The following is a 144,179-nucleotide window of genomic DNA, read 5'->3' as shown; positions in this document are numbered from 1 at the left end:
CTATCCAAAGGCTTCAGTTGAATATTACAAGAAGATTATCACTGCCAATGGGTTTCCCAGTCCTCGAGAGGTAGGAATAATTATCAGTGTTACTCATTCTGGATTTTAGAAGAGCTAGGCAGCTGGGGTGCAGAGTTTGGCAAGTGGGCCCATTGTTTCTTCCCCTTTCACCACCTCTCTGCTGATTTGCTTAGAATGGGGTACACTGTAAAATGCAATCCTAGCACACAGAGCATTAAGGGCAGACTAGGGTTATGCAGGAGTCCTGTTTACTTTAGGTTATGACAGTCAACAGAAACTGTGATTTAAATGTTATCCTAAATGTTGTATCTTAATGCAAACAAATACTACCTATTCTTCAACATACATGAAAAGTTAAGTAAATTGAATATATAATGACCATATAATCTTCACTTCTTTTCCCACCAAATTGTACAGTGATACAAATGCACTGGTTCCAAAATGAGATTAAAAGTAATAATTAAAAAAATCCTTTAAAACCTCCCATTTTCAATAACCTACAAATTTTTCTATCAGCTCTCTATTCTGTATGCTGCTGCACCTAATGGCAGGGAATATAAGTTGTAATTTAGAGTGTCTTAATTAAAAAAAAAAACTCATTTGTTTATCAATATTCTTTAGAGTGAGCCTAGTGGGACTATAAATAGAAGCAGAGACTGATAACCATCAGGTATTCACTAGTTTTGCATTACTAGAAAAGACAGTAATTGCATTATTAGAAAAAGATAGCTAGATTATAAACTCAAGAATAAAAACTCTGTTCTTTGGCTCCCTCACAATGATGCACATAGGCATTCAATAACTATTAAATGATTTAAACTACAAGCAGATTAAAAAAATATATTTCTTACCCCATATTATTCCAAACATGATTTCAAACAGCAAAAAACTCGTTTAAGACAACTTTACTTACCAAGTGGGTTTTTATTAGGTGGAAAGTTGGTACCTCAAAGCCTTGGAAACCTGCTCTATCAACAACCAGATGCTTGCTGCAGGTGAGTTTAATTCTTTGATAATTAAACCATGTAATTACATATGTAATGGTATTACCAAAATCTCAAAATGTGGACCCACCTTAAGTCAATCTTCCAAAACCACATGATTAGAAATGGACTTTCCTTTTCTTTGAAGCAATGTCAAATTTCTATCAGCACTTAAAATTTTTTTAAAATCTACCATGAAAAAGAAATATCTACTCTAGTTTGATTCTGAATCATACTGTAAATTTATAAATCTACTATTGTGTTATAGTGGGCTTTGTTGGAAGGAGGGAGAAATTCAATCATTATACCAAATGGAATGAAGAAAAATCAAACACTCTAGATATTATATTCACTCATTCAGCAAGTAATTATGAAGCAGTCACTATTGACTCAAGGGTGTTTTAAGCCCTGGGGACATAGCAATAAACAACAAGGTCCCTGCTCTCACAGAAGGCATTTCTAATGCAATAGGATCTAAAAGGATCAGAGATGTAGAATAACCAGGATGTAGCCATGCATCAAGAAATGCCAACGCATATCATTTGTTTCTTTGAATTTTGTCTTTCTCTCTATATAAGGGCAACCAGAGAAATACACTTCCTGTTTTAATGAATTCATCTTCCATGTGGTATCAGAGGTGGAAAATGCTAGACCAAATCCTACCAATTCAACTATTTTTACAGGCCAATATACCACTGTCCCCTCCCCCCTCATCTAAATAATCAGGCAAATATTAAAGATGTATATTCCATTAAACTAAAATAAACTTAATGTAGAGACATGATGAAGAATTTACTGTTGAGCCCATGAGCTCCATGAGAATTGGGCCTGTGCCTTATTTATCTCGGTAACCAAGGGCGCCTGGCACAAAACCTAAAAGCAGGTATTTCGTAAATGTCCACTACAATGTTAACGCACATGAAATATGCTTATCATTTAACTCTTAAAGACTGTTTAGCTGTGTTAAGAATGACCATAAAAAAAAAAAAAAAAGGATGACCATAAAAATTTTCAATGCAGAAATTCCTATACCTCTTAAGATATATAATAAACATTTTTGAAAGGATGCAAATGTTTTCCAAGGAATTTTCTTTCCTAAATCCCCCCAAAGAGAATTCTAGAAACTGAGGAATATGGCCGCTAATATTCTGAGTAAGCACTAGCATTGACATACATTTAGACTTTATTACAGTACCTATGGAAGAACCAAATTTAAGCATTCTTAATCCATATTTTCTGAAATATCTTACAAAGCCCTCACATAATTTTTTTTATAACATTTAATTTACCAGGTTCTCTTTTATAGCAAATGAGAATAATTAGCAAGTGTGATGATGCCATTTTCCAAGTTTATCCAGACAGCTGAAGCTTTCAGGATGAAGCTGCATTCGCCAAAATGACCACATTCTCATCTGCCATGTTGCTCTCTCCCCCTCCGCAGAGCCCTTTCTAAGTTACATGCAGATCATGACGGAGATCTTGGTACCTACAGTCTGCACCCTCTGTATACTAATCGCTGCAGTTCTCCTGATGCTTCTGCTGCGGAGCCTGAGCTGAGACGGGCTCATCCATTTTGTAGCTGCATCTTTCGCAGAGAACCTTCGGGATCTTCTTCAGGATCTTCCTCCTTTTTCTCCTTCGAAGGTTTACGTACATCTGTTTTCAGGTTCTTTGATAATTACCTTCCCACCACCTCTCTGTCTCTCTCTCTCTCTTTTTTTGGCTTGAGCTGGGATTGAAGAATTAGAAAATAAAAATAAGCGTAAATGAAATAAAAATCACCTGTAATCTCACCCCTCTCAAAGTCAATGTTAATATTTTGCTGTATATTAATTATGCATTGATTTTCATTTTGCAAAAAGGGACCACAGTGCACAAACTGTTTTGTAACTTATTTTAAAATCTGTCTGGAAATATTATTTTAATGTAGAAATGATTGCCACATTAGCACTGCCCTACACATGACGGACAAAGTCAATCCTTTAGATATAATAGTCCTTTCAGACTGTAAATCCTATCAGGCAACCATGAAAAAGCATCAGGTGGTTACCAAGTAAATGAGCATATACACTTTTCTAAAAGAAATTTTCTCATGCTAAATTAATATCCTTTACTCAATGAAATACATCAAAGAAATATTATATATTGATGATTTAATTTATATATCTTCTCTGTAACTAAATATTCTGTTTTTTTTAAGTCCATTTTATTCTTAACTATGCTGAAATGCTAAAATTAATATCCATCTATTTGGGTACAAAACATGGCTTAAGAGAAAGAATGATGTTAGGCATTTTATTCATTATCTGATTCTACTTAATGTTGTTTGTGAAACACAAAAACAGTAAGATTGTAGAAAAGGCTATTCCATTAATTCTTTTGGTTAATACTACCTCAAGTTAAACATTTTAAAAAGGGTATTTACATCTGGGACTTAGTCCTATAATTGGGCTGGGTTACAACTGTTTTTAACAAAACTTTGTTTTCAATGTCAAATTGGCATGCCTGTTTAGGGTTTTTCTCTTCCATCAATGGTTTTGAGACCAAACTCTCCTTCTACTATATATACAGATTTCAAATGCAAAGACATTACCACTCAAAAAAATTTTTTTCATTTCTCCGGTTTTAGGATTAAACTGTCAGTTGACTACAGAAGGTAGAGAGGAAATTAAAGATTTGCACTGCTCAGTAACACACCAGTAAACACTGGTAAGCCTTTTATGTGATTACTAATAATCCATATTCCAAATGTATTAAATGTATTAAATGTATTAAATCAGCATTTATGTTGTAGAAAGAAAAAAAGAAAAAAGTAAGGTATTTAAGACATTATAAAGTATTTGCAGAGAACAAAAAGTGAACATACTACCTTACAGAGGGTCCCATCTGCACACTTCACTTGAAATGCACCTGGCTGCAGGTAACCATGTTAGTAAAGGATATCCTTTCTTCCAGGCTACCGTTTAATGTTAATTCAGAAAAATCTATAACCAGAGAGAGATCAGAATTGAATTCATCAACAATTCATTGAATTGTTTCTCTGCTAAGTTACTGCTGAATTTTACAACAATCAAGAGGTAGTCTGAATGATGTGTCTTCTACTTTAAAAGAACTTGTTAGACAAAAATCAGCAAAGACAATTCCTTTTAATAGTCAACCCTCTTGATGCATTGAAAACATGACTAAACAAACTAAAGTAGATTTTTAAAAATTATATATTCAGGGGGAATTCCCTGGCAGTCCAGTGGTTAGGACTCCACACTTCCACTGCTGGGGGCCCAGGTTGGATCCCTGGTCCAGGGAACTAAAATCCCACAGGCTGCACAGTGCAGCCTCCCCCCCAAAAAATTATATATTTTTAATTTGGTAAGCTACTGCTTTATTTTTTAATGCCTCCTCCACTACAGTTAAATATAACTGTCTTCTTCCAATCGTAATATATATTTCAGAAAACATTTTCTACTTAGGATTTATAGTCTTAGGGCTAGACACATATCCATTTTTTTTCTCCTGAAGATTGTTGTATTTCAAAATCAAATGATACAATTAACATTTAGATGAGATCATGTCCACTTCCTTGTGGGTCCACATTTTGGTTTCCATATTCCCACCATTACCAGCAATCATTTGCCGAGCACCCACTGGGTGAGCAGCACTCTACTGGACACTTTTTCTCCCCCATTAACTCCAAGTCATTATTCTCTTTTCCCAGGGCAGCTAAAAGTACACTTTTCTCTCTTCAGTCTTCCTGCTTTTGACGTCAACTGTTTTACTCAAGAGCATCATACTGTTAGGTATCTTGAAAAGCTACTATTTGACCTAAGTGCTCAGTCCAATGAAACAGAAAGTCTAATTTTGTAAATGCCTATGATCTTTGGCCAAAAGTAAATGATTATCGGACTTGAATATCTACAACTGAGGCTTTGTTTGAATAATCTATGACTTTTACAAATGAAGTCCTCCTTTAACAGTGGGTCTTGGTTTGGGCCAAAGGTCACTGAATAATTTCTAGACAAACACATCAAGAATACATAATGGGGTAGAAGAGGTTATGAAGTTCAAGTCAAAATGGAGTGTGAGTGTGTTTCCAAGCACGTAAATATATGATTTCATAAAAATTCCTTATTTTCATAAAAGGACTCACTGGACCAATACATTAGCAAATAGTTTTAACTCTAACATTCAAAACAACTTTCATTCTTTTTTGAAGCAACCTGCATTAAAAAGACTCTAGAAGATAGGTTCCGTATACTTCACTTATTCAGCATCATTGGAAAAGGTGTTTAATCTTGTATTAATCTCCTAACAGGTTTAATCTTAATGTAATAAAATTTATTTTAAAATGGTATTTTCGAAAAATGTATCACATTTATTCATGTCTTTTAAACTTTTTAAATCATAACACACATGTCTTTAAGAAAAAAACCCTGAAACAACAAATATAGATAAAATAAAATGTTTAAACTGGTGGTCTTTAACCTTCATTGCACAATGAAATCACCTGGAGAACTTTAAAAATTCTGATGTCCAGGCTCTACCTCCAGCGATTCTGATTCACTTGGTCTGGGTATTAGGACTTTAAAGGCTCCCCAGATGCTTTTAATGATCAAAGCTGAGACCCACCCCTGCCCTCATCATTCCACACCTCAGGGTTGAGCTTTAGTTGTCTCCTTTCAGAGGTTTTTCTATGCCCCAGGCCCATGTTTTTGCTACTGTAAACAATACTGCAATTAGTGATCTGGTCCACAGGCCTTTTTGCACATGTCTGGTTATCTATGTGGAATAGATTCCTATTAATGGAACTGGTGGTCCAAAGAATGTATTCTTTAAAATTTTGGTGAATATCACCCTCCACAAAAGCCATACAACTTTACACTCCAACCAGCAGTACGTGAGGTTCCCCCAAATCCCGGCCAGCACTGTGACACCAAACATGTTGATCTCTGCTAATCTGACAGGTGAAAGATGGTATCTACAGAATATAAATTTGCATTGCTCTTATTATAGGTGGGTTGGTCACCTTTTGCTTTTAAGATGACATTTGAATTTCCTTTTTGGTAAATGGTTCATATTACTTGCCCATTTTTTCTACTGAGTTATTAATACTTTTCTTACAGATCTGGAAGTTCTTTATATACTAGAGAATGTAGCCCCTTTTCTGAACATGAGCTGCAAATTTCTTTTCTTAGTTTATCATTTGTCTGTTGCTTCGCCTCTGGTATTTTTTGCCACGCAGAAATTTTTTTATTTTTATACAGTTCATTTTCAATCTTTTATAGGCTCCAGCTTTTATATCACACTTAGAAAAGATAGCACGATCTTAACTGATGGTTCTCAGGAAAATTTGATTTCTTTAGGACTTTCACAGTTCAGCCATATGAATAGAGAAGTTCCCATTATGCCTGAATCAAAATATACTGGGGGGGGAGAATAAACAATTTCTGGAAATAATTTTGCAAAATATCAATCACTACAATAGGACTATTTGTATTCCCAGCTTTCAAATACCCTTGAATTCTGTCTTAAAACTATCAGATTTTATTTTGGATAATCCTTGCAATATTTGAATCAGCCATTTAAGACTTATACAAATAAGAGATGACAGCCCCACACAATCCATGTGCATAAAGATAACAGTTTTATAGGCACTTACGGAAGGAGGTATAATTAACTGGTGAGTCAGCTAATTATACCAGGGGCAAAAAGACATTCTTTGACACCCATAATCTTTGATACAATACTAGAAATCTCAACCCTTATTCCTGCCACAGAGAAGGTATTAGAGCAGAAATATCATCACTGTTTTAAACGGTGCCCAAAAGTGTGAAGTATGAGCTGGCATTTCCATTTTATAACCTATTTTCACACCTATGTCCCTATTGCTTGGTGTCTTTTAATAAAATTTCCTCTAGCTAGGATAATGTGAAAAAGCACTCTTTCATGTTTTGGTTTTTTTTTCCCCAGAATAAATAGGTTTATACCTAGAGTTCAGGAAAATTATTTAAAACTAGGCGCAAGAGCTCTAATAATAATCTCTACTAGTAAACTTAGTTTATTTTCTATTGGAATAATTTACGTGAATAGACTACAAACCATCTCTACCAGGTTTGTGAAGATTCAGATGATCTACAGGTGGGCTGTCACTCAGTTGCCAAACTGTTTTCACCTTCTTTTGACCACTGTTTATTTCCACTCTCCATTTCTGTGGCTTCTCACTAAGGAAAGAAAAAAAAGCAAAGAAAAAAAACCAATCCAATTCCTTCTTTCTATAGTCACATAGTGAAGTCCTTCTGTGGTAAGCACTGAGGAAGAAGAGGTGGAGAGGTCACAATTCCCACCCTCAAGAAGCACAGTCCAAAGAGGGAGAGAAACAAGAATGTAAATGATAACAAATTGGTGCAGCCACTATGGAAAACAATACGGAGGTTCCTTAAAAAATACTAAAAATAGAACTACCATAGGATCCAGCAATCCCACTCCTGGGCATATATACAGAAAAGATGAAAACTCTAATTCAAAAAGATACATGCACCCCAATGTTCACAGCAGCACTATTTACAATAGCCAAGACATGGAAGCAACCTAAATGTCCATCGACAGATAATGGATAAAGATGTGGTGTGCCTATATATATATATACACACACACACATACACACCCAATGGAATACTACTCAGCCATAACAGTATGGGCACAGTATGTATCACTGATGATAGATGATACTGACATATCTCTCAGATACCCTGGGCCAGGGTTCTGGATTCCTTGATCTAGAGAATAGGATTCAGCGAGGCAGACCTTTGAGCGCATGTGACTACAGAATTTGCTGATGACATAATTTTACACAATAACGGTAGGAAATTTTATCTCTCTTTTCAGTAGTTTAATATTGTTTCATACTGTGTACATAAGTGTTCACTTACCCAGTTAAAAACACTGGGTAAACCAAATTTTTATATAGACTACCCTTGCCATATGTTGCTTTTCTTCCCCTTAAAATATACAGTTTAAATCCTTAAAAATTCATGCATAGTACTTTGACATACCTGGGGTCTGTCTGTCTGTTCTCCTCTCATCCACAAGGGATAAACAAACCTACCAGAGCTTGAATGTGATTTATTTTAGGGATCAACCCAGGGAAGGGAAAGCCCTTGGGATTTTTTTCTTTTTACACTATTCACCAGTTAGGTAAATTAGTTCACTAAGGTAAAAAGCATTCAGAAATACAAAGATAGGAAGCTAAAGGAAATATAACACTGTGCCACTTGGGGCTCTGAAATTGGATTGGGTGAACCGAGTAAAGAAAACAACAGATGACCTAGGCTTGAGCTCCCTCAGTTCTCATGCACAGCTCCTGGTCCCCCTCGTGACTCCTTTCCTAAAATAACCAAGTGCTGATGTCACTGGGCCATTTACTTACAAGTTCACGGCTTTTAGGAAAAAAGAGGGAGTTGGGAAACACCTACTTTTGAATTAGATATAAATCTTGAAAGTGCTGAACTATTGGCAGCTCTTAAATCAGATGGAACCACAAACCATAAGAATTCTCTCTTGCTGAGCAAGACAAGTTAGAATAGAATAATTTAACAATTCCATAGTTTTCTCCCTTTCTTCTCCTCTTCATGAAATCAAGAGTGATGAGAAACGGTTCTTTCAAATACCTCTAAAGGTAGTGTATTGTACCTCTTTCCCCTCCAAGCAGTCCTCTTTATGCATTTTTGCTCAGGCAACCAAGGACATAGAGTATTGGCAGAAACATGGAGTGCTTTTGTACAGGCCATCTGTACATAAATGTGTAATTAATTTATTTAATTTTCCCATTTGTGTCATATTAAAGCTTTGTACAGTGTTTTAAGTTCTGTTTTAAAATTATTTTGTATTTTATTTTTATAATCTAGTAATAAAATATTCACTCCGTGTGCAAAAAAAAAGAATGAAATAATGCCATTTGCAGCAACATGGATGGACCAAGAGATTATCATACTGAGTGAATTAAGTCAGACAGAGAAAGACAAATATTATATGATATCACTTAAATGTGGAATATAAAAAATAATACAAATGAATTTATTCACGAAACAGAGTCACAGACATAGAAAACAAACTTATATGGTTACCAAAGGAGAAAGGGGTGTGGAGGGATAAATTAGGTGTATGGGATTAACAGATACACACCATTATATATAGACGAGATAAACAATAAGGATTTACTATATAGCACAGGGAACTATATTCAATATCTTGTTAATAACCTATAATGAAAAAGAACCTGAAAAAAAAAATAGTATGTATAACTGAATCACTTTGTTGTATACCTGAAACTAATACAATGTGGTAAATCAACTATATTTCAATAAAAATTAAATAAACAATAACAATTCAATTTTGAAAAATGTTGTAATAGAGAAATATCAGACATGGGAGGGGACAATACACGAGGGGTAATTTAACTCAGATTGGGATTGTAGAGTTGGAAAAGAATCCTCAGATATTGTGGCCTTTGAGCTGAGCTTATAATGAAATTAGAAGGAGGAGTTAGTTAAGCGGACAAGATCCAGGATGAAAGAAGGACATGGGCGTAGGCGCTGTCAGGTAAGCATGTGCGGTGTCTGAGGAAATTCAGTAACATAGGGTCTCTGACTCAAAAGGAGAGTGGGAAGGCGTGGCGGCACGTGAACCAGAAAGGCACAGCGGCCGGGCACAGAAGGTCTCACAGACCACACTGAGGTGATGGAACACTGTCCTAAAGGTAAGGGAGCCATTTAAACAGAAGGAAGTCATGATGGGATCTGAATTTTAGGAAGATCACTTTGGCGGTCACAGAGAAGGAAGTTAATGGAGGCAGATAGAGCAGCTAGGAAAAAGGATTTTACTGCACTCAGCCCAGGTATGAGATGAGCAGATATGAAATAGATGCGAAGATGTAGAGAAAGGAACAGATTCAAGAGCTTCCAAGGAGGTCAGGACTTGGAAACCATTTCAAGGAGGAAGGAAGTGACAGCAATAAGTGGAAGATAAGTCCTAGGTTTCTGTTTTGGGCATTAGGTAGAGATTAATGATGGCCGCTTGAGAGGTCATATGGGAGGAGGAGAAGTGTTAGGAAGGGGAGTGAAGAGTTGGGATTTAGAGTCTGAACTACCTACAGGACGCTGAAGTTGAGAATTCATGTCTAACAGACACCTAGAAACATGGGTGTGAAGCTCAGGAGAAGCTGGAGATATGGGTTATGAATTATCATTAGCCCAGAGGAACTGAAGATTGGGGTGTGAACGAAATCACCCAGGGAAGACAGAAAGTATGAAAAGAGGGCAGAGGGTAGAGTTCTGGTGGAAACTCACATATGAATGAGGCAGAGGAAGAAGAATTTGCAAAGAGGACCATTCTCAGTCTTGGAGGTGGGCCAGAGAGGTAGAGTTAAAATTAAGACAGAATGTTATGCCATGAAAACAAAGGAAGGGGATGGGTTCAAGAAAGCAATAGTATTAAATGCCACAGAGCCTTACAAGTGCTTACGGAAGGAGAAAGAATTAGTGGGCTAGCTAATTACACAAGGGGCCAAAAAACGCTTCTCCTGGAAAGTGTCCTCTGGATTTGCCAATTAGAAGGTCACTGGCAACTTCTGCTAAACAATTTCAGGGGAGTGATGAGGTTTGGCTAAGAGGGAACTATATAGAGGGAGGGTATAAGTGGAGTGGCTTCAGTGTGAGAGAAATTTCAAGTCTACTGTATGCTGAGAGAAGAGTCAGTGGAGACCATGATTTGAGGCAACCTCGGTGTCCCGCCTGGATGGCCGATCTATCGTCTTAGCCTCAGCTCCATACCTCCGCAATCCCCAATCCCAGATCCTTCTCTCACTCCCACAGCCATACCTCTGACTTCGCTGTCATTACCCCGATCACGTTCTTCCCAACCTGTCATTTCCCTTCTGGCTAAAGTTTCTGCCCTATTCTGTGAAGAAATTACAAATTGAGAGAAAAATGGAAGTAGAGGACCAACAGTCTAAAGAGAGCAGACCACAGGTCTGGGAGAAGGAAGAGGGAGGACTCTATCAGACTATGCCCAGGGGATGGGAATCAGATGATTATAGTTTCAGAGGTGAAGCAGCTCTGGGTCACGAGGTCCCCATGGAGCAGACACTGAAATTGCCTAGAATCAGGGCTGGACTTGAAGTATAATTTAATTATTAAATTGCTTACTTTTGATATAAGTCTTTTATAGCAGTTGGTCTGACTGGCAGCTGAAAAATGTGTTGCTCATCAAGAGGATTTTGTTCATAAAATTTTATGCAGGATCTGAAAAGAAAAAAAAAAGAAAAAAGAATTGCTTTTGGAAAAAAATGCCATTTGGAGATAAAGGCTTTCTGTTAGTCTAAAGCACATAAAGGAAACATTAAACCCCCATCCCAACAACACTTAGGTTATTATTATTTTTTTTGAAAGAAAATTTCATTCACTTTAAAAAAATTAATAGTGGACATATTTCTCATAAATATAAAATATATTTATGTTGAGCTCAAGCAAAGGTGTAAGTGGGGAGAAAGAGGTATCAGAAAGAGAAAAACAAAAAGGCAAGAGAGACAAAGATATAGTCTCCACTGTTTTCCAACTATGGAGAATTAAACAGTTAGCTCACATATACTACTGATCTTTAATAGAAAAAAAACCAAAAACCAAAAAAACCCAGTAACAATTTCAAACTTTTCCCTTTACAAGTAAGTCAAACTCTAATTTTGGAAAAGGAAATGGTACATTTCTTTCCACAGGGAAAAAGAAACCCAGTTCTTCCACTGGATGGTTCACTTATTTCCAGTTTGAAGCCTCAAAAAATACATGTAAGACACCAGCGATCCATGTGTAAGGACTGTTCCAAACTGTTTTTAGTCAAACTGATTGACAGACTCTAAAATTTCAGCAACACTATTGACAGAGGTCTGATAATAAAATTTGATTCCATTCAGTTACCATATAGATGGTTGGCAATGATTAGCTTGACCCAAATTTATAAGGATATAAAGAAAAGAGAAGGAACTAATATTTATTAAGCACCTCTTAAGTGTCAAGTACTTTATACACATTACACCATTTTTATAGATGAAAAACAAGATGCAGTGAAAGGAAACTTCCTTAGAAAGGAAGTGCTAGATCCAAGTGTCCAACCTGATTCCTCCTGAATCCAAAGCCTTTCCTTCTCATGGCAGTGACTTAGAACCTTTCTGTTACTGTGAAGACAGGGTACACAGATTCTATCCTAACTGACAGTAAAAAAAGGCAGTTATTTTGGCTGCAACTATTTCAGAAGAGAGTACATTTTTAAGTAAGTAAACAAAAGAAACACTTACTGTGTTAAAGAAAAGAGGAGTTCATGTTGAGGTTTAATGAAAAGCATGCAACTGACTACTATTTCGAGAATATGGTGGAGTTTTTGAACACGATGAACCTGTTCTTGTGTATCTACTGATGGAGAAATGAAATATTCCTGGAATGAAAAAAAGGACAAGGAAAATAGGGAGTCAAAGAACAAGAGGAATCTCTGGAAAGAATTAACCGTGCCTACTAAACCTCAGTGTGGATGCCTGATTAATAGGGAGGGAAAAAAGAAGACAGGAGGCAGCTAGATAGCTTTCCTCCTTTCAATACTATTCCTCAAACTAAACTCCAAGTCTTCACTGAGAATGTTCTAAGCAAACCATTATACATATTCTCTGGTAAAGGCAAATCACAGAACTGCTTCACCAAGGAGGTCCAAGTAGGTAACTAGTACCACCCATCAAACGCTCCAGATGGAAAGAATGGCAAATCCACAAGATAATTCTTAACTTCAACAAACTTGTTAGGTTGATGGGAGTACTCATGTCTAAAAATAGATAGTAAACCTGAAGTAGCAAGAAATTAAGCAAGTGTAGTGATAAGCTTCCACTAACATATATTACCGGTAAACTGGTATGAGGTTTTGGAAAAGAAAGTTGGCAATGTTATGTCAAGCCATCGTAATACGCTCAGATCTATTTCTGAGACCCAATCCTAAGGAAATAATCCATGGTAAATACAGTGGGTGGAATTCTACAATGACCCCCAAGATTCTCACCCCCTGGAATACACATCGTGTATAATCCATTCTCCCTGAGCAAGGCCAGAATCTATAAATATGGTGGGTTGTTACTCCCATGATTAGTTTACTGATTGACTTTGAATTAATCAAAAGGGAGAGCATCGCCTGGTCATTACTATGACCTAGTCAGTGAGCTCTTGAAGCATTAGAGATGCTCTCCTGCTGGCTTTGAAGAAACAAACTGCCACGTTGTGGAGAAGTCCACATGGTAAGAACCCACAAGTAACCTCTAGGACCTGAGGCCTGTACTGGGCCAACAGCTAGCAAGAAAATGGGGACCTTCATCAAAGGGCCACAAGTAAATGAATTCTGCCAACAATAAGCGAGGGAACTTGAAAGTGGATCTTTCCCTCATCAAGCCTCCAGATGACACCTTGATTTCAGCCTTGTGAAACCCTGAGCAGAGGACGCAGGTAAAACGTGCCCAACTCCCAACTCCTGGAAACTGTGAGATAATCCATTTGTGTTCATTTAAGCTTCTAAATTTTGTTAGGTGGCGACTGAAAACTAATACAGTAAGGGAAAAGTTATGGTCATCTTTTAATTGAGTGGAGGTAATGGCAAGAGAGTAGGAGAGATCCATGGGTAATCCTAAATTACAGTTTAAAGGAAGCTACGCAAAATGTGATAAACTAATTTAATGCAAAATCATTTATAATTAAATCCAAAATATAGGGACATATTAATTGTCTTACACAGGTTATTCCAAAATGTGAAAATAACACAAGTAGGAAAATAGGCATGCTCCCAGGCAGAGAGTACCCCAAAGCAGCCCCACTCACCACAGGCTACAGATTACAATGTTCCCCACACCTGCCACCCATATTCCCTGTGGTCCCCTGACAGCTCTGGAAGTGGCCCACCCAGGTCTTTTTCACAAAGGAACAGACCCAGATTGCCTTTCCCCTTTCTCTCTGCCCGTGCTACAACCCTGCCTGGTCTACCTCGGTCTGTCCCCAAGACCCTGCACAGAGAAGAGGTGACAGAGCCTGATGTTACTGATCACTTGGAGGCAGTACAGCCTAGTGAGGGCTTCTCAAGGTGTGGCCTGCTGTGACAGGCAGAAAACCACCCTCAAAAGATGTTCATGTCCTAATCCCAGAACCTGTGAATATGTTACATTTATGGCAAAAGGAATTAAGGTTGCAGATGTATAAAGTCATTTGACCTTAAAATTGGGAAAGTATCCTGGATTATGCAGGTGAGCCCAATCTAATCATATGAACCCTTAAAACTGGATGAGGGAGGCAGAGACACAGCATGAGAAGGACTTGACCCACTATAGCTGCCTTTGGAGATGGAAGAAGGGGGCCAGGAGCCAAGGTATGGGTTGGCCCTTGGAAGCTGGGAACAGTCCTCAGTTTATAGCCAGCAAGAAAAAGCTACCTCTGTCCTATAATTATGAGGAATTGAATTCTGCTAATGACTCAAATGAGCAGGAAATGGATCCTCCCCTACAGGCGGGCTCCAGACAGGAACACAGCCTGCCAACACCCTAATTTTAGCCTAGTGAGACCCAGACTAGACTTCCGAACTAGAGAACTACAGAGTAATACATTTGTGTGTGTTGCTTTAAGACACTAAATGTGTGGTAATTTGTTATGGCAGCAATAGAAAACTAATGTATCTGCAAACCACCTGCATCAGAATCATCTGGAGATGGAGATGGTTTGTTTAAAATGACATATTCCAGGGAGTTCCCTGGTGGCCTAGTGGTTAGGATTCTGGGCTTTCACTGCCGCGGCCCGGGTTCAATCCCTGGTCGGGGAACTGAGATCCCACAAGCTGTGCAGTGCGGCCAAAAAAAAGACATATTCCAGAGCCCCTAGACCTACTGAGTCACTGGGGCACAGGAATTAGCATTTTAACAAGCCTTCTAGGAGATTCTCAAAGTTTAAGAACTATTGTGTCAAAAGTCTGGAGTCAAACCATATTTTAAAAAACAGGCATATTAAATGACTTGAGGGGAATTCATAAAAATAAGGGTACTCATATTTGAGTGCTGAGATTAAGGGTGTATTTGCATTATATTCTAATTTTCAAAATGTTATTACTTTTCTAAGTATAAAAAAATGTATTAAAAGTTTCCACTAAAAATATACACCCTTAAAAAATGTTTAAACTCTGAATAGCAAAAATTAACCTCAAAAGAATCCAGCTGAGTCTTACTTTGCATAATAGATAAAGCTAGAGTTTTCCTATCTTGCATTTTTATAAGAGACCAGATGTCATTTGAAGATCCATTTTCTAAAAGAATCTTACAACAAATGTCAAGGGTCCTTATGGATGCTCTTTAATCTCCTTAACTTTCTAAATCAAGACACTAGGAAAGGGGCCTTCCCTGGTGGTGCAGTGGTTGAGAGTCCGCCTGCCAATGCAGGGCGTGCGGGTTCGAGCCCTGGTCTGGGAGGATCCCACGTGCCGCGGAGCGGCTGGGCCCGTGAGCCACAACTACTGGGCCTGCGCGTCTGGAGCCTGTGCTCCGCAACAGGAGGGGCCGCGATAGTGAGAGGCCTGCGCACTGTGATGAGGAGTGGCCCCCACTTGCCGCAACTGGAGGGAGCCCTCGCACAGAAACGAAGACCCAACATAGCCAAAGAAATAAATAAAAATAAATAAAAAAAAAAAAAAAAAAAAAAAGACACTAGGAAAATAAAAAAGTTCATAATCATGACCCTGAAACCCAGAAGCATCTTTTGTTTTAAATTTTAATTTAATTTATTTTTTATACAGCAGGTTCTTATTAGTCATCCATTTTATACACATCACAGTGTATACATGTCAATCCCAATCTCCCAATTCATCACACCACCACCCCCCGCCGCTTTCCCCCCTTGGTGTCCATACGTTTGTTCTCTACATCTGTGTCTCAATTTCTGCCCTGCAAACTGGTTCATCTGTACCATTTTTCTAGGTTCCACATATATCAGAAGCATCTTTTGAATCAATATGTTAAGGAACATAACAAATTCTTTGGAAAGTAATCCTTCACGTGTAAAAGAAATGGGTCAAGAGAATATAAAGCAAATATTCCCTTATAAGGCCTATCAAAGAAAAGCATTCCTTAACCGTTTTAGATAAATGAGAGTTGTGGGAGTACATTGGTTTAATAAGCAGGATACAACTTTATGTCAGTATCATACGTTTATAAAGAATGAGAAGTGACATTGAATGGGCTACCTTTTTGTCTGTCATATTAGACAGTGTAATTGCCCGTCTTAATTTATCTGTTTCCCAGAACAGAGGCTGGCACAGAATAGACACTTAATAACTGTATGCAGAACAACCAAATAAAGAAAAACCAACTTTAGAATAAAAACTCACCAAATGATTCAAAGATGCAAGTTCTTGGCCTATCAAGAAAAAACACATATATGCAAATAAGCCTTAGGTATTATCTATTACAAATTAAGCAACCTAAGAAAAAAATTTCATAGTTCATATATAAAAGAAATGCTCAAGCTAAACAGTTTCTCACAAAAAGCCAAATTTTCTGGTACATTACGCCATAAATATAAATTAATACTTATTCTAAAAATGATCACAGTTTGTCCCTAAAAAAAACAACCAAGTAATGGGTATTAAAATGAAAAGGGTTTTTTATTTACTACATTAACCTCAAAGAATCTCAAAACATTTGAATTAAAGGCAAACAAAAACTATAGTTATCTTTAATATAATATCTTTATTGAGCAGGAAACTAAGGCTCAAAAAATGGGAGTGCTTGTCTCACAGTGAACCAGGGGCAAAGCCAGGACTACAAACAATTAGGAACAAGTACAAAGATAAAATCTGAGAATACCTATGCAGCTTCTAATTTTTTGTGATGCAGCTTTTAATTTTTTGAGCTGGGAAATGGACTTACCTATGAAAAAACAGATATAATCTTTCTTCAGTTTATCCAAACCAATTTCCAAAAGCATCTGAACTGGAACAATCCCACTGAGAGAAACCGTGTCCATGGTTCCATGGTAAGACTGATGAATGAGCTTACTTAGTAAACTGTTACTCCCACTATGAAGCTAGAAATTGGGAAAAGTAGATAAAGCCACAAATAAAAATATAAAAAGTCCAGTAAGCAAAAGAGAAACAAACTGCATTAGCTAAAAGCTAAAACTTATAAGATTACGTTTTTCATCACCTGACACAAATTATTTGAATAAAAGTCCCTAAGTTACAAACCTATCAGTTTCTAAACTGCCATTCCAAGACCTCCTTATTGGCTACACTAGCCAACATACTAACTTGATCATTTGCAAAATAAGAAGAGCTGTGAACTTATAGATCTAACATGTGTTCCAAATATTAAACATCTTAAACATACCTAAAATATTTGACATTTTCTCATTACTGTCCTTCTGTTATCTCTAATTTCCAACACAATCTTCTGCATTTTCTTTTTTTTTTTAATACTATTTTCACTTTGCACTTGTTGTACATGGTAGCGATACACTTGTAAATATCTCACAAACACAGAAACTCTCAAGAGAAAAATTCGATGGGCAAGACTAAAATGCATAGAATGACTAATACCAAATAGGGGTAGGGTTTGCATGATTCTGCTCTGGAGTGTATCTCCGTTCACACCTAGGAAAGTTTCTGTCTTATTGTCATGAATTGGCAGTTGCGTTATTTAAAATAATTCCTATTAGATGAAGAATCTTTTTGTTTCTAGCTTTTACCTTAGATTTTTCTTCATTATAAAACCACAAATTCATTATGGAAAATCCATGAAGTATAGAAATGTATAATGCAGTTGGAGAAACTCATTTGTAACCCTACCACCAGAGGTGACTATCATATTTTAGTGTATTTGTTTCCAGGTTTTTCTCTCCAAAATTTATATTTTTTATACAATAGTGTACAATCCTTTCTTTTTACTGAACATTGTAAGCATTTCTCCACATCATCTGTAGCAACTATTACATGTGCCATTATGTGGCTATATCATTATTTACTTAGGCGTTCCATTAATAGTGAAAATTCAGGTCATTTACAATTTTTGCTACTGTAAATGAGGCTGTAATGACTATCATGATACATAAAATCTTGATACGTATTTCTGTGTATGGCCTTAGGATGGATACATTTCAAGGATCTCAATACATTATCATAATTGCTTTTTAGAGAGTGTTCCAATTTGTACTCTCATAAGTAGTATATGAGAACAATCATTCATAGCAACAGTAACGACAATATTAGTAGCTTACAAATACTGTGCACTTAACTATGAACTAGGTGCTAAGTGCTTCACATGAATTAAGGAACCTGTCCAAGTTTACACAGCTAGAAAGTGGCAGAGCTAGAATTCAAATTCAGGCAGTCTGCTCCAGAGCTTATGTCCTTAACCAGTTTGCTATGCTGCTGAGAAAAGGTTCTCACACACACTACTAAACCTACCCATGGCTGTATATCGCCACGCTGTAGACTCTGGATGATCAACGTGAAACACTTCACCAAGTCTTGATAAGAAATCACACCTTGGAAAAAAAAAAAAAAAGAAATCACACCTTGGAAAGCAAGTCAGTCTAACATTACTTTCATGGTTATTTCTGCAGATCAAATATGTCATTCATTTTAAGGATACACAAATGAAGTGGAAGAGAAGTATCTGAACTTTATGGATGGGGAAGGGGGAAAGAAATTAAAGCCCCCCTCCCCCCAAAAAAAGTATTTTTAAAGAAAGAAATTAAACCCATTGCCATAAAATAACATACTTAGTAAAATATTATGGAATATCTTTTCCTAATAATTATAATTTCACTAAGGTATATGTTTTGGTTCATATAAATACAGCATAAAAACCACCTAGGTCTTACACTTCCAGCAAGAGAAAAGAACAGGTTCTACGAATTGCTTGTCTTAGGAAAATTCTTGAGTAAAATGTGCCAATGCATTATTAGAAATGAGTTTGATAAAACAGGAACCAGATGTCCATACAAGACTAGCAGTACACACTGTATTATTTTCAAAAGACTTAAAAGTAAACTTAAGAAATAAGAGGAAAAATTTTATTTCACAATCCTGATGGACACCTACTACTGCTCATTTTGCACCACAGCTGCTCAGCAAAATCGAGATCACCCCGTACTGTGAGAAGACACTCCATGGACCGATCAACTGCAGCAGAGTCATGTTTCACTGTCTGGAAAAGAAGTGAGTGTCAGAGAATACTCAGTTTATTTTTTAAAAAGTGCAACAGTTTAAGGCCAATAAGCTTTCAAATGCTGCTCTGAGAAAAGGTGGGGTCATGAACATATGCAAAGAGAGACGTGAATGCATCTTCTACAATTTCATCCACTAATGAGGAGACACAAATAAATAGACAGTGAAAAACGGGACCTCTAAAATTGTTTTTAAACTCTGATGCCTAAAAGCAAGCATTCAACTTTCCTCCCGTGGAAAAATATTTAATTAAATTACCTTTGTCTCCATTTTCCTATTTGTCAAATGACAACATATTAAGTGCAATTTAATAGTACCACCTGTGGCATATTAACATGCCATCTCATAACATATTAATATACTATAATAATATCACCCCACAGTATAGTAACATATTCATTTCCATTTCTCTGCAGTTAAGTGATTAATAATAAATATGTACTAGTTCTCTTTAAAAATATTCATCGGTTCTCAAGGAAAATAATCACTAGTGCTGACGTTACAGACCAACAAAAAACTACCCTCAAAATGCTACCTTGGCTGTAGCAGATCCATTTGAGATTGTATGATGTGAAAGACAACAGTACAACCAAATTTTACAAGCTCTTTCAGTGTGCATTTCCGATAATAATCACTTACCTCTGTGGTTTTTTTCGTAGAATCACCAAATTCATCCAGCTTATTTAAGTCTAGAAAGTGGCAAAAGCTTATTAACTCTGGATTTTATTTATTTTCCTTCATTCCAAATTATTTCCATCCTAATCCTATTTTCAAATAGCAAATGAGGATAGTAGAAGTATAACCAGGTATTTTAGCAAATTACTTAACTCTCCAATGGAGGTCAAAATAGATACCCACTAGGTAGGGGTGTAAAGATGAACTAAGAGGGGCTTCCCTGGTGGAGCAGTGGTTGGGAGTCTGCCTGCCAATGCGGGGGACACGGGTTCGAGCCCTGGTCTGGGAGGATCCCACATGCCGCGGAGCAACTGGGCCCGTGAGCCACAATTACTGAGCCTGCGTGTCTGGAGCCTGTGCTCCGCAACAAGAGAGGTCGCGATAGTGAGAGGCCTGCGCACCGCGATGAAGAGTGGCCCCCGCTTGCCGCAACTAGAGAAAGCCCTCGCACAGAAACGAAGACCCAACACAGCCATAAATAAATAAATAAATAAATAAATAAATAAATAAATTTAAAAAAAAAAAAAGAAAAGATGAACTAAGATACAATGAAAGACCCTGACACACAATGTCAAGCACATGGTAGGTGCTCAAAGGTTACAATCTCAAATATGATTGCAGTATATAAAATGTAAATTAAATAAGTATTATTAATTCTTAAAATCACTGAGAACTTTACAGTTAGCAATTCAGAATGGAAGCTGTCCCTCTCACCATGACAGACCTCATAGCTTTAGATATATCCCAACCAAAAAGAATATCAAGCATAAAAAGACAATTTACATTTAAATATAGCAAGCATAAATTCCCAATTAAGAAAAATAAACAAAAAACAAGCATGAGTTAGGAAAACAAACACCATTCAGAAATTCCTGCACAAGTTCAACAGCAGATTTTGCTTCCAGAGACTCAGGCCATTCAGTTACACCAGTCCTCAAACCATCAGCTAAAACCTGTGAGAGATCAAAAAAAAACGAACCCAAAAAACTTGTTAGCAAAAAACATAGTTTAATCAGTAAAATGTATTTAGTAATAATATTAGTACATATATATATATATACTTTTTTTTTTTTCTTTTTTACTTGGCCATACCACGTGGCTTGTGGGATTTTAATTCTCTGACCAGGGATCAAACCCGGGCCCTCGGCAGTGAGAGCGTGGAGTCCTAATCACTGGACTGCCAGGGAATTCCTAGTACCTTGAATTCTTCAATGTTTAATGAGATGCCAGGAACTGTTCTAAATGTTTCATATGCAGTATGTTATTTAATCCTCACAAAAACCCTATGAGGCAGATACTACTAGCACTCCCATTTTACTGAGACTAAGAGGTTAATTAACTTGCTTAAGGTCACACAGTTAGTAACTGACAGTGCCAGGACATGTATCCAGCAGTCTTATGCTAAAGATGGTATTCTGAACTCTCATTATGTGTGCAAAGGTGCTATAAAGGATTCAAGACCTATGAGCCTGCCTTGAAGACACTTCTAATTTTGGTTAAGAAGGACCGATAATACAGATGAAATAACTGGGGAACAACAAATGTGAGACTGAATGGAAGTTTACATAAAAATACCATGGGGCTTCCCTGGTGGCGCAGTGGTTGAGAATCCGCCTGCCAGTGCAGGGGACACGGGTTCGTGCCCTGCTCTGGGAAGATCCCACATGCCGCGGAGCAGCTGGGCCCGTGAGCCACAATTGCTGAGCCTGCGCGTCTGGAGCCTGTGCTCCGCAACGGGAGAGGCCACGACGGTGAGAGGCCCGCGCACCGCGATGAAGAGTGGCCCCCGCTTGCCGCAACTGGAGAAAACCCTCGCACAGTAACGAAGACACAACACAGCCATAAATAAATAAATAAATAAATTAAAAAAAAAAATACCATGAATGTGTATGCCTATACCTACAATATCTAAACTGAACTAAGGAAAGAGGTCGAGGTCAAGATAGGCTGGAATGGCCAGAGGAACGATGTGAAACATTAGCTCAACTCAAATGCAGGAACCATTGGCTACAGAGCAGGGGATAAGATGAAGAAGGTAGGATGATTCCGCCAAGGGTGGCGAAAACACCCAGGAAACAGTGGCAAATAAGAGTACAAGGAATAGGGATTAGACAGGAATAGTGGTCTTAAAACTTAAAAAGATTTTTTATTTCATTTGGAAGACAACAGCCATTGTTGATTTTTTGACAGGAAAATGACATGATCAAGCAGCTAAGAATTCTCCTGTCAGAAACACTCAGGATAGAGTCTAAGGAAAAAAGAAAGTACAGTGTTTCTCAATAGGAGTGAGATCATCCTCCATCCCCAGGGAGCCTTTGGAAAAACGTGAAGATAAATTTTGGCGTCACAGTGACTGTGTGTACAGGAGCGCTTTGAGCATTTAGTCTGGTGGGGGCCAAGAATGCTACATATCTTGCAATGTGTACAATGGTCCCAAACCACAAAGAATGATCCTGCTCAAGATGCCAAGAGTGTGTGTCCCTGTTGAGAACAATGAAGGATCATTAGAGTGGTCCAGAAGGGAGGTAATAGGGCTTTAACTAAGATGGGCACAGTGAGATACCTCAAAGAGAAAAAAACAAAAAACAAACAGTATATTCGAGAGACAGACAGACAGAAATATATAAGGAATAGAAGAAAAGAAAAAAATCCTACCTATTTATAAAAATACAGGGGATTGAACTTGGAGAGACGATGGCCACGTGCACATCTAAGAGTCTGTGAATTTCTAAGGGAGATTATAACAAAGCATGGACTTTCAAGTCAGACAGACAGACATGTATTCGAATGAGTTTTAAACCAGCTCTCCCACTTACCAGTTGCTGACACTTCAGGCAAAATAACCGCACCATCTAGCACCACATGCTGGGCACACAGTAGAGTGGCAGCTTCTAGCTGTGGCAGTAACTAGAGATAGTTCTTACTAAAGTAAAAGACAGGGTTTCTAGCCTGTGAAACTGAAGGAATGATGAAATCACAGAAATAAATGGGGGGCTTATTAACGGGATCTAGTCTGGAGATTTCAAGTTTCATTTTGGACATACTGAATTGGAGGGAAGAGCCCTCTACTCAAGTGGGAACTAATTTGATGGAAGTGGGAAAGATCAGAAGTGGTAGCAGCTTAAAGATGGGAGTCTGGAGTTCCCTCGTAAAGGCATTAGTCAAATCACTAAATGGATAAGCCCTCTGCTGGGGTGGAGAAAGGAGGGCAGAGACAGGAAGGTAGAAGTATGACAGAAGCCCACAGGAAGGGTCCTGAAAGAGGAGCTCTCAAGAAAGAAGAAAGGTGAGAAAGGTAGAAAAAGTACCAAGTTTTTTTTACAAATGGGGAAATAATAAGAGGAGGTAAAAGTATGAAAAACACCTGGTACTGTGCTAGAAGCTGAAGGCACAATGGGGTACTTGGAACTCAAGCCTAGTAGGGGAGACAGAGAAGTAAACAAATTACTGTTTGATAAACCGCCTGACAAGGGGGGTGCGTAAGGTTCTACGGCAGCACGAAGCACAGGCAGCATAAGCTATTCTGGGGGATCAGGGCAATCATCTGAGGTGAAGATGTCACAGACAGTTAACCCAGCAAAGAGGTGGAAGAAGGGCACACTAGGCAGAACAACACACACACACACACACGCCAGAAAGTGACAGTGTGACAGGACTGGAGCTGCTACAAGCAGGGAGCTCAGTATGGCAAAGTAGGGAAGGAGATTAAGCTAAAGAAATAAGTAGGAGCCAGTAAGAACATGGAAAGATGCTCAATGTTATTAGCCATCATGGAAATGCAAATCAAAACCATAACGAGGGACTTCCCTGGCGGTCCAGTGGTTAAGACTCCACGCTTCCACTGCAGGGGGCACCGGTTCAATCCCTAGTCGGGGAACGAAGATACTGCGTGCCTAGCGGCACGGCCCCAAAAAACAAAACAAAAAAACCCCATAAACAAACCATAATGAGATACCACTTCACCCCCACTAGGATGGCTGTAACAAACAATAAAAAAGACAGTATCAAGCATTGGCAAAGATATGGAGAAAATGGAACCCTCATACACTGCTGGTGGGAATGTAAAATGACTCAGCCACTTTGGAAAAGATACAGTTTGGCAGTTCCTCAAAAGGTTAAACATAGAGTTACCATATGACCCAGCAACTCCACCCAAGAGATGTGTAAACATATGTCACATAAAAACTTATACACGACTATTCATGGCAGCATTATTCATAAATAGCCAAAAAGTAGAAACAACCAAAACATGTATCAACTGATGAACGGATAAACAAAAATGTAGTACATATGCACACTGGAATGTTATTCAGTAATAAAAAGGAACAAAATACTACAGAAAGTAGATTAGTGGCTGCCAGGGGCTGGCAGGGGTGGGAGGTTTCTGCTAATGGGTATGGGGTTTCTTTTTGGGGTGATGAAAATACCCTAAAATTAAATATGGTCATGGTTGTACAACTCTGTCAGTATACTAAAAACTATTGAATTGTATACTTAAAATGAGTGAATTTTATGGGATGTAATTTCTATCTCAGTAAAGCTGTTAAAAAAAAGAAAAGAAAAAAGAAGTAAGTAGGGCAGTGACTGGATATAACTGGCTTTGTACGCCAAGCTAAGGCATTTGGAATTTCTACTGCATTAAAATGACTCCCCCCAACGCCCCACCAGGACTTCCCTGGTGGTCCAGTGGTTAAGAATCCGCCTTCCAATGAACTAAGATCCCACATGCCGCAGGGCAACTAAGCCCGCCCACCTCAACTAGAGAGGAGCCATAAGGAAAGATCCCCCATGCCACAACTAAGACCCAATGCAGCCAAAAGTAAATAAATAAACAAATAAATAAACAAAATGAGGGCCCCCCCCCACCCCTGAGATTTAATTTGTAGAGTGGAGCTTAAATTACTGAAACATAAAAACACATGCTCATTAATCTTCAGCATCAATCAAAATCCCAGTTAGTAACAAGCAGATTATACACACATTTGGAATTAACTGGCAACTGACTCACCTGGAAAGAGGGGAATCCATCATATGAATAAAACTCAAATACTTCATAGAAAAGGCAAAAGAACCCATTAACTACTAACTGATGAATGTTCCCTTTAACTGCAAGGACAATTACCACACGGTAACGCTGCTCCAATTGCCAAGCACATAACATTTGGAACAAATTTTGAAGAACACAAAACTAAATAACAATGACACTAGCAAACATTTTAATGAAAACATGAGATTTAATACAAGTTACAAATTCCAGAAGGATACTCACAAGGAGAAATTTCAGTTGTCTGTGAAGATGATTCAGAGGACCTCTGGGCTCTCCCAATTCCACCTTAATATTCTAAAAAGTTCCCAGAGTCAGTTTTCACTGGTAATCCCATCTTCTCTGCATCAGGGTCACAGTTATTTGCATTTCAAACTACCCACACATTTAAAAATATATTTCATAAAGCACTAGTGAACTGAAAAAGTAGGTCAATACTGCATTTAGAACACCTTCCCAGGGATACCAAAGACCCCGCCCATCCCAATACAGTACCCTAAATTCAGGCCACCAGAACCCCTCTCTATACCACAAATGCAGCTACATGGAACACCTGCTCTCCTACTCCGTCCCACTGAATTTCCAAAAGGACAAAGAGTAGAAATATAAATAAATACATCTCAAGACTCAGTGACAAACTTAGCATTACCACACACCAAAAACAACACCCTCCCTCCCCCAGTAAATATGCTCATTAGACTTCTGTTAAATCTACAATGTGCTGTCTTAGCCAGAGGTCAAAGTTTTATAAACCTAAAACCTTAAAAAAAAAAACGGGGGGGGGGGGGTGGTTTGAAAGAGAAGAAAATAGTAAATGCCAGTATGTAAATTCCTATTGCAGGAAAAGAAAAGCGCTAAAAATATAATTATCCATGAGCCACCACCCTGAGGAAACCACTTGTAACACTATCCAGGCCTTCGTGTACACATTTTTAAAAACCACAGTTGAGATCCTACTGTACATATAATTTTGTACTTTTTGGGTCTTTTTTTTTTCCCCTTAATAATAAGCATTTTCTCTCATTATTAAAGATACTTTAAATCATGATTTTAAAAAAATATATACACTATTTCACCATGAAAATCTATTTAAATCATTTTCCTACTGACTATTCAGGTTTTGTTTTTAGTATTTTCTAAACACAGCTATGTGACTGCATTGAATATCTTTGTCCATATATTTTTGTTACCAATTCTGATTAATTTTTTAAGAGCGATTCTAGAAATGTAAATATAGGGTGAAAGGTCTGAACAGAATAATGATTCTTGATGTGTTGACAATATCTGCACTCTTTTAAGAACAGCAGAGACTATAAGTCACTGTGATGATTCCGTTTGAGTCCCCACTCAAGAGACTTTATTAATCATAATTGCAGCACTGTGGATAACTGATAGATCAGATCACCTGGCAAAGCCTCCACTGGCTGCTCTGGTGAGACTTCAGGGGCAAGCTGAGCCTTTCAGAGCTGCCCAGGGAGAGCTGAGCCTGGGGCCGCGCTGGAAGCATGGAGCACTAGCAACAGGCAAGTTCAAAGTAAATCCACACTGAGTAATAAACTCAACAGAAAGAAGGGTTTGCTCCTACCAGAGTTGCAGTTGAAGAGAGTGGAGGGATTTGAAGAATCTCATCCACAGGACTCCAGGAAATATCCAAAGTGATTGTAGTTTGTGAGGCAGCAACTGTATCATCCAAGGCAGTGGACTTAAAGAGCTCATACTGGGCAAAGCCGCTGGCTGTTAACTGAAAGAGTGCATCCAGCAGACCATTAGCTGTGCTTTCACAAGGCCAAAGGCCCATTATCAAAATGACTTTGACTCTTTTTCCAAAATAAAAAGTGTTGAGGACTTCCCTGGTGGTACAGTGGTTAAGAATCCACCTGCCAATGCAGGGGACACGGGATCAAGCCCTGGTCCGGGACGATACCATATGCCGCAGAGCAACTAAGCCCATGCACCACAACTAGAGCCCACATTCCACAACTACTGAAGCCCGCGAGCCCTAGAGCCCGTGCTCCACAACAAGAGAAGCCACCGCAATGAGAAGGCTGCGAACTGCAGCGAAGAGTAACCCCTGCTCGCCACAACTAGAGAAAGCCCGTGTGCAGCAACAAAGACCCAACGCAGCCAAAAATAAATAAATAAATAAATTTATAAAATAAATAAATAAAATTTGTTTAAAAAAAAAAAAAAAAGTGCCGTGCTTTTATCCCAAATGGAAAAATAAGACAATTCTTTTTCATCACAAAGATTAGCTAAAAGGCAAGGCATATATTTTCAGTCATTAGCTGATATGAAAATAAACATTTTGATACTACAGAAAAATATCTAGTCATACTAGGAGTGAAAAAACCTTTACACTAGGAAGGCAGATTGTTAGCAGTTTGAAGAAAATAGTATGAATAGAAGAGAAATACTTACAGTAGACAAGTGATGTCTTTTCTTGTGTGAATTTTTGAGATCTTCAAGATTTACAGAATAATTTTTATCAGCTATAGGACATGAAAGAAAGAAAAATCTTTACAGGTACAATTCAAAATTACATCATTAGAGCTAGAAAATTACAATCCCTCAAATTCTGAGGGTATCACAACTTAACACTAATAATTGTTGAAATTAAATTTTAAATCACAGATGAACTGTTTTTAAAAGAAGGAAAGTAGAACAGAGGTCAATAATACTACCAAAAGTATAATTAAAGGCCCACTATGAAATTGGAATTATATTCAACTTTTTTATCCTCCAATGAAAATTTCCAAAAATACACACATATAAATGAAATGAAACCCAAATAAAACAGCCATAAACTGCTGTTCGGACTTCTGGAAATCTGTTTCTGGACTATCTCCTACATGCTGCAAGTTACACACTACAGTAGATTCATGGTGGCTAACACAAGTTCCACTGGGTGCACTTCCCTCTTAACAATATTAAGTTTCAGTAAAAACCACAAAGCAATAACTATACAAATAAATATATACACACCCCCCCACAAAAGTAAGAGAAGGGGCTTCCCTGGTGGCGCAGTGGTTGAGAGTCTGCCTGCTAATGCAGGGGACACGGGTTCGAGCCCTGGTCTGGGAAGATCCCACATGCCGGGGAGCAACTGGGCCCGTGAGCCACGACTGCTGAGCCTGCGCGTCTGGAGCCTGTGCCCCACAATGGGAGGGGCTGCGATAGTGAGAGGCCCGCGCACCGCGATGAAGAGTGGCCCCCGCACCACGATGAAGAGTGGCCCCCGCTTGCCGCAACTAGAGAAAGCCCTCGCACCAAACGAAGACCCAACACAGCTAAAATAAATAAATAAATAAATAAAGTAGCTATGTTAAAAAAAAAAAAAAAAAAAAGTGTGGTTCTGATTAAATTCCTTCACCTCCCTATGTGTCAATTTAAAAAAAAAAAAAAAAAAAAAAAATAAGAGAAGTGAGCTCTCACCTTTACAGGTGACCATGCACAAGACAATTCCTGTGATGATGTTATTGGTTATGATAAGCTCAGCTCCCAGCCAACAGGTACCTTCAGGATCTGAACCATCACACCTTACCCAAAGGGGAGGAAGGGCAGTAACTGGCCGATTAATCTTCAAATGGGTCATATTAGGATTGTGAGCCATGGTGTAAAGTCCAATTAACTGCCTTGGAAACAACAGTAGGAAGAATAAATTAGACGTAGAGACTGTCAATCAGTCAAAAGTTTTCTTTTCCAAAGATATCATGAACAGTAGCTACGATTCTGACTCTGACCCCACTTCTGATCACCATCTAAGATTTTATACCCAATTCCAATGTGTGGGGTTTTTCCGTACACCAAGCAATTCTCTGACACCAGCTGGGTATCCTACAATTCAACTCAATTCTGACACTATCTACCCAAAGATAGCATCAGCCCCCACAGGTTGAAGCCTCAGTCCTACAAGACTGCCTCCCCCCAACTTCCAACTGCCAAATTCCAAGTCAAGGTTGTCATCTGTGTGTCTATAGATCGCAGGTCCCAACAACCCCCTCCTCGGGTTAAATTAACATGCTAGAGCTGCTCACAGAACTCAGAGAAACATTTTACTTGCTAGATTACCAGTTTATTATAAAAGGGTAGAACTCAGAAACAGCCAGATGGAAGAGGTGTGAAGGGAAAAGTATGAGGAAAAGGGCACAGAGCTTCCACGGCCTCTCCTAGCAAGCCACTCTCCCAGCACCTCCATGTGTTCACCAACCCAGAAGCTCTCCAAACCCTCTCCTTTTGGGTTTTTATGGAGGTTTCATTACATAGTCACAATTGATTAAATAACTGGCCACTGGTGACTGAACTTAACCGCCAGCCCCCCTCCCCACCAGAGGTTGGGTGGGACTCAAAAGTTCCAACCCTCCAGTCACATGCTTGGTTCCCCTGGCAAGCAGCCCCCATTCTTAGGTTACCTGGGGTGGGGTCCAAAAGTCACCTCATTAACATAACAAAAGACACCTTTATAGCTCTCCACACCTAGGAAATGCCAAAGGTTTCAGGAGCTGGGTGCCAGGAACAGCGGACAAAGACCAAATATGTTTCTTATTATACATCACAATATCACAGAATCCCAGAAACAAAAATCTGGAAATTAAGTGGCAAAATACATAAAAGTTTCACCAAGTGAAGAAGTGGGGAGCAGGGCACATGAGGCAGATCGAGAAGTGACAAAAAAAAAAAAAGTGACAAAGTGTAGCTACTACAAGCAGGGAGTTCAATATGGCAGGGATAGAGGGTCAGTGGGAGTGGAAGTAGGCTGTGAGATTAAGCAAAAGAAATAACAGAATATGTCAATTATATCTCAGTAAACCTGGGGGGTGGGAGAAAGTAGAAGCCAATAAATATATGAAAAGATGCTTGAGGTCATTAGTCATGGAACACTTAAGGAAATTTGAATATAGTCTATGGATTAGATGGTAATATTCTAACAATGTTAAATTTCCAGATTTTGATGACTGTTCTGTGGTTATATAAGAGAATGAACTAGATCTTAGGAAATACATAGTGAAGTATTTAGGGGTAAAGGAGCAAGATGTCTCCAACATACTGTTAATATTTCATTTAAAAAAATGTGTGTGTGTGATACGTGTTTGTTATATAGATGTGGGAGTGGGCAGGAGTAGGAGAAGCAGAGGAGGAGGAATAAGCGACAGAATCACCAAGCAGAGACAGCAAAATGTAAATAATTGGTGAATCTGGTTAAGGCTACACAGAAATTCCTGAACTTTTCTTTTAATTTTTCTGTAAATTTGAGTGTATCAGAATTAAAAGTTACTTAAAATATGGCTTAACATTTTTTTTCAAAGAGATGAAAACTAAATTTATTACCAACAGATGTTCAGAAAAGGCATTTCTAAGGGATTGTACTTCAAAAAAGAAATACAATAATCCCAGAAGGAAGGTCTGAAATGCAAGAAGAAATGGAGAGCAAAGAAATGATAAGCCTATGGATAAATCCAAACAAACACTGGCTGGAGAAAACAATGCAAATAAATAATGTTCAAGTTGTGGGACAGAAAAGAAAAAAAGGCCAAACATGACTTAAAATCAAGAAGCCATGAAAGAAAAGACTAATTAATTACAAAAGATTTTAAAAGCGTCTACACAGCAAAACAAAACAAAACCAAAAAACCCCACCATGAAGGAAAGTCACTTTGTGAATATTGTTATTATGGTCCTTATTATCTAATATTGTTATATATATAACCAGATCCTCCAGGACTCCTTGACAGCAAAGACTTCTTGGTTTTGGAGTTGAGGGAGGCCGGGCAGACAGAAAGTCATATGGTGGGGGGGTGGGTAGTGAAACTGGCAAAGCAGACAGAGGCAGTAGGGTTTCTAACAGGGGCACTACTGGCATCTGGGTGGGATCATTCCTCGTTGGACAGGAGAGCCCCATGCATTGCAGGACATTTACCATCCATGGCCCAGGACAAAAGCTCCCCTGAATCACTGTGACAATCAAAAAGTATCCCTGCATATTTCCAATTGCCTGCTGAGTATGGCACCCCTCATGGGGGACCACTGGATTGGATGCTGAAGGCTCCTATGTGTCACTCATAAGGAATCTGTATTTTATCATGAGGCAAAAGAACCACTGAAGGATTTTTAAGCAGGGAAGCAATACAATCAGTCTTTCATTTTATAAAGATCACTCTGGCAGCAGTGAGGAAAAGACTGGCGAGGAACCAGATTAGAAATAAGGAAAACAATTACAAAGCAACAACAGTAAACAGTATAGAGGAATGGAGAAAGGGAAGATCACCACAGTCGTCTGAGTTAGGCTTGGGATACCTATGGGACAGTCAAGAACAGTCAAGTAGAGCTATCCTTAGAGAACGGAGTATACACATCAAGGGGGAGGCGAAAGGAGAGAGGGAGGGATCTAGCTAGATACATATTTTTTTCCCAATGTTTATAAGAACACTTCTATTTAAATCCTACCCTCCACCCCTACACTAAGAAAAAACTTACCTGGCTCTCCCAACTGGTAAAGCAAGTGGTCCAACATTTTCACCAGTAGAGAAATCAGAAATAGCAGTTTCTTCAGATTGTAGTTCTTCAACATGACTTGTTTCTTCCTTTTCTAAAAGCTTTAAAAATGTTTAATTATTTAACCAGGTAAAAGAACACTTAAGGTAACGGTCAACTCTTCACTATGCTAGAACATAACGTACTGATTTCTAAACGCTTAAGCAAAAAATGATTGGGTTATGACAAGAATCATAGGTACAAACCAATTTGGTACCAATAAATCTCACCATCAGAAGCATTTCTACTGTCCTATAAAGATATTGATCTAAGTTGCTACTAATAAAGGAAGTATCTGATACCATCAGAAAAGGAAGTGCTCTACCACGTACAAAATGATGTACAAACACCAAGGGAAACCCATGGAAGACTCCCTGATTTTGTCTCTCCACAAACTTGAAGGTTCACAGCCCTTACTCCTTAAGTCTATTCCTCTTAGGGCTATCAGCTCTCATTTGTGTTTCTGATATCCATGTGTTTAAGTAGCTAAATATCTCAGTTCTGCCAATAATAACAATAATTTTACGAATTAACATTTCCTGAGCATGTACTATGTACCAGTACTGTTCCAAGCTTTCTTTCATTTTTCATAAAAACCCTGAGATAGATACTATTATTAACCCTGTTTTATTGACCAGAAAACTGAGCTAGTGAATGGCTGAATAGCTTGCCTACAATAACACAGCTGCTGAGCTGCAAATCTAACATTTGAATCTAGGTAGTCTGACTTCAAAACTCAAGTTCTTATCCACTAAGCTCTTCTAGCAGTAAATACTTAATAGGTATCTGACCTAGATGTTTCCTCAACTTTGAATTTCTGCTGCCAGATTCCAGATTTTATTCCCTTCCAGGCCTGGGTTTCCAAATAGTTCCTAGAAGTATCCAAGAAATGTCATTTTTCCTTCTGTTCTACTTTTCAATATCCATCTACCTAAAACTCATGCTTTAAGCTCCACTGATCTTTGTAGAAATAAAGCCCATTTTCATTGTTCCCCATCCAAAAGCGCCAGGTGACTCCTCACAGCTCCAAGCTGCATCCTCACTAGTATCCCAACCAATTTCCACACATCCCTCTGCTCATCTTTGCCTTTTCCCAGGTAACTCATCTTCATCCGACCATCTTCATTTTTTCAGCTTTTGCTCAACAAACATTTTCCCTTCTAGGGGAAAAGTCTAAATTCAACCACATAATTCACCTATAATTATTTTCCAAGCATCTGTCCACCACTGATAAGCATCATGAATACAAAAGACAAATAAATAGGTCCCCTCCTCAGAAAGAAGTTTCTGTGTGTATTTAAAATAAAGAGCTCTCTGTTCATTCATCTCAATCTCGGTCCAGACAGCATGTGGGCCCTAAAGCAGACAGAGATATTCCTTCTAAAGGAACATCCACTTTCCCCTATTAGATCCTGTTCCTATCTACTTCGGGAAACAATATACCCAAGAATGGGTCCTGGCCCCAAAGCAACTGTGTAATGTGACAGCATTATCAGCACTCAGTTAACATCACTGTTACTGCTCTGCCAAAACAGTTCCCGAACTTCAAACACAAAGGCGCGGTGTGCAGGGCAGAACTAGAGACGCACATGTAGAGAACACACGTATGGACACCAAGCGGGGAAAGTGGCAGGGCTTGGGGGAGTGGGATGAATTGGGAGATTGGGATTGACATGTATACACTAATATGTATAAAACAGATAATAAGAACAATAAATAAAATAAAATTCAAAAATTCAAAAAATAAAAAAAAGAGGAAAAAAAAAACCCCACAAAGGTGTAAGGCTGTAATTATAAAGTGATGCAAAAAATAAGAAGTCCCCTCTTGTTACATTTAACAAGCAAAAATTAAAGTAGAAATTCACGAGTCATAGCTACTTATGCTGTGCTGTTCAAAACAGTAGCCACCCACCAGCCACATGTGGCTTTTGAGCACCTGAAATGTGGCCAGATTAAACTGAGATTTAAGTGTAAAATACATACCAGATTTTGAAGACGTAGTATGGAAAAAAGAACTTAAAATCTCATTAATGATTTTTATATGAATTAGGTATTGAAATGATAACATTAGATAAATTAGATTAAATAAAAGCATTATTAAACATAATTTCAGACCCAGCAATCCCACTCCTACCCATTTAAAGAAAACTGTGCTCACATAAAATTCTGTATAAAAATGATTATAGTAGCTCTATTAGTGATCGTTGAAGACTGAAAACAACCCAAATGTCCTTCAAAGGATGAATGGGTAAAGAAACTGTGGTACATCCATACCACAGAATACTACTCAGCAGTTAAAAGAAATGAACCATTAATACACACACAACTTGAATGAATCTCAAAGGCATTATTACACTGAGTGAAAGAAGCCAGACTCAAAAGGTTACACACTTTTGGGGGCTTCCCTGGTGGCGCAGTGGTTGAGAATCCGCCTGCTGGTGCAGGGGACACGGGTTCGAGCCCTGGTCTGGGAGGATCCCACATGCCGCGGAGCAGCTGGGCCCGTGAGCCACAATTACTGAGCCTGCGTGTCTGGAGCCTGTGCTCCGCAACAAGAGAGGCCGCGATAGTGAGAGGCCCATGCACTGCGATGAAGAGTGGCCCCCGCTTGCCGCAACTAGAGAAAGCCCTCGCACAGAAACAAAGACCCAACACAGCCAAAAATAAATAAATAAATAAATTTAAAAAAAAGGTTACACACTTTTGTATGATTCCATTCATGACATTCTTAAGAAGATAAAGCTACAGTGAGGGAGAAGAGGGAATGATTTTTTTTTTTTGAATTTCTGAATTTTACTTTATTTTTTTATACAGCAGGTTCTTACTACTTATCCATTTTATAGAGGGAATGATTTTAAAGGGATAGCACGAGGGAGTTTTTTGGGGTGATGGAACTGTTTTGTGTTCTGATTATGATGGTGATTACCAGACTGTAGACATGTGTTAATTCACACAACTGAACAACAAAAGAAAAAGTCAATTTTACAGTATGAAAATTAATTACCTTTTTTTTGCAATGAGGCTACCAGAAAATGTTTAATTACGTATGTGGTTCACATTATCTCTCTATTGGACAGCACTGTACTTACTACTAAAAGATATTAGAATCCACTGTCACTAACATGCTGATAAGAAAATGTGTACATTTGAGAAAATGTGTACATTTGAGATTATCCACAAGAAACCAAATTTGGCTGTTAAGAATTAACCACAAAGCCCAAGCACTACTTACCACTTTTTCCACGATGAATACTGTGTCATTTTCATTTAGAATATTTTTCAAAGGGTTTGGTTGGCCTTTGCTGATCAACTGCACTTGAACATCAGCCTATTAAAAACAGATTAAGGTCCAGCAATGTTATAAATACACACATATATATGTACAAATATTTAAACACATAAAGACCAGCTCTATGCAAGTAACTGGAAAAGAGAATTTGAACAAGACGTAATGTTTTCAAAATATAATTTCATTTATTCTTTGCCCATGTTGTTTTTCATGTTGAGAAAATCTAGCTGGGGAATTCTCTGGAGGTCGAGTGGTTAGGACTCTGCACTTTCACTGCCGAGGGTGCGGGTTCAATCCCTGGTCGGAGAACTAAGATCCCTGCAAGCTGTGGCATGGCCAAAAAAAAAAAAATTCTAGCTCTTATATCTGTTATCTATGTGCTTCAAGGCCCACCTAAAGAGCACCCTGCCTGGTAAGACCTTTTGATTAGGATCACACTGACATCCTCTTCCCCTAATCATATTGGATTTACTGTTATGAACCATAAAATTAGCTCTTTACTAAATATTATCTTTTTTTCTGATTGTACTATGGAATTTAGAACTTTATCAGTTTATAGGAATTGCATATTTCTTCATTCCAATTGCAATAAACATTTATTGTAGAAAAGTTTGAAAACAGGTAGCTAAAAGAGATTTTTTTAAACCCATCTATAATTCTACTAGCCGGAGCAGTCACTACTATTATTAGTCTTTTTGGTGTATATTTTGCCTGATCTTTTTCCAGACATATAAATAAATCTATTTAAAGAGAAACATATCGGGACTTCCCTGGTGGTGCAGTGGTTAAGAATCTGCCTGCCAATGTAGGGGACACAGGTTCCATTCCTGGTCGGGGAAGATCCCACAGGTCGCAGAGCACCTAAGCCTGCGAGCCACAACTACTGAGCCCACATGCCACAACTACTGAAGCCTGCGTGCCTAGAGCCCGTGCTCCGCAACAAGAGAAACCACCACAGTGAGAAGCGCACGCACTGCAACAAAGAGTAGCCCACGCTCGCCACAATTAGAGAAAGCCTGCGCGCAGCAACAAAGACCCAACTCAGCCAAAATAAATAAATAATAAATAAAATAATAGAAATATATCTGTTATTTTGATAACTCAATAGGATTTTGCTTAAAAAATAAACATTCTAATGGTTTCATATCATGAACTTCTTTCCATGCCATTAAATGTTCTTAGGCTGTCTAGTACCATGGATCTACCATCACATAATTCCATATTATTCAACATTTGGGTATTTTCAAGTAATATGCTATAACAAACAATTGATAATGGACATCCTTTAAGTACTTTAAGATGAATATCTAAAATCACATTGATATTGTCAAATTGCCTTTCAAATATGTCATACCCACATATTTGCATTCCCATCACTTAGGTCAACACATTATTTTCATTGTTTATTTTTACCTTTATCTTGTTATTGTTTTAATTTTCATTTATTTGATCACTAATGAGAGTGAACAGCCTCTAATATTCTTATTATTGACAAATATCTCTCACTATTTGAACCTACTTCTTAGTTTGGATATTGAAGCATTTAGATACCAAGTTCAGAGAGCAAAGGATGCTTTGTTATTCTGATCTACTAAGTTCTTGATCAAATACTGTTGTGGGTAGAATTATGTCCCCCCAAAAGATAAGTTGAAGTCCTAACCTCTGGTTCCTCTGAACGTGACCTTATTTGGAAATAGGATCTTTGCAAATGTAATCAAATTAAGATGAAGATTAACTAGGTTGGGGGGGTGACCCTAAACCCAATGACTGGTATATTTACAAGGATAGAGAGATTTAGAGACATAGACACACAGGGAGAATGCCATGTGCTGACAAAGGCAGGTGTTTCAACAAGCCAGGAAACACCAAGGATTGTTGGAAACTACCAGAAGCTAGGAGGAGGCAAGGAAGGATCCTTTCATAGAGCCTTCAGCTGGAACACAGCCCTGCTGACACCTTGATTTCAGACTCCTAGTCCCCAGAACTGTGAGAGAATACATTTCTCATGTTTTAAGAAAACTAATGTGTAGTACATTGTTACAGCAGCCATAGGAAACTAATATAGGTACCAACTGGTAATAATTCAGATAGGGAAGGATTAATAATACATTTACTTGGATATACTTTATTTTTGAGTTTGGTTAGTGAGAATTCAGATTGTAAGAGATAATTATACAGTTGGCCATTGAAGAACACAGGTTTTACCTGTGTGGGTCCACTTACACACAAATTTTTTTCAACAGTAAACACTATAGTACTACATGACCCACTGTCGGTTGAATCCACAGATGTAGAACCTCAGATACGGAGGAACCACATATAGGGAGAGTCCACTATAAAGTTATACTCAGATTTTTGACTATAGCGGGCCAGCACCCTTAACCCCTTTGTTGTTCAAGGGTCAGCAGTATTTGTATTTTTCTTTCTGTGGTTACTTATTTGTATCCTTTGCCTATTCTTCTATTATGATTGTCTTTTTTCCTTATTGATTTTAAGAGCTTTTTATATATTTTACACACATGGATATTAGCCCTTATCATTTATGACTATTTTTCCTTAGCTCGTCTTTTAGAATATAAATTTTAGTTTGCTAATTGTTTTAAGGGATTAAGTTCTATGGGGAGTTTACCTATGGAACACTTGGCATATATTAGATGCTTAAACTTAATAAATTCATGAATGTTTATAGCAGCTTTTTTCATAATTATCAAAAACTGGAAACAATCCAAGTGTCCATCAACTGGCAAAACAGTGGAATACTACTCAACAATAAAAAGGAATGAACTACTGATACACACAACAACACAGTTGAATCTCAATGCATTACATACTCATTGAGAGAAGCCTGACCCAAAAGGCTACAAACTGTATGGTTTTATTTATATGACATTCTGGAAAAGGCAATACAGAAGACAGAAAACAGAGATATAAAACAGATTAGTAGTTGCCAGGGAACAGGGGAAACGGTTGGCTATAAAGGGACATGAGGGGATTTTTTGGAGGTGATAGCAATGTTCTTGATTATGGGGGTTGTTATATGACTAAATGCATTTGTAAAAATTCATAGAACTGTACTCTAAAAGGGTGAAATTTAGTCTATGTAAATTAACTTCAGTAAACTCAACTTTTAAAAACTCAAAATTTTAGGATGATTGAGTTGTTTAAAAACCAAATAAAATGTTCATACCTCATAGATAAATGGATCTTTACAGATTCCTTTCTTTTCTTCATCAAATTCCCTGAAATGCAGAACGACATGTGAAAAATAGAGCTATAGTATTCTGTCATTTAAACTCAGGAGTTAGTCATTACTTTCTCCAAGAGAAAAGCAAAATGCAAAGTATTCATGGCAGTCCTAAGGCATAGTTGAGAAGGGAGAAAAAAGCAGAAAAAGAGTATTAGGTTAACGAGGAAAAAAAAAGAGATGTGATAGAGATTAACAGACAGCTGCCCCGAAGTGGGTACTACTGCTTCTCAGAGGCAGCAGGAAATTAGGTTGCCTACCTCTACTCTTGTAACTTTTAAAACACAGTACCAATTACTATTAAAATGTAAGTTACTACATGACTTTTGGGAAGTAAAAATGACTGGATTCTGACCTGCCACTGAATCAGCGGGTAACCATGGAGAAGTTATTTAAGGGTCCCAGGCCTTGGATTTCTATTGCTAAAATGGAAGCATCCATCCTCCCTGTTTTCATGAGCTGTCACTAAAAAATTAGTAAATTTGATAATGCTAAAGCATTTCCTTTTTAAAATGTAAGCACAAAACTCTAAGATACTTCATAATTATCCTTTTATTCAAGAAAGTTGATCCCAAAGCATGTAAACCATTAACCATTAACATACCAAAATGCACATCAGCCTGATCTACACTCTGAAAGAGAAAAGAATCTTTAGAGTCCTAAAGGAACCCAACAGAATGGTTTCAGGATACCATTTATTGTTTGATCCACTCTATAACTCACTGAAATAAAAACTATGTCTCACATTTTGGACAAGATTGTGACTTATTATTAAAGAAGTTTAACTTCTATGTATGCATAACTCAGGGATGTTATTCAATCAATCATTCAAGAATCATTTCACCAGTATGTGTATTATGGGCAGGCACTCTGTGGACAAAAAAGTTGCCTGCCGTTCTGGTAAACATCGAAGGCTGCCCGCCATAAAACCATCAGCCACTGAAGCCACCCTGGTGCACCCTGAGGGGAATTCAGGATGCAGAAAAACAGGCTACTGGCCCTAGACAGTTAAGATGCATAGCAAAGGAGTAATTTCAATGAGTCCAGACTCTTACATCTTCCCATACATGGAAAAGCACTAAAATCATTAACTTGAGATGTCTGTTCTTGTGATTAGTAGTGAACTTTTGATGTTCAACTACTTTTTTGTTTTGTTTTGCTTTGTTTTTGTTTGTTTATTCCCCCAGCAAAATCTCCTATATATTCTGGCTACTCCCTTACCTCTTTGGAACAGTTCTTTGGAGCTATCTGAGAAGCTGATTCCCAGGCTGTAGTCCTCAGTAAGGTCCCTGAATAACATATCTTTTGGGTTTTGGTTTTTTTAGTCAACAATTCTTTTTTTTTTTTTTTCACACACACACACTGTATTTTATTTTTACAAGAGATAAATAGACTGACACCAAGCATTGTAAATGGATGACCACAACAAAAGCAACAATGATTGCAATTACCAAACACAAAACACACTCATACTATGTCATAATATTTAGTCAACAATTCTTACTAAATGTCCAAGATACAAAACAAATGCATAGTCCCTGGTTCATAGTCTTGACTGCAGTCCAACTAGCAAACCAACAATTGCAATACAGGGTGATGAGTCCCAACAGAGGGGAGTGCGGGGTGCTGTCGAGGCACAAAGGAAGAGGTTTTGCTAGAGCGCTTGAACTGTATGCTGAAAGCCAAGAGGAGCTCACAACAAGATTTTAAATGAGAAAGATCCCCCTGACCTCCTGATGTGGAGGCTATAAACTTGGAGGCCAGGAAAATAGCTGTGAATAACTTGCAGTACTTCAAAAAAGTGATGATGGTGAACAAAAGCAGTAGGGATGCAGGGAGAACAAGGGCACCTGGTGACTGACTAGATGGGACGGGGTGGGTGGCAGTGGAAGAGAACCAAGTGACAGTCTTGGACTTGGAATTCTTAACTCATAGACAGAATTCAGGAGAATGTCAGGTTGTGGGGAATAGATGAATTCAGTTTCACAAATGTTGAGTTTGAGGTCTCATTTGGAAACTTCCAGTAGGCAGGTGGCTACAAAGGCATTGTGAGGGATTCAAGAGAAGTAAGAGAGACTATTGGTGCTTACAAGTGGAGAGAAAGACTAACACCTATGAAATAATTAGAAAATGCAAAAGATCTAAATAAAGTTGTATCAACAAGGGACTGGTTAAATAAACATAAAACAGCCATACAATGAAGTATTATATAGCCGTTAAAAACAATGAGATGTATAGGCTCTCATACTGAAAGCTATCCAAGACATTGTTTAAAAAAAAAAAGATAGAAAAAGCTAGTGATCTTTCTATAATGTTGAAAAAACTGACAAGCATTACCACTTTTGTAAGCAGGAAATAAAAGCAATGAAGACAAATAATGAAAAAGTATGGCATTTAGAAAAGAAGGGGTTAGATTACAACAGTTATCAAAGTGTGGTGTCAGGCCCGCAGCATCTGTTTCACCTGAAATTGGTTAGAAAGGGAAATTCTTTAGCCCCACCCCAGACCTACTAAATGAGAAACCCTGGAAGGGGGCCCAGCAATCTGTTTTGGCAACCTGCCAGGTGATACTGATTCATGCTCAAATTTGAGAACTACTGGATTAGATTTTTATGTTGGATACAGAACTGGATGGAATCCCCTTTAGTACTAGTATTCACTATACGAATAAAACGAACTCTTAGAGCACTGTGAAACAAAGGTGCTTTAAAGAGCCGACACACCATCACGTTATCATTATAACTGTTGCTCATATAACTATTTTGAATAGACTATAACAACACGTTTCACGCCAGCCAGGCTTTAAACAGGTGAAGGATGTCAACATCTAGTTTTCTCTATCCTGGTAGGTGCCCCTAACATATCAGAAGTTGTGTGCATTATCAGAGTGAATAATGCGCCTCTTGGAAAACTTGTCACCTTCCACCTCGGGTGACAATGTACACGTTTTCTCCTAAACGAAACTACAAGCAGCAGGGCCTACAGCGCCAGCCCCACACTGGAGCAGGTAACCGGCGTCTCCCCAGCTTCCAGCTCCCGGGAAAGCGGACTTCGTCTACAACATTCGCGCCGCTGGAAACTGGCAAGGCGCTAATCCCCAAGGCTGTGGAAACAGGCTTGGGGCGGGGATCGAGATACCCCGAGGGAGAAGTGCTGTCCTCACAGCCAAGCCAAAAGCAGGGGCTACTACTCACTGAAGGAGACGAGCGTAAAACTCCTCAGCAGCTCGGTTGGTTCGCGACCACATCCCGCCCCAGTTTGACTGCAGATCCGAAACCGCCAAACTGAAATGCGCGCCAGACGCTGACTTCCGGGGTTATGACCCCCCGCCGGGACTACTTTTACCCACACCCCCCCCCAACAGGTCCCGTTTGTCCACAAAGTTAAACTTTTGTTTTACAGCACACAGCTGTTTTTCCTGTCCCAATAGTTTTCCATTCCCGTAAGAAAAAGTTAAAATAAGTTGTAACGGTTGAGGGGGAAAAGACACTCGTCTCGCGAGAGTTGGCCACGCCCCCTTATGGATTACTCCGCGAAAAGGAGTCCCTTGTTTCTAAGTGCTCTTTTTGGCTTTGGAAGTCAATAGATACCGTAATTTGACATATATGAAGAAATAATATGCTATTTTTATTTTTTTAGAGTGGTAGAGATATATTTTGTGTCCCTGGATTGGTTTTGAGACGGGGCAGGGTGGGGGACGAGTTGAAGATTACATACAGAGTGGGAGTGCCAAGCATTTCCTTTTCCTGTGGGAGCCGCCGGGTTGAGAGGAGCGTGGCGTTCTCCTCTCCCCGCCATGGTGAGTGAAAGTTCTCTGTGTTGGACCGTCCTCTGCTCTTGGGGCCTGGCAGGAATGGGCTTGGGGGTTCAGGGCATAAAATCTTCATGAGGGGAAGCGAGGAGAAGGAGATGGGGACCAAAGGGCGTCTGTTTGTGGCTGGAATCTGGGAAGTGAGGCTCTACGGCAGCCATCTTAGAGGCAACGTGTGCGAGCCGGCGCAGGGCGCGTCTGGAAGCGACACAGGAGGACCCCCAGATCGTTCTCGGGCGCAGAAGGACTTTTGGAATTCTGGCTTCTCTTGGATCTTGAAAGAATGGGTTCCACTGAAGACTTGGAAATTTGCAGGGCCTAAGACTGAGTCTGGGTGAGAGTCAGCTTGGGGTCTTGTATCTCCGTGCCCGGTTTAGTAAGGAATATTTCCGTCTTTTGAGAGATTTCGTTAAAGAAAAAACTTGTATTTCCACTTTTTTCCTGAATTATTGTGTGTTCATCTTAAGAATTGCCTCTGAAAGCATTTTGGTCCTCTTGCTTTAAAATTTAATTGTTGTGTATGTACTGCATAAATAACGTCTGTATATGTGCCTTGGGGAGTTGAGTGAACAAAATAGGGAAAAAGCACTATCCTTATGCAGTTTCGATCGTAATTGAGCTGGTCAAAATGCATTGTAATGTTCAATGGTAGTAAGTGTTGTAGACATAGGAAGTTGGAGAGGAAGCAGTAATTGGGCTTTATAAACAGTGATCAGAGAAACCTGAAGGAGGTGAGGAAGAGTATCTTTAGGTAGGAGACTCGTTACATCTGAGGCAGGACAGGGACGGCCCTGAGTGTAGGCCTGAGCATCTGGAAGAGAGTATGGTAAGCGAGGTTGAGCAGGTTGTGTAGGTCCTGCTTGGGATGTTTTCCTTTCGGGTGGTAAGTCTTTGGAGAAGATTGAGCAAGAAGTAACAGGGCTGTTGTTTTTACTAGGAATTTTTGAAACCTGTGTTTGGAATGGGATGAAGGGGGCAAGGATGGATGTTTGGAGGAGTGGGGCCCTGGTAGATTCGCTGACATTTGGGATGAAAGAGTTTGAATGATGGCATTAAATTGCATTTTCAAACCTTACAGTATGGTTTTGATTATTTTGCTTTCGTTTAATCATAAAGCGTTCTCTTTGAAAATGATGAAAATTCTGTGGCAGAACTTGAGAATCTTAAGTGTCCTTCAAGTATTTACTGATGTTAATAGACCTGATGGTGTGTTGGTAACTTAGCCTTTGTTTTTGCTTTAAGCGTTATCTACCTCATCAAACTCTAGTCTGTTCTGGAACTGAACCGTTAATGCTTTTGTTGGCACGTGAGAAGAGTGCCTGACATTGCTTGTCAATATAAATATTTTTTTCCTTTTTCCCAGGCGTGTGCTCGTCCACTTATATCAGTGTACTCTGAAAAGGGGGAGTCATCTGGCAAAAATGTCACTTTGCCTGCTGTGTTCAAGGCTCCCATTCGACCAGATATTGTGAACTTTGTTCACACCAACTTGCGCAAAAACAACAGACAGCCCTATGCTGTCAGTGAATTAGCAGGTATGGATTTAGATCTTTCCTCGGTTGACTTTTTAAGAGGTACTTAACAGCAGTGATGAAATTTCACTCCATTGGTCCGTGTTTCTGAACCACATGATTTTCCTGGATGTTCTGATGCTGTTTGCTACCGTGCATGGTAGTCATAGAATGGTGTGGTTGGGTAGCCAAAACTTGTGTTTCTTCACAATTTCAGGTCATCAAACCAGTGCTGAGTCTTGGGGTACTGGCAGAGCTGTGGCTCGAATTCCCAGGGTTCGAGGTGGCGGCACTCACCGTTCTGGCCAGGGTGCTTTTGGAAATGTATCCTTTGTTTCACCACCTAGACTAGCCAGCTGTGGCATTTAGCAGGCTGGACCTGGTTTTTTCATGTTAGTAGTTGGAAAATAATTTATGCTGAAGATGCTAGTGTCCAGATTAAACATTTCTCTAGACAGATTTGAAATCCGAAAGATTTTTCCGTCATAATTTTTAAAGCCAACAGGTTTGATAGTAGGAAGTTTTGCTTGCAATGATGTCGTAATTTGCGCCTTACTCTGTTCTCAGTGACAGTTGCCTGCTGTCAGTAAGCTGGTTCAGAAGGGTGACGAAAATTCTTCCTGAGCAAGACATAACCTGTTTTTAATTCCTAAAATTTGAGAAATGCGATTCTTAACTGGGAAAACAGATGTGTCGTGGGGGCCGCATGTTTGCACCAACCAAGACCTGGCGACGTTGGCACCGCAGAGTGAATACAACGCAGAAACGATATGCCATCTGCTCTGCATTGGCTGCCTCGGCTTTACCAGCGCTGGTCATGTCTAAAGGTTTGTGATATTTTATATTCTAGGAGTCGTATAAAATACCCCCTTTTTTTTTTATACCTGACCCTTTTCATGGTGTTAATGGTTAATAGCCTGTGTACATTCACTTCATCCTAGAGTGTCTGGCTGAATTTCCGTTTGCTAAATACTAGTTATAACCACTTCAGTCTATCTAACAACTCAATCATCAGTGAATACTATGTAACTGGGGGAACTAATTCAAATAAAGTGATGTAGTATATTGTTAGAAAGCTTTTCCACTTTGTCATGTTGCTTCCTCTTTTTATTTAACTGTCAAAATGATGAGATTCCACTTCATTGGTCCGTGTTTCTGAAACACATGATATTTGTGGAAATTCTGATTTGGCAAATTGTATACACCATTTTTATTTTGTGGGTTCGATTCAGTTTTTCAAAGGGTGCAGGGTAACCAGGTCACTGTTAATTGGCTTTGTCAGGTCATCGTATAGAGGAAGTTCCTGAACTTCCTTTGGTGGTTGAAGATAAAGTTGAAGGCTACAAGAAGACCAAGGAGGCTGTTTTGCTCCTGAAGAAACTTAAGGCTTGGAATGATATCAAAAAGGTAGGTTTTGTGGTCCTTCACACAAATTTGTTGCCAGATTTTAAATTTCAAAAGATTACTGAAGGGGGACGGTATAACTAAACCGTAGTGGATGTGAGGGAGAGCAAGGACTCTGGAACCACATTACCTGAGTTTGAAACCTGAAATCATTGCTGTGTTAAATTCAGGCAAGTCATTTTTGCCTCTAGTTTGATCATCTGTAAAATGAATTTTTTTAAACTATGAAGATCTATTGCAGGGATCATATCTCAATCAAAATACCAAACCTCACTTTGTTAGGTCTACGCCTCGCAGCGAATGAGAGCTGGCAAAGGCAAAATGAGAAACCGTCGCCGTATCCAGCGCAGGGGACCCTGCATCATTTATAATGAGGACAATGGTATCATCAAGGCCTTCAGAAACATCCCTGGTAATTCCTGTACTGCTTACATGTTTTAATTACTCATGCTATGCAAGCTTACTCAGCTTTTATTATGATGAGATTTCACTTTATGGTCTGTGTTTCTGAAAATTCATGATTTTGTGGAACTTCTGATTCTTGGCTGAATGAGTGAGCCCTTGATGGTTGAAATTCATGATTAAAATACTTCTTGGGTGCTATAAAGATGATTTGTGTTTCTTCTGTTGAAATACAGGCTCTCTAATTCTTGTTTTCCCTTTAAAAGGAATTACTCTGCTTAATGTAAGCAAACTGAACATTTTGAAACTTGCTCCTGGTGGGCATGTGGGACGTTTCTGCATTTGGACTGAAAGTGCTTTCCGCAAGTTAGATGAGCTGTATGGCACCTGGCGTAAAGCTGCCTCCCTCAAGAGTAACTACAAGTGAGTGTAATTCATATATCGAACATGGTGTTTATGCCGTGGATAGTGTTCAAAATTGGTTTGCATATTTTCTAAATAACGGATTGTGTTGCCATTTCCTCCTTGTATACAGATGCAATATGTGGAAATGGTGAGATTCAGAGAAGTGACAGTATAGTGGAAATTCTGATTGTATTCTGTAGAGCTTAAATGATTAAAAATAATCTTTTGTTGAGGTTCATGTTCTTTAGTCAGTTACATGAGAACTAGGAGTTTAGCCTCTATAGTCAATGTTTTCTTTTTTCATTCAGCCTCCCCATGCACAAGATGCTCAATACAGACCTTAGCAGAATCTTGAAAAGCCCAGAGATCCAAAGAGCCCTCCGAGCACCACGGTAAAGTTGTGATATTCACTGTAATTCTTGCCCGCCTCGCACTATTGGGTATTTCAGAAATATGGGTAATGTAAATAAACTATAAATATAGTCTCTACCTTTTTATAGCAAGAAGATTCATCGCAGAGTCCTGAAGAAGAATCCACTGAAAAACCTGAGAATCATGTTGAAGCTAAACCCATATGCAAAGACCATGCGCCGGAACACCATTCTTCGCCAGGCCAAGAACGTAAGCAATAATTTGGGTTTTGCTGATACATGTTGAGTTTTTAGAAAGATTTGATTCTTAGATTTTCTTCCTAATTTGTTGCAGCACAAAATCCGGATGGATAGGGCAGCAGCAGCACTAGAAGCCAAATCAGATGAGAAGGGGATTCCAGGCAAGAAGCCTGTGGTGGGAAAGAAGGGAAAAGAGGCTGTTCGCGTTAAGAAGCTGAAGAAGCCAAAGAAGCCAAAGAAGGCTTTGGTGGGAAAAAAGGCTGCAGTGACCAAGAAACCAGCAGCCGAAAAGAAGCCTGCTAAAAAGAAGCCCACAGAAAAGAAACCCACCGAAAAGAAACCCACCACAGAGGAAAAGAAGGCTGCTTCATAAACTTAAATTTGTTTATTTGGTAAAGGTCAAATCATTTTGGACAGCTAATTTTGAATAAAGACCTGATCAAAGAGGCAGTGAGAAACATGACTTGGATGTGTTGTGTGAATCTTGGTTAGAATTTTTTTTACTGACACTTTGTTCTTAATAATTAAGCCTTTTAGTCTAGAATTCAAGCCTTTTAAGTCTGGTATAAAATGGAGCCTTGGATTTAGTATAAAATCCACGAAGTTGAATGAGAAGTGGGATGTTCCATAAATCCAGATATAAAATCCACTTTGTAAGTAAAAATGTTTTGAGAAACAGATGGTTAAAAGACTTGTCCCAGAAATACACAGAAACTCTTATTATTTAGCTCCCCTCTCCCAAAAAAAAACCATCTTGGAAAATGGGTGAAGTTCCGTAAAGATCTGACATTTTCAGTAACCACAAGAGGGCAGAATCAGAACACATTTTTTAAAGTATAGCAGTAAGAAACTGATGTTTCCTTCAGAGGTGTTATAACCTGGTTAGAATACAGTTGATGGAATGCTTGCCACCTTTTTGATACTTGGACCCTTGGTATGAAAAGTGCTAGGAGCTTTTTTCACAACCACTTGTGTGTTTTAGTAGGCGTGAATATGTTGACTGAGAATGCTAGTGCAGAGAATGTACCCAAACGTTCGTCCTTCCCTATTGTCATGTCAGGGTCTTGTTTTGCATCTGGCTTTGTTCCCGCTGGCAGTCTATCCCTGCATTCATAGCTCAAGAAATCTCAGTTCCTTAGCATGAAAAAATACCGTCCAATTTATTGAAACACCGCTGTCTTCCGCACTTGAATTTGCGCAGGCCTCCTGGGAAACCCCTTTCATGTGACTGGGAATCCTCGCCTGCCTGGACCTCCAACACAGTAGGGCTCCTGTACCATGTACTATATGCTGGCAATACTCCCTGCCTTCAAACGCGTCTGCGGGTTTGGGGGAGCGAAAGCAGCCGCCTGACGCAACACCAGTGGAAGGGTGTTCGTGCTGTTCAACTGAAGCACTTGACACATGCTATCTGACCATTTTTATCTCCAGGTCCTTTACAGCTCCAATGCCCTTTGCCTTAGGAATCCTCATCATTCGAGTCTAGGTTTTTGGTGTAAAACTCCCACTCCGTCCGTGGGCCGAGCCGGTCCGCGGGGAAGCGGCGACCCCGGCCGCCAGCAGGAAGCGGCCGCCCCGCCCGCCTTCCGTTTCCGGTAGCACGGCGCGGAGATGGCGTCATCGGCGAGTGCCCGGCCGGCCGCCGGCGTGAAGACGCGCGATGTTGAGCCGGCTTCAGGAGCTGCGCAAGGAGGAGGAGACGCTGCTCCGCTTGAAAGCGGCCCTGCACGACCAGCTGAACCGGCTCAAGGTGACCCTGCGCCCCCCACTCCGCTCCTCCGTTCCGTCGCCTCGGCGCCGCGGGCCGCCCGGCTCCCCGCGGAGCCCAGGCGTCTGCGGCGCCCGCCTGGTGCCGCCGGTTAGCCCTTCCTCACCCGGCCGTCGCGGCTGGACCTGGTGGCTTACCGGCACCTGGGGGGCTGGATTTGAGATTATGGGTCCACCCCTCTAAGAATCTTGATCCCGCAGGTCTGGGCTGAGACTCAGCAATCAGTCTGGCGAGTACCGCCCCGCCCCGCCCCATCCCAGGCACACACCGGACCCCCGCAGCCCCGGAAACGCGGGCGGCCGCACCACGCGCTGAGGAAGGGAGACCTCCCGCAGGCTCGCCTAGGCCGCCCCTGCCCCCCACCGGCCTCCCCTTCCGAGCCCCTACTGTCTTTACTACTTAGTATGGTCGCTTGATACAGCTCTAGTCTCGCAAAGCCGACCGGCTGGCGGATGCGCCCACTCTGCGAAGGGAGACGGTAAGGCCCTGCGAGAAGAGACCGGCCACAAAGTAGTTCCCGGTAGCTCTTCTCCCCGGAGCTGTTACTGACTCCACGGCCTTGACGAGGAGTCGAGATTGAAACCCATCAGCGCCAGTTCCCAGACCTCTGCGGAAGTCACCCCCTTCAGCCTCAGTGAGACGCTCCTGCTAATTCCTGCTCGGCACTTCCAGGCTCTCTAATTCCAAGTGAGATGAGGGTTTTGAAGGCTCTTTGTAAACTGAGAAGCACTGTCCACCTGCGACCTATGAAAACTGCGCTTTTCCTTAGGGTACATGTAATGGCCTGCACTTCTTTGTGTTCTGACATCACCGCAGTGCCTGTACCAGTGCCTAACGTGAGCGTGCTGACGATGGCCGCGGCCAGAGCCTAGATTCCTTTGCGCTCCGGGAAACGCCCCCATTTTCCAGTCTTCCTGCCTTCGCCTTCTTATTACGGGGTAGACAAGCTCGGGTGTGTGGAATCAGAAGACACCTGGCTTTTTTAAGGGCATGCTTGTGTTTTCTCCCCTGGGCTGCTAGGTCTGGGCGAGTGGAAGCCTCGGCTCAGCTGGAACACCTGTTCACCCTAGGAGAAAGGGGCTGGAAGCTTTCCGTGCTGTTTTCTTAACAGGCGGGGAAAGCTCGAGGAGCCCCACCCTTCCCTCTGGAGCTTCACAGAGCTTACCCTGTTTTCACTTCTTCTCATGATGCCCACCGCTTACAGCGTGCTCAATACATCTCACCTACATCAGTAGCCCAGTGACATAGTAAGGAAAGTGTCCTTGACTCTTCTTTTCTAGGTTGAAGAACTGGCCCTCCAGTCAATGATTAGTTCTAGAAGAGAAGATGAGATGCCGTCTTCTCAACCTGCGCCTGAACAGTCACATGATGTAAGCTTAATCAAGTGTGGGCCCGGGGAGTCCATTCTGCTCTTAAGCTGCTTAGCCATCAAAAATTGTAAATTACATTATCAAGCCCAAAGGACTCTGGGAAGTGCTGATAAGAACTTTCTAGTTTAATGAACTGGCTTGTCTATATTACTGTTTTAAACAGGGAACATCTACCAGCTAGCTACACTGTGGTTGACTGTACTTTTATATTGCCTCGACCTTCCTATTCATCCACTTTCTCTAGTCACTCCAGTGAACTGGGAAGAGTGTGAAGATTTTTGCAGGAAGATGTCAAAACTCTTCCTGTTCTGTGAATAAGCAAGCTTGGGATTTAAAAATAGAGTGTGGCTTCAACTACAAAGCCTAGTGCTAAAAAATGAGTTCTTGCCCTCATCATATCCTTCTCTCACCAAATGCGCTCAGGAAAATCATCTTCTAAATATACCATATTTGAACAGTTCTCCCAGATGCGTGTTAAGCCTTTAAAACTATTGGAAAGCAGCACATCTAAGCCAGCATAATTCTTATGTAAAAACCATGTTTGTAAATCAGGTAATATTCTATCAAATCTAGGGCATTTACTCTGCTCCCATTTTGGCAATGGGGGTTGGGGGGTCAGGGTAGAATTTGGAGAAATAGGAAACTGGCCACAGTTCTTAGTGATAAATATTGCGCATGAATATGCAGTTGAGATTTTATTTGAAAACATTAATTTGTTTTGAGGCCAGTGTTCTTCCTACTAATCCATAATGTGTCCTTGACTAAAGCAGATGTTGGTGCATGTAGACAATGAAGCATCAATCAACCAGACTGCACTGGAGTTGAGCACAAGGAGCCATGTGCCAGAAGAAGAGGAGGAGGAGGAGGAGGAGGAGGAAGAAGAATCCGATTCCTGAAGAGGAGAAGAGCCAGGGTTAGTCATAGGAGTTAAGTTCAAAGCCTCAGGAACTTTCTCTCTTCAAAGAATTCTTGCCATGGGCTCTGTGGCCTCATTTAAAAGGAAGCAAGAACTTTAGGAGGATGTGTAGTTGTAAAAATGGTTCCATCAATAACTCAAGTTTCAGAGTGCTTTAACCAAAATTATGACATACAGAAAAGCAGAGATGCAGTGTTTCAATATTGAGCAATATGGGTGGTGCTGTGTTTATATTCTGGTCAGATTCAGTAACTGTGTTCAAAACCAGAAACTTCCTCTGAAATGCTATTGAGAAGGTCTGGCATTCGCAAAAAGGGCAGAGTTTAAATACAAGCAAGCCTTTCCAATCAATGCCTCTTTTAAGAAAACCAATTAAAGACTGTTTGCATGCCATTGAACCCTTGTGAGCAGAGCATGGCCACAGTGTGGGAGAGAAAGATGAAAAAGAGGACAGAGGGCCACTTGAGAGCACAAGCTGTTGCCACCTCTCCGTGACATCGTAAAACTGCCTATTAATATGCTTTGTGTGGCTGTCACCACATCTAGGTTGAGACATCACTGTGGTAAAATGTGCTTAGAAATAAAGATAAATAGTCATCAGGCAGCTTGCTGCTTTCCAGACAGAAACAGAGAAGAGGGTCAGTTCCTCTTGGGTGAACGATACAGTAGGATGGTTGAAAACCCATTTCTGGACTTAGGAAATGTGCCATTGAAGAAGGATCACTAGGCTTGGGAGGTTGGATTTTGTAATAAAGAGATGATAGTTACAGAATAAGAGTTGTTAAACTTCATATTTGAAGTTGAGACTCATTTCTGCGTACTGTCCCTTTTCCACTGAATATACAGACAAGTAGTTGCTTAATTTTATAAAAGTAATTGGCCCTGCCCAGAAAAGCCAAACAAAACACAGCCTCCTCAAGCACAGCTCCTTACATAACTGTTCCAGAGAGAGCACAGACATATTTGTTAATATTTCGTTAAAGTTATTTTGAGCTACTCTTACAGGAAGTAGCCAGAAGTTTAAATGAGCATGTTTCTCGGAAAACACAGTGTGAAAATTATTTTGCAACAAAAAGCATCAAGGTACACATTTTGGGGTCTAACTTAAAATATGAGCATGGGTTTTTAAGAGCTAGAAAAGTTGGGTATGAATTCTAGCTTGACCACCAACTGGTTGCTTGCTTTTCACCTTTGCAGCTCACTTTCCCATCTATAAAATCAGAGTACTCATATCTGCTCTAGCAGTTTCACAGGTCCTTGTGAGACACTCACAAGGTATCCTTTAAAAATCCAACTATTGGCAATTCCCTGGCGGTCTAGTGGTTAGGACTCCGCACTTTCACTCCCTGGCGGTCTAGTGGTTAGGACTCTGCACTTTCACTGCCGAGGGCCCGGGTTCATTCCCTGGTGGGGGAACTAAGATCCTGCAAGCCGTGCGGCGGCTGGAAAAAAACACAAATCCAACTATTATTGACGTCTCAGTAAGGAAGTTTGAGGAAGGAATTTGGCCTGAGGAACTCAAAAAACACAGCAAGAGTGATGTAGGGAACATCATTCTTGAGAATTAGATCATTCTTGGTGAAAAGTACTAGGAAGAAATCTTTTTGACTCTCAAAATGAAATACCTTTGGATGTGAATAGAGGATTTAAAACACCCCTCAAAAGACATTGACCTTGAAAGCGTTCAGATCCAGGTTTTAGGCACCAGGTTACCCCATTCATTAGTTGGCACACTTCGAGACATTCTCAGTGGTGGTGACATCGTCTCTGTTAGGAAAAGACCCTGGGAGTGAGTAGGGTGTGAGTAGGGTGTGGGTCTTAAACCTCATCTGCATGTTTGTATATTGAAAACATGTAAGTTAGGCTGTTGACTTAGAACAGATGTTAGCCTCGCAGTGAGAAAAAAAAATAACTGGCTGAGGCAGCCGTGTATATATAGCACTGACCAGTTTTTAAAATCCTGGCTGTATTTCAGGCTCTGGTAGATCTAGAGTGGAACTACCTACTCAGGAGATTTACCTAAGAAGTTCTGTTTTCTAATTTGAAAATGAAATAGGCCTTTTATTGTTAAATATATATTTATTTTGGTTTTCTATTACCTGCCCTCTCGAAGAAAATGAGGGAAGGCAGCCTCACATATAACCTAAATCTCAAAAGTTACTTTTCAAAGAAAGAAGGGTGGCCAATTGGGACATAGCTTCATTTTCTTTGGCTTCACTGCCGCCCCACAGTCACAACAAACCCAGTGCCAGGCACTTGTCTCCTCTCCAGGAAGGTGTCTCAGGTGTAACTGGAGAGAGAAGGGAAGCCATTGCTCAGTGGAGCAAAGCAGCACGGCACAGTCCCGGGTGGAGGCTCCAGTGCCAGTCAGGCACCGGCCGCCCCCCAATCCTACCCCCACCTACTGTTTTTCCCTTGTATAAAAAGACGGAAAGAATCAGTGGGATCTTTTCACAGGTCCACAGGAAAAGTGGTTGAAAGATAAGGGTGCTTGATGAGAAGAACTGGAGAAAGTCCAAAGATTAGAATTACAGGAAGCCCCATTAGTCCAAAGCACTGAACTTGTCCTCAGTGTGGTATTTCCGCCTTCCAGCCTCCTTCCTGTCTTTGCCTTTTCCCTCTCAGTAATGCGTGGCTGCTAAATCTTTTGATTTCTTGTGCACTACAGACATTGAAAATCCCTCCACAGAAGTAGAAATATCTTTCACCCTTTGAATTTGATAGTATATTTATTAGAATAAGAGATTAGATTTGTTAAACATCTGGATTAAAATGGTAAAAGGATTTCCATACAGTTTTTAGGCACTATACACACTGTTGTTTACAATAGCATCAGTACTTGGATTTGGGGAAAGATAAATCTCATACACGTTAATGCCTTGATCCATTTGTAACATTCAGAGTAACTCCACCATTTTAGAAACACTAATCCAAACTTAAAGAGACATAGCACTAAATATCCCACACGGTATATTTAAAAATAAATACAGAAATACAACCAGAAGTCTACAGATCATCACAGTAGACAGACTGGTTCGCCCCAGCTATCATGGCAGTGAAGGGCTCTGGCTAGATTTTGATGGAAATTGCTGAATTCTACACTAAAAGCAAAAACATAATGAAATAACATGATACACACTTTCTGATGCTCATTTTCATAGCAGCAAAGCATGCTTCACATGCACTGCCTGTGAAGGATCTTACAAGGCCCCTTCCTACTCAGTTGGAAGGAAGGTAAGCCTGGCAAGAATGAAGTACCACCAAGTGTCAAAGAATCCCGAAAATACAGGCAGCCAGCCAGTCACGGTGTGGGAGAGCAGTGCAGTTTTCAGTAAGAATGACTACCCAACAGTCACCAAAGTTTCACTGTAGTTCAACATTGCACGTTTTGATCATCAGCATACACAAAAATAGCCCCAAGCACAAAGCCAGTCCACTTAGGGGAATAACAATAGTAATAAGAATAAAGATGATAATATTGAAAATGACACGAGTAGAATTTTGGCACATGCTGTGTTCTTCATCCTTTGTCGTAGGTGAAATGCACATCTGAACAGAGACAGGCATGGGAAGGAGGCCCAGAAGCAACATGGCATGCCACTGCGCAGAGGACTCGGCTGCTTCCCCAGTGCTTAGATGCCAGCCGCGTGGGTGGGTGTGCTGGGCTGGTTAAGGCCGATGGTGGAGCAGAGCCAACCTGCAAAATCCACTTCCTCAGCATCAGATCTCTTGATAAAAGCATGAACCTGTGTGTGAGGAGATGGACAGAAAGTGTATTTAAAAACCAAGGAGGGAAATTCAAGAGTCCTGGGTCTGGAGGTTGTGCTGCATTTGGAAGGTGCTCTGGGAGCCTGCCCTTGGCCGGTTGCAGGCCTGAAGCCCCGGCTCTGCTGGTCTTACCCTTCCCCAAGCCCGCTCTCTCTGAAATGGAGACAGCCGCTCTGCCTGCAGTGCCTCGCAGACTTGTTAAAGGAACAAAGGAACTGATGAACTTGAGAGCGCGTGCTACGCTGACCAGGCTCTACATGGCACGTGAGTTCAGACATTTGCAGTATCCCACTCCTCCTACCACACCACCACGTAGGAGACAAGTAAAGTTACTTGGTGAGGGGACTGAATCTAAGATAAGCCAGTCAGTACTACAAAGAGGCCCTGTCCCCTTGCAGGGGCGGGCTGGCCCTTTCTTTCCCTGGACTCCCTCTGGCTGCAGGGTCATCCTGGCTTTTCCATTAAACTGATAGGAGGACTGGGGAGATCTGTTGGGTATCCTGCAGGCCCCTGATCAGCTGGACTACAGTGGTCAAGGCAGAGCAGGGTATGGGCTCGGGAAGTACTGGATAGATGACTGACAGAGGAGAACAAATGAGTAAGCAGGTGGCAGTGTAAGAATCTGAAATAAATGACTTACCATGAGTTGCTTCAAATCTGCTCTCTCTGCAGGGTTTTTTATTAAGCTTAAAGGAAGAAAGACAGTGTGAGAGCTCTTGCTTGGCACTGGTTCTAACTCAGATTACTTACGTGTGCATGCATGCCCGTCCTCCCCACACCCCATAGGCTCTGAGGAAGAGTGCCTAAGCCTTACCCACCTTCCTGTTCTTAGCAGAGTGTCACGCCCACAGCAGGTTAATAAACGCTTGTTGAATTAAACTAAGGCCAAAAGGCAAAATGCAGTCCCTTTACAGTTAAGTGCTGAGCGCAGCAGCTGTTTTGCCTGCTGCTACAGTCAGATAGGTCACCTAAGTCCTAGCACTCTGGAAGAAGGGCAGCAGCTAAAGGGTAAAAGGCAAAGCTGTGCTCTCCAAGATGGATGGGGAGCCTGACAAAACCAAAGTACTTTCAGAGAACAGGAGGTGACTTACCATTTATTCACAAAATCTTGAAATTCCAGACTGAATACTCCACTGGGCAACTTTGGAGGAGGCTGCAAGTACATGTGAAGACATAGGAAATGCCCGGTGTCCTGCTCCACCCACCTCTCCCTTCCCCACTCCCACCTCTGGGCAGTGCTGCCCTTATCCAGTCAAGGAAAGACAGGGGTGAGAGGCCAATGGCTGCTACCGGGTTACCGTGTTGGAACCATCAATCTCAAACCAGTCAGAACTGGGGCCAAGTCAGTGTTCTGAGCACTCACTTGTCTAGTGACTGAATAAATCACTGTTCCTCTCTGAGCCTCAGATGACCCTTCTGTGAAACGAGGAGGTTGGGCTTAACAATCCCTGGGACCCTTTTTAGCTCTGAGGCTCTACCACTGTACATCTTGGAGTGTGGCAGGGAAACAGAACCATCAATTACTAGGAGCAGCAGCTAGGGGGATATGCAAACCACTAGGCATAGGCCAGCCCGGACAGCACCTGTGAGGCTGGCTAAATAATAAAATGTTTATCCCTCCTGAGCTCTGAAGGAGCACACAAAGTTTAAAAAAACATTAACTGGCAGAGAGCTGGGTCTGGAAGAATGTTACCTACACACTCACTGCAGGAATGAGGGTGTTTGCAGGCATCAGAGCAAGCACACTGGCAGTAGCCCTTGTCTTTCCAGGGTGTATGGTGGAGATCACACAGGGCAAGGCCCTGGGGCACCCTGCTCATGCACCACACAGCCCCAGGAAATGTCACCCACCCTTCTTGTGACCCGTACTGGGGATCTGTGCAGCTTCCTTGTGAGCTGACTCCCAGACACTGCTCCGATGTGTAACCCAAGTCAACAGGTGATTGGAGACTAAAAATCAAACACTAACATTACCAGAGGAGTCCAGCCTACTCCTCCTCTTGCCCTGAACGCCTTATCAGAACAGCAGGTGAATAAGCCTGATCCCAGGTCATGGACTAAAACCCAGCTTTCGGGGCCCACGGTGCTGAGGGGGGCTGAAGGGACTATTCAAGGGAGAGGCCAGGCGAGGGAGGGGCTGTGTGCCAGCAGAGTGTGAGGTGCAGCCCAGCCTCCTGGGAGGTAGGATGGGGGCTGAGAGGAGTAGGTGGGAAGGAAGGAAGAGCGCTAGGTGGGACGAGCCTGAGCTGCTTTTCATCTTGGAGCCTGTTTCCTTAGCTGTATGAAAAGGAAAACGAAACCAGCCTGGCCCACCTGAGCAGTGCCTGGAGCACTCAGTAGGAAAATGAATGTGAAAATATCTAAGAAATCGGTGCACACTAGGTGACTGGCAACTATTTGACCTCAGCCGTCCCTTCCCTTAATGTGGCTCCCACCCAGCACGACCCAGTTTAGGTCCCAGCAGGAGAGGATGGCCTTCCTAACACAAATGCAACACATTCTGCCTCCCTTGAGTCCTTAAGCAGCCCAGATCAGATCCCGAACTTCCTGTGTCCCACAGGGCTTAGCATAAAGGTGTGCAGCCAGGCAGTAAAGAGAGCTGAACTAAGCTCTCCAGTAGACTGTGAACCAGTGACAGTGATTTTTTAACTGCTGGGGTGAGCCAGGATTTTCCCCGCTGAGTTTGTAATGAACAAGGGGACCTATCTGAGCCTTTGGGGGTCTGGTTTTAGAGAGCAGTAAGAAAGCATGAAACTCCACTAGTCTCAAGGAAGAAGAAAATGGGGTGATGCCCTTTACCACGCACCTCAGCCGAGTGGGAGGCCTCCAGCTGCCTCCCAAACAGGTCAGAGCTAGGCCCTCCTCTTCCTCTACCCATGCTGCTCCGGACACCAGGAGAGTGCTGGCCTTCCTTAATCATCTGAAATCCTGTCCTGCCCTCGAGCTCCTCCAGCCCTGCCCCACCCTCCTCTGAGCAGCCATGGTGCTAGTCCTAGCTTCCCGCTCCCCCAAACCCAAACTGATGAATACTTGTCAGTCCCTTCCTTGATCCTTTTTACATTTAAACATACTGGTATATATAGTTCACAAATAATATATCTTCTTTGTATTAAAGTTAGCCAACAGCAATTGAATCACCTGTTATTCCATCACTTCAAGATAATCACTATATCATATTACTTTCCAGGCTTTATGTGCACATACATGCGTACATAGATTTCTTTAAAGAACCAATCATAGTATACATACTATTTTATAATCTGCTTTTTGCACACAACTAATAGTGAATATTTTCCATATCTCCTTCTGCACTGTCACTTTTTATGTTCATTGCTTTATATGGAGAAAACCATATATGGCAGTCACACATGCATTTGCCTTGCCTCCCCTACACAATCTAACAGTCTTTAAGACCTGAGACTGTTTTTCCATTTGTGGATCCCCATCTCACTCCTACCGCCACCCCACAGTGCTTAGCACATAGTAAGTGCACAAGAAACGCTAGCTGAAAAAAAGGAAATGCCTGGTGACTGAAGGATGAGAATGTAAATGGGCAGGTGGAGGCTCCTGAATCTGAGAGAGGAGGAGGGACTCAGAGCTGCATGAAGATGTTCCTGGGGAAGGGACTTCTGCAGCCTCTAAACCAGCCACTCAATTCCAGGATCATGACGCACAAACCAGGACACACGAATCTTGGAGCCCGGGCAGCCCATACTGTGGGAACAGTTCAGAGGTTTCCCAGACAAATCAACTGTGAGTTTTTTTCTTAAGAGGAGCAAATAAATTCCAAGGTCAAAGAAGCCATGCAGTACCTTACCTCATTGACTATGTAATCCAACAACTCAAAAATTGCCATGGGAGGTCGGCTGTCCATTCCATAAGCTACAGATTTTATAAAAAGAAAAAAGAAAACACTTCTCAGAAACAGAAGGTTATTTGCCAATATGAGGCTAGGGGTGGGCATGGACCCTAGTGACTAGAACAGAGTCGTGGACGATAAAGAGAGACAGAAGAGCCACAGATAAGGCCTGAACACAGAGGGGACCAGCCAAAGCCACGGAGTAAGCTGACCAGGGTCGGAGTCTGGGCTCTGCCGCATCCAAGATTTGTGACCTTAGGTAAATCAGCTGACCACTGAGCCTCATTTTGAGTTTTGTAGAGATGGGTAAAAATTATGTCCGCCTTTCTCCCCTTCCTTACACTGAAAGAGGAGCAAATGAGATAATAACTAAATAACTCTAAAGGATTTAGTTTTCATGTTCCCTGAACTTGGGTCTCTTCCTCTTGGCTCTCCGGGGCCACAGCCACCAGCCCCTGCAACAACCCGCCACTGGCTACCCCTGCCCCCTCCCTGTTTCTCCTTTCATGCATGCCCTCTCCCATGTGGGCCTCATGGAGGTAAAGACCAGGTCTCCCTGGTCAGACAGGAATGCCCTAGCAGGAGCTACATCAGAAGATGAGAGCTGGGCCAGGATCTTCCAATACCAGGTTTCCTTCACAGTTCAGAAAGGCAGGCAGTGCTACACAGTGCTTACCACCTCAGAGTCAGACTTGGCCACTTACAAATAAATGCACGTGGCGAGTCAAGCACTCTGTGCCTCAGTTTCCTCACACCTAAAATGGAAATTAGAGTAGTGCTCACACACGACTGCTATTAAAATCAGACAACGCTAGGCAAATCTATGGAGATAGAAAGTAGACTGGTGATTGCCCGGGGGCCAGGGTGGGTCAGCTGGGAGTGATTGCTAATGGAGATGGTTTCTTTCTGGGGTGATGGAAATGTTCTTGAATTACATAGTGGTGATGGTTGTACAACATGGAGGAATATACTAAAAACCACTGAACTGTACATTTTAAAATGTGCCTTTTATGCTGTTAATTTTATCTCAATTTTTAAAAAATCTACCTAAAACAAAGTCATGATTTTTAAAATTAGATAATACGTATAAAATACTAAGCGCAGTACCAGGAACACAGTGGGTACTCAACAAATGGTAGGAAGTTGTTGGTAATAATAATTTCCTACACCTGGAGACCCATGCCCCAGCCTGGCTCCAGAGACAGAGAATCAGCCCTCCAGAAACCCCTGACAGCAAAAGACCACCCACAGGCCAAGCTGGGGCCACACCAGGCCACTCACAGCTGAGGGGCCTTCCGGGAGTCCTTGGCCGGGGCGGTGTCTCAGCCGCATCTCCCTCCACCTGGCACCCAAACATCAGCTCCAGCTCCTTGGCATCTGGAGGAGGGATGGGATACCTCCCGACCGCCATCTCAACCAGAGAGAGCCCCATGCTCCAGATGTCCGACTGCACCGAGTAATGAGTCCCCTGGAGTCTTTCTGGCTGCAGGAGAGACAGACACATTTATCACCTGTGAGCTAGCTTGGCCCATGCATAAGAGGGATGGGTGAGTCCTCATGAATACCTGGGGCTTCCTGCCCCTTTGAGGCCTGCTTGCACTGCAAGAGAGTGCAGGGCTGCCCTGCTTGGTCCCAGCCCTACGTCTACTTAGGCATTTTATCTTCTGCCCCTTCCTCTCCAGAGCTCACATCCTGTTTCAGGACCTCCACTAACCTCTTCAATTTGGCTTCCCACCTGCCCCCAAATGCTGTAATTACCAAATCCTAGCTGGCTCCCGTGGGTCTGACCCCTAACTGCTGTCTCCCCTATAACCTGCCCTGAACTAACAGCATCCGACCCAGCTGGGCCCTGGCTAGGCTTCAGCTGTGGCTCCAGCTTTGCTCATCCTGGTCACTGTCTTACATGTGCAGGACAGCTTATCCAAAGCCCAGCATGAGAGGCTCATCTTGAGTCCTGAGTCCAAAAACATGAAGCTTCTGGAACATGGGTCATGAATGAGGTATCAGTGGGTAGAGAGAACACTGGCCTTGAGAGTAAGGAAAGCTGAGTTCTAAGACCAGCTTTGCCACTAACTCACTGTTCTTGGGCAACATTGAGGAGTAGAAAAGGCAAAGGATCTGGGTTCAAGTCCCAAGTCTGGGACTTACAAGCTAGGTGATCCTGAGCCTCAGTTTCCTGGGGCTAGTGAAATGGGGCTAATGATGATAGTAACAACATAACAAAATACCTGCTCTACTAACTAGGGCACTGAAAAGCTCAAATCAAATGAAAATGTATGGTAGATGTTGCAAAATGTTATGCAAATATGAGTTGTTATTGGTGAGAATAGTCAAAGAGAAAGAAATATTATATATAGTGCTATATAAAGCATTATTTTTATTGAGCATTAATTGAAATAGTACATGTATTTCAAGAACCCTACCAAAAAAAAAAATCTTTATTCTGACCATCATGCACTTATTTAGACATCAAATTCATTTCACCCATAGGATTTTTCACTAACCCCAACACGGAACTATTTTGGAACTGACCATGTAACCACAAAAACCCAAACCACTAAACCCTGGATCAATATAAGTTCCAGGGCCTGTTAATTGATTTTGAACTCGATAGTTGGCAGTTGAGTAGCCCAGGGTGCTAGCTGCTCAGTTTTTAGACATTTAGGGAAGAAGCTGAAGAGCTGATGGGCTTCATGCCTTTAGCCACTGGAATGGAGGGGGTGGCGATGTGGGTCAGCGCCAGGTGAGTCATGTTACCAGTGGCTGGAATCACAGTGTGGGCAGAGGACAGACAAGAAGGAATGAGGGTGTGAGCAGGACCTTCCACACAGGGAGGCCAGGAGCAGCTGCCAAATCTTACCTAAGAGGCAAGTGAGAGCCTGCAGTGCAAAGGGGGACTGACCGGCAAGGAGGCCTGGCTTTCAACGCCGGCTCTGCAAGGTGAAGTGGGCAGGTCACTTCACCTCCCTGAGTCTAGATTTCCTCATCTCTAAAATGGGTACACTAATCTTTACTTCATGGGACAACCATATAGATCAGAGAGGATCATCACTCCAGGATATGAAGGTCCTTGAAGAGTGTACATAAAACACAATGTGCTAAGATGCCCTGAGCCCCCGTGCCGGCCCCTCCTTCCACCTCCACGAAGGCCTCCCACTCACTCCAACTAACGCGCCTCTACTCTGCCCTGGTCAGCACTCACCCAGAGCCACGTCTCCCCTTTCTGAATCCTTCTCACGAGCATGTTAGCCATTTACCCACCCGTTTAGTCAACCAAACATTCACTCACTTGCCAAGAATTCCCTGAGCATCTACAGTGTGCCAGGTGCCAAGCCAGACCCTTGGGACAACAGAGACACCTCCGGCCCTATCCCTGCCCCGCAGGGAGCTAGTTGTATGGGGGAAGCAAGAGAACATGCCAGTGTCATCCCTGGGCGCGGTGGAAGCCAGCAGGGCTGGAAGCAGGAAACACCTCAGTGACCTCAGGCTGTCAGCTGAACTAGACTCCAGCCAGGGGACCAGGTAGGTGTGCCGTGGTGAGACATGGGCAGGTAACTGGGAGACATGCAGTGAGGAGGGAGAGAAGAGGCTGGACTGGGGAGACAATTGTGAATAGACTCACAGGAGTTGGGGGTTGCTAGATGCCAAAAGGATGGGGAGCTGGGAAGAGAGGTTAAAGGCTGATGCTCAGGTTTCTACCTTGAAAAACTAAGGAAACAGTGATGCAATTTACTGCTAATGGAAATGGTGGGGCAATCTGGGGTGGGGACATGTCTGGACATGTCAGTCTGAGGGTCTTAAGACGATCAGGCAGAGGTCCTGAGGGTAGCTGGAGCTCAGTGTCTTCAGAATGGAAGCCAAGCTCTGGGAAACATCCAAGTGCCAGTGAGAGCTGAAGCTGTGATCCTACTATCTCTTCCACTGAGTCAGGGCCCCAGGGCCCCAACCATGCTCCAAGGCCTGTGAAGGGCCAAGACCATCTCCCCATCAGACTTTGATCTCCTCAGGGAGGGGACCCCAATGCCTCATCCCTCGTTCTTTCTCACCCACCTCCATCACCCAAGCACAAGGGTCTGGCTCCATAGGGGAAGGCACCCACTTGGCTCCTATTCCTGATCAGATAAGAAGCTGGAAAAATGGAACGCGGTGCTCATACCGACATGTAGGACCTTGTGCCCACGAAGGAGTTGGCCATGGAGTCGATGAGCTGCCCGCTGACCCCAAAGTCACAAAGCTTGATCTCCCCACGGGAGTTCACTAGGATGTTGGAAGGCTTGACATCTGTAGGGAAAAGAAAACAGAAAAGTAGAGAATTGACACAGGTAGGTTGGGAAGGGGAAGGTCAGCGCTCCCCAGACCGACCAGCCCTGACCACGAATGCCATGACACACCCCGGCCCCCATCACAGAGCCAGCCCTTGGCTTAGGAGCACTGGACACCAAGGCCCCTTATTCCCCTTCGTTCAGGGTTCGAGGAAGGGCTGTCAGCAGAGGAATGACAAGCTGCTGTAGAAGCGGGACAGAAAGCCAGTGTTTTCCACTCTTTGAGAATCCAGACTGGGCCAGATGACCCACAGGAAGGAGTCAGTTACCATGAATAATCAAGATTTCAAGGTCTGTTGCTTCAACTGCCCCTGTTGGCAAGACACAATATCTGCCGCCGGATCATAAGGTAGGAAGACATAATAAGACCTGGATGCTTGCTGAGGCTACAGACCAAAGACTAAAGGAGGATGGGATGGAGGCAGGAACTCCTATTATTGACCTCATGCACAGAGCATGTGGGTTTTATAAATGTGCGTGCCAGGGGCTGGGAGCCAACTTTTGATTCTCTTTCACTGAAGTCACATCCCTAACAGCCTGCTCAGCTGCATCTACCTGTTAGTCAGGGAGAGTCTCTTGCTACCGGGGCCAGAGAACTAGGGAGGCCCGAAAGCTGCTCCTCAGGGTCAAGGCAGTGCCCCCAGCACCAGCCCCATTCCCCTTCCCTGCACTCGGACCATCCCCGCGGCCCGCCCTGGCTCCCATCACCAGTATTAGTCCACTGGCCCTTCCCTTTGCCAAGAGGTGAATTTCCAAATGTTTTTCTTTTACCATCTCCTCTGATTCAGACAACTGCCCCGTGAAGCAGGCAGAGCAGAGCCAAGAATTCTCACTTACTGAGGCTGGGACTTGGTAAAGTTCCCCAGGGCTTTGTGGACAGACATCAGCAAAGCAAACAATGAGACCTGCTCAAGAGCAGGCCACACCCAGGAGCAAAATCGTAAACCCTGACAGGGAATCTTTGACGGAAGTAATACAGACACTATACAGGACATCTGGAGAACCAGAGGAAAAAAATGAAACCCCCATAATTCCAACCTACCAGAGCCACTATTAACATTTTATTATTTTCCCCTTCAGTACTCATAGGAATGTGTTTATTTATCCTTAAACAAGTTTCTAACAGATCCATTTAAGTATCTTTCCAAGAGTAAACTGAAAAAAAAAAAAAAATCACCCTCTCATATCCCAGTAAGTCCTTCACCTGCCCACCTCCACCCAGCCCCTCATCATCCCCAGCCTGGGTCAGGTCCTAACCACAGCCCCCAGCCAGCTCTAGCCTCTCTCCACCCACCGCAGGCTCCACCAGGGCAGGGATGTTGGCTGTCTGCCTCACCCCTGTAACTGCAGAGCCAGGACAATACCTGGCACATAAGAGGTGCTCCAAAATGCCTGTGAATGAATGGAGATAAACTCACCGTGTACACATGCACACACTCAGCACCATGGGTGCTGTCTTTCTAAGACCCAGCCCTCAACGTGTCACAAGACACGACAGCACAGGATACGAGATCTTTCCAAACCCCTTGGCAACCTCCTGTGTCTCTCATATACAGACTCTCAGAACACAGGCGTCAGAAGCAGCCTTACAGGGCATCTGGTTCCTCCCCTTCATGGTGGAGACGAAAAGCCTACAGCCCAAAGGGATTCAGGGACTTGACTGAGGTCACACAGCAAAAACTGGATAGAGCAGGAACCAGAACTCAGACCTTGTGATGCCTGGACCTGTCCTCTCCCCACCCTCCCTGCTGCCACATCACTCATTCCCGTGTCCACTGAGCTCCTGCTATGTGCCAGCACCACGCACGTACCTGGGACACAACAGCCAGCAAACTAACCCAGTTCCCACTGTCACAAAGCTTACACTTTAGTGTGAGGAGACAGACTAAACAAACCAACAAACCAATGTGCAGCATCAGGTGGTCTCAGGTCCATGAAGAAAATAATAACAAAACCTGGTAAGAGCCCAGACAGTGAGGGGGCTGCTGCTGTGACAGAGTGACGAGGGAAGGCCTGTGGGCAGGGACGGCCCTGGAGCGATGACCTGGGTGAGGTCACGCGGTGAACCGTTCGGCCTCCCGGAGAATTATTTCAAACACACGGGGAGGTTATAAACTTCAGGAGCTCAGGAACCAACTTTTCCTTTATTTCTTCCCAAGCCTGGTGTTAGGACCGGCCCCGACAAACACTTCCCACCAAGGAGCCCCTGGTCCTCGTCTCCACAGCACCGTGACCATTCTCCAACAAAGGACAGATGCCTGACCCCGGAGGCCGCTGTTCAGTGTGTGCGAAGTGAGGCTGAGTAACAGGCCGGAGCCGGGACAGCTGGGCACAGGGAGGCGCCCCAACATGAGTCCCTCCCTCCACCGAAGAACGTCCCAGCCTTTCCTTCCTGCAACTGGACCACGAAGCCCTGAGCTCCCTCACCTTCCAACGTTCCCATGGCCTGTTTAGAAATGACCTGCTAGGCCTTGTTATAAAGCAAAGGAGTGGCACTGGCTACAGAGACAGGGGACCTGTATTCACATCCTGGCCCTGCCGCCTGCTCTACGTGCAGCCTTCAGCAAGTCCCTTCGCTTCTGTAGTCTGTGGTCTACGTATCAGTAAAGCAGTGATAACAGTCCCAGCTCTCGCAACCTCACCACATGGAGGCCAGGATCAGTCGAATGAACTGTGGGCACTTAAATAGCACACACGTTACAGGATCACAAAAAATGACTCTTTCACAGGTTGCCCTCTAAGACAGGCAGTTCACAGCACCAGACACCCACTCCCTCACTCCCCCCTGCTGCTCAGACACCACTCTCCGGGCCACAGCTGCTGCTCAGGAGTGGCTGCACTGCCTCTGTGACTGTCCTTGTATCTGATTTCTATTCACATGGCAAGCCAGCCTCCTTTTTTGCAAACTTATATAACGCCACTTTCCTCCCTCCCTGGCTGTGGCTCCTGCTTCCGCCACCTGCCCCAGGGAACTTCGCTGCCTGGGAGGCTGCAGAGATCCATGCGGGTGGGGGCCAGAGCGGAGCAGAGGGAAACCCTCAGGGGGGTCTCCCTGCTTGGACCACATCCATCCTGGAAGCCAGATGCACACACAGGGCCCCTCCTGGTGACCCTGGAGGCCTGACAAGAAGTTGCATGGAGACCTGGGCACTCCACTCCACTCCAGAGCGTGTGGCTGGAGCTACCAGGCCAGGACATGCTCCTTCCCGGCAGCCCCGGCCAAGTCGGGCTCTTCTCTAGGGGCAGAAAAGAGGTCAGATAAGGCCACGGAGATTGTTTCCTCCAATTGTCAGCCTCCTGCATTTGCTTCCCACAATCACCGCCTCTCCTTCCTCTGCTCCCGTGCCCAGCAACTCCTCCTCCAGCCTGTCTTGCACAGTGACCGGCACTCCTCCCGTGGGACAGCCCCCGCACAGAGGCTGCCTCGCAGTACAGTCCAGGCCCCTCGGCCTGCCCTTCCAAGCCCGCTGTCCTGCTCACTTCTGCAACTTCTTGCTGCAGCACGTCTCCGTGTCCACCTTCCCCAGGCTGGGGCTCGCCTGCCTCTCTGTGCTGGTCCCCACCCCTAAAACCTCCTCCTTTCCCACCCACCCGTTCAGCTCTACATCCAGGTGCCTGGTTCTTTTGAGTGCCCTTCCCAGCATGGAATACTGCCCTGCTTTGGAGCCCTGGGAGGTTTAATCGGGCTTTTCCTCCCACATCTTCCCTAGCAGCAACCTCAAACGTTGTTCACATCACAGGCGCAAGCCCTCTCTACTCCCCGAGGCCTCTTCAGGCCTTGGGTTCTCTTTCTGACCCTCCAATATTAGGAGAGTGAGGCTGGGAGGAGCCCCAGCGTGTGGTGGGACACTCTGTATTCCGCAGCAAGCATCCACCACTCTCTGAGCTCCCAGGCTGACAAGCTTCCCTAGGAAACCTACAAGATGCTAAGGTTTGATACCCAGATCCTGCCCCGGCTCTGCAACAATGAAGATGGATAAACCTTCCTTCTTCAAAAATGATTAAGGAAGTGTTATGAAAAAACTAAGCGGAAGAAAGTATTTTCCTCTCTGATATTTTCTGCACCAGAAATAACCACTGTTCAAAGCCTCCTGATATTTCCCCCATGAGCACATGGTATTAACTTGACTTCTGAGCATTTTGTTTCTTTTTTAAATTAATTAATTAATTTATTTTTGGCTGCGTTGGGTCTTTGTTGCTGTGCGCGGGCTTTCTCTAGCTGCGGCGAGCGGGGGCTACTCTTCGTTGCGGTGCACGGGCTTCTCATTGCGGTGGCTTCTCTTGTTGCGGAGCACGGGCTCTAGGCGCGTGGGCTTCAGTAGTTGTGGCTCGCGGGCTCTAGAGCGCAGCCTCAATAGTTGTGGCACACGGGCTTAGTTGCTCTGCGGCATGTGGGATCTTCCCAGACCAGGGCTCGAACCCGTGTCCCCTGCACTGGCAGGCGGATTCTTAACCACCGCGCCACCAGGGAAGCCCCGACTTCTAAGCATTTTCTACTCCTCTTTGGATTAAAGAATTCAGCGGAGTCACTTGTTTATTCTATAAACACTAATAAAGTGCCTGCACTGAGCTATGAGTAAAAAGGACAGGTCCCTGTTCGTGTCCAGGCTGTCACCACCAGGGGAGACAGATTTCAACAAATTAGAAGCCAGCCAACCTCGGAAGACACCACAACAGCTCTGGTTCATTGAGCACCTACTATGCCAGGCCTTTTAAATATATTGTCTTCTTTAATCCTCACGACAATGGTGTGAAGTAAGCATTATTAACCCCTGTGCACAGACGAGAAACACTGAGGCCCAGAGTCTGGGAGTTATCTGTCAAGGTTACAAAGTGAGGTAATGGCAGAGGCTAGAGTAGAAGCCATAGATTGATCGTTTATCCAGAGGCTAGCTAATCTGGGTCTAAACAACAGAGCAAATGGCAAACCATAGTGGGTTGTACTCCAAAGTTTCAGAAAAGCCATTACTAAGTTGTGGGTGAAGGTGGTCAAAAGGCACAAACCTCCAGTTATAAGATGAATAAGTCCTAGAGATGCAATGCACAGCATGGTGACTACAGTTAACAATACTGTATATTCGAAAGTTGCTAAGAGAGTATATCTTAAAAGTTCTCATCACAAGAAAAAAATTGTAACTATGTAAGGTGATGGATGTTAACTAGACGTACTGTGGCCAATCACTTCGCAATATACACGTATATCAAATCATTATGTTCTACATCTGAAACTAATACAATGTTATATGTCAACTGTATCTCAATTTTTTTAAAAAGTTGTGGTTGGGAAGCGGCAGGGGGGTCACTCACATTACCAATGAAACAAGCTTTATCTGGGACTAGGAGCTGACTTGGGGTAGGTTGAAATCCTTAAAATCTGGTTGTGAGAGAAAATAATTCTGAGCTCCAGTTTAGTGAGCAAGCGCTTCCTTCTCAGCTCCAGCTCATCATCCTCCTCCTTGACAAGTTTAACTGCAAGAGACGTGCTGACAGCAGGAACTAGAGGCTGTTTCCCACCTCCTGATTAACAAGTGAGTTCAAACAGTGAGCCTTCGGAGCACGTGTGCCGGGTCCTAACAAGCAGCTATTTTTCTCTCTCCACTTTCAAGAGTTTTGCAACCAAGGCCAGCAACTGCATTTCAATTTCTGCTTCCCTCCCAAGATTCATTAGTTTTTTTTTCTTTTTTCTTTTTGGCTGCGTTGGGTCTTTGTTGCCGCATGCGGGCTTTCTCTAGTTGCGGCCAGTGGGGGCTAGTGTGCGTTGCGGTGCGCGGGCTTCTCATTGCGGTGGCTTCTCGTTGCGGTGCATGGGCTCTAGGGTGCGCAGGCTTCAGTAGTTGTGGCATGCGGGCTCAGTAGTTGCGGCTCACGGGCTCTAGAGCACAGGCTCAGTAGTTGTGGTGCACAGGCTTAGCTGCTCCGAGACATGTGGGATCTTCCCAGACCAGGGATCGAACCCGTGTCCCCTGCATTGGCAGGCAGATTCTTAACCACTGTGCCGCCAGGGAAGTCCCTGATTCATTAGTTTTGAAATGCTTTCATTTTCTACCTTTGTGCACCCCTCTCTGCAAATGCAGTGCTCATCCCTGACCCAAAAGGCACACAAATGCTGACCATTAAACAAGAGATGATGTTGCAAGAGTTCAGGATTTGGTTTTCATCAGCACAAATCTGAAATCAGGTAGTAACAACAGCTACAGCAAAAGGTATAGGCGTTACACTAAAGGGAGAGGGAGAGAAGGGAGAGGGAGAGAAGGGAGAGAGAAAAAGAAAAGGGAAAAGGGGGCAGTAAAGGCAAGAGTTTATGGATCCTGGATTCCCTGATCTCTCATTTCTAATGAACCCATACTAATGCATGGCAGAGCAGCCCCATATTACAGATATGGAATTAAGACTCAAGTAGAAGCCACTTGCCAAAGACCACAGAGTAACCTTCCCATTAAAAGAACATGCCTTAGAGCAGTATACTTCCCCTTCCAGACTATCTGGGCGACTTCAGAAGACAAGCAGATATTCAATCTATCACAAAGCCAATCAACCACCTGTGGGCAGAAAAACAACGTTGGCTAACTTGGATGCTTATCATCTGTACTTCAAGAAAGAGAAATTAGCTAAAAACCTGTTTTGACCTGCTGAAAGCTAATTTTGCTCAGCAGGAGGAGAGGAAATTAAAAAAAAAAAAAAAGTTGGAAAAAGGAAAGGTAGAGGTAGGTCAGAGATCTGTTCATTTTTAAATGGAAAGTGGGAATTTCTAATAATATCACCATAGTTATGGTGACCCAAGCTGCACCAAAGTAAGGCACTGCCATTTGTGCCTGGGTCACAGTCAGCATGATTCACCCGTGAAGTCAAGGTCACTCACCAGTCGTTCTAGCTTAGCTTCAGACAGGCTCTAAAGGAAATGCCTAGGAAATCATTCGCTCTTGCCAGGTAAGGACAAACGTAAGCTAAGTGGAGCGGGAACATCCTGTGTAACCTACTGAGAAGGACCCTCCCCACCATATACACTAACTGGGAAAAGTGCTCCTCCCTGACTCCAACCAACTGCTCCAGGTGGAGACTGACAATCGGAACCCTGTCCCTGACGCAGGCTGGGCCATTCCCAGTTCCCCCATCCCCTGGCATGGTGATCTGGTGGGTCTGGGTATGTGACCAGTATTAGTCCAATTAGAGCCCTCCCTTGGGATTTTCTATCAGAAGCTGGGAAAAGCTCTTGCCTCCCTGATAATGAGACTAAAGCCAGAGGCAGTGGTTCCCATGTGGTAGAGACAGCTGGCCTGAGAGAATAAAGCCAACATCAGAAGAGAAACAAATGAGAGAAAATTAGCAGGTTCCAGGACATGCCGCCCCGACTCCCCCGCCCACCCCCGGGGATACCGAAATCTGCAGATGCTCAAGTTCCTTATAAAAAATGATGTAGTATTTGCACATAACCTATGCACATCCTCTTGCGTGCTTTAAATACCTCTAGATTACTTACAATACCTAATACAATGTAAATAGTTATAAATACAATGTAAATGCTATGTAAATGAAGTTTTGCCTTTTGGAACTTTCTGGGATTATTTTTTCCCAAATATTTTCCATCTGCAGGTTGGCTGAATCCAAGGATGCAGGTATAGAGAACCGACTGCACACCATAATTGAAGTATAACAGCTAATGGCATTTGAGTGCTTGGACACAATTTTCCCTAAGGCCAGGCTGCATTCTTATTCTTCCTGAGGTTTGGTGAGCTAAGCCAAAAAACAAAAACAAAAACAAAACACCTCTTTTATTGTTTGAGCTAATTCGTGTTCACCAACAACCAAGAATCCTAACATCCCCTGATTCTTATCATCAATTGGCATCAAAAATTACATTAAGTAGGTATACAATGTGGTGTGGAAATGGTAGCACCACCTTTGGAGTTAGGCAGATCTGGATTTGAATCCTAGCTCTACCAGCCCGAGCTGTGTGACCCTGCAGGAGGCCAAATTACAGAGCCTCCTGAAGCCTGTTTCCTTGGCTGTCAGGTGGGAACAGTAATTCCTACTTGATGGTAGGTACTAAGGGCTCAATAAATAAGAGGAACTACATATGAGATACGCAGGATTTAGAGTTCAATGTCTCTGAAGCTTGGGGGAAAAATAAGAGCTAACATTTGTTTGAGAAAAAACACAAGCAACATAGAAAATCAGGTCCTGCTCGGTGGGGTTCCTACCTATGTGGGCCCTCCCCAACCCCCCACCCCACCCTGTCAGTGCCAAGAGGATCCATGCTGTTCCCCAATAGTCTCTGAATCGTTCATCACTCTTGCTAGTCTCTAATCCAGATGCCTTCTGTATTCATATTCATTCTACCATCCTTCTAGTCTTTTTTGTTTGTTGGAGGGGAGGGGGGAGAAAGGGTTACCTCAAAAGTAACCCCTTAATTACCTCCCTTCACCTACAGGAGGGAGCTCCACCAACTATCTGCACCAGGTAAGTTTTGCTAGAATACTCAGGGACTTTGGCCTGGGCTGTGTCTGGGATGGAGTTGATGCTCACTGGGAGCTGGGGTCGGGGTGGGAGCCCTTCCTCCTGCCCCTGGACAAAGCAGAGAAAGCCAAGCTTCAGAGCACGCAGGACAAGGCGGCCCAACATGGAGAGAGGTTGCCTGGGATCCCAGTGGTCTTCCATCCCTGCCCTGTCCCTTCCTGAGCACGGGCAACATCTGGCCCTTGGGCTGCGCAAGGGCCCCCAGATCCTTATAAGGAAGTCCTCTGTTCTGTTTACACTGACTCAAGTTGGTTTCTGTTACTTGTAACAAAGAATCCTCACCAAGAGGCTCCCACCTCCTCCGGGAAGCCTCGCCTGACCCCTCTACACCCACAAGGCTCCCTTCTCCCTGGAGCTCTTACCATGTATGTCACTTGTCATGTTAGTAGGTTTGCCAACTTCTTTTAGTCACATTTTTTCCTCTTAAAAAATCCAAACATCCACAAAAGTAGAGAGAGTGTAACCATGTACCCAACATCAGCTTCAACAATTATCTACGCATTGCCAGTCTTGTTTCAACCAAAACCCTCAGTTTTTCCTTTGTGGGGTGGGAGGGCACAAATATTTTAAGGCAAATTCCAGACCTTATGTCAATTCATTCATAAATCTTTTATCCAATTTTTAAGGTATAGTCTTGCTTCTTTGATTAGGACTACAAGCTTCTTAGGAGCCCAGCATTATATGTTCAATGGGCTTTTAAACACCACAAACTTGACTCTGTTACACACACGTGGTCCACGAGTTTCCTCTTCATCTGGTCCTGAGGACAGTTCCAGGAGATGGAGAAGGAAGCAAGATTACCACTAAATGAATGAAGGTAAGGCTCAGAAGTGATGAGGGACTCTGACAGGATCACTCAGGGAGCCAATGGCCGAGCCTGAGGGAACCTTCCATGAGGTTCCGTCCGCAGCCAGGACGCTAAAGGGAAAGGGAAGCAGTGGCTCTGAGGCCACTTGGTGGGTAGCAGCTTTCTGAGGACTCACTGCCTGCCACTACCAGCCAATGAAAGCACCGCACACAGTTCACAAGGCGGCAGGCACTTACCTCCAACAATAAATTTTGAAACATGTTGTCTCCAAATGGAAAAAGCAAATCCCACCATGTTTGTTTCTAATTAACTCGGTGCTATTAAGCCTAATGCTGGTTCCCACCCTCAAGCTGAGATGCTCCACTAGACTACGTTGTCACTCTGTAGCATTGGGCATGGTTAGCTGGGCTCCACCTTGCTAGGGTAGTGATTAACAAAATCTGCCCCTTCTTTGGTCACCAGGTCACCAGACTTCCAAGTCAAACCGGCTCTCCTGGGCCCACAGTCCTCCTCAGGAAGTTATCTGTAACTGAGGAGAGTGGCAGTACCCCCAGCCCCGAGTTTCCCTTAGAAATGAGGCTTTGTGATGTGAGAAGGAGCAGGACACAGCTCTGCTGGGATCACCTCTCAGACTAGGGTAACAGGTCTTTCCTAAAGGGAGGAGGCACAGCCTTAGGCCTTGGGTCCCTTCCACCACCCGCCTTGGGGAGGGCCACGGGGCAAACCTTGTGGCTTCCTTCCCTTGCCTTCCCCATCCGTCCACACCAGCACCTGGCCTCTGCTCTCAGGGGCTTTGTAGGATAATCTGTCCCAACCTGTGTCCTCTTCACCCTCCACTCGGTGACTACCCTGACTCAGACTCACGTTCTTTCTTTCGGAGCCATGGCAACAGCCTCCTAACTGACCTCTCTCCCCTCTTGCCTCACCTTAGCGACAGCAGCCAGAGGCCTCCTCCTCCAAGGACAGCTTGCCTCCCCTCCCTGTGCAGGAGTGCCCCTCGGGTCCCCACTGTCCAGGCTAAAATCCAGTCCCCGCGTATGGCGGGGAAGACCCTCCTCAATCGCGTCAACTAATTCTCACTTAACTCCCACCAGTTACCACCAGGAATCCTTTGTTCTAAACACCCTGAACGACTTGCTATTTCCTGCAAGGACATATATCTATGTTTCCCTGCCTGTGTGTCATCATGACTCATGTGTTTCCCTCTACCTGGAATTCCTTTCACGGACACTGTCACTTGCGTAACTTCTCCCTATGCTTCAGAGCTCAGCCCAAATACCACCTCCTCCACGATGCTTCCCTAAAGGGATCTGAGGAAGCGCTTTCCCTCCTCCAGCGTCCCATCTGCCTCACTTGAGATGCTAAGAAACAAACTTGTCTGGAGGCATAATCCATCGCTGTGGGTCTAGCACTGAGGTAATTCTAGAGAACATGACTCACATTTCTAACCAGAGACCACATACTGGATTCCAGCTACCCATCAGCCACTCTCTGTTTCTCTCCATCGGTAAAGTGGGGCAGTCTAGACAGAGTCCAAAGGAATCTGTTCTCCCTGTAAATTCACTGCCCCCTTGAGGCTGTCACCACACGGCTGGGGGATGAGAGTGGCGGGCAAAGGAAGCAGAGGTGTAGCCAAGGCCACCCCCTGGACACCACGGGCAACCTATGGGTCGAGGCTTGGATGACACTCCCCTGCCACACGCGGACAGGGACTTGCTCAGCACAGAGCCCTGTGCGCAGCCTCAGGGGCCACCCTGACTCTCCGCAGGGAAGCCTGGCTGGCAGGATGCCAGGAAAGCTCCGGCAGGGAGGACAGTGCCTTGCAAGGGTCACAGAAGCAGCCACTCAGAAACTCATCACGTGCGCGTCTGCCACCAACAGCTTGTAAAACAACAAAACAAAAACAAACTCGGGCCACTTCAAATCTTGCCTATCGGCGCCAATGGCAAGTCTGACTGAAGGGAGAGGAAGACTTTAGAGGCTGAAATCCTGACCGTTGTGAGGGCCCTGCTCCTCTGGAGGCTGTGGCTGGGGTCCCTCGAAGTGCCCTGGAGATTCCCAGCTGTCCCCAGGACGGGGATCCACAAACACTCTCATAGTCTCTGCAGAGGGCTTAAATCTCATCCTGACCCGAGAACTCCCTGTTTTCACAAAACTCTTCATCCCGGGCAGTTAGGAGCTCTTTTGGAGGGTCCTCCGAGCCGGAAGGTCCCAAGGTACAAACGACTCTCTGCAGAGAACCATCACAGCTTGCTCCAGTCACAGTCTGGCTGGGTGTCCCCTCAGGCCACCTTTCTCAGTACACTGCAGCCCAGGCCACTAATTCAGTGCTGGGCATAAAGATCAGGGAGATTACATACTGCTTCATCTGACAAAAGTCAGAGAAAAATAAGCGGAGACTTAATTTAACACTGTTCTCAGCATTTATGGATCTTCATCTGCCAGCAACTCCCCGGCAGAAACTATTCACCAGCCAAGTTGTATGAACTCTGCATTGATCTAAATCACGTAATGCTTCTTCAGGGTCTTAATCAAAACAAGACTTTTTTGTTTGTTTGTTTATTTACTTATTTTGGCTGCACCGGGTCTTAGTTGCGGCCCCTGGGATCTTTTAGTTGCGGCATGAGGGAATCTTTTTTAGTTGCAGCACGTGGACTCTTAATTAATTGTGGCACATGGACTTCTTAGTTGCAGCATGTGGGCTTCTTAGTTGGGGCATGCGGACTGTTAGTTGCGGCATGCAAACTCTTAGTTGCAGCATGCATACGGGATCTAGTTCCCTGACCAGGGATCAAACCCGGGCCCCCTGCTTTGGGAGCATGGAGTCTTACCCACTGGACCACCAGGGAAGTCCCAAAACAAGATCTTGATAATGACAGAGGGCTAAGAAGCATGGTGGGCTGGCAATGCAAATCACTGCTTTAAATGGCATGAAGCACAGCTGTATCTGAGCCCCCCCATACACACCTTAACTCATAGCCTAACTACTTAGGTCAGCTTTGGTTGAACTAGACCTCTGACCTCCTGCCACAGTAAGTGGAAAGACTACACAGAAACCTTTGGAGCTAAGCTCTCTCAGAGCTCCAGGATCGGGGAAATACCCTCTCTCCTACCCATGCCATACACCGTTTTCGTGAAGCACCTAAAGTTAATCAACTTACAGCTGACTTTTGTGCTTAAATTCTAAAGCTTTCTCAGTTGGGGGATTCTTCTTCCCCTTAACTCAGTGGTCAGGAAGCTTTTTCTGTAAAAGGACCAGAGAGCAAATATTTTAAGGCTTTGAGGGCCACACAATCTCTTTCACAAGCAACTATTCAACTCTGCCATTACAGCACAAAAGCATCCACAGACAACACTTAAATAAGCCTGGCTGTGTTCCAATAAAACGTCTTTATGGACACTGAAATTTGAATTTCACATAATTATCATGTGTCACAAAATTCTGAAAAACAAATCTTAGCTCGCAGGCCGTACAAAAATAGCCAGCAGGCTGTGAGCTGCCAATTTTGCCCACCCCTGCCTTAAATGCTTAATTATTGTTTTGATCCTGTGTTAGCAGTTTTCTGTCTTTCTGACCCAATGCTTAATATTATCTATAGTGGAACAACTTTTTTCATCGTAATTTGCTTGCTTTCAGAATCTGTTCCTCCCATCCTCTAGTTACAGAACTCCTCTTTTTCATTGGGGATATGCTCCTCCACGATAGCGAGTGTTCCTGCTAGGGTGCCAATGAAGGGACCCCATCAATCCTGCCCAAGAGGTAGTTTCATAACTCAGGATGGCCCACCACACTACTCTAGTCCCCTGGACACAACAAATGGTCCAGGACTGGGCAGGGTCTCCAAGCAGAGCCGACTAGTGATTCAAGCACTGACCTAGATGCTGAGGAGACTGGGCGGAGCTTTCTCTGGGATACGGAGCACTAAGGACTAGATGTATTGGGCTAGTGAGGTCCGTGCTGCCCCCAGTGAAGAGAATCTGACCGAAAAGGAAGCCCACATAAGGAGGAGTAAAGCCAAGAGGTGACCAGAGTCCTGAGGCTATCATTTCAACCCCATATTCATCCCTGCCTTTGGACCTCCTGGTAACTCAAGCCAATGCACTCCCTCTTTTGATTAAGTAGTCTTGAGTTAGGTTTCTGACACAGCCAAATAATCCTGACTAATTGTATCACATCAGATTCTATTTGACAGCTGGCAGCGTGGCGATTCATGCACAGAACAATGACACTGGCTGTGCTCCACCACGCATGAGAATCACTTATAGATATGTCTCTTTTCCCCTGTTACACTCTAAGCCCCCAGAGGACACGAGTCATTTATGAGCCATCTTTATGCCCTCTGCAGTGATTCACCCAGTACCTTGCACTTGGTAGGTATTCAGTGAATATTTTACAATACAAATTAACTTTTCTTTGATGGGGGAAACATCTACGAGAAGGGCAAGTAACCACGGAGGAACATGTGTGTGTACCTACCCACGACTATCCACCAGAATGTCACCCAGAGATTTCAGAGAAAACGTACACTCCCAGAGGGACCACAGATCTAATCCCCACCTCCCGATCAACAGCCCATAAACCACGCACACCAGGCTGAGCCGCACAGACTGCTGCTCCCTTTGAACACCCGGAGGAAACAGAATGTCCGCACGACACCAAGGCAGATCACAGTGGACCGCTTCGCCGTGGATGAAATCCAGAATAGCTGGCCACAACTTCAGACATGGCGAATACTGGCTTTACTTGTCCTGCCCAAGAAGTCCTGTCCCACAATGGCAGAGACCAAGCACTTCAGGAACCAGAGTGAGAACCTGCTGATCTCCGGGATGCTGTACAGTACGGACACGTCGGAAACACAGGAAAGGCAGCCACAGGCACCCACAGCAGTGCAGCTCACCAGCACCAGGACATGCTCAGCCGGTCGGAGAAAGGAGACTGAAAAACTTCCAAGAGGCTACTATCTAGCTGGAAAAACAGGACCTAAGCAGTACCTGAAAACAGTTGTTCACCCCCCAAGTACCATTACTGTACTTCCTCTCACTTAAAAAGTAATCTGGGGACTTCCCTGGTGGCGCAGTGGTTGAGAATCTGCCTGCCAATGCGGGGGATGCGGGTTCGAGCCCTGGCCCGGGAAGATCCCACATGCTGCGGAGCAGCTAAGCCCCTGCTCCACAACTGCTGAGCGACCCCCACTCTCCGCAACTAGAGAAGGCCCGCACACAGCAACGAAGACCCAGTGCAGCCAAAAATAAATAAATAAAAATAAATTTATTAAAAAAAAAAAAAGTAATCTGTAAGTGCAGGTATGCCTCATTTTGTATCACCGACATATTCCCACCCCCTAAAAAAAAGTTTGAATCAAACTGATATAATTTGCTTGCCTTCTTGAAGAGTCTGTGAGAAACTGTATTTGAAAAATCCTCTAGTGAATGTTTTGAAAAAGCAAAGAAGTGCCCCTAGGGCAACTTGTGCTGTAAGTTACTTTTGTACATTAGTTTTACTTAGAGCAGGGCACACCTAGACATCACTTCCAATCTAATAATTTAAAATCCCGTCGCCTTTGCCCACGGATGTGCCAACCTGTACCGACACTCAGTAGGAAGGGATGGTCGCTTGATACTTGCATGACTGTCGTGGGAGCGCACGCTTAGAGGCAGTCACAGCGGCCCCCTCTGGGAGGTGACTGAGCCTGCAGCCCCCCCAGTGAGGCGAAGAAGGGCCCGCTGGCCCAGCAGCAGCATCCCTGTGGGAGCCGTGGACTCGGGCAGCTGCTTTTCTGCCTGAGTGACCCAGCCACCCAAACCAGAGCAGCCCTCCCTGGTCCCTATCCCAACACAGTCTGGGGGTTCAGCTTTTCAAAGGCTTCTCTATACTTTTCCAGGATCCTTCCAGTGAATATGTTTTGAGAAGCTTAAACCAAGTTAGGCTGGTTTCTGTTGTTGGCAATCATAAAAGCCTACTAATTCATCTGCTAAGCAGCAGCTAACAAATATTAAGTGTCTACCATGTGCCAAGCACTATTCTAAGTGCTTTGCAGGCATTATCTCAATCCTCACAACCTTTAAGTAGGCTCTATTTTCTCCACTTTTCTGAGGTTTGGAGAAGTTACATTACTTGCCCAAGGTTACACAGTTAAGTAGCACAGTCAGCATTAGAACCCTGAACTTCTATCACTGTGACAGAGTGAAAAAACTGGCCATAGTATTTTGTAGCTCCTCCCAACAAGAGATAAAGTGCATCCCTCTACTTTCTGAATCTTTCTGAATCTTGGCTTGGCCACGTGACTTGCTTTAGCCAATAAGACATTACAAAAAAACCTGACACAAGCACAGGCTTAAATGGTGCTTGAGTATTGAGGTTACCCCCTCTTGCTACTGAAACCCCAAGACCGTCATGGGAAGAAGCCAAGGGGTTAGCCTCCCAGAGGATGACTGAAAACATGGGGAAGAAGGCCCTGCCATCCCACAGAACTGTACAAGGTAATAAGCTGTTGTTGTTTTAAAACTACTAAGTGTTGGTGTGGTTTATTACACAGCAAAAACTAACTGAAATAATCACTGAGCTATCCCCACCAAGTCAGTACCAACAAGTAAAGAATTTTTAAAAACATGAGGCAGAAAAAAGCCTCTTTATTCTTCCCCTTTTTTCCTCAAGGACAGAATGAGAAGAAATGGAGTTTAAATTTCATCAGAAAAGAATATATTTAGAGCAGAGGAGGAACTTACTGGCAGTGAGAAAGCCTAAAGACAGAGGCAGAGAGTCTCTCTCTCTCATTCTCACCCTAACTCAGCTTCCAGGAATCGTTCACTCATTGTGCTTCTGGCTAAGAAATCGAGTTGTGTAAGAGTACCATTTCCAGGCCAGGCCTTCCAGTGAATTCTTTCAGGATTCTTTCTGGAGAAGACCCACAAACAGCAGGAGGCTGAAAAGCTGAGCGGCCAGGCCAGGGCTGCCTGTACACACACTGCTCACTGGAGCAGAAGTCCTTCTAGTGACTCCCCCTTCTCGGCTGGGCAGGGCGTGAACCCTCCACCAAGACATCTGTCCAGAGACCCGTCTGGCTCACAAAGCAGCTCTGCATGCCAAACAGCAATAAATGGTGGAGCCAAAAAAGAAATTCCTGGAAGAGTGGGGGCAGCAGCACCAGGCGGAAGGGGAAAGCAAGCTGGTTATTCCAGGAATGAGCTGAAACCTTCCTCTCTTTGGAAGGAAAATAAAGTGAGCCCTCCATCAGCAATGCAGAGCATGGCACATACTAGGCACATGGTAGAGAAAAAAACAGGACTAGATTCATGACTGGGTTAAAAGCAGAAGACATGGGTTCTTAGCCCAGCTTCACTGTTGATTCCTGTGTGTTCTGGCACAAGTCAGTCACACACACACCCATTTAACAGACCTTTCAGGAGGAGCTAGTCTGCTATCATGTTGGGGACTAGGGATACAAAGATGAATTCGACGTGTTCCCTGATTTGAAGAAATTCACAGACTAGCGAGAGAGACATATAAACTCTCTGAGCTTTGGTTTCTACATCTATAAAACAGGAAAAACACCTATTTCAGAAGGTTGTTTGGAATAATAAGTGAGATAAGTTGCATAAAGCACCTAATACAGCACTTGGCACATAACAGGTCCTCAGTAAACAATGATCATTATTTATTACAAGAAAGGGAAGGACACTGTGTCAAAGGAATACAGAGACAGAACACTTAATCCACTTTGGGAAGGGGCTGGTTCATGGAAAGCTTCTTGTAGGAAGAGATGTTTGAGCTAAACAGTAACATTATTACAATTAGCCAACACTTATTAATGACTTTGACTAATTTTCACGACTATATGAAATAAGTATATAATTTGCAATTATTGCTCTTTGGCATGAATTATCCTCATTTTACAGATGAATAAATAACTCAGAGAGTTTATACACCCTATCTGTAAGAGAGTTAGGATTTCAACTTTAACTGGCTGACTCCCAAGCCTCCGTGCCATAGTACTTAAAAAAGGATTAGCATACAGAATGGATAAACAAGGTCCTACTGTATAGCACAGGGAACTACATTCAATGTCCTGTGATAAACCATAATGGAAAAGAATATGAAAAAAAAGAATGCATACATACGTATAACTGAATCACTTTGCTGTGTAGCAGAAATTAACGCAACATTGTAAATCAATTATACTTCAATAAAAAAACAGACATGATATATTGATATATTTAAAAAAAAAAAAGGATGAGCAGACTTAGTCTAACAAAGGTGAGTGTGAAGGGGTGGGGTGGGGATTAGAAAGTCAGCATTGCCAGGAAAGGCAACAATAGGAGCAAAGGTGCAGCTCAAAAAAGGAATTCAATCTCACTGGATCTCAGTTTCCTCACAATTTATATAAAGGAACAAGAAGGGCAATTAGCATTTGTTAGGCCCTTCTATATGCAAAACACCATGACAGATGCTTTCCATATGTAATTTCATTAACCCTCACAGCAACCTAGGAGCAGGCAAGAGGATTCCATTTTATAGATGGAATGCAATGGAACACCTTTACTCCACCAGATCCTTCTACAACACTGACCTCATGGGTCCCTCTAAGTGAGATTACACATATCATTCGCAGCTCTAGAACACGGCCCCATGCTCAAGAAATGTTGATTCCTCCTCTCCTTTCAGCTACTCCTATTTCCTAGAAATTGACACACTAAAATATTCTAACATAAAACACAGAGGTCTTTAAAAAAACACAGATTAAGATCCATAAACTGCTGGAAAACTGCTCCCCACCTCAAGCCATACCATACCTCCTACTGACACTTTCTTAATTGTCAGTGGTAAGAAGACAAAATGTAGCCAGTGCAGTTAGAAAGCAGAAGGCTTTCTACAGTTTTGCATTTTAAGTGTATAGTTTGATGCATTCTGAAAAAACGTATACACCTGTGAACCCACCACCAAATCAAAATTTAATATTTTGATTACTCCAGAGTGTTCTGTCATGCCGCTTTGAAGTTCACCCTCACTCCAGCCCCTCAGATCCCCAGGCAACCACTGATCTACTTTATTACTGTGTTACTGTGGATTAAATCTGACTGTTCTAGTAGAATCATGCAGTGTGGACTATTTTCTATAAGGCTTTTTTCACTCAGCATAATGTTTTTGAGATTTGTCCAAGTTGTGTGTATCAACAATTTGTTCATTTTTATTGTTGAGCTGTATTCCGCTGTTTGAATATATTAAGATTTGTTTACTTGCTCATCTGGTGAAATATTTTGGTTGTTTCTAGTTTGGGGCTATCATGAATAAAGATGCTTATGACATTTGTGCACAAGTCTTCGTGCGGACAAATGTTTTCATTTTTCTTAGGTCAATACTGAGAAATGGAGTTGGTGGGTTGTACGGTTTAATTTTAAAAGAAATTACAAACTGTTTTCCAAAGTGACTGTCCCTTTCCCTGTCTGTGTTTAAGAATCTCTCTTTATCACTGATTTTCAACAACTTGACTTCTCTTTTTTTTTTTTTTTGCTTCTTGCTTTTTTACAGCTTTATTGGTGTATAATTTTCATACAATAAACTCCATATACTTAAAGTATATCACTTGATGAGTACATATATGACCATGCCCACAATCAAGATTATAAACACATCTATCAGCCCCCAAAGTTTCCTCATGCTCCTTTGTAATTCTTCCCTTCCTTCCCTTCCTTCATTCTCCAGGCAACCACTGATTTGTATTTTGTCATTACAGATTAGTCTGCAATTTCTAGAATTATGTAAATAGATTCACACAGTATGTGACACAGCTCTTTGTCTCTTTCACACAGCATCACTCTTTTAAGATTCATCCATACTGCTGCAAGTTATCAATGGTTTATTCTTTTTATTGCTAAGCAGTATACTATTGTATGGATATACCACAATTTGTTTATGCATTCAACTGCTGATGGACATTTGGGTTGTGTCTAGTTTTCGGCTATTACAAATAAAACTACTATGAACATTCAGGTACAAGGGCCTGATTGGACCTATGCTTTCTTTCTTTCTTTAGGGAAAATCCTAGGAGTGAAATGGTTGAATGTATCATAGATACATGCTTAACATTTTATGAAACTGATCAGCTGTTTTCCGGCACAACTGCACCGTTTCACATTCCTATCAGCAGTGACTGAGAGTTCCTGTTGCTCCACGTCCTCAATAACATAGAGCTACTCTCTACAGACATTCTAGTGGGCGTGTAGCAGTAACTCATTGTGGCTTTAACTTACATTTCCCTAACGATGTTGAATATCTTCTCATGTGCTTATTTCCCATTCGCGTATCTTTTTTAGTAAAGTGTCTGTTCAAATCTTTTACCCATTTTTTTTTCAGAAGTCACAACTAGTTCTGATATTTTATTGTTCCAAGGATATCTTAGTTTATTTTTTTTTCAGGTATTGTTGACATATAACATTATGGTAGTTTGAGCTGTACAACATAAGGATTCGTTATTTGTATACATTGTGAAATAATCACAATAAGTCTAAATGAGATCTGTCACCAGATACAAGTACATTATTTTTTCTTTTATGAGAATTTTTAAGGTCAACTCTCTTAGCAACTTTCACGTATTCAATATAATATTATTATCTATGGTCAGCATGTTGTTTCTGACATCTCATGACTTATTTATAGCTGAAAGTTTGTACCTTTTCACCTTCAGGCATTTCACCCCAAACACCTCCTGCCTCTGGCATCTGCCAGTCTGTTCTATCTGAGCTGGGATTTTTCTTTTTTTTTTTTAAAGATTCCACATGTAAGGGAGATCATGCAGTATTTGTCTTTCTCTGAGTTATTTCACTTAGCATAATGCCCTCAAGGTCCTTTCATGTTATCACATGGCAAGATTTCATTTTTTATTTGGCTGAATAATATTCCATTGTATATCTGTACCACAGTTTCTTTATCCAGTCATCTGTCATTGGACAATGGGTTGTTTCCCTATCTTGGCTATTGTAAATAGTGCTGCTGTGAGCATAGGGGTGCATATATCTTTTCAAATTAGCGTTTTCCATTTCTTCAGAAGTGGGATTGCTGGGCCATATGGTAGTTCCACTGTTAATTTTCTGAGGAAATGCTATACTCTTTTCCATGGTGACTGCACCAATTTCCATTCCCACCAACACTTCACAAGGGTTCCCTTTTCTCAACATCCTCTCCAACATTTGCTATTTCTTGTCTTTTTTTTCTTGAATTTTTGAATTTTATTTATTTTTTTATACAGCAGGCTCTTATTAGTTATCTATTTTATACATATTAGTGTATACATGTCAATCCCAATCTCCCAATTCATCACACCACGCCCCACCCCCCGCCACTTCCCCTCCTTGGTGTCTCTATTTCTGTGTCTCTACATCTGTGCCTCTATTTCTACCCTGCAAACCAGTTCATTTGTACCATTTTTCTAGGTTCCACATATATGCGTTAATATATGATATTTGTTTTTCTCTTTCTGACTTACTTCACTCTGTATGACAGTCTCTAGATCCATCAACGTCTCTACAAATGATCCAATTTTGTTCCTTGTTATGGCTGAGTAATATTCCATTGTATATATGTACTACATCTTCTTTATCCATTTGTCTGTTGATGGATATTTATGTTGCCTCCATGACCTGGCTATTGTAAATAGTGCTGCAGTGAACATTGGGGTGCATGTATCTTTTTGAATTATGGTTTTCTCTGGGTATATGCCCAATAGTGGGATGGCTGTGTCATATGGTAATTCTATTTTTAGTTTTTTAAGAAACCTCCATACTGTTCTCCACAGTGGCTGTATTAATTTACATTCCCACCAACAGTGCAAGTGGGTTCCCTTTTCTCCACACCCTCTCCAGCATTTATTGTTTGTAGATTTTCTGATGATGCCCATTCTAACTAGTGTGAGGTGATACCTCATTGTAGTTTTGATTTGTATTTCTCTAATAATCAGTGATGTTGAACAGCTTTTCATGTGCTTCTTGGCCATCTGTATGTGTTCTTTGGAGAAATGTCTATTTAGGTCTTCTGCCCATTTTTGGATTGGGTTGTTTGTTTTTTTAATATTGAGCTGCATGAGCTGTTTATATATTTTGGAGATTAATCCTTTGTCCGTTGATTTGTTTGCAAATATTTTCTCCTATTCTGAGGGTCATCTTTTCATCTTGTTTGTAGTTTCCTCTGCTTTGCAAAAGCTTTGAAGTTTCATTAGGTCCCATTTGTTTATTTTTCTTTTTATTTCCATTACTCTAGGAGGTGGATCAAAAAAGATCTTGCTGTGATCTATGTCATAGAGTGTTCTGCCTACGTTTTCTTCTAAGACTTTGATAGTGTCCAGTCTTACATTTAAGTCTCTAATCCACTTTGAGTTTATTTCTGTGTATGGTGTTAGGGAGTGTTCTAATTTCATTCTTTTACATGTAGCTGTCCAGTTTTCCCAGCACCACTTACTGAAGAGACTGCCTTTTCTCCATTGTATATCCTTGCATCCTTTGTCATAGATTAGTTGACCATAGGTGTGTGGGTTTATCTCTGGGCTTTCCATTCTGTTCCATTGATCTATATTTCTGTTTTTATGCCAGTACCATATTGTCTTGATTACTGCAGCTTTGTAGTATAGTCTGAAGTCAGGGAGTCTGATTCCTCCAGCTCCGTTTTTTTCCCTCAAGATTGCTTTGGTTATTCGGGGTCTTTTGTGTTTCCATACAAATTTTAAGATTTTTTGTTCTAGTTCTGTAAAAAATGCCACTGGTAATTTGATAAGGATTGAACTGAATCTGTAGATTGCTTTGGGTAGTATAGTCATTTTCACAATATTGATTCTTCCAATCCAAGAACATGGTATATCTCTCCATCTGTTTGTGTCATCTTCGATTTCTTTCATCAGTGTCTTACAGTTTTCTGAGTACAGGTCTTTTACCTCCTTAGGCACGTTTATTCCTAGGTATTTTATTCTTTCTGTTGCAATGGTGAATGGGATTGTTCCTTTAATTTCTCTTTCTGTTCTTTCGTTGTTAGTGTATAAGAATGCAAGAGATTTCTGTGCATTAATTTTGTATCCTGCAACTTTACCAGATTCATTGATTAGCTCTAGTAGTTTTCTGGTAGCATCTTTAGGATTCTCTATGTATAGATAGTATCATGTCATCTGCAAACAGTGACAGTTTGACTTCTTCTTTTCCAGTTTGTATTCTTTTTATTTCTTTTCCTTCTCTGATTGCCATGGCTAGAACTTCCAAAACTATGTTGAATAATAGTGGCGAGTGGACATCCTTGTCTTGTTCCTGATCTTAGAGGAAATGCTTTCAGTTTTTCACCATTGAGAATGATGTTTGCTGTGGGTTTGTCGTATATGGCCTTTATTATGTTGAGGTAGGTTCCCTCTATGCCCACTTTCTGGAGAGTTTTTATCATAAATGGGTGTTGAATTTTGTCAAAAGCTTTTTCTGCATCTATTGAGATGATCAGATGGTTTTTATTCTTCAATTTGTTAATATGGTGTATCACTTTGATTGATTTGCGTATATTGAAGAATCCTTGCATCCCTGGGATAAATCCCACTTGATCGTGGTGTATGATCCTTTTAACGTGTTGTTGGATTCTGTTTGCTAGTATTTTGTTGAGGGTTTCTACATCTATATTCATCAGTGATATTGGTCTGTAATTTTCTTTTTTTGTAGTATCTATGTCTGGTTTTGGTATCAGGGTGATGGTGGCCTCATAGAATGAGTTTGGGAGTGTTCCTTCCTCTGCAATTTTTTTGGAAGAGTTTGAGAAGGACGGGTGTTAGCTCTTCTCTAAATGTTTGATAGAATTCACCTGTGAAGCTATCTGGTCCTGGACTTTTGTTTGTTGGAAGATTTTTAATCACAGTTTCAATTTCATTACTGGTGACTGGTCTGTTCATATTTTCTATTTCTTCCTGGTTCAGTCTTAGAAGGTTATACCTTTCCAAGAACTTGTCCATTTCTTCCAGGTTGTCCATTTTATTGGCATAAAGTTGCTTGTAGTAGTCTCTTAGGATGCTTTGTATTTCTGCAGTGTCTGTTGTAATTTCTTTTTCATTTCTAATTTTATTGATTTGAGTCCTCTCCCTCTTTTTCTTGATGAGTCTGGCTAATGGTTTCTCAGTTTTGTTTATCTTCTCAAAGAACCAGCTTTTAGTTTTATTGATCTTTGCTATTGTTTTCTTTGTTTCTATTTCATTTATTTCTGCTCTGATCTTTATGATTTCTTTCCTTCTGCTAACTTTGGTTTTTGTTTGTTCTTTTTTCTCTAGTTCCTTTAGGTGTAAGGTTAGATTGAGATTTTTCTTGTTTCTTGAGATAGGCCTGTATTGCTATAAACTTCCCTCTTAGAACTGCTTTTGCTGCATCCCATAGGTTTTGGATCGTCGTGTGTTCATTATCATTTGTCTCTAGGTATTTTTTGATTTCCTCTTTGATTTCTTCAGTGATCTCTTGGTTATTTAGTAACATACTGTTTAGCCTCCATGTGTTTGTGTTTTTTATGTTTTTTCCCTGTAATTGATTTCTAATCTCATAGCATTGTGGTCACAAAAGGTGCTTGATATGATTTCAATTTTTTTAAATTTACTGAGGCTTGACTTGTGACCCAAGATGTGATCTATCCTGGAAAATGTTCCATGTGCACTTGAGAAGAAAGTGTAATCTGCTGTTTGGGGATGGAATATCCTATAAATATCAATTAAATCTATCTGGTCTATTGTGTTATTTAAAGCTTGTGTTTCCTTATTAATTTTCTGTTTGGATGATCTGTCCATTGGCGTATGTGAGGTGTTAAAGTCCCCCACTATTACAGTTACTGTCGACTTCCCCTTTTATAGCTGTTAGCAGTTGTCTTATGTATTGAGGTGCGCCTATGTTGGGTGCATATGTATTTATAATTGTTATATCTTCTTCTTGGATTGATCCCTTGATCATTATGTAGTGTCCCTCCTTGTCTCTTGTAACATTCTTTATTTTAAAGTCTATTTTATCTGATGTGAGTATTGCTACTCCAGCTTTGTTTTGATTTCCATTTGCATGGGATATCTTTTTCCATCCCCTCACTTTCCGTCTGCATGTGTCCCTTGGTCTGAAGTGGGTGTCTTGTAGAGAGCATATATATTTTTACCAATTTTTAAAAAATTGCATTGTTTATCTTCTTATTATTAGGTTGTCAGAGGTCTTTATATATTCTAGATAAAGTCCTTTGATGGATATATGTTTTGCCCATATTTTCTCTTAGTCCATGGCTTGCCTTTTCATTTTTGTCACAGTGTCTTTGGAAAAGCAAATGTTATTAATTTAGATGAAGCTCAATTTATTGGTTTTTCCGTTATCGTTTGTGCTTTTTATGTCTCATTTTAAAACTCTTTGCTAAAACACAGTAACTAAGATAGTCTATGTTTTCTTTTAGAAGTTTTAAAAGTTTTATGATCCACTGAGAGTTATTTTTGTATATAGTGTGAGGTAATAGTAGAGGTTCATTTTTGTGCATATGGATATCCAATTGTTCAGCATCATTTGTTGAATAGATTCTTCTTCCCCTATTGAACTACTTTGGAATCTTTGCCAAAACTCAATTGACTCTATATGTATGTGTCTGTTTCTGAACTCTTCATTATGTTCTATTTGATCTATTATGCGTAGCTTCACACCAGTGCAACACTCTATTGATTACTGTAGCTTTCTAATAAACCTTGAAGTCAGGTAGTCTAAGTCCCCCAACTTTGTTTTTCCTTTTTAAAGTTGTTTTGGCTATTCTAGGTTCTTTGCATCTCCCTATAAATTTTAGACAAAATTTGTCAACTCTACAAAGGCTACTGGGATTTTCAGTGGGATGGCTTTGAATCTACAGATCAAATAAAGCAAAACTGACATCTTAAGAATACTGATGGTGGTTGTGGTTGCATAACAATGTGAATGTACTTAATGCCACTGAACTGTATATTTTATTTCTTTTTTTAAAATTCTACTTGAACTGTACATTTTTAAATGGTTAAAATGATCAATTTTATGTTATGTATATTTTACAAGTTTAAAAATTTAATTAAAAAAACAATACCTATTCTAAAATTTAGAATGTATTACCTAATATATAATGGCTCATAAGCTGGCCAATTTCACCAGTCCACTCCTCTCTTCCTCCACCATCCCTCCCTAGACCTGTCACTATTAGCACACTGTAGCTAAAGGGACATGGCCGAGAGCACTGTGTTTTTCCATTTGTCTTTCCTCTGGCTTCTTCATCTTTTTTTAAAAAATAAACTTTATTGAGGTATAACTTATATACTGTAAAATGCAACCACTTTAGCGGAAAGTTTGACTTTTGATAAACCCATATACCCACGTATCTACCACCACAATCTAGATATAACATTTCATCACCCCAGGAAGTTCCGTCATGCCTCATTGATGTTAATCTCTCCCTAAACCCTCAGGTAACCACTGATCTACTTTCTGTCCCTATAGATCTGTGTTGTTTTCTCTATAATTTTATATACATAGAAACAGTTTGTACTGTTTTGGGTCAGGCTTCTTTCATCCAGAAGTGTTTTTGATATTCATCAAAACTACATGTGTCGGGCTTCCCTGGTGGCACAGTGGTTAAGAATCCGCCTGCCAACGCAGGGGACACGGGTTCAAGCCCTGATCCGGGAAGATCCCACATGCTGCGAAGCAACTAAGCCCGTGTGCCACAACTACTGAGCCTGCGCTCTAGAGCCCGTGCTCCGCAACAAGAGAAGCCACCGCATTGAGAAGCCCGCGCACCACAATGAAGAGTGGCCCCCACTCGCCGCAACTAGAGAAAGCCCACGCACAGCAATGAAGACCCAACGCAGCCAAAAATAAACAAATAAATTAAAAAAAAAAAAAAAACCTACATGTGTCAATAGCCTGTTATTTTTATTGCTGAATAATACTCTCTTGTATGGATATATTGTAATTTGTTTATCTCTTTGCCTGCTGAAGAACATTTTAGTTATTTCTACTATGAATATAGCTGCTTTAAACATGTGTATACGAGTCTTTATGGACATATGTTTTCATTTATCTTGAATAAATATCTAAGAGTGGTATGGTTATATGATAAGTGTATGTGTACCTTTATTAAAAGAACCCAGAGTTTCTTTTAGAGTCAAACTCATATCCAGTTAGTCATGGCTTTGGGCCTATGCACAGTCTAGTCCAGTGGGCAGCCAGGGACACTGGGGGCTGGGTAACTAAGTTCTAGCTGGGCATCTGATCTGTGCATACTGGGTGACTATGTCTGTCACAGCCTCGGGTAACAGGTATACCACATACTAAAAAGAGGATGGTTGTTGCTGCTCCAGATATCAAAGTAAATAGTCAAAGAGTGGTAGTAAAAATCAAAAATACTAGCAAATGGCTTTTATACCAAAACAAAACACAAAAGAGGCTGCAACAACTTTTAGACTTCAGCAAAAATCCAAAACATAACAACTAGCAAATAAATTCTTACCTCTGTGCATAATCTTGTGCTTCTCCCTCAGGTATGTCAGGCCTTTTATTACCTAGGGGAAAGGAAATGTAAAAAGATGGAAACTGAAATAGTGGTGTTTAGAAAATACTCAACCTTTCTATTTTAAAATGATCTAGGAAATATTTCATCTAACATCAAAAATTTGCCTTCTTCCCTTATTTTTCTTCTCTCTTTTGATTTTTTAACCTATCTTATCAAGAAACCATCTTTTTACATGGTATATAGAGTATGATTTTTAAGCAAAATTGATTATTGCAAGTTTAGACAACTGTAAAAAAAACCTACTTTGCTTGAATTCATTTATTTCCAAATCTGCAATCTAAAAAAGAGGCTTTCTGATGCCACAAATGGGAATTCTTTTGGATACCCTGTCCCATTTTTCAAGACAGATTTTAATATACAGAAATCTACTTTGCTAGTTTTAGCGAGAAAGAGCAGGGGGTTGGGGGGGAGATATTGTATCTAGAATCTAGATAGAGAAAATTCTGGTGAAAAACCTAACTTTTCTTACAAACCTTCCCTTTGTTGACTTCCTACCTTCCTCCTTGTCCCTTTCCTACCAACTCAACTTATCAGTGAGGGAACCTGGAAGAAAAACTTCTCAATATACTCACAGCAATGCTAACTTTTCCTAAAATTTGTTCAGGAATTCTTCCAGCTTTCTTCAGGACTTGATCCAAGGAACCCCCATCCTAAGAACAAGAATACCAGCCCATTTAGTGACAATGTTTCTAACTATTCTTTCAAGTGTTAAACTTCAGCAGGAAAGTAAATCTCACACATGACAAATCTTCCTAGAAGGGCACCCTTCGGTTTGTTCCAGATATCAAGTAAGACATGAATGTAAAACATTGTGGGAGCTGCCAAACAACTAATAACTCAAATCCTATGAATAATCATTAAATAAATTACTAATTTAGTGGTCAAAAATTACTAATTCAGTGGTCAAATTACTAATTCTACTGAACTGACAGAATAGAGTAGCAGTTAGGAGTGCAGACTCCAGTGGCAAACTGTCTAAATTTGCATCCCAACTCTTACTATCTAGTGGACATTGAACAAGTTACTCTACTTGTAAAATGTGGATGATAATAATTATAAGGCTATTATGATATTCATAGGGCTATTATAAGTATTAAACAAGCTCATATATATAAAAGCCCTTAGAACAATGTCTAGCCCATAGTAAGTGCTCAATAAATGTTTGCCATTTTGTCACCATTGTGTAAGTCACAACTTGCATTTGGCATTATCCTAACAAATTATATTTAATAAAATCCAAAGAAAAATGTCATAGAAAGCAATCATTCATTCCACAAATCCTACAAAATGCCATGCACTGTGTTAGGTTCTATGGGGAATAAAGATACAAAAAAGACCTAGCTCTTGTCCTCAATAAATTTACAAACTAGTAGGAGAAATATACGACTCAATAAAATATAACAAAACAGAATAAATGTATAGTAAAAGTGCTACACACACACACAGAAGAAGGGAGAATTCTGCCTTCACTTAGAAGATAGCATTTGAGCTGAAATCTTACTCAAAGAATGAGCATGATTTCCATACCTGGAAAAGGAGAGGGGCGAGGGGACAACAGAACAGAGCGGAAGCATGCTCCTAACCACTGGAGCGCCAGGGAATTCCCAAGAACAGCATATCTCAACAAGAGCAAAAGCAGAGAAGCATTAAATTGCTTAGTACTCCTGGGATGACATGCGGTTCATTCACTGTAGGTGTATGAAGAAATGCAGGGATGGATCAGGCTGGAAATGGCCATCTGTGGCCAGATCATGGAGCCCCACCAAGGAACTAAGACCTGACTTTACAGAGGCAGAAGGAAAGGTACCCAAACCATAGCAGCTGAGAGAAAGAGACAGGGCAATTAGCAAGCAGCTGATCAGGCGGAGATGACATGAGCAGGACCCAGGGCAGAGGCGGTGGAAAGGGAGTACGCAAGAGGGGATAACACATGTGGAGTGAAGCTGGCTTCTGTAGGGCTCGCATACAAGGGCCTTCCTATCCATGGAGGCTACATTTTAACCTGAGATCTTGAAAAAATGCTCACTCAAGGAACCCTCACGTGTTGAGACAGAAATATGTTCCTGCCTCTATGGCTTCGGGTGTAGCCAATTATCAGTCACAATATAAAATTACCCTAGAAGTAGAGATAATTCCTACAAACTCAGATTGATTTTCTAAAGTATCCTGTCTACACTGGGCAGCTACCATCGTCAACTATCATCTCTTAATCACCTCTGTGTAAGGCAGAGGGATACATGAGGAACTAGGAATGGGAAAAACTATAAGTACAGGAAAAAATATCCTCTGCCTGGGGAGACAGAACATATTCATAAAGAGGCAAGGCACCTTAAATCCTCCTCTGAACAAGGCAGGGAACAAACAGCTGAATAAAGAGAACACACACTGCTACAGGTGCTCAGAGGAGGAAGCAATTCCTGGACAAAGCGGCCAAGGGAAGGGCTCACGACACGAGTGACATACGGAAGCTGAGCCTTGGAGGTGGGTGAGATCTGGGTAGGAGAAGCAGAGAGGTGTTCCCACTGACATCCTGCCTCCAAAACCACCCAGCCTTTAAGATGCAGCCAGGCAATGTAAGGTCACAGAACAATGTATAACATAATAAAGAAAAGAAGGACAGAGAATAATCCCATTTTTACAAAAATTAAAAAGTGTGCATATACTCACACAAACCAGAATATCAAAAATGTTACCAAAATGTTCCAGTCTAGATAGTAAGATTATCAGGGGTCTTTGTTGTGCAATAGTTTCTTCTTTGTGCTTTTCTATGGTTTATACATTTTCTACCATAAATAAATGTCTTACCTTTTAAAATTACTGACCTCATTTATGAAAGTGGAGAATTAAATCTATAAATCAATTAACAGATACTTACTGAGCGCCCATTTTGTACAAAGGCATCATTAGGTAGCTACAACACTACCTGAAGGAGGTGAGAAAATAGGTAAGACTCATTCAGGGATACAGAGCTCTCAGGAAATGTTACCTAAAACAATGCTAAAAATAGATTATCAACTTAAAAAGTCTATGCTTATAAAAAGGATAGTTTGGACCAATGGCTTTCTATCACGGATCAACTCTGGATCATGGATGCTGATAGAAAAAGACAACAGTACAGGTGTATACTCAAATGCACACTAACACCCCTGAATACGTTAAACTTCTCATCATAATAAACTCCCTAGCACAACTACCTAATGGTGGGTCAGACAACCAAGGAGCACAGGGGAGGATTTCAAAATTCAACCTAAAATTCAAATGGGCCATAATCTCCACAGGGATATGAGCATGGAATTATCAATCTAGAGTCAAAGAGAACTCCTCTGTAAACACACATTTTCCAAGAGCCCTTGGAAGAGCCCTACCCAGGCGGTGAGCCAGGCTGGGGTCTGAGTCATCCTTTGAGCCTGGCTGCCTTCACAATGCCACAGGCCCCTGGTGGCCAAATGAGGACAGCGCCACAGCCCAGGTAACCACACCCAAGTCAGCAGGCTCCTAGAAATGCCACAGCGCCTCTCAATTTCCCTTACTGACAGGAACAGGGACTCCAGTGCAGAAAGTTTCCAGCCTTTCTGTTTTGCTTTCAGTTGAATGTGGTTTCAGACTCTTTGTTTGAACGACTTTGCCTAATTATCAGGGAGGACTATACACTTAAAACTAGGTAACAGCAATTCTGTCCAAATTGGATGCCAACGAGGCAGAAGAGCTAGCCTGTGGTTCTCAGGTTCCACAGCCAGGACAGGGCGGCCCGGCTAACTGTCTTGGTTTACACTTTCCCTGGGGGTTGTGGTAAACATTTCTGTCAAAAAGGAGGAAACGCTGGCTCTCCTCCCTTAACCTCCTCTGCGCTACAAGCAGAGTTACAGAGTGAAGAACGGGATTCGCAGGATTTAAGAAGCATGAACCACATAAGGATCAGCCAGTGTTGCCTGCGACTCACCTCACAACCTTTCAATTCTACTGCACTGTTGCCAAGGACCTGCCTTCGCTGACTAAAGCTGCTGAAACTGTGCTTATTTTTAGAAGCCAATTATTAACTAAGCCAGTGGTGCTTTTGTGAAGGTTTTCTACAGAAGAGACAAATGCTTTATGGAAAAAAAAAGAGCTCAAAAGCTTTTACTCCTGCATGAGAAACATCAACCCTGAGTCCCCAGTTCTCTGGTTGCTCAGCTACCACCTGAGCAGGAATCTACTTCCCCGAAGACAAGAACATTCCTGTTCTGATCAGGCAGCATCCGTGCACCCCTTGGGTCTCAAAACTCAGACTGGGCAAGTGCAAACACAGCTTATGTCTAGAAAAGGTCAGCCCCTAGACAGGTGCATTAAGAAGATGGGGCTCCATGCACGTTGATGACAAATTTACTTTAAACTGCATCCAAAAAACAATCTGAGTGGGCTTCCCTGGTGGCGCAGTGGTTGAGAATCTGCCTGCCGATGCAGGGGACACGGGTTCGAGCCCTGGTCTGGGAAGATCCCACATGCCACGGAGCAACTGGGCCCGTGAGCCACAATTACTGAGCCTGGGCGTCTGGAGTCTGTGTTCCGCAACAAGAGAGGCCGCGATGGTGAGAGGCCCGCGCACCGCGATGAAGAGTGGTCCCCACTTGCCGCAACTAGAGAAAGCCCTCACACAGAAACGAAGACTCAACACAGTCATAAATAAATAAATAAAAGAACGTGAATTTCAAAAAAAAAAAAAAAAAACAAAACAAAACAAAACAATCTGAGCAGTGCGTAAGTAGACAGTACGTGGTAAAGCAAATATGGCAAAATGTTAACGGTAGAATCTAGGTGGTGGCTTTAGAGTGTACATTACACAATTCCTTCAACTTTCTGTACTTTTGAAATTTTTCATAGTAAAGTGTTGGGGGGAAATGCCAATGACAAGGAACATCATGCAAAGACTGTGACACGGAGAGGACCAAAGAATCTTAGAAGCTGGGATATGGCTAATGAACAGAGCTCTATATGACAACACCTTTGAAATGTGGAAGCTGAGACAAAGCAGAAATCCCTAAAGAGAAGTGGCAGCCAGTGGTCAGAGAATTTTCCTATCACAGGCAGCCAGTGCAGGAGTTCTCCTGCAGGAGGGCTTGCTCAGGGACCAAGGAAGGGGTGAGAGGGCCCAGCCTAGAGCAGAAAGCTACTCTGGAGCATGGCTACTTGAACTTCAGGCCACAACTGCTTCCTTACAGGGTCCCGTCCCTGGCAACTCTGAGCCTCTCCACTAGTGTTAACAGACAGTTCCAGCTGCCCTCTGAGCCTAGGTATACCCAGGAACAGAAGGCCCTAACTCTCTCTTGAGCTCTGACCATGCGATCTCCCATCCTGCTTCCCTCATTCAGTCATTCAACACATATCACCTAATAGGTGCCCTACACTCTGCTTGGCCCTCAGAAAGGTTTTGACCCTCCCACTCTCTGACAGCCAGGTTTCCCACACTCAGGCCTCCCAGGGTAATTCCAGAGATATCTTCTGCTTCAGGGACTTACGTGGGAGGATCTCAATATCCCCAGAGAGCCAAAGCCATGGGGGAAAACAACTGACCTGCAGGTACTAGAAATGGGCCAAGAGAATGGGAGACCAACCCTTGTGACATCCTGTGTCATCTCCTCCTCCAGGAGGGAAAGGCTGGACAAGGGCAAGGAGCACGAGGTTGTGATCAACGTCTATGAATACAGAGTGAAGAAAGGATTCCAGAATGAGGAAGCCTCAACACAGGTCAATTTAAGACAGACAGAAAGACTGAACTCCACATGGCAAGAGGCCACATAAGGCCAATAAAAGAGGTTCCAGCAGGATCTGAATAAATGAATAGGGCACTGACTATCAACGTTTAGGGCCTGATCTTAACCTCTGAAGCAAGCACCCTGGAGTTCAACCATGCTCAAACCTACAGATAGCCTCCTGGTTCCTCTACTAAAGGGAGAGGAACAGAACTTGGAGGTTACTTAAGAAAGAATTTCTGATGGTTCAGAAGACAGCAGGCATGAGGTGACGCATACCCGGTGCTCAGAAGCCCTCACGTCCACACCGATACTCCTCACTTGAGAAGGCCCTAGAACACAGCCATGCGGCCTGTGAACAGCTCTGGGGGCAGAGACGCTGCTCTCAATGGTTCCATCCCCTCGGCAGCTCATGTGGCACTTTGCCCTAATAGGCACTAAAATAAGTGTTTGTGAAGCTGAACCCATGCTGATTAACTAATGTAATCAAGTGACTGGCTACAAGTGCCAAAAACCATAGAAACACAGAATGTTAGCATGGGGAGGGGTCCCTAGAGAACATCCAGTCCAAACATTTCTCCGCAGAAATGAGAAAATCTTGAGAGAGTATATGATTTACATTGTGTAGTGGAGAGACTATGAAATTTAAAGAAAGCGGACCTGGTTAGAGACACGGGTTAGAGCTCAGCTCTGACACTTACTGGTTATATAACTTAGACTAGTTACTAAACCTCTCAAGGCCTTGCTCTCTCCATCTACCAGCTTGGGGTGGGGGTGGGGGTCAATCCATGTCATATGACAGGGCTGATGTGATTAAGAAGTCACATAACATGAAAAGGACCCAACAAGTGGTAGAAGATGGAAAAGCTAGTTACTATTATGTCCAGCCATGCCACCACCCATCTTCTGTTATTTTGGCAAGACCCAAGAGGAAAAAAGTCTACTCTGGCCTCTCTTGTTTTATCACTGGTTGACCACCATCACCTCCACCCTCTTCCCCTTCTAGTTTTCAACAACCTACAGTGCCATTTACACATCTTCATCCAACTCTTGGGCTAAAGCTGGAAAACCAACCATCGTCAGCACAAAGAGCAAAAGAAACCCAAAGGTTACGGAGCAGCCCCCTCCCCCTGTCCTACCCCACCCCACCAAAGGGAGGTTAAAACCCAAGTGGAAAATAATCAGCACCCCAGGCCTGGGCTAGGACCAAGCCAGAAACATTCACATGCTTCCCACAGAGACTGCTTCACTCTCCTTGAAGCAAGAAGGAACGAGAGCTTTCTCGGTGACCTTCAGACGCACAGAAGACATTTTCAGAATCTACGTTCCAAATGGCACCACAGCAGTCAGCACGTGACTGCAACACTGTGTATGGCACTTCTTGATCATTGAAACGAAGAGATGTTCAAAATAATGGGGGCACCAGCAAGGGACAGACCTCTCAGGAGGGTTCTCCTGGAGTTCATTAAGACCAGGCCCTGGGGCTCTCATTCCAGAGGTGAGGGCAGGTCTAGAGAGTCAGGAAGGAAGTGGAGAACTTACTGAGGGACACTAGGCTGGACTGAAAGCAGAGCAACCACGAAGCATGTAGACTCAATCATGTCAGCCCTTGTCTCTGAACTGTCAGCCCCAGTGAGAATAAAGCAAAAGCTAAAGTTTGCAGAAGGCATGCTCTGAGTCACACAGTGTGCTGGAAGACTTACAACTCTTACTTTAATCAATCCTCACTATAACGAGGCAGGTATAGTAATGGCCATTTTATAGGTGAGGAAACTGAGAATCAGAAAGATAAAGAAGCTTGCCCAAGGTCATGACAAGAAGGTGACAATCTGTAAACAAATAATTACTGAGCACCTGCTGTGGCTTTGGAGACACAATGGCAAACAAGACAAGGTGTCCACTTGGATTTTTGTGGAGAAGGGAGATATGAATAAACATCTCAGATTCCAAAGTCCCCTGTGCCATGCTGCCTATTGGGGACAGAAAAGCATTAGCAACCATGAAGCCAGCCTCTCTCTTTGAAATCCTGGCCATCAAGGATGGAAACAGAGCCCCAGGCACTAACCGGTAGATTCAACAAAGTACACTGGGGTCAGACAGCCTTGGTTTAAATTCTACCAATTCCGCTTACCAGCTGTATGACCTTGGGTAAGTTATTCCATTTCTCTGAGCCTCAGTTTCCTCATCTGTAAAATGCAGATAATGTACCCAACTCAATAAGGTGTTATAAAAATGTAATAAAATATTAATTTGCTTAGGGTAGTGCTTGATATGATATACACCCAATAAATACTAGCTTATCAGTAATAGTTTTGCTAACCCTGCTCTTAAAGTAGGTTATAAACTCTCTGAAAACAGGGACTGTTTCACTTATCTTCATAACCCCAGAACATGTACCTAGCACACAGCATGGCATGTAATAAATGGATTTAAACTATATTACCCAGAGTTTACCCACATCAAAATCTTGGGGTCAAGAAAACTGGGAGATGTGCTCTTGGTACAACCACCAGGGACACCTGATTGCTGCCACCTCTCTTTGAAGAGACAGGGACCTAGGAAGGAGGCCTGTCATCTTCTTGGCTATTCCAACGTCTACAGCCAGGCTTCCCACATGCCCAAGACAGTGATCTGGACCCAGGAGGAACAAGGAAGCAGCCAGTCACATCCCAGACCAAAGATTAGACCAGAGCCACCCACTTCCCAGGCCGCTGCTTCAGAGGCTGACAGGTTGCCACATACCATGTGCTCCATGCAGATACTGATCTCGCCATCACTGTAGAATGCACCGTAGAAGCCCACAATGTAAGGGGAGTTGCACTCATGTAGAACCTGCAGCTCCCGTATGATCTGGTTCCGGATTGCAGGTTTGATCTCCAGGTGAATTAGCTGGGAAAAGAAAGGTAGAAGGAAGAGAAGCTTTAAAAATATATGGATGGATGATGGATGGGTGGATGGATGGATAGGAGCTTTCTTAAATGCTTAAGCTCTTAAAGGTAGGAAGAGAGGAAACAGGCAAGTTTTAACAAACAAGTTTCTGCCCAACCAGAGCACTGAGTGCCAACATACCAAGGCAGGTGTTGGCACTGGAGGAGTGGCCAGCTGTGCCTCTACTCCTGGGAGCCAAGACTGAGCAAGAGGGGGCTCACCCCTCCCAAGAATAAAAGGACCTGTGAAACTGGGAGATATGGGGAAAGTGGCCTTAAGGACTTGGTTGATACTCAAGGGTTGTAGGACCAGAAAGGTATGAGGAACTGGGTCTGCCAATCGAAGCTGTCCTAGAGATTTACCCTTGACTTTAGGGGTCTGATGTGGTTGAGATTTAGCCAAGGCCTTAGGGGCCACCTATGTTCCCCGCCCCCCCACCCCCAATGTTGTCCCTTGTTTCAGCTGGGGAGACAGGTGACAGATACATGAAATGGTTACCGGATAAGGCTGAGCTTCTAAAAAGAGCCATGGACAATGAGTGTCAGAGGACATGGAAGCAGTGGTTACCAGCACGGGTGGGAGCAGCTAGTGAAGGCTAGACAGGAGGTGGGCCTTGAAGATGGGCAGTGTTTGAAAAGATGGAAGGAATAGCATGAGCAAAAATATGTGGACAGAAATGAACATGGTGTGCTGTGAAACACGGAAGAGTCCAACCTCGCTGTCCAGAAAGAGGAGGACCCAGGGTCACCAGGAAGGGAAGTCCAGCTCAAAGACCGCATGCCATGTTGGGGAGCCGAGACGTTATACTGCAGAGAGATGAAGGGGAACCACTGGCAGGGGTGGAACTCGGAGAAACAACATGAAATAAGTGTTTTTTGTGTGTCCCTGGGGCTGGGTAAATGAAAGCAGCTTCTGCTCTTGATAAATGGCAAACGAGCATCTCAGATTTCTTTCCAGAGCACACAGAAAACTAACAAATGGTCGCTTGCTGTTATTTTCCAGTCTGGGCAGTGGGATAAATACACTAACACATCATGAGTGTGTTTACCTATAATCTAATAGATAACGTGAGTTCAAAATTCAAAAAGCACAAAAGGGTACTGAATGAAAAGTCAGTTTTCCTTCCACCCTTGTCTCCAGGCCCACAGGTCTTCTAAAAGGTAATCCAATTAGCTGTTCACCAAGGCAAGCTTGATTCAGTCCTTTTTTTTTTTTTTAAAGTGGCCTCACCTTTCTGGCCATAACCAGACCGGATGGCTTGTGGGAGACCTTGAACACCACACCTCCATTGCCAGCACCCAGCTCACTGATCTTCTCAAAGTCGTCATCCTTCAGTTCTCCCACCTTCTGCTTCTGGGTAAGGAAGGCCTCAAGGCGCTTCCGCTGCTGTTCATCGAGCTCCAGCTCCTCCAGCTTCTTTTGCAAGGCCTCCAGGTTGGTCCTGTCGCGAAGTAGGAAGCACGGGTCAACACTGTCATCAGAGAAGTCCACCCAGAGGAGCACCCTTGCAGTGGAGAGCTCCAGCTCTGGGGCCAGAGAGAGAACTGATCGAGGCAGCTTGGCGGAAGGTCCCATCTGCTGTGGCTCTACCCCCTGCACTCCGCCACCCCACACAACTCACCACAGACACACTTCCCCTCTCTCAAGGCCTGCTCTCCTCATTTGTAAAATAGGGGAATTAGTTCTCTCTCAATATGCTCTAAGCCTACGAGACGAACTGCAGAATCTACTAAAATCCAGAGTGAGCCACCTTAATTTGCTTTAAAACCCCAGTATCAAAAGACCCACTAGTGTTGGTTTTAACAACACCACATACAAAATAAAATTTTCTATTTCCTAAAACCACTAAATTGAAACCAAAGCACATTATCAAAACAGGCTCTAGGGCTTCCCTGGTGGCGCAGTGGTTGAGAATCTGCCTGCCAATGCAGGGGACACGGGTTCGAGCCCTGGTCTGGGAAGATCCCACATGCCGCGGAGCAGCTAGGCCCGTGAGCCACAATTACTGAGCCTGCGCATCTGGAGCCTGTGCTCCGCAACAAGAGAGGCCGCGATGGTGAGAGGCCCGCGCACCGCGATGAAGAGTGGCCCCTGCTTGCCACAACTAGAGAAAGCCCTCGCACAGAAACAAAGACCCAACACAGCTAAAAATAAATAAATAAATAAATTTATTAAAAAAAAAAAAAAAAAAAAAACAGGCTCTAAACTGAATCACAATAGAAACGCTCCCTTCCAATGTGATCAGATCAGGAACAAGGTCAATCAAAATAGAGCAAAAAGGATACACCTAAATTTTTATTTTTGCAAAACATATGAAAGTGCATTCATTCACCCACCTGCTAACACAAGGCGAGGCACTCTCTTTAAGAGCCCCACATCATCTTTCTTACGTGAACCAGAAGAGAATACAATGTCTATAATTTCCAAATACTGATTCTTTAGCATAAAAATGTAGACAGATTAATCTCAGAATAAAACTTTAAGAGTTTGATGACTTCCCCCAATTTTAATGCTCACCTAATTTAACAGTAATTTTTTTTAATTACCATTTCTTATTTATTTATTATTTATTTGTTTATTTATGGCTGCATTGGGTCTTTGTTGCTGTGCATGGGCTTTCTCTAGTTGCAGCGAGAGGGGGCTACCCTTCGTTGCAGTGCACGGGCTTCTCATTGCGGTGGCTTCTCTTGTTGCAGAGCACAGGCTCTAGGCGCGTGGGCTTCAGTAGTTGTGGCACGTGGGCTCAGCAGTTGTAGCTCAGGGGCTCTAGAGCACAGGCTCAGTAGTTGTGGCGCGTGGGCTTAGCTGCTCCGCGGCATGTGGGATCTTGCTGGACCAGGGATCGAGCCCATGTCCCCTGCATTGGCAGGTGGATTCTTAACCACTGCGCCACCAGGGAAGTTCCTGACAGTAATTTTTTTAGTGACCTGGACTCACTGAGTCTTTCCACAGCTTTTAACTAGTATTCATAGGTGGGGGGGAAAAAAAAGAAAGAAAACCACTTTGTTTGCAGTCGTATTTCATCAGTTTCTCTGATATTTAAATACATACATTACTTAATTACAATACCAGCTACAACTGTACAAATGACTTTCGGAACAAACCGGCTCTTGGTAAGCACATCATTCAACCAGTGGGTGCCGGAGTGAGTGGGTATGGCGGACAGCAGCCTGCTAGCGTGTTTTACATAAAGAACTGAAGTGTTCATTACTCCTGGGAGCTTGTTAAGAGAAGGGTGGTAAAGAGAGATTCCACCGTGTTTCATTTGACTTTTGTCCCTAGTCTAAACAAACAACACGGGTGACAAGACAGGCAGTCATTACACATCAGAATGTTGGTGACCCCCTTCCCTCAATATACACACCATTTCTGAGCTTGGGGGTAGGAGCAAGCATAATCTTCCACTCTTCATTCACACTCCAAACCTTAAGAAGGCAAGGAGATGGGAGACCCAATACCTCCCCAGGGTATGGGAGGATCCAATACCGCCTTACAAATAACACAGTACATGGGGCCAAAGAGGACACAAGGCTGACTTTCCCAACCTTCCTCACTGGGTAACTCTGGGGGGAAGAAGCCTGGTGCCTGGTCCCCCCCAAACTTTGTAAGTTGAAACCCTAACCCCCAATGTAACTACGTTTAGAGATAAAAGATTTTTAGAAGGTAATTAAGGTTAAATAAGGTCATATGGGTAGAGTCCTAATCAGATAGGACTGATAGCCTTATAAGAGAGGTGGCCTTCCCCCTACACACTCCAAGGAAAGGCCATGTGAGGACACAGCAAGAAGGCAGCTGCCTGCAAGCCAGAAAGAGAGGCCTCACCAAAAGCTAACCATGCTGGCAACCCAACCAGTCCTCACCTTGGACTTCAAGCCTCCAGAGCTATGAGAAAATTAATTTCTGTTGTTTAAGCCACCCAGGCTATGGCATTTTGTTATGTAGCCTGAGCAGACTAAGACAGCTGGTCAATATTCTCATCCTGCTAAAAGGTTCAACTCAGTCTCACTGCTACCCACAGTCCCTCAGGTGTGGGGACTGGAACCAGTGTGGCTGGGAGTGCACAGTGCATGCCCTCTGGTTTCCTTTCTCTAAGGTCTCTCCACAAAGGAGCCCATTGATGACAACACTTAGAAACACATGTCAAATACAGACAGACCCCACAGCTAAAACTTGGATGAGGTTACAGCTGCCTGGAGGGCTCAGCAGTCTGACTGGAAATGCAGACTCCAAAAGCTGCTGTCAAGAACACACACACACACACACACACACACACACACACACACACACACATCACACATCACACTGAGTGTGTACGAGGGAGAGAGGGAAGGAGGGCTAGATGAAAGGACAATCACTCTCCTTATAACACTGTACTTTTTAAAGTGTTTTACGTGCATTAATGCATTTAATCCACAACCTTACGATTACAACACACAGCAAACTCAAGCACAGACAGGTGAAGTAACTTGTCCAAGGTCGCACATCTAAGTGGCAGAGCCAGGATTCAAACCTGGGCAGAGAGAATCTCTAACCTTAATCATGATGCTATATTACCTCTTCAGAAAGTTCAATACGTCCAAGGGAGGCAACTTGCAAACATGGGTAAGATCCTAGTGTGGAGCACGTAACACACCAGGGCTCAATCAGACATGAAAATGGTGTACCTACAGGAAGAGTCCTTTGCCCCAGATGCAATCCTGTCTCCCCTGTACATCAATCTGAACAACTGCCTTGCAACACTGGCCACAAGAAACCACACCCATTTGGGGATGGTGGGGGGTTCGGATGGTGGGAAGGTGGGAGGGATGCTGACTCTGCAGAAGTAAGGAATTCTCCCACCTTTGGGAAAAAAACCCTAAGTCTGGGCTTTGTGCCACCTTCCTCCCCGCCCCTCTCCTATGCTCCATGGTCCAACCGCCTACCCCATCAGCTAAGGAACTGGCTTCTAATTTGTGCTTTCAGAGGGTGGAGCCAGGGAGGGAAGAGACACTTAACGGTGGCAAGACTTTCCTAATGGGGCCGGGGGGGAGGAGGGGGGGACGGAGTTGCCAAGTAAACAAGTCATTAGTAATCAGGAATCCCGGATTCTTATCCCAAATTGGGCAACAACTAGCTGTGTGACCATGAACAAGTCATTTAACTTGACACATCTGTTTTCTCTTCTGTAAAATGGGGTAACAAGATGCTTACTTCACCAGGACAGGATCAAAATAAAAAACTAATGGGACGAAACACTGGAATTTTGACACATTTCTACACAAATGTTAAGGCAGGTGGGAGTGGGTTGGAGGACGAGGAGGAGCCACAGCAGCAACAGCAGGATTCAAAAAGTACTGTCTTTCCTGTAATTTAATAATTATTAAAAGCCCCTAAAAGTGTTTCAGAGAATGAAAGACAAAAGATTTTACCTGAAGGTGAAAGGAAAATTCCGGCATCAAAATGAGTTTCATGACTCATTAAAAAGAAATCAATCAATGAGGTATCAGTATTCGGTACTGCTTCCTCTCACCCGGGGAGTGGATGGTGTTCAACAAGGCTCACTTGTGCCCTCCCAGGGTGAAACGCTCCAAGGCAAAGGAAACAGGAAGAGAGCGGCCCCTCACCCCTCAACCACCCCACAGATCTCCAGCACTCAGAGGACAAGAACCGGCCTCCTTCACAATCTTTGGTTTTAACTGAAATCAGCAAAATCAGAACTAGGGATTGAGAAAAGAAACTGGAGCCTGGCACAATACGTCTCTGACACACACAGCCCTCTCCAGGGACCAGCTGTGATGGCTCCGACCCCCATCACATTCCCCACAGCAGAAAGGAAACGACACACTGGAACATGAATTCTGCACCAGGGCTGTCTTACAGTAAACACAAGTTCCTCCAGATGCAAGACTATAGGCTTGAAATGGGAACGCAGAGGAAAAACAAGGAACTTGGAGAAAAACACAGGTTGTCATTTGTGTTCTGAAAACACCAGGAAGGCACAATGAAATGGGTGGGGAAAGGATGATCCTGGGCAAGAACTTCTCCTTCCCTCTCATCTCACCCACCTGCTAAGCCTAATTACACTACCACAGCAGGAATCTTTCGTTCGTGGCTCAGTGGCTTAAATCAAGAAGCAGTATAAAATGTAGCACAGAGAGGGACCTTAAAGACCACCCTATCCAACCTATTTTACAAGTGAGGAAACGGAGGTCCAGAAAGGACAAAGTCACACAGCTTATTGGTGGCAGATCTCCCGACCCCTGAAATAGAGCTCCTTTCAAGGTGCCACGCTGCCACCTCCAACTCTGATGGTCACTGCCACGGGAAGCTGACCTAAAGGAATGACTGAAGGGGTAGAGAGGTGATGTCCAGTCCAAGGAATGGGGTCTTCAAACTGCCACACACCAAACAGAAATGAGCCACAAATGCATGCCCAACACCAGCCAGCTGTCTGTCACCAACCTGAGCAAGGCTGCTACAGGTGGCAGGCCCCACCTCCACCGGGAGGAAGCGCAGAGGGAAGAGCAGGGGTGATGACAAATCACTGTGCTGGAAGGAGAGAAAGGGTCCCAGTGCAGGTGGGTCTCCTCACCAGAGAGCCCAAGGAGCTGTGAAGTTCTCCCTTCCCTGTGGCATCTGGCAAGAGGGCAGGGAAGAAAGAGGGAAGGAAAGGCAGAAAGACCCAAGCTAAGAGGGAACAGCACCCAGAGACTAAGGCTGCAACCCTTTGATCTACACCCTATACCATTCCCATCTGAGATATCTTGGGAGTCACCTCCTTTTCTGGTCCTTAGTTTCCATACCCATAAAAAAAAGCATATGGGGAGTAGGGTGGGAAGTTTGTCTAGATGTCTCTAAGGAAGTCTGTCAATGTGACAGCCAGCTGAGGAGGTGCAGAATAAGGCTGAGGGTGTATTCAGGTTGAGGAGCTTCAACCGGGTAGGTGAGGGGAGAGGGGGAGAATGTGAGGAAAAGAGAAGAACTGGCATCAGGGGTCTCTACACAGTCAAACCACGGACAGCAGGAGATGGGAGGGGTTACAAAGAGTAGTAAGAAAGGAAAGGAGAATGGGCCTGAATGAGGAAGGCAAGGGGGCCAAAGGTGCAGCTTACCAACTTCCAGACTCCAACTAAACTAGCCCATCTGTGTTAGAGAGTGTAGGTGTGCCAACCAGGGACAGCCCCAGACAACATGGTGGAGAGGGGCTTATACCCTCCCACACCTCAATCCTGTAGGCCACTCTGCGAAGGGCTGGTTAACTAACTAGGCAATAAAATTCTAGGATTATGTATACAGGCTCTGTGAAAGAGGCCAGATGCAAAAGAATACATACGATGTCATTCCATCTATATAAAATTCAAAACTAATCTAGGCTATTATAAAGTAAAAAAGTGATGCAAACTATCACATACAGAATGGATAGACAACAAGGTCCTACTGTATAGCACAGGGAACTATATTCAGTATCCTGTGATAAACCGAAATGGAAAAGAATATGAAAAAGAATGTCTATAACTGAATCACTTTGCTGTATAGCAAGAAATTAACATTGTAAATCAACTATACTTCAGTATTTTAAAAATCCAAGAACAAAAAACCAAAAACAAATAAAAATAAAGTAAAAAAGTGATCACGCTTTGGTGGGGGAGGGTGGTAACTAGAAGGAGGCAAACAATGGTTAATTTTATGTGTCAACACTGCTGGGCCACAGTGCCTAAGATATTTCGTCAAACATTTTTCTGGATGTCTCTATGAAAATGGTTTTGGGTTTTTTTTTTTTCGGTGGGGGGGGGAATGAGATTAAAATTTAAATTGGTAGACTTTGAGTAAAGCAGTTTACCCTCCATAATGTGAGTGGGCCTCATCCAGCCAGTTGAAGGCCTTAATGGAACAAAGACTGACCTCCCTGAAGAAGAAGGAATTCTTCCAGCAGACTGCCTTTGGACTCAAGGTGCAACTCTTCCATGGGTCTCCAGCCTGCCAACCTAACCTGAAGATTTTAGACTTAACAGGCTTCCACAATCGCATAAGCCAATTCCTCTAAAAGTTCCAGTCAGTGTCTGTCTGTCTCCTCTCTCTCTATCTCAGTATCTCTCGATAGTCAGATCAATCTATCAGTCTTGGAAGCTGTGCTCTGATCTCCTTTCATTCTTTTTTCTCCTCTATGTGTTTCAGCTTGGATAATTTTTACTGACCCATCTTCAAGGTCACTGATTCTTTCCTCAGTTCTGTCCGGTCTGCTGATGAGCCTGCTGACCTTTGATGTCATATTCTTTGAAATTTCTATCATTTCTTCTTGAATCTATTTTTAGTTTCCACCTCCTCTGAAACTCCTCATTTGTTCATGTATGCTGTGTAACTTTAAGATATTGATCATGGTAATTTTAAAGCCCCTGACTGATAAACCCAACATCTGGGTCATCTCTAAGTCTGGTTCTGCTGATTACCTTCTCTCTTGATAATAGGTTGGTTTTTTTCTCTCTCGATTTTTGATTAAACACTGGACACTGTGATGGAACAGAGACTGAGGTAATCATCTTTATACTTGGTAAAGGACATACTCTTCTGTCATCCTGTTAGTGTGTGTTAGGCTATTAGTCAAAGTTGAGCTGAGTTTGGGTCTTCTTGTTAATGTTAACACCACAGGCTACAAATTTCTCCGGTGATGGGTCGTATCTTGTGCTTAGAGTGAAGCCTGAGCGGCACAGGTTTTTTTCTCAGAGTTCCTACTCCTCCCTCAGCTTTGAATTGTCCTTAATGCCTGGCCACAGAATGGGGTCTTTCTCCATGTTCTTGGCCCCTTCCAGGGGTAGACTGCAATTACTTTAATTTAGTGCTAGGGTTATGGTAGGGGTAAAGAAATTCTCTCTTGTCCAGCGTTAGTCTTAAGCAAGCCCTGTGAGCATATACTTCCCCTCCTCTCCATGGCAGCCAAACTCTATCACATGTCTGTGGCAGTTCTTGGGTAGAACAAAGTTTTCTACACCTCCTCCAGCAATAGTAGACCTTTGTAGATCTCTGCTTGTTGGTGCTGAGCCTAGCTTTGGGCTTATATTCTAAAGCAGCTATGGGAGGCAATGCTTCAGTGCCGCCATTCTCTTGTATCGTTTATAATGTGCTTCACTGAATTTAGCAGAGGTATTTTTTTCTTTTTCCTTGATGCTGGCTGCTCACATCTTGGGCACCTACTCTTCTAAGCTTGCTGACAGATGTGTAGATCAGAAAAACTTCAAAGTCATTGTTCTTGAAAGTAGCCCCCAGACCCACTTCTAGGACCAGAAATATATACAGGAAATCCGCTGCTTCTGGGTCAGCAAAGAGCTGGTCTTTCACAATGGCACGTGAAACTACTTGAAAGGAAAAAAACATGCATGTGGCTGCCAGACACTCCGTGCTTGGGAAATAGGTGTGAAGGCTTTGGGAGTCAGAAGACCTGGGTTCAACTCCGATGGTAACTTGGTCTGTGAACTTGTGCAAGTCACTTTCCCTCAATTTTTCTCATAGGTAAAATAGGGGAGTTAAGCTAAGTGGTGTTTAAAGTCCATTTCAGGGTTAAAATTCTCTAATCCTAATATCAGATTCTTCCTGTAGTATTCCAAGGATAAAACTCTGCAGCTAAGTACCAAGGCCATAGACATCTGCAAGCACAGTGGTTGGCTTCCCGTGTTGTATGGTTAGAGACCCTTGTCATTACTTCTTGTCCACATATAAACCCCACTGACAGTTATCCCATCCTCGTTGCTTTTTCCTTTGATACTAAATCAATTGTTTCGTCTTGCCAGGTCTTCTGTGAGAATGCATGCATTTTGACACTACAAGGCCCTTAGGGAAATAGTGAAAGGAATACAGACAGCTAAGGGCAGTTTAAGACAATGATGTGATGGTAAATAAAAGTGACTGCAGAGATTAAATGAGAGTGCAATGTAAAAAAAAAAAAAAAATGCTGGAATCACCAAAAGTGCTAAACAAACACTTAATATTTTATGTTGTTGTCAAGTAATTATTGGTTAATAAGAATAAGATTTGATTTGATAGTACCTACTACTGATTTATTATATACCTGCTGTATGCCACGTATTCTGCTAAATATGGATGAGCTCCTAAATGCCTAACACCACCATGACGTAATTCCCACTGTTAGCCCAATTTTACTGATGAGATTCCTGCATTTTCATGCAATAAATACGTAATCTAGAAAAAATGCACAATGTAATTAAATACTACCTTCATTGTCTTTAATTGGTTTCACCACTACTCCCAAAAAAGACTGGAGCAATGACTGTCCCACAGTTCCCCTAATTCTCACAAAGGGCTTCGGACACAGATGTGTCCTGTAGTTCAGGATATGCCGAGCAATCAGGGTAAAGTTTATAGGATTTTGAGACCTAAATTGGTCTAGAACAACATATAAAATTTAGATAGCAAAGAAGGAGAAAGGGCATTCCAATAGGGTCTACAACGTAGACAGTGGTATAGAATTGGGAGTAAGAATATTATAAGCAAAGAGTATTGGGGGAATAAAACTTAAAAGTAAAAAAATCAGGAAATTCCCTGGCGGTCCAGTGGTTAGGACTCCACGCTTTCACTGCCGAGGGTGCTGGTCCAATCCCTGGTCAGGGAACTAATAAGATCCCACAAGCCAGCGCGGCCAAATTAAAAAAAAAAAAAAAAAGTAAAAAAATCAGAAAATGAGAGTTGGGACAGATGTTTATCTTTAATTTCACTTTAAATCAACTAGCTTCCAAGCCAATAAACAAATGAAAAGTGGAGAGGATGAGTTCAATTAAAAAGAGATAAGAATCCTGTATTCCTATCCTTTAAGAAAACAAAACAAAAAAACCCCACTTAGTCCTTGGAATCAAACTGCCTTCTGAAATCATATAAATTACCTTCCCACGGCACGTTTCCGCAGACAGACACGCTGAAAAACACATGCATACACACACACACACACACACACACACAGAGGAACCTCTGGAGTGACAGGACCACCCACTCACATAGACTCTTCTTAAATACTGAACAACATCCTGAATCAGAGAGGGGGTGTCATATTGTTGCTTGAAAGAACTGACAGCCTATGTTCCTTCTGCCCCAGTGGGCAAAATTTGTTTCATATTAGCCACATGTGAATTAATTCCTGAAGGACCAGTCTTCTGTAGAAGCACAAAAAGGAAAGGAAAAAGTGATGGAGTTTGGAGAGAGAGAAAAAAAGATAAGACAGAGGACAAAAAGTGATGCATCACCTTTACTTAATAGGGACAAAAGAGGGATATAACAGTCTGATAAAGAATGAAAATTTAGATGCAGTTAAAAGATGAGCTTCCTAAATGCTAGCCATGGTACACTCATTAACTCAATTATTCCTCACAACATTTAAAAATAGATATGTTGGGACTTCCCTGGTGGTCCAGTGGTTAAGAATCCGCCTTCCAATGCAGGGGATGTGGGTTCAATCCCTGGTCGGGGAACTAAGATCCCACATGCCACAGGGCAACTAAGCCCTCATGTGCCACAACTAGAGAGCCTGCGCACTGCAACTACCGAGCCCACGCCGCACGCCACAACTAGAGAGAAGCTGGCACACCACAAGGAAAGATCCCGCATGCCGCAACTAAGATCCCACGTGCTGCAACTAAGACCCAATGCAGCCAAATAAATAAATAAATAGTTTAAAAACAACAACAGCAAAAAATAGACATGTTGTTCCCATTTTACAGATATGGAATTGGAGGCCAGGTGTAGTTAAGTAACTTACCCAAGGCTAGAGTTGGAATTCCAAAGTTTGATCTTTTCTCCACACCAGCTGAAGAGCTCATGTCCTTCAAACAAATCTCCCACTTAGCTCATCCCTAACACCAGGTATTTACCCATTAGTGACCTATTCCTTTGAGGTAAGAACTGTGTTCTGCTAAAAGGTAAAATCCCTGAGAGGACAACAAATTAAATCTACCCAAAAAGGAAATTCTTGCAGAGGAACATCCAAGGCTGATACTTTTTTTTTTTAAATAAATTTCTTTATTTTTATTTATTTATTTTTGGCTGCACTGGGTCTTTGTTGCTGCGCTCGGGCTTTCTCTAGTTGCAGCGAGCGGGGGCTTACTCTTCGTTGCGGTGCGCGGGTTTCTCATTGCGGCAGCGTCTCTTGTTGCGGAGCACAGATTCCAGGTGCGCGGGCTTCAGCAGTTGCGGCTCGCGGGCTCTAGAGTGCAGGCTCAGTAGTTGTGGCGCACGGGCTCAGTTGCTCCGCAGCATGTGGGATCTTCCCGGACCAGGGCTCGAACCCGCGTCCCCTGCACTGGCAGGCAGATTCTTAACCACTGCACCACCAGGGAAGCCCGGCTGATACACTCTGATTGGGGAGGGAAGGGAAGCGGTAGGACACTGCCCAGGTGAAGCACACGGGACAAGCAGTAAACAGTCTGGTGGCATAAGAGAGCTGGCAGGGACGGGGCAGGAAGTGCTGAAAGGAAGAAAGCACCAAGGATAACCCAGGTAGAAAATTCAATAAACGTGTGGTCACCATCAGAAAAACAAAGGCAGCGCTGGGTCTGGTGGTGGCCACAGAATGGGAGTGGCTGACTGTTCCTGAAAGGACAAGCTGGTGTACTGTGGCCTTATTAAGATGATGTATTTGACCCTATCCATTCCCTGCTCTAGAGAAAGACCTTTTAGAAACTCCCTGTGTAATAATGGTCCATGCTGCTCTGTGAATGAGAGGTGCAGCTTGCTCTTCAGGGAGAAAGGACCCAACGTGACCACAGTCTTACCCAGAACCATGAGGACAGCTGAGTCCCCAGGGCAAAAAGACCAACAGCTAGTGCCCAGAAGCACAACTAAGAGCAGTAAGATGTAGTCAGAAGAAACACAGCACTCAAAACATGTCTCCAGCGCTAGTCCATGCTGAGAAATTTTCAATTCTCCAGACCTGTTTCCCTCCTTAAATACACGACCAACATGTTTGTTACAGCTAGGCCCTTCTCCTTGCCCAAAGCACACACAAGAGAGGTCAACAAACCTCTCCTCTGAGCACCCATCACCTCTGGGGAAAATCCCACTCCCTAGGTGACTTTCTAGCAACTCTCAGGGAATCCTGAGATCAGGATCAGGGCTAGAAGTCCAACCAAGTGCTCACTTAGGCACTCAACTTCTTAAACTAGAGTGTGGAAAACTACTAGTCAGGCTCTCCAATTAAGAGCAGTTGGCCTCGTGGGGTCAAAACGTAGCTGGCAGAAGTAACATCATGGACCAGAGAGAATGAAATTTAATTAAAACTAAAACTGATAGTGCTTGCTTCCATCTTATAAAAGAAGGTGGAGGGCGGGGAAATTAGTGTTTGTGCTAACAAACACCCTCGGAGCAGAGGATACCAGAGGACCAGAAGGCTAGCCCATAGTTTAAAAGGGCCTGCTCCTGAGCCTTGGCACAGGCAGAAGCAGGCCTGAACAGCACGCAGGGGTGGAGCTGGAGAGCTGAATTACGTTGCAGAATAAAATGGGAGAGACTTCTTTTGGGAGTGGCTGTGAAGCAGCAAGAAAGGAAGAAAAGGATGCACCATGGCAGAGTGGCAAAGGTCATTTAAGCCCAAAGATACCTAATACCACTAGATTTTAAGTTGTCTTTATTGCTATGATACATCCTCCCCACCCCAGACCTTCAGTCCAATCTGCCATGCACACAAATAGCTTTGTGTATATTTTGTTCTTACTGTTGTTGACGGAAACCAGAGAAAGGGCGCCAAATTCCAAGTTTGTTCAACACAGAGCAAAAAGAAGAGAAAAATCACAGGAAGGGAAATGTGAGTCCCAAAGAAGCACAAGTGACCATGAGAATGTAAGTCTCCAAGACTGCTCTAATCTAAAGGAGTGCAGGGGATAAGGAACTGGAGCAGACATCTAGCTTATAGCTGTGATGTCTACAGATGTGAAAATGCAATGCAGATTCATTGTGGAGCATCCACGGTGTGACAGGCACCATCTACGCTAGAGGCTAGGGAGGTACAGATGAGGAAGACAAGGTCCCTGCCCTCACCAGGCAGTGTGTGGTGTCTGTGTGTGTGTGTGTGTGTGTGTGTGTGTGTGTGTGTGTGTGTAAGAGACAGGGAGACGGAGATGTAGAGATGATAGAGAGACAGAAGAGAGATATCACAGTGCAAGCCAAAAACAGGGAATGGTACTAACAAGTACAGCAACAGCTACGGGGTAAGGGAGACCATAATGCTGAAAGTGAGGTGGGCAAAGTGGGGTATGGGAACAGAAAAAAGACAACTCCATCTAAGATGAGGAAGGGAAAGTGAAGGTCAGAAAATGTAATGTCCACGTTTAGACCTGAAAGATATCAGTTGTTGCAGCAGAGGGAAAAACACTCCATCCAGGCTCCATCCCACTGTTGGTGGGACTGTAAATTGGTGCAGCCACTATGGAAAACAGTATGGAGGTTCCTTAAAAAAGTGAAAAATAGAGCTACCATATGATCCAGCAATTACACTCCTGGGTATATATCCAGAAAAAAGAAAACTCTAATTTGAAAATATACATGCACCCCAATGTTCACAGCAGCACTCTTTACAATAGCCAAGACATGGAAACAACCCAACTGCCCACCAACAGACGACTGGCTTAAGAAGATGTGGTATGTGTATACAGTAGAATATTAGCCATAAAAAACAACGAAATATTGCCATTTGCAGCAATGTGGATGGACCTAGAGAATATAAAGCTTAGTGAAATAAGTCAGAGAAAGACAAATACTATATATCACTTATGTGTGAAATCTAAAAAATAATACAAATGAATCTATATACAAAACAGAAACAAATTCACAGACATAGAAAACAAATTTATGGTGACCAAAGGGGAGGGAGGGGACAAATCAGGAATAAGGGATTAACAGATACAAACTACGATACCTAAAACAGATAAGCAACAAGGATTTACTGTATAGCACTGGGAATTATACTCAATATCTTGTAATAACCTATAATGGAATATAATTGCCAAAAAAACAAATCACTACACTATACACCTGAAACTAACACTATTGTAAATTGACTATATTTCAATTTTTTAAAAATCCTAGTTTGGAACCTTCATAGAAATAGAGTCAAGAGCTGCACAACTCAGGAGATATTGGCTTCCTTTAGAGAAAGAGTGTGTAGAAATCTGAAGTCTAAAAACTGCTGAGTTCAGCTTTCCAGGTCCTTGAAAGTCCAGCGGGGAGTTCTCTTTTAGATAATTAACCTCTCATTACCTGGTCCAAAGACTGGCTCATAGAAGCCTTTGACAGTAAAGTCAAATCCAGTCCATCATGCATACCAGCTCATTGTAAGGACAGAAGTGTTTCTCTCATAACAAACCACAGTCCTGGAGCCAATTCCTGAACCCAACACTGACTTACATTATTGCTATCTATGCAATACATTTATAAATGATGGTTGCTTTTCCAGTGATGCTTGAAACTCAACAAATTCAGTTCACCTATTTCATTTCATATACGCATTACTGAATTCCTGAGGGCTATTTTTATTTGCAAAGTTGCACCCTCTGTCAATAATTTGCCTCCAATCTATAACCATGCTCTTAACAAAAGATACCAAGATTGTGGAATTAACCCGGGTCTGGAGCCCTCCATCCTTGGACAAGACCTCTCACGTGCATTAAATGGAAGCATCCTCTTGTCCTGTGTTACAAAAGACTGTTACGAACACAGTGAGAGTGTGTTCTGAAACAAATAGCTGAACACGTTAACAAGACACTTTTTCTAAAACAAACAAACAAAAATACCTTTCTTCTAACTTATTCTTGGTTAAAAAAGAGTGTGACTGTGGATGACACCTCACATTAATTGTGAATCCTCAAAGAGTATTAAAGAATACGCCAGGGGCTTCCCTGGTGGCGCAGTGGTTGAGAGTCTGCCTGCCAATGCAGGGGACACGGGTTCGAGCCCTGGTCTGGGAGGATCCCACATGCCATGGAGCAGCTGGGCCCGTGAGCCACAATTACTGAGCCTGCGCGTCTGGAGCCTGTGCTCCGCAACAAGAGAGGCCGCGATAATGAGAGGCCCGCGCACCGCGATGAGGAGTGGCCCCCACTTGCCGCAACTGGAGAAAGCCCTCACACAGAAACGAAGACCCAACACAGCCATAAATAAATAAATAAATAAATAAAAATTAAAATAGTTAAAAAAAAAAAAAAGAATACGCCAATGACTAAGATTAGAAAACAAAATTTACTAAGATAGTACTCCACTGCACATTAAACTTGAGTTATTCGCTGTGGAGAAAAACAAGACAACTGCAAAACCAGCCTTGTTAAGCATTCTTTGGATCTTGGTCACTTTAGGTTAAAATTCTGCAGGCTCTGCCTGGCATTCAAAAGAGAAGCATGTTCTTACAGCAGAAGATAAAAAAGATTTGTCCACCAGGCTCTTCCTCTTCACTTCTCCCCACCCACTTCCTTTTATTCCAAAGGAGAATGGCTCTCATTTACTCACTGGTTTGCCACATCCTGCCTCAGAAGCTACTTCCTAGGAGCTGCCTGGGCTATTCTGAGAGGAGCTTTAACTCCTTCAGGCCCCCAGACCCTAGGACATTTATGAGATCCCTGCCCACCATCATCATTTACTGTCTAGTAACTAGACTCTATTTGATCAGATAATTAATACTCCCAACTTTCTTCGTGCTGGCTTGGAATTAAGCACTTTACCTACAACAGAGTCAGGCAGAGGCCACATCTCTTGGTCCTATCTGGGGGCTCCAACTAGCCCAGCTTTGCTTAATCAGTTAAAAAGGACAAAAAGTAGAAATGATTCAAGCACAGGTATCAAGAAACTCAATGCACATAACACTGCAATTGATATCAGTGAAAGCCCAGTGGAGCCAATCTCCTGTCCCACGTGAGCTCTGTAAGCTAACACCGACATTCATTCATTCCATGTTTAGAGACTACCTACTACGCACCAGGCCTGGGCTAAAGATGGGGCATCAAGACTGAACTCCTGATCTCCAGAAGCTCACAGTGCAGGTGGTAAAACACAACAGATACGTGTGAAGATCACCACACATACACACCCCCCCAAGTGGTTTGTCTCCTGAGTAGTTCATGGACAGTCCCACTGGAGCTTTTCCAAGGGAGACCATGCAAACTTTCATGGTCGAAATAATATCTGACTTCAGCCTTCGAGGAGGGGTAGCCTTCCAAACACTGGCAATAAAATTGGGTGAGAGAGGTTAAGTAATGAGCCCAATCGACACAACAATTTAGGGGTGGAGCCAGGACTCCAACCTCAGCTGTCTGCCTCTGCAGATCACACTCCTGCAGAGCAAGGAGCACCCACTAAGAGCCAGAACAGAGTTTGTATCTGTGGGGGAGCGCGTCATGGTATCAAAAGAGGAGCAGGGCATCAATAGCTCCTTTTTTCCCCTAAATTAAAGAGACTTGAGATCTTCGTAGTAAAGAAAATAGAGGAAGATACAGATATATTTTTAAATCAAGAAATCAATAAACACTGACCACCTACTACAAATAAATCCTATGCAGAGAACTGTTATTTTCTGCTGTTACAGCTGGGCTTCCTGCTAGACACATCATCCAGTGCAGGTCAACTGGCCCCTCTGGCTGGCCAGGCATGTGTGCCCCTCCCAAAAATACCCACTCAGACGATAGGCCCACCCCTAACAAGGGAGGACCAGAGACCAGTTGACCGCACACCAATTGCTGAGCTCCCAAGTGTCCCCGAGTCCGCTTGGCAGGAGATGTAGAACACTGAAGCTTCTATGACAAATGAGGAGTATTATTTCTTTCATGCTCCAGACTTGGACCTACTGTTACATTGTACTAATCTTCAGCAGTCTGAACACCTGACTTTGGATTATGTATCTATTCGCCATATTTGAAACATCAAAATCAGATGATTTCTAGAGCCAAAGAGCCAAAAAGGTATACCATGAAGAGAAAAATTAACAATAGTTTTTTCTCTCCCTCCACATATACTTATCATCCTTCCCTCTTTTTCTTTTTTCCCTGAAAGTTAAATCCTATTAGTCAAAACCACACAGGGTTACCCCTAGGCTGCACTGACTCTACAGAAATCTGTCAAGACTTTAGTTGCCGTTACCAAAGATATGTCAAGAGAGGCTGTGAGGGTCAACAGGAAATGAACTCACTCTGTGCTGGGGGCCTTTAACAATGAGCAACTGATCACCTTTATTCATTTTAAACTGAACATACAGACTCTGCCCTACTTCTAAGACAGATCGAAGCGCAGGCATTGGGACAGGCCAGAAAACAGCCCCACTCTCAAGAGTAGTCAGGGGCCTCGGATCTCGATTCAGGTCTTCGCCAGCTGTACAACACCAAGTGAGCTTCCCAGCCTCTCTGGACCTCAATCTCTTCACAACACATCCAGGAGACTGAACTACCAAAATCTTTTCCACATTTAACATACAAGGACAGACAGGTGGCTGTGCTTGGGGGAGAAGGAATGAAAGGTGTTGGTGGTGAAGAGGATGATTAATATAACATAATGCTATCCTGGGTCTGGAAATAGCCTGGCCTAGTGCTGCGTGCACCTTATCAGCCTAGATTTATTAGGGGGGGCGCAGGAGGGCTGGTGGGTGGGAATCACAGCCACCTACAGTGAAATTAAACTCTTTTCCCAAATGAGTTCTGCTGAAGTGTGATTTATCCAGAGTGTTAAAGTACTTACCAGCAGTATGAAACCATGTTACTGAAATTGTATTACTGCACAAACTTAACTTTTCCCCAAATGTGATTTGCAGAGAGGATGCAGAGCTGAGAATCTTGTGTCTGTGGCCATCTGTCCTATCCCAATCCCTGGAGAGGCGTGGGGGGAGAGTGTGAAAAGCCACAGGTGCCGTGTATATTCAGTCACCGATGTCACACATCCATCAAAGAGCCCAGCAGTTGCTGGGGATAAGTGTTCAGCTCAGCATGCAAAAGAGGCTTGCCAATCCATCCGGCCCCAAACATCCCCTGAGCCTTCCTCTGTGCCAGGCATGGGGCTGAGGGAACACCACAGAATGTCACCGCCAGTTTCCCCACTGGGCTAGGAAGGGACTATTGACTGAAAAGGCAGTACAAAGGACTACAGGCACTTAACTGCCTGGGTGACACACACGGCCCTTAACCAGGATCAGTTTCCTCATCTACTGGGTAGAGATAACACACATTCCGCCTGCCTCATGTGGTTGAATGAGGAAATAAACAGATGTAAAAACAATAAAGAGTACACAGAGCCTCGCAGAACAAATGCTATGATTACCACCAACACTGTGACCCTCTTGTGCCAAGATATTATAAACTGAAAAGAGTCAACCACTCATTAAGTCAAAGTCAGACTTCGCAGGGATCAGCAGAGTCTCGACCTTGGGAGAGGAGCATCTTCTGCCCTCTGCCGTCTCAAGGCTTAAGTCGTTCAACAAAATTTTACCAAACCAGATGCTAGGGAACATGATGTGCACTGGAGATAATGATGAATAGGACCCGGTCCCAGGCTTCCTCAAGTCCAGTCCAACTGGACAGAGATATGCAAACAAGTAACACGTGACGGGATATGTACAGAGTGCTCTGGAGGGTGGAGTAGGTGACTGCTACCTGGAGTGGGGTGGAAGACAAGTCTGTGATGGATTTACAGAAGAGCTGACCTATCAATTGAACAAGATTAGGATTTCACCATGCACTGAAGGTGGAGAAGGGAATCCCCAGTAGAAGACACAGTCTGCGCAGAGGCCAGGGCCCACTGAGGAAGATGTTTGGAAGAAATATGAAGGAGAAGTTGAATCCTAGATCTACCTGGAACTGACCCTCAACATCTGGTTTGTGCCACAGGAAGGGAGTGTTACCTTCCCTTTTTATGTCAGTGACTACCCCTCCCTATTCCTACACACACACACACACACACACACACACACACACACACACACACACACACACACACACACACACACGTGCAGCCCAGGAAATCCTCTTTAAACTCTTGGAGAAGAAGGCTGAGCTTCCTGGGTGGTGCCTGCCGGGCAGATGGCGGCCTAGAGAAGCTGGGAGGAGTCTATATTAGGCTGTACTGTGGCAGTTGTTTCCTAGGCACCTTTTGCAGCCTCCTGTTTCACTGAAAATAATTCTTTTGCTTCCTGCACATCCCCAGAAATTGCAAGTATGCCCGGCGTTGTCTCTATTCTAAGTCTGTGTGGATAAAGAACAGCTGAAGAGCCTCATCACTGGAAGTTCTTTGGGAGGTGGGAATTTTCTCTCCTTCTCGCCTGATAGAAAATAAGGCACCCTGGGCTGGGAATCTAGTCCTGCCCTTATCATGAGTCCAGTTAATCATCAAAAGCAGTTTACACACACATATGAATCCTTTCTGCTGGGTAGGGGTTGTTGTGCCCATTTTACAGATTTGGAGACAGACTCAAGGATATGAAAACTTTCTAGAAATTAGACCCTACTCTAAAAAACAATACAGGAAGACCTCTGGGTGCTCTGCCTCCCCCGCCCGCCTGCCCCTATGATCTCAGACAGAAAGACCAGATGTCAATGCCCGCTGGGATCCCTTCCAGCTGTCCCCACCATCTTTAAAGTCCTCACTGCCCCTACCTTTGCACTCTCAGGGAAGACAGGGAAGGCACTCTCCTGGACACCTTGCCAACATTCAGATTTGCTTTTAATCTCTGAGCATACTCATGCACGTGACTTTAACACTTCTATAGGAAAAAGCCCAAAACTTTCATTTCTCAGTTTCTGAAAGACAACTTTCTAAGCCATGAGTCAGACTGAAATCAAACATCACATTTAGGCTTCCTAAAAATATTACCCCAGCACAATGCCTTGGTTTTGTTCCCACATGCCCATCCCCCAAGCCCACACACATACACTTTAGACTATCGTTTAAACACTGGAGTGTATAATTTAAATGTCTTTAATAGCATCCACTAAAAGGACATTCCCATGTGATTCCTCACTTTACTTCAAAGCTATGATCCAAACTGGAGCTTTTACTGAATTTTAGGACTAAATAGTAGATATGTGGATAGCAAATACTGACAATAAAACTCAGAAAATTTAAAATGCATTCAACTCAGTCATAATAACATTGGCATCTTTTCCAATTTTCAGCAAAACTTCTTTTTGTCCATCTCTCAGCCCAGTGCCTGGTATATATTAGATATGTACTAAATATCAGTTAAATGAATGTTAATACATCTTAATCTTCTAAACATACAAGTTAGAAATCTATGGTTATAATTCTGGTCATAATCTAAATCTATTTGACCCTAACACAAATGTCATTGGAATAAACAGCAAATAACAAGCAGCTGCTGGCATTCAAAGTATATATACCTCTGTCATTTGAACTGTTTTGAAGTTGGCCTTGTTTGGAAGACAAATGGTTGGCAGCTGCAAGTTCAATTACAAAGTTCTTGGTAGGAAAGGCAGAGAAAGAACCAGGGGAATCAAAGTGCTATTTCATACATTAAGCATGGAATTCCTTTCCAACAAACATCCTTCATTTCCCTGGCGGAAACTAATCATTACATGCCCTTTGAAATTGGGAAAACTCAGGACTGTACTTTGGGAGGAAGAATCTAGTTTGAAGGCCAGGCAAAGCTCAGAGAGTAAGAGTCACTCCTTTTGCACATCTCTGTTCTGCTAATTTTTTTTAAGGAAGAGGGTGGAACATAGGAAAAGCCACCAGGCAACAAGTCCAAAGGCCTGGATTAATTAAATGTATGACACTGAACAAGCTACTTCCTTCCTTTGTCCTTCATATTCTCCTTTGCAGAATAAAGGGGCAAAAATAATAAAAGAGTAAAACTGGATGACTTCTAGATGCTAATAGAATTTTCTGCAATGATGAAAATGCTGTAATCTGCTCTGTCCAATACAGTAAACACTAGCCACACATGGCCACTGAGTCCTCAAAGTGTGGCTAGTGTAAATGAGGAACTGATTCTTAACTTTATTTAACTTTAATTCATTAAAATTTAAATAGCTACATATGGCTAGTGGCTATAGTTCTGGTGAGTGTAGCTCTAAGAAGACCTTCAGCATTTTATGCAATCTTTGGAGGGCTATGTGGGAAAAGCATGGGTGTTAGAGAAGGACAGACCTGGGTTCTAAACTTAGTTCCACCATTTACTAGTTATGCAACCTTGTGCAAATTACTTAACTTCCCTAAACTTCATTTTCCTTATCTGTACAATAGAATATTATGAACTTTCTTGCAGATTTTTAGTGCAAATTCAAGACAATGGATGAAAATAGATCAGATACACCCTCAATAAACGGTAATTTTTCCAGTTATGATGTCCTTCAGGGATAAGTTTCATGTCTTTTGCCTTCATCCTACTGTTCCTTCCTGATCTAGGACCCATACTTTATTACCCCACGCCTGGGTCCTACAGATGAAGCGCTTGTCTTTCAAGAAAGCCACTTGCTCAGGAATTGTTCCAGATCCTCAGCTAGGGGCGCGCCTCCAGTACCCAAGTCCTCTGTGCCTCCGGAACTGCTGATTTCCGCTTACCCTGTGTCCCCTCCACCTCACACACCACCTCACATTTCAGGAATTCACAAAACCCTTCCCCCTGATTGCCTATCAAGCTGAAACTTTGTTCAGTGCAGCCAAAACACCTGTTAGTGGTTTCTGGTACTTTCCTCGCTAACTCTCCCCTTGACTTCCCCTAGTCAATATTTTATAGCCTTTTATTTGTAAATGCTTTAAGACTTTTTTTTAATAATTGCTCAGTGATTTAGAATACTCAGAAATAAAAATGCAGCAAGCTACATTTATGGCTAACCCAGCGTTAGTTTAGTTACCAAAATAAAACAAGACAAAAGACTATATTTCAAAGGAGTGTTTTAGTAAAATAATAAAAGTGTTGCACTATCTAAACTAATATAATGTGCTATGAACCTGGTCCAAATGTTCCTCTGGTCCTTCCTTTGGTGAATAGAACTTTTCCGTGGCTCCAATGTCCAAGTTTTATCAGTGGACACAAATGGATGCCTAAGATAAGCAGAATATATTTCCTATTGTTAATAATTATTGGGATGTTAAACTACCCTCTTCTTCTTGTTTTTCTAGCATTCCACAGACTCAGAGAGAGAGAGAGAGAGAGAAGAGCTGAAATACAGGCTAGCATTTTGGTAGGATTTCGATCTGGATTTGAGTAAGCCATTAGACAAAAGGTTTACAGTTAGCTTGGAATTCCTGCTAACTTCTGAGGCCTCCCCCAACAAGGACATTCTTGAAGGATTATTTACTGAAGGATGATATGAAATCAAACAGGGCAAATAATTTCGACTCTGAACTCTCAAATGTGGTGAGGGTCTAATCTAATTTTTAAAAAATAACCTGGATATGTAAGTTATAACTCAATAAAGAAACGTAATGAACCTGGATCCAGACAACCTGTAAGTACGACAATGTGATTGATTACTCTTGTCTTCTCCTCACAACTCCCCAAATTTCAAGATTTGACTGGAATCTGGAACTCATGTGGATCATTCACTCAACTCAATTGTTCCACTTTTTCTGAAAAGTAAATGCACTTAAGAGCATTTGAAATTCTGAACCTTTCTTGGTAACAGGTAAACTCAAAATAGGTCAAGGTGATCATTTCACAGGGACTTTTGTCTGTGGTTATTTTGAAAACCACTGCTTTAAAAACTGACATTATGAAGCTTAAAAATAGGCCTTCCTACTAAGGATCCTGGACTAAAATAAAATACCCTTTCCTTCCCCCATTTCCTCATTCCCTTTTCCCTCAAACACCTTAGGAGAGTGGTGATATAGAGGGATAGCCTTTTCCAGTGTTTCTGATTATTACTTGAAAAGAGGTTTTTAAAATTTTTTAAGAATACTGGGTAAAGTTACCAAAATTCAGTGTTGGGTAAACTTGGAAAATTTTCAAACCAAGTAAGCATCCCAAGTGAAAATATGTCTGAGCTGGGATAAAAGTTCAAGCACTTTCTTCCACTCCAACTGTGTGAACTCCCAGCAAGTTCTCCCCACTGCTCCCTCCACCCCCCCCACCCCCACCCCACCCCCCCACCCCGGTCTGGTTTCCTCATCTTGCAAAAGGAGTCAGAGGGCTGGAGGACCTGTAAGGTCCCATCCAGCCCTAACAGGCTCTGCTTCTATAAAGCTGGGCGGCTGCTTCCTATTTTCATGACTCCTTGGAGAGAGCAGAAAAGCCCCTGGCCCAGAAGGTCCCTGGGAAGCCTCATTATACTTAAAAGTGGTCCCCTGGGACATGAGAACTGCTATTGAGAGCAATGCAAGCTGAGATGGCTATAAAATAGAAATGGTATTGAGAGAGAAGAATTAAGTTATGTTTTGCAGATGACACTAGTAAATCTAGAAATACTGATATTCAATCAAAAAATTACTAGATATATGGGACTTCCCTGGCGGTCCAGTGGTTAAGACTCTGTGTTTCCACTGCAGGGGGCATGGGTTCCATCCCTGGTCGGGGAACTAAGATCCCACATGCCATGCGGTGCAGCCAAAAAAAAAAAAAAAATTACTAGATATAATAGGTGAATTTTAAAAAGCTGCAGGATATAAACAATTCATACAAATCAAACCACAGTCAAGATGGAAAACACAAATTTAAAAATGTTCAATCACAACAGCATCAAAACATTAGGTATTTGAAACATTAACTTAGGACACAAGAGAGTTATTCAAAAGAAACTATAAAACCATAACAGTAAAAGAGGAGGAGACATTAATAAATGGAAAGATAAACCATGACAATTCTTAAAGTCTTTAACGCTACCCAATTTAAGAAAAGGGAAAAAAAAAAAAAGACTATCAAAACTACATAAGAGTTAAAAGGAAATTTTAGAAAGAGATAAAAATACCATAAAGACCAAATAAAAGTAAACCTGAAAATACAACAGATAAAAATCCTATTTAAATAATAAACTCCATGAAGATATTAGAACTCACTATGTAGAAAAATTAACATAGACCCATACCTCACACCAAGAACATTAATTAATCCTAGATGGGACCACATAAGGGGCAGAAAAGTCTAGAAGAAAATGAAGCCCCATCCTCCTATTAGTTATGAAATGATGACAGATGTCTAAATACTAAAGAAAAGTAGGCTATACCATACAAAAGGCATGCTTTGCAAAATAAAAAAATATTTTTTCCTAAGTAATACAATATAAAAGGAAAACATCGCAGTGGGACAATGTAGTAGCCACATAATTTATAAAACTTTAAAATACAAAGCACACTGATCTATTGCTTCAACAAACCAGAAGACAAGTAACTGTGTACTGGCTAATAAAAGACACGAACTAACAAAAAATAAATAAAATACAAAGCACATCAAAGCTATATAGACGTATCTATTAAAGAACGGTCAGAGGAGAAGAAAAGTTTGCGTGAAACTTTTCAAAATGTTCAGCTGGTACCACAAAACCATCCCACCTACCTCTCCAGCTTCATCTCCTGCTACCCGCAGCGATGCACCCAGCACACTAAACTACTTGCCGGCTCCTCCACACATCCCAAGCTTTCCCACTTGTGTGAAGCTGCTCATCCTGAGCTCTCTTCCTGCCATGCCCCCCTCCCCCATTCCCATGGAAATCCTAGCCATCCTTCAAGACCCAGCTCAAATGTCATCTCCTCTGTGAAGGCTCTCCTAATCGTCCCCACTGGATGTGCGTTCTTCCTCCTCTCAATGATCTCTGACAGTACTTTCTTTGTACCTCTTCTCCTGGGGCACTTTTCTTACTCTGCTGCCATCTGTTTCCTTCTTCTTGTGTCCTTGCAACCTCTCCCTCCTCTCCCATATGAGATTTTAAGATCCTTGGAGGCAAAGACAATCTTACCACCTACAGCATCCAGCATAGCAAATTACATTTGCTAAGCATTCATTAAATATCAGTTTAGATTGAATCGATGAAATACAGAAAATAATCCCATTTCAAAAATACAGACTGGCAAACAATTAAAGCAGACTGAGGAGGAGTCCTATTAAACTATCAAAAAAAAAATCACTAAGGCTTCCCTGGTGGTGCAGTGGTTAAGAACCTGCCTGCCAATGCAGGGCACACGGGTTCAAGCTCCAGCCCAGGAAGATCCCACATGCCGTGGAGCAACTAAGCTCATGCGTCACAACTACTGAGCCTGAGCTCTAGAGCCCACGAGCCACAACTACTGAGCCCATGTGCCACAACTACTGACGCCTGCGCGCCTAGAGCACGTGCTCCGCAACAAGAGAAGCCACAATGGGAAGCCCACGCACCGCAACAAAGAGTAGCCCCCGCTCACCACAACTAGAGAAAGCCCGCGCACAGCAACGAAGACCCAACACAGCCAAAAATAAATAAATAAATAAATAAATTTAGAAAAAAAAAGAAAAAGGGACTGAAATGAGGATCATTTGCTTGTAACATGTCCTCCCTCTGTAAAAAAAAAAAAAAAATCACTAAACTTCAAAAAAAAATAAGCCAACTTCCTGAAGCTTGAGGGACCAGTTCAAACATACATTGTAAATTGCTTCTGTCTCTTTATGGAACATATTCAGTTAATATGTAACAAAAGCGGTAACATGGTTCATTGCCTCTGATTCTGTGTATGAATTAATCTCAAAGAACAAAACAAATGGGTTTAAAACATTCATAAGAGTGACAATAAATAATAAAATTTTGAAAGCCACCTAAATAATCAACAAAGTGTCATTTGTGAAGCCAAATCCTATCAAATTCTGTTCTTTAGCCAAAAATAAGTGACAAGCATTAGAATTATGTCTATGTGTAAAAATGGGGGGGAGGAGAGACCCATCAACTGATCACAGCTATCTATATATGCATATAATGGAATAACCAAAAGTTAAACTGGAAAATTTAATGTCTGAGGTTCTTTCTTTAAAAAGATGTTGATACATTCAATTTTCTTTTAAAGTTGTACTTGAGCAGGCAAATATGCAAAAAGGAGTTGGGGGGAAAAGAAATCACTCTACCTTTGTCCGATTTTTCTTCAACCCCCATGTAACCTCTTCTTAATCTGACTCAAAGCAGGATACCCCTGGGAGCTTCACCAAGAAATGAGAGGCAGAGATCAGCATTTTTAGCAGTAGGCCCTGCACCAGGATTCAGAAAACACCTGCTCTTTTAAAAACAAAAATGCAATTCATTCTGGGAGGTGTTAACTTAGCAAACAGGTATGTGAGCCTTCAAACAGCTCTCATGGGCTTTCAGGCAAAGAACAGGACATGAAGAAAAAACACAATCAAGTGGCCAAAAGAGACCAAGATGATTTTATCAAAACTGGCAACTTCTGGAAGGGAATACAAGAAACAAAACTGGGACGCTAAGCTTTCTTCTCAGGCTCACCTCATCTTCTTCCCAGTCTGTGGGTTCTCCAGGTTTTCTCAACATGTCAGAAAGATTCACCATTGCTTGACCTGTGCTTCCTATGCATGCGGTAGAACTAACTACCAATTCAGACTGAGGGAAGCTCGCAAGGGTTTTTTGTTGGTGGTGGTTTGTTTTGTTTAAATATTATTTTGGTTTTTTCCAATCTACCAATAATGATTTACTATATTAAGAGTGTAGTGATGTAGACCCAGGGGTTCAAAAAGGTATGGTCCCAAATAATCAAATTAATGAAAAAAAGACACATAAGGAACATTTAGAGAATAAGAAAGCATATGACTTCAAAATGATATCGTATTTAATGTGATGTTTGTTACACAATATAGGCCAGAATACAAAAGGGGAGGGAGAAAATGTGAGTTAACATTAAAAGGGGCATAAGGCTTAGGATGAATTTTAATCCTTGGGTACTTTTAAAAAATTTATTATGGGGACTCCCCTGGTGGCGCAGTGGTTAAGAATCCGCCTGCCAACGCAGGGGACACAGGTTCGAGCCCTGGTCCGGGAAGATCCCACATGCCGCGGAGCAACTAACCCCGTGCGCTACAACTACTGAGCCTGCGCTCTAAAGCCCGCAAGCCACAACTACTGAGCCCGCGTGCCCCAACTACTGAAGCCCGCGCGCTTAGAGCCCGTGCTCCGCAACAAGACAAACCACCACAGTAAGAAGCCCGCGCACTGCAACGAAGAGCAGCCCCCACTAGCCGCAACTAGAGGAAGCCCTCACCCAGCAACGAAAACCCACCGCAGCCAAAAATAAATAAATAAATAAATTTATTTTTTAAAAAAATTTATTATGAATTTTTTCAAACACAGAAATATGGAAAGAATAGAACAGTGAAACTCATACACTAACCAACTAAATGACTGTGAACAATTTTGCCCTGTTTGCTTTATCTACCATGTGGGTGTGTGTATTTTTTTCCTGAACCATTTCAAAGTAAGTTTCACATATCAACCATGAACAACAACATTCTCCTACATAATCATACCATTATTACATCTAAAAAATTAACCATAATTCTCTACTCAAATTTCCCTAATTGTCCCAAGAATTCATTTTACAGCTATCGCATTTTTTGATTCAGTACCTAACCAAGGTTCATGCATTACATTTGGTTGACATGTCTCCTTAGTCTCTTAATTCTCAAACAGCACCACTCCCCTACTTTTCCCCCATGACATTGACTTTTTAAAGAGACTGGGTCAGTTGTCTTCGAGAATGTTCCACATCCTGAATTGGTATGCTTGTTTCCTCCTGGTATCATTTAATCTGTTTCTCTGTCCCTGTATTTGCTGTAAACAGGAAGTTAGATCTCAAGGCTTGATTAGATGCAGGTTTGGGTTAAACTTTAAAGAACAGGCAGCAAATAAAATGTCCAAATCAACATGATTTATCAACATTTGCAATTTGGTATTAAGAACAAAAGGTAATAGTCAGCTGAGAAGGAAGAAACCAAAGCGGGCACCACTAACTACACTTCCCATTTGGATAGCATTCCAACAATCATAAAGTGCTTTCATACACATTATTTTGGATGATGCTCACCTGCCCGCCTTCCCTCACAGGTTTGTTATATTATCATCCTTCCTTTACTAATGAGGAAAACCAAGGCTCAGTGAAGTTAAATGACATGCCAAAGGTCAACAATTAAGAAGTGGCATAACTAAGTCTCAAGCTCAGGTCCTAGAATAGTATGGAGTTACTCAGAAAAGGCTACATGGGAGATGAACTGTATGCTAGGTCTTGTAAGATGGGCAGCATTCATTCATTCCAGGCACTGGGCTAGACGCTGGGGAAATATCAGTATACAAGATAGTCATGGTCCCTCCCCTCACCGAAAGTGTGGTGGCAAATACAAGACAAACATAAAATCACACAGGAAAGTGGAGGAGGGCATTCCAGACAAAGGAAACCATGTGAGCAAGACCGGACAGAGGTAAGAAGCGGTATGCTGGGGCAATGGGAGGACAATAAGGGGATCAGGCAGAGAAAAAGCGAGCTGGATGGGTAGCTCTACTGAAGTATTCTCTCCCTTTCTTTCAAAGATGCATAAGTAAGTGAAAGTAAAATGTTGTACGTGTTTATGTTCAAACAAGCACCCCACACATCTCCTTGCCCTGGGCTAAGTCATCTTTATGAACCTTTTTGCCATTTCTGTACCTGCTGCAACAACAGCAGAGACATTCTTCCCAAGGACACGGGCTTCAGCTGGCCCTACTTTTCACCTTAAGTTGTTCTCAAAAGACTGTGCCCGTATTAGTTATTGCAGCAACAAACGAGTAGAAGCATCCAAGTTCAGAACTACAAAATCAGTTAAAACCACTTCAAAAGCTTCTAGTTATCACGGTGTACATCCCAGGTAAGGCCATAAGAGATCCCCCAAAAGCACAACAACCTGTCTCAATGTTTCTGTCCCCTTCCTTAAGGACCTTCACACTAACAGATGTGTGTCCCTACAAACCCGGCAGAAACTGCTGATGCTATGAACGATGCTCTGAATGCAGTAATTAAGTCTGAGGGTTTCAGCCCCAAATCCAAAAGCTGTGGATGCCGCCAAGGCCAAGCAATGCACCTTCTTGTTTATTCAGCACCACATGGCCTTCAAAGCACTTCTGTATGTGTTATCTTTTTTAATCTTCATGATACTCCTTCAAGGTAGGAATGGTTCAATCATTTAATCAACAGATATCTACTGAGTACCTTCTATGGGCCAGATACTGATCTACTCACCGAGCAAGGAACAAATCAAGCCCTCACCTTCATGAAGCATACATTTTAGTGGGGGCGGGGTGAGGTGCAGATAAATACTTATGGTCAGTGCAACGTTACTTAGTGATAAGTGCTATGAAGAAAAATAGGGCAAGATAAAGGAGTAGAGCATGACAGAGAGTGCTATAATTAGAGTGATCAGGGATGGTCTCTGAAGAGACATTTGAGCAGAGGTCTGAAGGAAGTGAGGGAGCAAGTCATGTGGGTCTTTGACAGAAGAGAATTCTAGGCAGAGGGAATAGCAAAAGCTCTGAGATAGGAACGTGCCCAACGGACTGTGGAACAGCACAGAGAACAGCATGGTTGGAGCACATAAGTGAAGGGGACAGTGGAGGAAAACTAAGAACCTGATCAGGCAGGGCCTTGTAGGCCACTAAGGCAAAGATTAGGTAGACCATTCTCATCCTCACTCTACAGATAAGGAAACTAAAAGAGAGAAAGTCCAAAGGACTTGCCTAAGGTCAAAGAAAAAGTGAGGTCTCGGGAAGTACCTTGCATTGCCACCACGAATTCTACTCAGGGCTCACGCTTCTCCTTGTGGAAATTAAAAGCGTTCTTTAAAACACAAAGAAGTATGTGCCTTATCATGGAAGGAGAGGCAAGGTACCCTAAGACTCAGCGATTCCATTTCTGAGTACATTCCACAGGGAACTCTTACAAGAGTCCAAAAGGAGTCGCGTACAAGGATGGCGATGGCTGCACTGTTTGAGGCAGCAAGGGGTTGGAAACAACACAATTGTCTTCTCTAGGTGAATAATAAGTAAAATGTGGTACATGCACAAGACTGCTCTGCAACCAAGAGAAATAATGAACTAGATACACGTATAACAGCATGGAAAGAGCGCAGAAACATGGTGTTTGGTTAAAAAAAAAGAAACTGAAATAAAAGTTTAGGGTGGTCATTGCTTCTGTTCAAATATTGTTGATTATCCTCCTTCCAAGAAGGCCCCTGCCCCCTTTGAAGGTCAACATGGCCATGTGACTTGCTTTACAAAAATGGGAGCAAAAGTGACATGTGTCACTCCTGGGCAGAAACTTTAAAAGCCAGAATGTGGTTCACAAGATTCCCTTTTCATTAAGCATATTTCAGACATGGTGCGTCCGTCAGCCTGAGTCCCTGATGGAATCCAATCAACAGAGCCTCCCACTGACCTGCAAGCATGTCAAACTACTGAGATTTTCTAGTCTATACCAACTGATGTAGATTTATAGCACAACAGGATTTTTAATAAAAAATGAATATAATTAAGGTGCACAACATGATGATTCAATACACACACACAGTGAAATGATTATTTCAGTCACGCTAATCAACATACACACCCCCTCACAAAGTTACTATTTTGTGTGTGTGTGACAAGAGCACACACAAAATCTACTCTCTTAGCGAATGTCCAGTATTCAATACAGTATTATTAACTGTAGTAATCATGCTAAGCATTAGATCTCTAGACTTATTCTTCCTATTAACTGCAACTTTGTATCCTCTGACGAACATCTCCCCATTTCCCCCACCTCCCCACCCCTGGTTAACCAACTATCTACTCTCTGCTTCTATGTATTCCACTTTTTTAGGTTCCACATATAAATTGAGATCATGCAGTATTTTTCTTTCTGTGTCTGGCTTATTTCATTTATCATACTGTCCTCCAGGTCCATCCATGGTGTCACAAATGGCAGGATTCCCTTCTCTTTTAAGGCTGAATAATAGTACAATATCATTCAGCACTCGAATTACACAAAACGATACTATCTATTGAATACCTCCCAAAGGCACACATATAGCCAACAAATGGGTGGAATTATAAGACCATATATTAAATAACCTAGAGTGGGTGAGATGGTGCCTGTGAAAAAAAGGGAAATGGAGAAGGGGGAATGAGAGTAAAGGGGAAAATAAGAGAAAAAAATGAAAAGGCATTAAAAGGTTTGTTAAACACGTGCAAATATTAGAAATTTCATTCACTCACTGATTCACTCCACAAACATTTGTGCACTTATTATGTGCCAGGTATTATTCTAGGTACTACTTACAGAACAGTGAATCCAAAAAGGGCAGTCCTATGCTTATAGTTTATGGTGTACAGAAGAGAGAAATATTTAAAATACCCTAAAAAAGATTGTGGACAGTGAAGAAATGTCATTAAAAAATCAGGTGACATGAGAAAGAGAGACCTATCTTAGATTAGGTGGTCTGTGAACATCTCTGAGGAAATGACATTTATGCAGAGAGGTGAAGATTGCTTCCTTCCTAGCTTGGGAACAGGAAGGGATGATTCATTCCAGGCAAAGGGAACAGCATGTGCAAGGGTCTGGAGGGAGTATGGACCATCCCGTGGAGGAAGTGAAAGAGGATCAGTGTAACGGAAGAAAGGAGCAGCAGGAAATGTGGTTAAAGAGTTGGGGTGGCGGGCAGGCAGGAGGGGGATAGCAGCAGGCTCATAGCCCAATATAAGGAGTTTGGATTTTATTCTAACTGCAATGAAACCATGAAAACATTTTAAACAGGGAAATGATATGATCTTATTTCCAATTTATTTCATTCTAACTTAGCACCCTTGCAATATGCTCATATACTTTTACAAACTTGCAGAAGAAATATTTTTGCATTTTTTTCTTCAAGGACCCCCGGAACTTGCATAGACATCAGGTCCCACATAACCCAGCTCTGTCTGAAAGGGGTAAGTGCTACGTTAGAGACCAGTCTCAAGGTGCCAGAAAGCCACAGAGAAGCAACCTTGCCAATTTAGTACCAAGAGTTCTTTAATGTCAATGGATTTTTTTCTTTCGTTTACACTGTATGATAATGTTCAAATTTGTGCCCTGGTCTAATCACAGAAATCATGAGTACATCAGCTTTCCTTGAAAAAGGTGAAAGATGTAGATGTATACAGCTTTCCCCCTATTAGTGGCAGGAAACATAGGCGAACAGTCCCTGTTTGTCTCAGACAGCCTACACAAAGATGCCTCCTATTGTAACACAGCAATGAGTCATGGAGGTAGGTGCACATGGCACAGAAAACTGAGCAAGGGAGAGTCGTTTATCCAGACGCTAAGGCACCTTAACACACATATCCACCGCCATGACTGGAAACTACCTTACCAAGCTTCCTTCGGCCTTCTCTACCCAGTAACAAAGGTACCAGCAGCTAACATTCATGGAAGGTTTCCTACTATTAGCTCATTTAATCTTCACAACTACTCTAAATAGGTTCTATCATTAGACCCATTTTCATAGGTGAAAAAACTAAACCTAAGCCCGAGAGAGATTTGTCCCAGGTCACAAAACCACAAACTTAGCCTGACTCCAGAATCCAACCTCTTAACCACTGTTTAGAATCTCCCAGTCCCACCCAAGCGTATCTGCCACCAACTCCAGGAGAGTTTCTTCTTTTCCTCCCAGTATTGTTTTCTTATAACAAAACTCCTCCCCTTTGCAAGAACACAGCAGTGGTGTCACAATTAACAACAGAAGGTACTTCCACTCAGTACCCTCCTCCAAATCAAACGGGAGCATATGATCAGGCCACAACATTCAAAATTTGTCCTGTCCTTCCCTGCCCTGGGGGGCTTTCAGACTATTTTAAGGGGATAAAATTCTGTACACTAAAACTGAACCAATCTTTGCAAAGTAATCCACTAACCTGTACAAGTTAATATCATGCAAAACAGACACTACAGTATTGAAAGGAGTTTGGGGACTTCCCTGGTGGCGCAGTGGTTAAGAATCCGCCTGCCAATGCAGGGGACAAGCGTTCGAGCCCTGGTCTGGGAAGATCCCACATGCCGCGGAGCAACTAAGCCGGCGCGCCTAGAGCCCGTGCTCTGCAATGAAGAGAAGCCCCCGCACCGCAACAAAGAGTAGCCCCCGCTCACCGCAACTAGAGAAAGCCTGTGCGCAGCAACTAAGACCCAATGCAGCCAAAAATTAATTAATTAAAAAAAAAAAAAGAAAGACAGAAAGAAAGGAATTTGTCTGAGGAATGTGGTTGAGCTCACATCACAGGTCTGTCCACCACTGGCCTTGTGATCATTACAGGGATGGACAGAACCACCAAGCCAACAGGTCCCCAGGCTATTAAAATTGAGAGAGTCAAAGGAAGGTTACAGAAATCACCAAAGGGGAGAAGATCCAAGCCTAATCTATTCATTTCATCAACTGGCTTCCTAAAGTCTCCAGTGTGCAGGTAAGAGATTAAGAACTAAATCTTTTCTGGTTATTTCTCCAGCTCGCCGGGTCTTTCTCCCTCAGACAGTCTTGTCCCTTATCCAGGACGCAAAAGAGTTGTGGGAACTCAGAAACATCCATGAAACAGCCGCATCATTGTTCAATGAAACAAAGTACTGGTTTGTGAGCAACACTGGAAGCTGCAGAGATGGAGCACCTTGTGTGTGATTTCCCAGACCATGGTGTCATGTCTCAGGTCGGAAGTTAGGGCTTATGGTCAAGCAAGGAACAGCCAGGAGAGACACTGATGAGATTTGTTTAATGAATGAATGAATAAAAAGTCAGATGAAGAAAAGAAAAACCGCTCCCTTCGAGACAAGAGAGTTTCCAGGAAGGCCAAGGAATGAGAGCCCCCAAAGTCGACAAGCGAAAATCCACTGTGATGTCGGTGTACACACGCCCCCGCTGGCCAGGCAGCGGCCGCAACTAGGCACTCCCAGCCCACAGGTGTCAGGTACGAAGGTGAGGACTGCTCACAGGTCCCAACTCCACACTCTATACCGAGTTGGTCTCAAAGACGCAGATGCGATCTTAATTTTTCCAAGACATCTGCTCCCTTCTCCCGGTTACAGGCCAGAATTGCAGAGGATCTGGGGGGGAAAGAGCTGGGTAGGGGCGGGCAATGAACCGGTTTTTACTTTTTAGGGAGAAGGAAAATGACCAGAGATCAGGGATGGCTGAAAGGGTCGGGAAAGGGGTGGGGATGGGGGCATCGCGACTCGTTGGGTCCACTGACTGGTCTTGAGTCAGGCGCACAATCTGTGCTTAGTCACCGATACCTCGGCAGCCGGGAGTTCCTCGCGCCTGGCAGCCCAAGACGTACGTGACGACCCGAGCGGAGCCCCGCGCGCCGCGCACACCCGACTCGGCTCCTGCGCCCGGGCCCCGGCCTCCCCAGCCCGGCCCCGGTGCTCGCCTCCCCCCAGACTTACTCAGCCGAGCTGGTCCCATTAACCGCGGAGCCGTCGGGGGCCGGGTTCAGCTGGATGGGCGTCGGCTTCTTCTTGGGCATTTTGGACCCGGGGAAGGCGCTCTCAACTCCGAGGGGAGGGCGGCCCCTCTTGCTTCCTCCCTCTGAGCTGCCCCGCGCCCGCCGCGCGGGGCCAAGTCAGGGCCGCGGGCCCGGGGGCTGCCTTCGGGGGGCGCGCCCTGCGCGGTCCCTTCAGGGCCGAGGGGGCCAGTGGCGGTCTCGGGAGACCCACGCCCCACTTGCTCGGCTCACAGGGAATCGAAGGGCTTCCCCGCCGGCGCAGCACGGCAGCCCGGGATTCCCTCCCGCTCTCCCTCAGTCCACCGGTCCCCGGGGCTCGAGGGGCCCCGCCGCGCGCGCACCACAGCGCTGCTCCAGCTACAGTCCGGGAAAGTGCGCCGCCGCCACTGCCGTGTTCCAAGCGACTCGGCGCAGTAGTCCCAGAGGGACTGGAGGGCGGGGGAGGGGTGGGGAAGGATAGGGAAGGGGGAAGCCTTGCCCCCCGCCCCCGCCCCGGGCAGCTGCGTTTTCCACACTCCCACTCGGCTCCGCCCCTTTTGCCTCGCCGGCAGCCAATGGGAACACGCCTCGGCGGCAGATGACGCGGAAATACGTCACGGGGCGCGGCGCGCTACTCTGGGGGCGGGGTCCGGCGCTGGCTCCACCGCGCCCTCTGCCGCACAGAGGCACCCAGGTGGACGCACCGGGGAGGGAGGTGATCTGGACTCAGTTGGTCGCCACGCGGTCTCCTCCGCTGGGGTGACTGTAGCCCACGGGCCGAGTCACGTTGATGGAGATGAAGTAATAAAACGAATAAAGAAAAGGACCCCTTCTTATTTCTAGAGGCAGCGTCGAGGAATAGACAAGTTGTCCAGAGACTCCTTGCACCTAAGGAACAGGCAAGTAGAAAGATACATATAAAACGGTAATACACAGTACTAGTCTACTGACGAGGGTACAGGGAGATGGGTGTTCAATGCTGATGAGACTTTAAATTGGGGCAACCTTTTCTGAGAGCAGATTGGGAATGTATTTTTAAAGCCTTTGAAAAAAAAAAAAGCCCTTTCTACCAATAATTCCAGTTCTATAAAACTTGAAGAAATAAGATGTGAATAAAGAGCTTAATGAGATAAAAGATGATTCAGGTGATTCAGAATGCACATTCAGTCCATCTCTTCCCCTTTGCCCTTCCTAAAGTATTCAGTCCTAAAGGCATTAGGTGTGTAAAACAATGTAAGCCTCTGCACCTGGTGGTCCAGAGCAGGGTGTAGCCACCCAGCTGTTTGCAACATATAGAGAGTAAGGTTCCCTTTTCATTTTGTAGCCCTTGGTACTGTTTGAATGTTTTGTTATTATGTATATAAAGTGTTCGATTTAAAACATTTTTTATAAATTGTTTAAAGATTAACATGAGAATGTAAAATAGTGCAGATAGTTTGGAAAACAATCTGGCAGTTCCTCAAACAGTTAAATATAGTTACCGTATGACCCAGCAATTCCACTCCTATGTGCTCAAGAGAAATGAAAAACATATATCCATACAAAACTTGTACACAAATGTTTATGCAAATGTATGGCAGCATTTTTCATAACAGCCAAAAAGTGGAAACAACCCAAATGTCCATCAACTGATGAACGGATAAACAAAATGTGGTACATCCATACAATGGAATATAACTTGGCCATAAAAAGGAATGAAGTGCTGACCCGTGCTATAGCATGCATGAACCTTGAAAACATTACGCTAAGTGAAAGAAGCAAGTCACAAAAACCCACATATTTTATGATTTCATTTATATAAAATGTCCACAACAGGCAAATCTATAGAGACAGAAAGTAGATTAGTAATTGCTTTAGAGTTTGGTGGGACAGTTGAGCAAGGAATAGTATAATAGAATGATAGCTAAAGGGTAAAGAATTTCTCTAGGAGGTGATGCAAATATCCTAAAATTGATAGTGGTGTTAGTTTCACATCTCTGTGAATTTATTAAAACCATTGAATTGTACACTTTAAATGGGTAAATTGTATGGTATGTGAATTGTCTCTCAATAAAGCTGTTATTAAAACAACCACCACATCAACAAGGAAATTCAGGGGAAAAATAAAATAGCTAACAGGGTCTTGAAGAACAAAGCTGGAGGATTTACACTACCATATATCAAGATTCATCTAAGACTGAGTATTTAAGACAGTATTTAAGGCACTGGCACAAGAACAGACAAATAGACCAATGGAGTAGCATAGAGTCTGGAAACAAACCCATCTGTATTTGATCACCTGATTTATGACAAAGATAACAATACAATGCAGTGGGGGAAAGGGTAGCCTTTTGGATAAATAGTGCTGGGTCAATTGAATATCCATACGGGAAAAAAAATGAGTCTTGACCACTACATCACATCATACATAACAAATCAACTCTAGATGGATTATAGAACTAAACACAACTTTTAAAAGAAAATATTGGAGAATATCTTCATGACGTTAGGGTAGGCAAAGATTTCTTAAACAAGACATACGTGCGCACACACACAAACACAAATCATAAAGGAAAAACATGATAAATTAGACTACATTAAAGTTAATTATTTTGACCTTCAAAAAGGGTAAAAAGACGGCGGTCCAGTGGTTAGAACTCGGTGCTTTCACTGCCGTGGCCCAGGTTCAATCTTTAGTCAGGGATCTAAGATCCTGCAAGTCACGCTGCATGGCCAAAAAAAAGGGTGTGGGGGGTAAAAAGAAAGAAGACATTTGCAACATATATTGGAAAAAGAATGCATATGTATAATATATAAAGAACTCCTACACCTTAACTAGAAAAGGACATGAAAAGAGGCTGAATTTCTTTAGTTATCAGGAAAATGCAACTTAAAGCCACAATGTGAGTACCTAATGCCACTAAAGTATACACTTGCTAATGGTCAAAATGGTAAAATTTTTATGTATATTTTACCACAATAATAATAAAAAACTCTATAATACTACACTTACTATTCTGGCTAAACTGAAAAGGATAAGTAATATCAAATGTTGGTAAGATGTGGAGCAACTAGGACAGGATTCTCTTACACTGATGGTGGGAGTATAAATTTGAGCAACCAGTTTGAAAAACTGTTTGGTAGTATGTACTATAAGGTTGAACATCTATCTTATGACCCAGAGATTCTGATCTTGGACATATACCTACAGAAATCAATATATATGTTCACCAAAAAAAAAGGTATAAGAATATTCATAGCACCACTATTCATAATAGTTATTAGGGAAACAACCCAAATGTCCATCAACAGTAAATGGATAAATTGTGGTAAATTCATGCAATGGAATACAGCATTGTGAAAATAGACTACAACTACTTGCAACAATATGAATTAATCTCACTAACATCCTGTTGAGTAGAAGATAAGACACAAGAAATATATATATATATGCTCAAAACTGACAAATCGAATCTATGGTGGTAGAAGTTGGGATAGTCATTATCCTTGAGGAGGAAAGTAACAGGAAGATGAGTTGAAGTAGGCTTTTAGGGTACTGGTAATGTTTGCTTTCTTGATCTGGGGGGAGATCACAGGAAAGTGTGTTCCAGTTACGATTTATGTTATCTTTCAGTAAAACAATCTATGTTCTGGATCTATGTTACCCTTCAATAAAACAATTACTAGAGGAAAAAAAATTATTCAACATCACTAATCATCAAGGAAATGGAAATCAAAACCACAGTGAGTTATCACCTCACACCTGTTAGAATGGCTATCATCAAAAAGACAAGCCATAAGTGTTGGCAGAGCATGGAGAAAAGGGAACCCTTGGGTATTTTTGGTGGGAATGCAAATTGATACATCAAAAAAACATAAAATTTTGGAGGTGTCTCAAGAAAACATAAAATTAAAAATAGATCTACCAGGGCTTCCCTGGTGGCGCAGTGGTTGAGAATCCGCCTGCCAATGCAGAGGACAAGGGTTCGATCCCTGGTCCGGGAAGATCCCACATGCCGCAGAGCAACTAAGCCCGTGTGCCACAACTACTGAGCCTGTGCTCTAGAGCCCCTGAGCCACAACTACTGAGCCCACGTGCTGCAACTACTGAAGACCACGTGCCTAGAGGCTCTGCTCCACAACGAGAGAAGCCACTGCAATGAGAAGCCCGTGCACTGCAACGAAGAGTAGCCCCTGCTTGCCACAACTAGTGAAAGCCCATGCTCAGCAATGAAGACCCAACACAGTCAAAAATTAAAAAAAAAATAAATCTACCAGATCTATCTGGTAGAGATATCTGCACTCTTGTGTTCATTGCAGCATTATTCACGAGAGCCAAGATATGGCAACAGCCTAAGTGTTGGTCAACAGATGAATACACAAAGAAGACCTAGTGTGTAGACAAAATGGAATATTATTCAGCCATGAGATAGAAGGAAATCCTGCCGTTTGCAACAACGTGGATGGACCTTATATTAAGGGAGATGAGTCAGACAGAGAAAAACAAATACTGTATGATCTCAGTTGTATGTGAGATCTAAAAAGCCAAACTCAGGGAAATAGAGAGTAGAGTGGAGGTTACCAGGGACTGTGGTGGAGGAAATGGGGAGATATTGGTCAAAGGGTACAAACTTCCAGTTATAGTTAATAAATTCTGGGGATCTAATGTACACTATGGTGATTGATTATAGCTAATAATACTGTATTATATATTTAACTGAACGTTGCTAAGAGTAGATTTTAAATGTTCTCACACAAAACAGAAATGGTAATTAGGGAACGATATGGAAGGCTTAGCTAATGCTATGGTGATAATCATTTTGCAATATATAGCTGTGTCAATTCAACATATTGTACACCTTAAACTTACACAATGTTATATGTCAATTATATCTCAATAAAGCAGGTGGAAAAAAGAAATCATGAGAAAACTTTTTTTTCCCTCAAAAAATAGGTCAGACTGACTGAAATGTATTTTTATTTATCTTTTGTTTTTTAGATTGAAAGAAAATATCAGCCTTTCTCACATGAAAACATTTAGGTCTTCTGAGTATTTTGTGGGTTATTTATTTATTTATTTATTTATTTATTTATTTATTTATTTATTTTGGCTGTGCAGGGTCTTAGTTTCGGCACGCGGGATCTTTAGTTGCGGCATGGGACTTCTTAGTTGCAGCATGCAGACTCTTAGTTGCAGCATGCATGTGGGATCTAGTTCCCCGACCAGGGATCAAACCCCAGCCCCCTGCATGGGGAGCACAGAGTCTTACCCACTGGACCACCAGGGAAGTCTCTGTGGGTTTTATTTCAAACTTTGTGGGTTTTAAAAAAATTATGTAACTAATATCAGCTTATTATGTGGGGGAAAAAAACTAGAATAGTATAAAAAAGATAATAAGAACCATTCATGATACACTACTCAATGATAATTTCTCTTTACATTATGGAGTTCATAATGGTGCTCATTATGGTGTTCATCTTAGCCATACTCACACAGTTGATACTATAGGATCAGTGAACTTTATGATACTATCAATTTATGAGTTTTATTTTAGAGGCAAGTCCATATTTTCTTCTTACAAATTAAGATCTTTTATTCTCTTATTATGACAAATTCAGTTGGGAAATTCAAAATTAAAAAAAGTCATTATTGTAAACAGAAGTTAATCCATATGAAGCAATTCTACCTTACATTTTTTCTTCATTTTAATACCAGTTTTTTCTATTCTCGAGTCATGAGAGAACTCTGACTCTTTATTAGAGGCTTTTACTACCATTAACTCCCTTTGCCTGTAATTCATTCTGTTCAGGGTGGGGCTGATTTTTCTTAATGTTTAAATAAATAGCTAAGGAATATAATCCATTGTCTAGATTTTTAAGCTCCTGCGAGTTTGGCAAGTTGTTCCTATTGAGTAACTGAGTGAAGGGTCACAGTGGGAAGGGTAACACTGCCTTCCCTCCCCCTTCATAGAGGAGGTACATCCGCTTCCCCGATTCTGGATGTCAGACGTTCCAAATGTAGCGAAACCACTGGGTTATTTTGGGAGCCACTTTTAATGGTCACTTGCCCTTCATTTAAAGGAAAAGGTGCCTCAACAAGGTGAGGGCTGATGCAATTTCAATTGCTGTCTAAGGATGTGGCTTCAACCAGACAGGATGTCAGATCTGGCACCTTTTTTTGGAGGGGAGTGGGTGTAGGGACCTCGCCCTGGCTTGGCATCCAAGAGAGGAGATGTGGTACTTTGCTTTTCACCCTTGGGGAGAACAGTGAAAGAAGATACACTTGGGACATACTAGCTTCCTAGACGGCAGCTGTGGAGAAGGAAGTCTTGACTTCCTTTGGAATCAGTCCAGGATCCCGGACATTCTTAATCTCTAATCTGGTTTGAGATGAAACAAATCTTTCCCAGGACATTTATTTGAATGCTTATCATCACTGGACTTTCTTTTTTTTTTTTTTTTCCATGCTTTCTTCTACTCAGTGGGAAACCCCTGAGTCATCCTTTTCCTGCCAAGTGCTTTGCAAAGATTACAAGCAGGAAATTTAAAATGAAAGTGACCATTTAATCTACAGAGATTTGGGAGCTGTGATAAGAGCATATATGACCTACATGGGTAGAGCCATCATAACATCTGACTGTCAATCTTTTTATAATTCACACTCTTGCTCAGAGGTCAGGTCACCTTACAGAGAGTTTAGAATTTGCCTTAAAAAGTGTCATCTCCAACAATGAACAGTGCATGACATGTAATCTGGGTTTATGTATATTTTAAGATATTTTAAATTATATTGATTGATACATCAACGTGTTTTGGAGTTTTATATACTCCCAGGGAGCAAGGAATCTCTTCTCTGCGATGTGTCAGATTGTTTTAACTGTACAGTCTCATAAAATATAAAGTATTGTTACTGTCATTATAATGATAGCACTGTTGTGTCATTAGAATTACTACTGAGCCATACAGCTATTTATTCTTGCTTCTGCATGTGCTTTCTCTGAATAGACAGACCTTTATAACTAGATCCTAGTCTAGTATCTGATATGGGGCTTCTGTGTAAAGAGAATGGGAGACTGAGTTCATTTTAGAATTTTAGAGCTAGACCGTAGGGGTCAGGGTATCCAATCACCCCATCTTATAAATAGCAAAACTGAGCCTCAGTGAGTTTGGTGGTGTCCTTTATGGTTACATAGCTAGCTAGGGGTAGAACAGGGACACATCTTCTAATTGCCAGGCTAATGATCTTCTAAAATGTCTTGGTATCTTGCCAAATAATAGATAGGTAAAATTAGTTTTATTTGATAGTCGTCAGGTAAGTTTGTTTGGCTGTGACATTTTCAAGTATCTCCAGTTATAATGCCACTAAAGATCTTGGCCATGCCATAAATAACCATAATATGATTATTTTTCCTTTATCTACCACCCCTTTCTCTAATTTTGATACATACCTTCAATTTCAGGTGGTATCAAACCATATTTGGCGTAAGTTCAATAGATTTGAATAGATCATAATCCACACTTCTTTTAAGTTTTATGAATCTGGGGCCAAACTTAGAAACTGACATATCTAGAGTCCTTCAAACTTAGTTTATAAACTGTTGAAAAAAAAAATTTCATATAATGTCCATAATGCATACAGTTCAAATTTATTTTAGGGAAATAAGCAGAGATATGCACAACAGATTTATATACAACAGAGATGTATATTTCAGCATTACTCATAATAACAAGCTGTAGACACAAATTAATTTTTCTTTTTATACTCAACTTGTTTGCTCTCTTTTATTGAATTCAGTGTTTTTTGTTTTTTGTTTTTTTCCCCCTTGGAAGAAAATACAAGAATTTGTTCACAGTAATTACCTTTAGAAAGAAAGACTTACTGAGTGGGAAGAAAAGCTTTCACTTTTCATTTTGTACCTTTTTGTATTTTGTTAGATTTTTCTGTCCATATAAATGAACTGATATTTCCTAGGCAGGAAGATTATGGGCAATTTTTGCTTCCCTTCTTTGAATTTCTCTGTGTTAAAAAAGTAATAGATTATATTATCTTAAAAAATTAATGTCCAAAAATAGAGGATTTTATGATACATCTACATGATGAAATTTAATGCATCAGTTTAAAAATCTCTCTTTAAAAGAGTAATGTAATGGCACGGGAAAATGTTCCAAAAATAATGACAAAAGCACTTATAAAAATTATGTACATATGAGCACCATTTTATTATTAAAATACAGTGTAAATGTATATGATGGAGAGAGAGAGGGAGAGATTGAGAGAGAAAAGACAAAGAACATATCTCAAGATGTTAACAGTGTTTATTTTTAGGAGGTAAAAGTATGGGTGAGACTATTTTCTTTTTTATTTTGTACTTTTTAGTATTCTCCAGATTTTGCTGGTGAGCATTTATTAGTTGATAGTGCCTCAGACTCAGTCCCTTTTTTTGTCTACATTCTCTGCTTACATGACCTCCACCATCTATATGTTGATGAGCTCCCAATTTTATTACTGCTGGTCTAGACCTCTCCTCCTGAGTTTCAGACACACAACCAACTGCCTCCTTGGAATTTCTACTTGGATGTCTCAGTGGGCATCACAAACTCAAAATACCTCAACTGGAGCACTTGATTCCACTCCCTCACCCCACTCTAATCATCTTGATTTCTCTCTTCCCAGCACCACCCACATCCAAACTGTCAGAAAACTCTGAAGAGTCCTGCTCTGGCCCTGGGCTTCAGAGCCTCCACTCTGGTCCTGTTTTTTGTTTTTTGTTTTAAAATATTTATTTATTTATTTATTTGGTTGTGCCGGGTCTTAGTTGCGGCAGGCGGGCTCCTTAGTTGTGGCACATGGGCTCCTTAGTTGCGGCACGCATGTGGGATCTAGTTCCCTCACCAGGGATCAAACCAGGGCCCCCTGCATTGGGAGCACAGAGTCTTATCCACTGTGTCACCAGGGAAGTCCCTCCACTCTGGCCCTTGTCTGGCCACACCCCTCACCACACCATGAGGAGTCCTCAGGGCCAAAGGGTCATGCCTGCACAGAGCCTGTGCCCCAGCTTCTAGACCATTCTCTGGTCACCCAAGACTCCAGAATTCCCTCTCTAAACAGTGCAGGGCCTGCAGGGATTCTTTCCCTGATCCATCCTCCTGAGAACAGAGTGGCATACTACGCCCAGGTGTGGACTACCCTAGGCCCAAGTGTGGCCAAGGAACTATTTGAAAGAGGTGTGGACAGAGCTTGGCTCATGGGTTGGAAGTCCACGCACCTGTGGGTGAAAACCCTTGCAGTGTGGGATGGACTTGGAGGGGAGATGAGAACAGGGAGCAGAGGGAGGAAGGCTGGGGGGCCGGCTCTCCCCAAGGTGCATTATGGCATTCCACGGAATCTGAGAAGTCTCAATTCCATCTTAGACTTCCATGTTGTTGTGAAAGTATATTTTTCAAGATAGGAGGATAGAACATTTTATTTCATGAACTGCAGCTTAATTTATCACTGTTGCATAGGTAAGCATTTGGTATTTGGCCTCCATTTGACCTTTTGCCCTGGGTCCCACAAACATCAGGAATGGGGCTGCCTTTAAGTTCTGTCTTCCAAACATAAGAATGTTAACTGGACCTCTGCTTTCCCTCTGGCTGCCTAATAGTCCATTCTCCATAGAGCAGCTAGAGGATCTTCAAAAACAAACAAACATTAGTCTCCCACTTAAGGCCCAGCAGTGGCTCCATCTCCAAAACCTTCATCAGAATTTACCAGCTCTGGAACTTCCTTGGTGGCCCAGTGGTTAAGACCCTGTGCTCCAAATACAGAGGGCCTGGGTTCAATCCCTGGTCAGGGAACTAGATCCCACATGCATGCCGCAACTAAGGAGCCCACGTGCCACAACTAAGGAGCCCGCAAACTGCAACTAAGGAGCCCGCCTGCCGCAACTAAGACCCGGTGCAACCAATTAAATAAATATTAAAAAAAAAAAAAAAAAAGAACTTTCCAGCTCTGCCTGCACCAGACCTCACCTCATCCTACTTTCCGCCTTAGTCACCAAACTCTGGCCACCGTGACCTTCTTTCCTCCTTCTGAACACACCTGCTTGTTCCTGTTTACTCAGTGTGGAGCAGTCTTCACCCTTTGCTTGGCTGCCTACTTCTTTCTGTAGACTGTGCCCAGGTGTCACTTCCTCATCCTCAGTACATTGTCCCTCTTGTCACTCTTTGTCACAATACCACTTTGTTTTCTCCCTTCGTTATCTTCTTTGTTTATTTACTTGTTTATTTTTTGGTTCCCTGTTGGTTCACCTCATCTGTCACGCTCGCCATTTCATCACTAGCTCTGAGAACCATACCTGGCATATAGACAATCAATAAATACTTGTTGAATAGATAACCCTTCTCTTTCTGGCCAGACCCTGTAAACAATGTCCCAGGGCATATAAATTAAGCAGCATGATCCAGTGTGATCTCTGTTTTTAGAAGATATTGGTATCCAGAAAAGTTTGGGTTACACTATAAACCAATGGCAAATTAGTTGTGGCACGGGCTCCTTAGTTGTGGCATGCAAACTCTTAGTTGCGGCATGCATTTGGGATCTAGTGTCTCACCTGCCCAGGCTCTTTCCATAGCAATGTGTTACCTGCCTGAGAGCTCCCTGAACCCAAAGAATCCTTCCTCCTCATGTGTTTTTCTATACTCTGTAAAACTATCTGTTGAATCGTCCTGTTTTAGAAAAGGAAAAATCCTTAGCGAGTTTCTAAAAAAACTCCATCTGTAATGTACTGCAGTGCCTTCTTATAAAAAAGAAATATTTCTTGGCTTTTACTCAAAACTTTTTGTCCTAACTTTTCTGCCCTCATAGGCAATAAAAAATATGTAATTTTTTCACATGAAATTATTTTGTTTTACTTCAAGACATTTAGCCATTTGCAATGTAAACATAAAAAAAAATTCTCACCTTGAAGGATTAAGACTATGGGAGAGAACAATTATAAAATAAAATAGTCAGTTAATTCACATGGCCCTTTTTTAAAATATATATTTATTTATTTATTTTTGGCTGCGTTGCATCTTTGTTGCTGTGTGCAGGCTTTCTCTAGTTGCGGTGAGCAGGGGCTACTC

The 144,179-nt window shown here is 42.5% G+C and overlaps 5 protein-coding genes across 17 annotated transcripts in view; 3 read left to right on the top strand and 2 right to left on the bottom strand.

Annotated features, from left to right (window-relative positions):
- The window catches only part of LCTL (lactase like), a 17,629-nt gene extending 15,062 nt beyond the window's left edge, over nt 1-2,567 (top strand). For all 4 annotated transcript variants that reach the window (XM_082383326.1, XM_082383328.1, XM_082383325.1 and 1 more), the window contains 3 exons: nt 1-70; nt 953-1,016; nt 2,446-2,567. The exon at nt 1-70 is cut by the window's left edge and continues 130 nt beyond it. In XM_082383326.1, the coding sequence (XP_082239452.1) occupies nt 1-70; nt 953-1,016; nt 2,446-2,561 (250 nt within the window). In that variant the 3' untranslated portion in view covers nt 2,562-2,567. The remainder of the gene's footprint in view (nt 71-952; nt 1,017-2,445) is intronic.
- Nucleotides 1-41,595, bottom strand: part of ZWILCH (zwilch kinetochore protein) — a 54,636-nt gene extending 13,041 nt beyond the window's left edge. For 2 of the 3 annotated variants that reach the window (XR_014242120.1, XR_014242121.1), the window contains exons 1-19: nt 41,252-41,595; nt 38,001-38,052; nt 34,757-34,852; nt 31,468-31,586; nt 28,429-28,628; nt 27,415-27,485; nt 26,582-26,737; nt 25,222-25,293; nt 20,812-20,905; nt 19,917-19,966; nt 19,152-19,257; nt 18,513-18,592; nt 16,978-17,134; nt 16,437-16,465; nt 12,343-12,479; nt 11,201-11,296; nt 7,098-7,219; nt 3,874-3,988; nt 2,495-2,733 (exon numbers count right to left, since the gene is read on the bottom strand). Coding sequence is in view for 1 of the 3 variants with exons in the window: in XM_082383329.1 (XP_082239455.1) it covers nt 3,900-3,988; nt 7,107-7,219; nt 11,201-11,296; nt 12,343-12,479; nt 16,437-16,465; nt 16,978-17,134; nt 18,513-18,592; nt 19,152-19,257; nt 19,917-19,966; nt 20,812-20,905; nt 25,222-25,293; nt 26,582-26,737; nt 27,415-27,485; nt 28,429-28,628; nt 31,468-31,586; nt 34,757-34,852; nt 38,001-38,052; nt 41,252-41,304 (1,770 nt within the window). In the remaining 2 variants the exon portion in view is untranslated. Of the gene's footprint in view, nt 1-115; nt 2,734-3,873; nt 3,989-7,097; nt 7,220-11,200; nt 11,297-12,342; nt 12,480-16,436; nt 16,466-16,977; nt 17,135-18,512; nt 18,593-19,151; nt 19,258-19,916; nt 19,967-20,811; nt 20,906-25,221; nt 25,294-26,581; nt 26,738-27,414; nt 27,486-28,428; nt 28,629-31,467; nt 31,587-34,756; nt 34,853-38,000; nt 38,053-41,251 lie in introns of those variants that run through there. The other variant, XM_082383329.1, reaches the window with a different exon arrangement.
- A 116-nt stretch (nt 41,596-41,711) lies between these two features.
- Nucleotides 41,712-46,664, top strand: RPL4 (ribosomal protein L4). The gene is made up of 10 exons (XM_082383392.1): nt 41,712-41,856; nt 43,232-43,403; nt 43,597-43,703; nt 44,068-44,206; nt 44,662-44,786; nt 45,066-45,195; nt 45,452-45,608; nt 45,899-45,982; nt 46,091-46,211; nt 46,296-46,664. Exons 1-10 carry the CDS (start codon nt 41,854-41,856, stop codon nt 46,572-46,574), a joined length of 1,317 nt encoding a protein of 438 aa, XP_082239518.1. The 5' UTR covers nt 41,712-41,853; the 3' UTR covers nt 46,575-46,664.
- Nucleotides 46,665-47,739: 1,075 nt separating this feature from the next.
- Nucleotides 47,740-68,451, top strand: SNAPC5 (small nuclear RNA activating complex polypeptide 5). Of its 8 annotated transcripts, none has more exons than XM_082383540.1 (4): nt 47,740-47,951; nt 49,250-49,339; nt 50,107-50,252; nt 64,364-68,451. In XM_082383540.1, the coding sequence occupies exons 1-3, from the start codon at nt 47,862-47,864 to the stop codon at nt 50,233-50,235; spliced, it is 309 nt and encodes a 102-aa protein (XP_082239666.1). In that variant the 5' UTR covers nt 47,740-47,861; the 3' UTR covers nt 50,236-50,252; nt 64,364-68,451. The 8 variants fall into 8 exon arrangements, 7 of the variants coding, with proteins under 7 accessions (XP_082239666.1, XP_082239665.1, XP_082239664.1 ...); XM_082383539.1 differs by lacking the exon at nt 64,364-68,451 and adding an exon at nt 55,144-55,423 and having other exon boundaries at nt 47,747-47,951; XR_014242140.1 differs by lacking the exon at nt 64,364-68,451 and adding an exon at nt 55,144-55,423 and having other exon boundaries at nt 47,767-47,951; nt 50,107-54,287.
- On the bottom strand, nt 52,966-133,641 carry MAP2K1 (mitogen-activated protein kinase kinase 1). The gene is made up of 11 exons (XM_082383403.1): nt 133,057-133,641; nt 98,959-99,169; nt 97,543-97,689; nt 89,647-89,724; nt 89,012-89,063; nt 62,039-62,163; nt 59,164-59,365; nt 57,841-57,905; nt 55,115-55,176; nt 54,664-54,709; nt 52,966-54,001 (listed from the first exon to the last, which is right to left on the bottom strand). Exons 1-11 carry the CDS (start codon nt 133,134-133,136, stop codon nt 53,888-53,890), a joined length of 1,182 nt encoding a protein of 393 aa, XP_082239529.1. The 5' UTR covers nt 133,137-133,641; the 3' UTR covers nt 52,966-53,887.
- Between the last annotated feature and the right edge of the window lie 10,538 nt (nt 133,642-144,179).

The sequence above is a fragment of the Balaenoptera borealis genome, assembly GCF_965194805.1.
Source record: "Balaenoptera borealis genome assembly, chromosome: 3".
Classification (NCBI taxonomy): domain Eukaryota; kingdom Metazoa; phylum Chordata; class Mammalia; order Artiodactyla; family Balaenopteridae; genus Balaenoptera; species Balaenoptera borealis.
Note: the sequence above shows the minus strand (reverse complement) of the source record. Positions and strands in the feature narration are given on the sequence as shown.

Bases quoted from the DNA above. Each gene is read 5' to 3' on its own strand.
- SNAPC5 (XM_082383540.1), top strand. From the start codon at position 47,862: ATGTTGAGCCGGCTTCAGGAGCTGCGCAAGGAGGAGGAGACGCTGCTC. The intron at 47,952-49,249 runs GTGACCCTGCGC...CTTCTTTTCTAG, and splicing joins ACCAGCTGAACCGGCTCAAG to GTTGAAGAACTGGCCCTCCA. The intron at 49,340-50,106 runs GTAAGCTTAATC...CCTTGACTAAAG, and splicing joins CGCCTGAACAGTCACATGAT to CAGATGTTGGTGCATGTAGA.
- RPL4 (XM_082383392.1), top strand. The intron at 44,787-45,065 runs GTAGGTTTTGTG...TCACTTTGTTAG, and splicing joins CTTGGAATGATATCAAAAAG to GTCTACGCCTCGCAGCGAAT. The intron at 46,212-46,295 runs GTAAGCAATAAT...AATTTGTTGCAG, and splicing joins TTCTTCGCCAGGCCAAGAAC to CACAAAATCCGGATGGATAG.
- MAP2K1 (XM_082383403.1), bottom strand. From the start codon at position 133,136: ATGCCCAAGAAGAAGCCGACGCCCATCCAGCTGAACCCGGCCCCCGAC. The intron at 57,906-59,163 runs GTGAGTGGCCTG...TAAAATCTGTAG, and splicing joins TCCCGGAAGGCCCCTCAGCT to CTTATGGAATGGACAGCCGA. The intron at 54,710-55,114 runs GTAAGTCACCTC...TCTTCCTTTAAG, and splicing joins CAAGATTTTGTGAATAAATG to CTTAATAAAAAACCCTGCAG.